Source organism: Pinus tabuliformis, chromosome 1_2 (assembly GCF_031772625.1).
Source record: "Pinus tabuliformis cultivar Carrire ecotype Pingquan chromosome 1_2, CPIR1, whole genome shotgun sequence".
Lineage (NCBI taxonomy): Eukaryota > Viridiplantae > Streptophyta > Pinopsida > Pinales > Pinaceae > Pinus > Pinus tabuliformis.
Window position 1 is genome coordinate 767,032,490 of NC_142298.1, and position 144,179 is coordinate 767,176,668.

Sequence of the window (144,179 nt, forward strand, 5' to 3'; positions counted from 1 at the left end):
CTAGATGTATTTAGTTCTTTGACTATTAACATGTTTTTCTAATTCCAAAAAATATGAGCTCTTAACCAACAAGACATAATTTTAAGCCATATTCCAGAACCAAAAGATAATTTTAACCTAAATAGTACTCGAAAGTTAACAACATATCTCAATCCATGAGGCATAGGTTGGTTATATTATGCGGGTTTTAGTTGCTATCATGTCATAGGTTCATAATTTATGAGGAGGGGTTGAGAGTGATAACTAATTGCGGGGAATAAAAGATGTCTAAAGGGTATCCACACTCAACTGGTGATGGCCACCATTGGAAGCTTGCCAAATTTGGCAAGAGTTCCAAATCAGGAAAGTCCAACAGAGATCATGATGAAGAAAGGGAGGTTGAGGAAGGGAACCATAGGCTAAAGAGAGAAACTAAGGAGCGAGGGGAATAATGGGAAAAAAAGTATTTTCATGAGTATTAAATTCACTATAAGGATTGTGAACCTTTGAGCTAGTTTGTAGAGGATTTTGTAGAGGGAATGTTGTTAAAGACTCCTTATGTACGACCACCGAGGGGGCTTGAATTGAATTAGCTATAAGAGAGGGAGGGTGCATAGAGGTTGATACCAAGTTGGTCCAAATGTTAATTCCCTTCCACAAATTTTACATGTAATCCACCTGTTCATCATACATCTAAGCTAGAGAATGATTTGACAGGAATAGACCATTGTCAAGTAGGTGGAAGATCAGTTTAGAGCTGCAACAAAGGTTGCTCAAGACCTGGGATCACAAACCTAACCCTATCCCTAGCAAAGCCTATTCTTTTAACCTTTCACACACACACACACACGAATATGGGAGATGTTGCAATGAAGCATTAAATAAAAATATATAATAATAAACATAATATCAACTAAGTTAAAAATAATAACAAAAAGTTTGAAGTAAAGAAATAATCCAAATAACATAGCAACTTACAAATGTGGCTTACAGTAATTTGTTACACAATAATGGCAAATGATACATAATGCATGACATTGGGTAATCTCACTCTCCAATTCTACTTTCTAGTAAATGTGGTACATGGTTTGAATAACCTCACATTGTAATTTTATAATCTTACTTATTAAAAGTAAATGGTAAATGAAAAACCCATGAGGTGTAGACCGGTTGGTTTGCTTGGGGTTTAGTCCCCACTAGGTCAAATGTTCAAACCTCATGGGGGAGGGCTAAGGAGTGGAAACCACTTTGGGAGAATTGAACTTCCCAAGTGGCGTTCAGGTTTTACCGAGCCTCATACAATCTTGGTGATAAGTGACGAGCCTCAGTATTGCAACAAGAATGTTGCAATTCCCAAGGCTACCAACTTTAATTATCAACTCGGGGTTCTTACAAACTTAAGAGGTATCAACACTATATGTGCAACATACAATGTGCCTTCTTTTGTTGATATGATGTAATGTAGTGAATGTCATGAAATCAAAGCAAAAATGGAATTGTTACTCTATTGGCAAGAAATGGAAACGCTACTTGATAAACTTGTAAATATTAACTAATCAATTCATGAAAGGACAAAGGTTAATCTACTTGCAGAAAGAAAGTTATTTTATATTGCATAATTCATCAAACTACCAATCAGAATTACATGTACCATCTACCTAGTTCACACTTGCTTGTAAATCAGTAACCTACTTACATCATACTTGTGATAAAGAAACTAAGTCTACTCTGTTTTTGTAGTGAATAAAAGGAAGGGTTGGAGTGGCTTAGGAGCTTCCTCTGAATAAGTAAACTAATCCAAGTAGCTCAATGATGACTATGACCTTCCAAAGTTGTTCCAAGGATGAAATCATGCTTGTGACTCTATAAATAACCTGTAGAAGAACTCACTTCAACCATTTAACCCAATCCTACAACAAAAAATCATCAATACTAAATGCAGAAATAGGAAAAACAAGAACAAGAGATGCATGTGAATAAGAAGTGAAAAGAAGAAAAGTAAATTATACAAAAGGGCTCTGAGGCTCCTGGGATGGCCAAGCCCAAGGATACTCAGAGTCCTATGAAGGAGAACAAGCTTTAGAAGCTAAAAATGACACCAAACTTCATTATTTGAATCAATCCAAGTACATCCCTGCTAGAAATGAAAGTGGAGCTGCAAAAATACAAGTTTTCTCCACAAGAAGACTAAAAAATACATGCCTCTAGAGGAAAATTTGAATTGGTACTTATAAAAAATGATGAGGAAACATTCTCCTTGAAAGGAGGAAGCTTTCCCCTCCAAAATCCCTCAAATAGTGGATCTGGTTCCTAACACTAGGAATCTGCATTAAATGACAGGGAACACATTCCTAGATTTTCTCAATCATTGGAGCTCCATAATTTGTGCAATAATTTCATAATATCCTGTTGATTTATTATCCAATATTGATCCTCTGTAGTAGGGAGCAAGTCCCTAGATTATCTCCTCCTCCAAATCTTCATAATCTGCCCAATATTCTCACAATATTCTTCAAAAATAAATAATATTAGGCACAAATATGCAATTATCCATAAACCTTCCTAATGAACATATTAAAGTTAAAAATATGTCATCTAATGCAAAAAGAGAGGTTTAATGTGCTGAAGGATGGTCAGATGGGCCTTAATTTATGTCTAATTTGGAGGCCCATCATACCCCCTGCTGAAAGTGTTGCTCACCCTCTGAGCAACTTAGTGACCTAATTATGCCTCATTCATGGCCCTGGTGGCCTTCCTGATCTATCCTGTAGCTATCCAACACTTTCTTGTAGCAACTTTCTGCTTTCCTGTAGCAACTTTCTTCCTTCCTGTAGCAGCTTTTTGCCTTCCTGTAGCAGGGCATATTCTTCTTTTAGTTGTTTGGTCATGGCTCCCCTAGTGCTTGGCTTCTTCTGAGAGGCTTGGGGCTCCTTTCTTTTGGATTGGAGGGAGGTTATCTCTTTAGTTTGCTTCTTATTCTCCTTTTATCCTTTTCTGATTTTTCAGGTACTTTTTTCTTATCTTTCAACATTTTCTTTTTCTTTGCCACCCTCTTCTTCTTCTGCAGATCCATCCCTGATTGTCTCTTCAAGTCCAAAAAAGCTTCTCTATCCATGTCAACAAAATTTGTCCATGTGTTCTCAAGGTTTGTGCAAGGGAACCCTGCTGCTAATTATCAATTTTAGAGCACTTAACATTCCAACTTATGGTAAGAGGAGGAGTGCTTCATGTTAACGAGTGAGGTGAAGAATGGTATGCCAATTTCCAAACAAGTTTATTCTCCAATCATAATGCTCATCCTCATAAGAAAACTCCTCACTTCAAATTTGTATGGTTCTGCTACAGGATGTTTAGTGGTGGAATTTTGCAAAAATTCACGGAATTTAATTTTCGTTTGTAAGAGGTGATAGATCAAGTGCTTACCCCTTCCTTCAAAGTTCTAAGGTTTTTTGGAAAATAATGCTCAATATAGGGCCCATTTTTGCCTCTTGGGACAATCTCTTACTAGGTAGACTGTCTCCTATAGCACCTACTCTGTCTCCTATAGTAGCCTTGTTTCTTCTATAGCAACCCTGTTTTCTCCTGTAGCATGCCAGTTTGTGCTTTGAGCTACTTAGTTGGGGATGCTCTAGTGGTTGGCCTTTTCATGGATGTCAAAAATTGCTCCCCCTCTCGCTGAAACCTCCCCCTATTTCTCCTAATGCTCCTTCTCGGGGCTACTTGGGTGTATTTTTATTTTTTTTCCTTATAGCAGTCTCAGTGGTAGAAACAATATTAACTTCCTTTTCATCAGTGAGGGAGAAGGATGCTCTAATTTATATTTATATCAAATAAATTCTTTTTTTCTCTACTCCTATCTTGCCTTTACAGAGTAATTTCCAATAAGACCTATTTCACAGTTGTCGACTATCAACTTTAGGCAGAATTTCTCATGCAATTGTATGGAAATCAAGGAGGGAGGAAGCCATTTACTCTTTTTCAAAATAGCTCTGTATGTGCATGAGGGTTTGAAGACAATTTCGGGTCACTGTGGCCCTCTTTCACCCTTTAATTCCTCATGTAGCTTCTTCTCAACCCTCCTATAGCAATTCATGCCTTCTTGTAGCTTCCTCCTGTAGCACCTGCAAACAGAGTTTGAAACACCTCGGTGGCACCCTAAGTAGTATAATAACACTAGCTCGTCCTTCCTCCAACTATTTTTTAGAAATGAGCGATGGTGCAAATGAAGTCAAGCCTAGTACATAATATTCCCTTTGTGGTAAGGGCTCAGAGCACTTTGAACCGTTGTCCCCACTCCTTGCAATCATTACCCTTCTTAATTTGGCTTTTCCACGTTGCATGAGTGAGGGAGTTAGTTGCACTTAACTAGTTGAGGGTGGTCGAGACTGCTGACCCATCCTTAGCTTATAAAACCTCATCTCTTATGCATTGACAACAAATTTCTAACCATAACACGCTCAAGAGAAGAGGTAAAGAATATTGCATACTTGTACCTACCTATGGATCAGATTGTTGGAGGTGATTGCATGTTGTTGTTGGGCCATATACATCATGATATCCTGGTGCATGTCTTCAGAACTTGATTATACCTTGACTGATAACTTTGTTGTGTGTGTATGTGCCTCTCTGATGTCTAGGCAACTAGTGGTGGTGGAATTCCTTCCCAAGGATGATGTGTCCCTTCTTGATTGCACACATGGCTTCATCATGCTTCTGTTGGTGGAAAAAAAAGATCTCAAAGATTTCTATTGTGACTACACAAGTTGCTACAGGAGGAGTTTTCTTCCTGTAGCAGCCTTTTAATCCTCCCTTGAAGTCTTTATATTGCATGATGGTGTTGAGGGTAATGATGAAAATCCATGAGGACATGGTTGGAGTCATGAGGGAGTAGAGTACACATTGGAAAAATATAAAACAATGGCTTTTGTGTTTTTTCTCTTCTTTTTTTTAGAGGTTGGAAAAAGTGGAAATATTAAGCAAGTTTTGGTGAAATGGAATGGATAGGTGATGAGTGAATTAATGGAGGACCTTTTTCAACCTTCGCTAAAGAATACATGATCTTTTGACCTCTTTGTCCAATCGAATCTGCGTCCTGTAGTAATTCTGGTCCCTCCTGTAGCATTTTAGGGAAACCTCCTATAGCAAACTTGTTTTATCCACATCTCCCAAATGGTATATTGGATTGACCTGAATTTTTTTGAGCTTGCTTCCATCATCCTTGTGCACCTCCCCATAAAAAATATTGGCCAATGGATGCACAAACCTTGAGAAAATATAAAAATGGTTTTCGGTGATGGAGACCGATTTCTCGAAAAGTGTGCACTGGAATTTGCTAAAATTACTTGAGAATGTTACCATAATCCATATGCATCCCCCCATGAAACAACTCGGCAAATGGATGCACGATTTTCAAGATATGATACAAACAATTTTATGCTCTATGTAGTTTGGCCTCCTGTAGCAAAACATAGCCCTCCTGTAGCATTTTAGGACAATGAGGAAAATGCCTAGGAAAAGCTTGAGAATGATGGGTGGATGGTGGAAATAAACGAGAGTGATGGATTGGCATGGCCTTGGTCCTGTTGGAGCATCTGGGCAAAGGAAGAGAAAGTCCAAGTTTGACTTCCTTTGACTAGGTTTTTGATCAAATTTTTTTCTTTTTGTGCTAAAGTATTCTTGTTGCTCACAAAGGTTGGAGAGCATCTGCATTCATCAGAGAGAGATACATGGAGCAAATATATTTTTTTTCTTTTCATTTTCTCTTTCAGAACTATTAGTTGCTTCAATGAGGTTTTCAACTAGTAAGGTTGTCTAGGCGCCCCAAAGGAGGTTTTCACCTAGGATATTTTATTTTTCTTTTTTTCCCCTTTTTCCCAACCTATTGACACCCCCATGGAGGTTTTCAATAAATGAGCCAATCCCAGGAGTCTCAAATGAGGTTTTCACCTGAGTTTTTTTTTTTTTTTTTTACTTGAAAAAAACAAAATCTCTTTCAAGTATAAGAATACTTCCAATGGAGCCATGTGCACATCAAGATGACAGATAAACTGATGTGTAGGCTTGAAATATATGCTTTGACATGTACCTGAATTTCAGAGACCAAATGCTTTGACTTTGACAATATCAAGCATAGTTGAAGAAGAGAGTGATGCTCCATCTTGTTGATTTTCTAGAACCAAACCTCAATATAGCTTTGATGCCCTTGGTTCGCTTGCTCATCTGGATCATTCTTCATGTCTTCTTCTACCATGACATTCAAATCTTCCTCTTTTTGTAGATTATTCTCTTGAACACATGGAGGATCTAATGGTAAACATGAGGGAACTTTCTCAATCTCTGATTTTGATGTCTTCTCTTCATCAAGTGTAGCCCATGATTCTTTGGTCTTCTCATTTGAATCTTCTTTTTCTGAATGTTGTCCTTCAATGACATCAAGAGAATCTCTTTTTTGCAATACTCTTCCTGAGCTAAGATGAATACCATTGAGATCAAGAGGAGATGTTAGGAAGTGTTGTACCTCAGCATTGTAAGTGGGTTGAGCTACTTCCTTATGTGGGTTTGGAAATGGTGGTATAGGTAGTTGAGTGGGAGTGGATCTTTGAGATGGATGTGGTTGGGGTTGTGGTTGTGGTGGAGGTGGATGGTAGGGATAACATGGAGTTGGGTATGGAGGATATTGTGGATTTCTCCCATAAGGTTCTTGCCAACCTTGTTGACAAGATTGGTTTTGGGGTTGAGATGGCCAAGGTTTCCAAGGAAATGGTGTGTTCCAATTACTTTGATATGGATGTGCATAACCTTGAAATTTTGAATTAGGTTCTTGCATCATACTAGGTTGACTAGGCTACCATGGTCCTCTTGGAGCTACATAACATAATTGCTTTGGTGATTGACTTGCTCCATTGTCATCTTGGTAAACTTCCTTCAACCTTGGTAATGATGGGCAATATTTAACAACATGTGATTTTGCATGGACAACACAAATATCAACATCTTATTTTTCCTCATTTTGCATTCTTAACATTTATACTTGTTCGCTTAAATTGCTAAGAATTTTTGTTTTAAAGTCATCAAACAAATTTCCAAGTTTAGCTTGACTTACTGATCTTGATGTTGATTTACTTACTCTTGCCCTTCCTCTTGATATGTGTTTGCATGTTTAACAAATTTCTTCAAATGATAATTGGTATACATCACCTATACTCATGAGATCGAGGAGATCAATCCAGTCATCCCTAATGATTCTAAGTAAGAGGGTTTTTAGTCTGTCAGATCATAAATGATGTAATTTTGCCCTCTTAACATTATACATGAACCTCTCTATTAGATCCTCAAGACTTTCATCTTTTTTTTATTCATTCTAAAGATTTATTCTTTAAGATCATGATTTTTATTTATTTTCTAGAAATATCTTTTGCATATCATTCAATGATCTTATTGAATTAGTCCCTAAACAGATGAACCATTTAAGAGATCTATTCTTCAATGTTGTTAGAAACAATCTCAACTTTTGAGTGTTTAGTAAGTAACCATAAGATCTACAAAGGATTTCAAATTCAAAAAGAAAGGTTTCCGAATCCTCTGACCTTAGACCATGAAAGTTTGGAAGAAGAGATGGAGGGATGTTCTTCATGTGCACACTAACATCAGTATCTTGAATGGGAAATCCAATATGATCTTCCTCATTGTCATCATCTCCATCCATTTCTCCTACCTTCTTTGTCACCTCTTCTTCTTCTACCTGCAAAAATGAATGGTGATGTGGCTCTTACTGCACCACGTGATCAAATGGGGGGGTTGGTGTTGGAGATTTTTTTTTATAATAAGAATGCTAATGCAATGCAATTTTTTGTTTTTGCAGAAAGTAAAAAAGAAATGAATCAACTAGGGAATAAAACAATGCATACTTTGACACCTCCCCAACAACGACGCCAAAAAGTGATGAGCCTCAATATTGCAACAAGAATGCTGCAACTCCCAAGGCTACCAACTTTAATTATCAACCCGAGGTTCGTACAAACTTAAGAGGTATCGACACTATATGTGCAGCATACAATGTGTCATTCTTTTGTTGATTTGATGTAATGGAGTGAATGTCATGAAATCAAAGCAAAAATGGAATTGTTACTCTATTTGCAAGAAATGGAAATGCTACTTGCTCAACTTGTAAATGCTAACTAATCAATTCATGAAAGGACAAAGGTTAATCTACTTGCAGAAAGAAAGTTATTTTATCTTGCATAATTCATCAAACTACCAATCAGAATTGCATGTACCATCTACCTAGTTCACACTTGCTTGTAAATTAGTAACCTACTTGCATCATACTTGTGATAAAGAAACTAAGTCTACTTTGTTTTTGCAGTGAATAAAAGGAAGGGTTGGAGTGGCTTAGGAGCTTCCCCTGATCATAAAATCATAGCTGGGGGTCATTATTCATCTAGACTAAGTCATAGTTGTAGTGGGGATAAAAACTGATGAAGGAAAGTGGTGTTACAGGTTTGCTACAGGAAGGGACAAATTTGCTACAAGAGAAGACATAATTGCTACAGGAGGAGATAACTCACCGAATGACCAAGTAAATCAAATGAAAATGGGATGGGACAATTTTTGTTATTGAGTAGGATGTCTTAGGTCTCCATTCCAAGTGGAATCACTCCAAAATACCCTTGTTCACATGTGCTAAAAAATAACAGAAAATTACTAGTCTAAAATCTGGAAATTCGAGAACTAGTGAGCTAGTTAACCTATCAAATGCCTAACCTAATCAAGTGAAAATGCAATGGGGTAAATTTTGTTATTAACTTGAATGTTTTTATGACCTAATCCAAGTGGAATCAACTCAAATGAAGCTCATTAACACGTTCTAAAAAATAGCAAAAAATTACTACTATTTGCTACAAGGGACTTCTAGAAATTTTAGATTTGTGAATAAGTAAACTAATCCAAGTAGCTCAATGATGACTATGACCTTTCAAAGTTGTTCCAATGATGAAATCATGCTTGTGACTTTGTAAATAACTTGTAGAGGAACTCAGTTCAACCATTTAACCCAATCATACAACAAAAAATCATCAATACTAAATGCAAAAACAGGAAAAACAAGAACAAGAGATGCATGTGAATAAGAAGTGAAAAGAAGAAAAATAAATTATATAAAAGGGCTCTGAGGCTCTTGGGATGGCCAAACCCAATGATACTTAGAGTCTTATGAAGGAGAAAAAGTTTTGGAAGTTAAAAATGACACCAAACTTCATTATTTGAATTAGTCCAAGTACATCCTCACTAGAAATGAAAGTGGAGCACCAAAAATACAAGTTTTTTCCACAAAAAGATTAAAAAATACATGCCTCTAGAGGCAAATTAGAATTTGTACTTATACAAAATGATGAGGAAACATTCTCCTTAAAATGAGGAAGCTTTCCCCTCCAAAATCCCTCAAATAGTGGATCTGAGTCCCAACACTAGAAATCTGCATTAAATGATAGGGAACACATTCCTAGATTTTCTCAATCATTGGAGCTCTAGAATTTGTGCAATAATTTCATAATATCCTGTTGATTGGACAATAAATCATCTAACAATGTGCTGAAGGATGGTTAGATGAGCCTTAATTTATGTCTAATTTGGAGGTCTATCAATAAGCATCCCATCGTAGGTGGATTGGTCTTCTTCCAACCAATATGCAAGTTGGCCCTAGCCTAGGCTCAACCTAGATACAAAAAAAAAGATAAATGAAAAAAAAGTAATGATAAATGTATGAATGTATGAATTTAGAGAGGTAAAGAAGTTAGTGTTCAAAATTTCATCCATTGATGTAAACGAGAAGACAATAATACGTTGACATATTTATTTCTAAACTATTAGATTAGGGTTTATGATTAGAAGATGAATTGATCCACTACCTTTCAACACAGGTAATATCTATTGGTGTAAAAATGCACTATGTTTCTTTCAATGTAATAACAATAAATAAAAGTTCATTACAACCAATTTTATATCTTAACCTAATAACAACTTTAACAATCTACATTTTTATTTAATAAAACATTTGAAAAAGTCTATATACTCCAGGTTTCCTCTATATAATCTCATGATGAACATACAAGAACATAATCGTGTGAAACAAAATATGGCCATAAAATAAGTTGTTGATGGTACATAATGGGGTGGCTTCCACTTCGCCTAAATGTCTATAGTTCTTTTCCTTAAATCCAAACAATATGAGTTATGGTCATAGAATAAGTTGTTGATGGTCCATACGGGGGTGACTTCCACTCTGGTTGGATGTCTTTAGTTCTTTGACTGTTAACATGTTTTTTTAAATCCAAAAAATATGAGCTCTTAACCAATAAGACATAATTTTAAGCCATATTCTAAAACCAAAAGATCATTTTAACCTAAATAGTACTTGGAAGTAAACAACATATCTCAATCCATGAGGCATAGGCTAATTAGATTATGCGGGTTTTAGTTGCTAACATATCATAGGTTCATATTTTATGAGGAGGGGTTGAGAGTGAGAGCTAATTGTGGGGGATAAAAGCTATCTAAAGGGCATCCATGCTCAACTCAGTCTCACACATTTTTGATAATACTATCTCAAAGCTGTGCAAATTGACAATTGATCTACATCCACTCTTAAATAGTGGGAAAATCTATTGGAACTCAATTATCAAACCAATAGTAAAAACAACCATCACTAATTTCTATTCGTTAATACAAGTTGACTCATCACTATCATTCAAGAAAATTATCTACATCCACTATATAAACTAGCTCTCACCTAAATTCATTTTTTAGAAAAAAATATAAAAAATAAAATAAAAGTAATATCACATGGATCATCATTATGCATTAAATTATCATATGTTACCCTTTTGGAATCGAACGTCCCGATACATTTAAAAGTCTGCAAGTACAATGCAAGTTCGATAATGTTTTGATTTCACACAAAAGGATCAACTCGTATCGTAGCGCATCAAGTTCCAGCGTCTTATCTGATCAAGGACAAGGCAGAGTGACGGTCAATACTGAAGGTAACTGCAATCTCATCCTTTGTCAATTTTTGTTTCAACAATGTGCATCAACAGAACATATACCATAGGATATGGGTTTAAAAGAGATCCCAGAAACGACATAGATCATACCCTACAGCAAAACAAGATTAAACCTGAAATATATGGAGGTCGATATAAATCCTCATTTTCAGTTTAGGATTCGGCAGCCCAGTTCTTCAAACATATAATTGGGATTACGAAGGGATGTTTCTGATCGAAGAGAAAATGAGCTTACAGTAAACAGGAAGAAAGCTTAGGACACTTTCCAGGAGGCTTTCAAGATGCATTCCCCCCAGGGTTTTCGGCGGTGCTAGGCCCATGTCCCATGTGCAACCATCTGAAAAACACAAGTTCGCTCATCATTGGCACATGTGAAAGGAAAATGGAACCATTATTTAGGAAGTTTACTTTTCTGGGAGCATAATTACGAGGTTTAGCAGGTGCAGGAGTATGAGAAGTTGCGTTCGCCAGTTCATGAGTATAGGACTATATCATGAAAATAGAAATCCGTAGATGATTAAAATAGAAGGAAAAGATGTAAATTTCCATCCTAAACAAATTCGGTTAGTTCTTCAGTTGAGGATGATTCTTAGGTTTCTCTTACGTTCCTCTCGGGTTATCCCCGAGTTCGTAACAGATACAATTCAGGGGCAAACTCTTCGATCTTGTGGTATATAGATGTCAAAACAATGTTGGTGATTTTATTTACCGACCTTGCCAATCTAGCTAGCTATTGCAATCAACATCCCAGTTTGGTACCTCACTGTTTTAACAGTCAGAAAGATGATATGGTTTATAGCTAGAAAATTCTGGCAGCCTTTTGTTAGATTTTGCACAATCCAACACCGGGAATCTCATTCCAAGCAATAAATTACTAAATAAACACACAAGTGAGTTCCTAACAAAAATATTTAGCCGAAACAATTAACTATCTGGATCACAAACAAACTCTGCCCAACAAATCAATTCATCATTAATAAAATTCAGAATTTACTTGGGCTCTTGTCCTGGGATATCGACCCAACTGAGAAAATACATATTAAAATATTCTGGATCTAATCCGAGAAATGTGCTGTCTTTTGCAGATCCAAATTTTCAGCCTCTCTGCACTCTCTCAAACCCAGCACGCACTTACTGAGACACTGCTCTCAATCTTGTGCTGCCGCTTTGTGTCTTCTCCCTCTTCCTAGCCTTGCTTTTATAACTTTATGTGGAGCCAAAACCCTAACCGTAACCTTAATCTCAAAGTGATTGACAGCCAAGATTAGATCTCGCCTCACATGATGAGATCAATGGCTGAGATAAAAACTTACTAAATTAAATTACTTTACTTTTCCTAAGTTTCCATTAGCTCAATAAGCCAACTTATTAATATGTGTTTTTTCTAAGTTAAACTTAGGCTAAGTTACATTAGCAACTTGCTCAACTTAGGGCAAGTGTTCTAAGGAGATGTGGGTGACTTCTGCACGCTTAGACATTGGGCTTGTGCAAAAAAAAGTACCTTCCTGAGTTACAAAAAATCAAAACTCCCTCTTACTAAGGGAGGTACTTCTGCAAGAACCTCCTCCATTTGGATCTGTTTTCAATACCACCACGTCATCTGTAGCTGTAGCTGCTCCCTCTGAACTGGAAGGCTTCCTTGATACCTGCTTCAGAATCTGATTTGAAGACTTGTTACTTCCAACCATGCTCCTAGGAGGATGCTCCTGAGCATTTGTCAATGTTATCTCATACCGACTGGTTTTGATAGATATGGAAGAGACCTTCTGCCCATCTTCCAGATTAGAACACTGAGTCGCTAGGATCAACTTAATCTTCAGAGCTTCCTGCTTAATCTCTATCACTAACATTGATCCTTGATCCAAGAGCCCCTTGGATTTGCTTACAGGTTGGCCCTGCAAGCTGTACAACTTACCCTTCCTAAACCAAGGCTGACTGCTGTGTCCTGGACAATTCTGTCTGAATGTATGAATACTTGTCCCTTCTAGAACTCAACATCATACCATGCGTCCTCCAAAGCTGAGACTGAGAGCAAGTTTGTCTTCAGATCTAAGACATATAACACCTTTGCCACCTCCAGAGATCCTCCTGATTTTGGCTGGAATAACACTGTTCCAACCCTTTTCATTACATGTATGGTACTCATACCAACTCTCACCTGCATGTCTAAATCCGTCTCTGAAACACTAAGGAACACTTCCCTCATTCCTATCATATGGCGAGATGCTCCATTATCTACGAACCATGCATCACTATCCACAAACCAGACAATTTTAACACTAGTGCCAGAAAGATGAGCAACCACTAATGGGAACTCCTCAAACTTTGTTGAAAATTCATTAATCTCAGCTGATGCTGCTGTTGATTTTTGGGTAGCTATGGGAGGTATTCCCCAACTACACAAGTCGACCTTTGAAAGAGAAACAAAATTTATTTTAAATTATAAATTTTGGAGCACATGTAGGCCCCAAATGACAGGTCTGGCCCACAAGTGAAATGGTGTGACTTTTGGTCAAGGTCACCCCACTTTATCTAATATAAATACAAGTGTGACTCCTCCACTTTCATTCATTCATTCAACACAACAAATAATCTATTCTTCTGTTCACATGTGCAAAGGAGAGAAAGAAGAAGATTGAAGTTTGACCAACGTTGACCAACATTGTTTGAGGCTTTTTGAGCCCTGTTTGCCCTGTGTCGATTAAGATTCTTTTGGGCAGAAATGATCGAATTATGGGCGGTGTTAATCGAGATTTTTCTTGGCAGAGTTGGCCTCTATGTGGAGTTGATCGAGTTTCTGGGTCGCTGTAGGAGGCCGAATTTCAACCTATTTGACTCAGTTTGTTGAACTTTTTGGGCAGTCGCAGGAGATCGAATTTTAGCTTGTTTGACTAGGCTGACTTATGTTGAATTGTTGGTTTGGGTTGACCAAGTTTGACTTGAGAATATTAGATTGTACTTTTGTTGAATCGACAATTTCTCCTAGAAAAGACTGCTGGGTTTTCTCTCGAGTTTGGGTTTCCCACGGCAAAAGTTTTGGTGTCTACAGCACATGGCTTTTCTACTGTGATCTTTACTGTCCTATTGCATTTACAATTGAATTTTCTGAAGTGTAATTGTTTAATGATAGTCTGGAATGTGCTAAAGTAATATCATATATCCTTGGAAGTAATTATCAGTTGCATAAAATTGTGCTTGTCTAAATTAGCACTAGAAAATCAACAACTGCAAGCTGTGCTTTCCCTTTGTCTTTCTTTTTGTTTGGATACTGGCTCGCATAATGTCTTGTCTTATGACATGCAAAGCACTTGATTTTGCTCATGTCCTTCTTCTTTCTCTCCTGAGAGGATCCTCCCTCTGTTCGTTTTGGCAGCTCCCTTGCCCATTCTTGCATGACTCGAAAGAACAACATTCTCCTCATCTCTTTCACCTTTTACCTGGTTGCCATGAAGGCCCCCCTCATGAGTCTCCTCCTGGGTGAAGTCATTCCACAACCTATCCTAGGTTGGGAGATTCTTCCATGCCATAACTCCTTTAACAAAGGTACCCCACTACTTTGTGAACCCATTCAGAGTTGTCCTTACCAGTTTTGGGTTTGACACTTCCTTCCCTACTGCAACAAGCTCATCTCGTACATGAGATATTCTTGTGAGGTAAGAAGAAATGGTTTCTTTCTTTCAACATCTTGGTGCCACTGAATTTCTCCGTCATCACCATCTTTTGGTTTTGGTCGTCGCTTTGTTATAACTTGGCTTTCACGTCCTTATTATGGGTGGCCAAAAGTGTTGCATTGGTAGGAGGGATCTGAGTTTGTGCTACAAACTCCTAGATCTCGTTCTCTTCTAACACCAATGCAATCCTTTCCATCTAGATGTTGTAGTTGGATGACCCATCCAAGCAATCTTCAAACCTTAGACCATTCAATATCCTATCAAACTGATTAAATCCTGCAAAAAACAATTTGATGAAGAGGATCCTTTCACCCTTGTTCACTGCACCTGATGGCAGCCTGGTGCAGTCCTTTCTTTATCGCCAACACAGTTTGTTCATTGCGCTTAAACTTGTCTTCTTGTGCCTGCTCAACACTGTCCTGACAACACACGTGCTATTTGGCTACAACTTGCGTTGATTGATCTTGTCAGCCTGTGACTGATCCTTGCCGACAATGTTCTATTGTTCTCCACTGTCGATCCATGTTCTAGCTGCTGATTTTATGTGGTGGCTCTGTTTGCTCTGTTTGCCCCCTTTGGCGACCTCACTTGTGACACATTGAGTGCACTACGGACTGAACACGACCAACTTTGCTGCCATTGCCACTACGTTAGGTATGTGTGGTGTTGTTGGCCAAGCAGCCCTGGCGGCTACCAACACTCTGCAAGCTCTAACGCCTGATTGATCTATCCTACGCTTACCCTGTCATGGTTGTCGAAGGTTGCACCTATACGCCTTTGTTGGTTGTCTTTGGCTTTCGTATGTTGCCTCTTTTCTCTCGGCTCGGGGCTTCTCATGGCTTTGTCAACTTGTTCCTCAACAACGACAATTATCGATTCTCTTTAACTTGCTTTGTTACTAGTCACTCGACTTGATGGCCCTGTTTCTTAGCTCGGTGGCATTGTGGCCCAATCCCACGGCTACGTTATTGACTAGACACCCTGCAGTTTGCCTTTGCAGCCATTTCTCTGTAGTGATTGGCATCTCTTCGACCCCACAACCTTAGCCCAACCTTGGTGTTTCATCCATAGTTGATCGACCCCATAGCCTTTCCTCTACCAAGTTTCCTCCGCCTGTGCCCTCATGCCCAACTATACCACAACCGTACAACTTGTCAGCTGTATTTGTGGTGGTTGTGATGTGTCGACTAACAAGTTGGTCCTCGTGGTTGCCGACTGTGCCGATTGTTGAGTGTTGTTAGGCCTGTCAGCCACGACCCCCATTATCCCCTTTTTATTATTATTTTATAATCATGCTAAAAAAGTTTCAGCCTAGAAAAAAGAAATAATTACTCTCGGTCGATCGATTTAATTTGGCCCTTAAAAAATTCCCATTCATATGTTTGAACCTGACTTCGACGATCTGATATGTACCCGACGCCTATGGTTCAAAGATCGATTCAGAGTTTTGGCTCTGATACCATGTTAGATTTTCAACAACCTAGAGCTTGATATCTGATTCCAGGCAATAAATTACTGACTAAACACACAACTAGGTTCCTAACAAAAATACTTAACGGAAGCAATTAATGATCTTAATTAAACAATGTTATTGAAACTGAATTGGTGATTGAATTGGAAAACCCTCTGAGCCGATAAAAAAACCAGACCAAAAACACATAAAATATTCAAATTTTAAAGAAAAACATATATATTCATGTGCATCCATATGAATCCAAACCATTTATATACAAATAAGCAAAAATTCTCATTTATATAGCATGTAAGGGTGCACATAACCAAAATAACATCGAGTGCAATCCATCTCTGAACCAAAAATACATAAAAAAAATAGGCTCTAGATGGCCTCTAGCATCCAAAAAAAATCATGCTACAACAAATACCTACATATCATCAAAATCATTGCCTATATTGGGATCTTCGTTATCAATATCACCCTTTAAGCATTAAAATAAGATAGAAAAACCTAGATTGTCAAGTTAAGATTTTGTTTGAGTGATTGCAATGCCCCCTATTGATTAATTGCCCACGGAAGGACGAAGTAGCCTATCCAACCCGTAGGCTATAGTCATTGATAAGGGGAAAACCCAATTATCGAATGTTTGGGGCAACATTGGTTAAATTTTGGGGTAGTTGGGGTTAAATGCCCAAATTGGGGTTTGCACTTGCAACCCCTCGTATTTGAGAAAACCCCATGAAGAAACCTATAAGTAAAGGAGAGTTGGAATCACTTTTCATCATTGATTTGGATTGGATATCTCTGTTTTCTTGAGCTGAGGCTTTGAGGGTTTTAAGACCCCTTCTTCTTGATTAGTTTCGGTGGAGGTAATCCCACCCTAGCTAATCCTTTGTCTGGTTTCAGTGGAGCTGATCCCGCCCTATCTAGACACTTTTTTCTTTTCTTGTTCTAGCACATCGAATCTTCTTGGAAACCACTCAAGTATGTTTGGCTAAGTAAGGTTGAAGTTCCGTGGGTATTTTTTAGATCAACCAACACTGTTTTAAGGCTAGCCGAGGTTCTTCCTTGAGGGACTCCTCCTGAATTGTCTCTTCAAATTGATGTCAAGGTATTCTATAACAACAGTGGTAGTACAAAACTCAATTTGAGTGCAAGTTAAGGTCGACAACCTCTTAGGGTACCCACAAAACAGACTCGTTTGGAGTTTGTTAAGGACGGTTGAAGCACAACAAGGAACCGCAGAGTAATCCAAACAGGCTGAAGGCTTGTCTTGAGGACAACGACTTAGGGAATAACCTCTCTGAGGTTGTGACCAGCCACAGGAAGATAATTTGGACCCTTCTGCAACATAGAAGAAGTTCAAGGTCCAAACTGCATGTGGTCAACCCTACCCTAAGACGTGTGTGGCAATGGATTAAATATATCAGCATATTACGAATCGTTGAAGATTAAGGGAATCAGACCTTTGTAGGGGTGAACGTAGTAGACACCTAGTCAGTTAGGGCTTCCTTAGCTTAATGATAGGCTATCCTACTCAAGACTATGCAATGATAAAGGAGTCTGTCAAAGAACTTGGGACAACGGTGCAGTTCTAGTAGACTTGGTAGTACATACAATTGTTTAGTGGCAAAATTAGTGGTCTATTTGTTAGTATTACATAATTGATTATGTGGGACATAGTAACTTGTTGATATATCTAATTTTCACTGGTGGATTATGGGTGCAGTGGGTAGTCAACCCTAAATTTAGTGTGATTTGTGACATTGCAAACAATATTGGTGGAATTCTTGATTGGATACGAATCATGAACTCTATTTATTGGGCAATCAACCCTAAATTAATGTGATTCCATCGAAAAATTATATTGCTGTTCAATCTTTATATTTGTATACTAAAGGGAAGCTGCTGTTTATCAATGTGTACTACTGTTAATGATTTATTGAAGAAACCCCTAGCCAAAATAGAAACCCTAAGGGCAAAAATTACCCTAGGACATTACAGTGGTATCAAAGCTGTGCATCTTGCCAGGTTGTGAGTACATGAGCCTTGTATGCTTCTAGAAGATGCCAACAACGTTACAGTAAGAAGAAAGAGGATCACCCATAATCCAGCTATGGGGGATAGGGGAGATCAAGAAGAACTAGATCCTTGAGATCTCTTGCAGGTGATGATTCAAGCATAGTAGCAAATAGCGAATTTGCTAGCCCAAGGATAACAACAGATGATGCAACTCATTACCTAAGCTTTGGGAAATCTAAACCACATCTGCAACAATACTGCTAATGTGGGTTACAGGACTAGTCCCGAGGGGAACAACAACTACAATCCTAGATTTTTTGCACAATCCAACACAAGAACCAATGGAAGTAATCATAGACCCTTGCTTCCTAAATTTTTGGACAATCAAGCGACAACCAACCAAGGAACAACAAAACAAAACGACTTTACAGAGTATTTTTTAGAATATGTAGCTTTGGGAGAAGATGTTTGAGCGCACATGACGTTCAACGAATACAACAACATTAAGTACAGGAGCAAGCCCAAGGCACAATGAAATCATGAATTAATGCGCAAGATGGGGAAGTTGTCCATTCCCTCCTTTGATGGATCAACCAAAAGTTCAGCTAGGGCTTATGTACAAAAGTTAGACACCTACTTTTGACTAAATCCCATGCAAGAAGCAAACACTATCCAATTTGCCACACTACATTTCGAAGGGGAGGCACATGAATGGTGTTACCATGGATTGATCACCTTGGGGCACTCCAACATAACATCTTATGTGGACTTCACCCAAAGATTGATAGAACATTTTGATCAGAAGGATCCTAAGATACATTTTAGAGAGTTGGCACAACTCAAATAGACTAGATGTAGAAAATCCACGAAAGCCTGATCTGCTAATATGAACAATCTAAAATATACTTTCTTTTCATATAGACACAAAATTTATCTACTAAAATTTGCAACGAAATAGGAATAAAAATAAACACACCATCACGATAATCAAGGCACAACATTTTCTCGGGAACCCAACTGGGAAAACCCTCTTGACTTTGCCCCGGCCACCACCCCTGAGAGCCAGGACTCCCAACGCTCTTAAAATGCCTTGGAAGGCCACCCATCGCGCCCCAGCCACTGCCTTGTCACCAGATGGGAACCCTGGCATGAGCTCGAGTAGCAGGAGAAGGAGAAGGCGGGGAGAACATGCTCTAGACCGATGCTGCCCAAGAAGCTCCGCACAACCCACACCAGGATGCTAACCCTGTGTATTCCACAACGATGACTCTACTGTCACCGCCACTCACCAAACCACCAGTCACACTAATTTCTAGGCCAGGCTTCAGAAATGGGGAATTCCACCCAGGGACACTGCCACTCCCAGCTCTGGGCTCCTCTCTCAACCCAGCCACTTAAACATGCTAAAAACCATAGAAAACCAAAATAACAATTTCCCTCGTTTACCAGCGTCCACACAATGCAGGCGCAGTAAAGGCTGAGATATCTTGGGAAAAAAACTCTACTGAATTCACCATACCAAAAGTCATAGAAGAATATTGAATACCACCCTTCGGCGCTGAAGGTACCCCGTTGGTGCTTACGCTTACGCGTAGGATACCACCCCGGATCCCAACACCAGACCAAGACACAAATGCAGATGCCAACCTTCCTCGACATCCCACCGGTTAACCTTACACCACCCTCGTTCTCCGAGACGAAACAAAGTCTTGCACGATTGAAATAAACTCTGCGAGCACACCTCCTGTTGCGCCGATTGAGATGAGGGGACCGGGAAGCCAGTCGTCTGTCGGCGAGCCATCTGTTGTCATTCATGGGACTCGGTTGCCACGTGCTGTGAGGTTCTCACCCCCATCGGGGAAGGTCAACAATATTAATTAAATTACTATAATAAAATAAATAAAAATAACTAAAAATTTAGGGTCAAGTGAAAAGAATAAAGTTTTTTTAACGTTATTATTAAATATCTATAATATCTCCCCGATGGGGGTGTTAGACAATGGGAACCATGCGTCACGTGACGAATGACACTTGGCATAAGGTTTAAGTGGAGGAGGTCAGGCATACAGCCCCTCCATCACACCATGTTAATTTCTCTGTGTTCAAATGTGTGAAACATCCTCCTTCATCTCTGTGTTACAGATTTGTACTGTCACAAGGATCAATGGCGCCGACGCTAAACTAGTTAAGTAGTTTGGTGCATGAAGTTGTCTGGTTAATTTTTGGCTCATCGAGGGTTGCGAATTTTACCAGTGCTCTCATCTCTAAAGGTCGTATGGGTATGGTGGTGGTCCTCCGTTTATCACTCCTCCTGCGGGCTCAATAAGGTAACAACTCTTTCCCTATTGTTCTGGGTGAAACTTTCCCTCTCACTCCTTAGTTGGAGGGTGTGTTGTTTGAGGATCTGGTCGGTTCTAGGCGTTGATGTTTTGGGCCTGCATGGTTTCTTGCCTTGGCATTCTGGGTGGTGGTTCTTTGTTTGTTTGTGCAAGGTGTTTGTTGCTTTTATAAGTGGTGCCCAGACTTCTAGTGGTGGCGACTTTGTTCGAGTGGCAGTTTGGGCATTGACGTTATCTTGGCCTTCTGGAGTAGGCATTGCCTGGCTTTTCCTTCCAGGGGCCACTGATAAAAGAATTCCCTTCGGCGAAACCCAATGGCTCTGGCGCCGGTCAGGCTTCTGGAACTCTAAATTTCTAATTATTCCTGTGCGCAACTGGGAGGTCTCCTTCTAGCCTTTCTAGGCGTGGGATTGTCTGCATGTACTAGCCTAGATTGGTGTTTGTTTAGTAGCGAATTTAGGATGAGGTGACCTGCGACGTTGGGTTACCTTTCCTTCTCTGTCTGTTGTGTGGAATGTTGGGTTCTTGGTGGAGGGTGGCTGATTGGTAGTGTGCGTTGTTTCTGGGTGTGCGGTGTTGGGCTTATTTTGGTGGTCCTTGGTGTGGATTGGGGATAACCTTGAGGGTCTGGGCTTCATCTCAGCCATCAACATGAAGCCAAGTCTGCGTTCCTCACGTTCCCCTGTTCAGGCTAAGGCGGAAGCGTCTCACCTCGGGGAAGGGTCAATTGTGTAGGATGGCGTTTGGGGTGGCCGTGTGAACGTAGGTGTGTTAGCAGTAGCCGAGGTGTTGGAATTGTATGTGGTGTTGGGCATGGGGGTCGTGGAGTACGTGGTGGGCGGAAGTCTTCGGTTGGTTCTATGGTTGGTAGGGCCAGCAGGGTTCTAGTTCAGAGCAGACGTGGAGCAAGCGACGGGCATAGGCCAACGAGACGTGGCCAAGTCCCGAGCTCACGGGGCAGAGCAACAATCCAGGTGGTGCGGGGTCAGTTGGACACTCATCTGCTAGGAGTGATGAGAGTTCCATGTCGCTCCAGGCAATGGTTCGATCTATCATAGACTTGTTGGAATCTCATGATAGGGTTCTAAGGGAGGAGAACGAGGAAGTTATGTCCAAGTAGGAGCAAATCCACTATTTTCATTGCCATGTTTGCGAAAGAGTTGTGGTTGTCTGGCGCGGGCAAAATATGTTCACTGAGAAAGTCGAAACGCTGAAAGCTTTGCTTGCCCACTTTGAGCAACATGTCAACTGCCTATACCGCCCTCCTACTCCTCGAGGAATGGGGCCAAATAATCTTGCTTCAATCACTTCAGATGACTGATTATGGTAACCAGTGTTTTTCTAGTTCTTTTTGTTTTTTGGTATGTAAGGCTTATAAGGATGTGGATCTCTTCATTGCGCATTTTGCTTTTTTATGTAGCATGGTAATAACATTAGTCAACAAACCTGGTCGGGGTCAGACCACATGCATTTTGACATCTTTGTAGATGCCAGTGTTGGGGGGGAGCCCACCCCCCCGATCCCGCTCCCAATCTGCGCTCCGGGCGGGAGCAACTTGGGAGCGTGCTCCCGAAATCACTCCCAAAAAGGGAGCGACTTGGGAGCGCGCTCCCAAAATCGCTCCCGAAAAGGGAGCGACTCGGAGCGCGCTCCCTAAATTTTTTTTCGCTCCCTGCCTTTTCGGGAGCGTTTTGCCTTTTTTGCAATTTTTTCTTGTAGTAATGTTCGAAATGCAATTTTTTTTGAAAGAAACAAATAATTTTTTAGTGGGGCAGCTTAATGATCAAGTCTATGTCCCTAGTATTGATATGCTATTCATGGTAATGTTAAATTCTTAAAGTCAAAGTTAAATTTTTAACATTACCATGAAATGACTCGGGATGTTTGAGAGTGGTTCCAACCTCATTGGATTTCATATGGAGAAAGTAGAATTTTAGATTTCATTCAAAATCCAGCAGACTTATCAGTTTTTCAGGATTTCAGGATTCGGGGATTGCAATGTTTCCATTGAATTTTGTCATGTCTTAGGGTATGGAACTCGTATTTAAGCAAGAGCACCAATCCCTCTATGTCCTTTGATGTTAGTGACATTGGTTTTCGAACTCCTCTATCATGACCCTCCTAAAAATGTACGCATCACTCAAACAAAATCTTGACTTGACATGCTATGCTTTTTCAATCTTATGTTAATGCTTTGAGGGTGATATTAATGACAAAGATCCCTATACAGATACAGAGGTAATGAGAAAGATACCTCTGGATATTAATGCTTAGAGGGTGATATTAATGACAAAGATCCTGATTTTCCAACAAGACTAAAAAATTAGACATTTCTCGTGGTGGCAAGAGGCCCAAGCATAAGAAATAGATAATAGATTTATTTCTCTTTTCTAGTTTCTAGTAGTTTTTATAACTATTGACTCTTTCATATTTATTATGATATTTTTTAAAACAATATATGACAATTTAAGTTTGAAGTTGGCAATTTTAACTCATTAGTAATGAATTATGAATATGATCCTTCATGAAAGTTGAAAGTTGTTTCATTTCATTTCGTTTTATAACATTTCATTTCATGTTAGATATTATTTGTTGTAATGGTTACACTTAGCTTACAAGTACAACTTTGGTGATCAATGATGATAAATGTTATATATTGAATTTTGAAAGCTTGAAACTTTAAGATTGATGAATCATGAGACTTGATATGTTGTATGTTACTATGTTACTCTTGTGGACATGGTTGATGAAGATTATAACTTCTAGTCTCTAGATGATTGTTGTTATATGGTTCAATCTATGTTTTTTATATCTAATTCATTATTCTACATGTTTTTGTTGACATATATGTATCAAAATATAAAAAATATATATATTATATAAAAAACGCTCCGGGATTCGCTCCCAAACCGGGAGCTTCTGAAAATGTCGCTCCCGCTCCCGTTTTCGCTCCCGCTCCCCGCTTTCGCTCCCGCTCCCAAGTAACACTGGTAGAACCCTTCTTTGGATGAGCTAGGGTTTTGAGGTCTTCTTAGATACTCCTTAGTTCCTTCCTTCAAGATGATGAGTGGGTTAGTCCTTCTTGATGATTTCCTTGTGCTCGACCCTTATGTATCCTTCTTCAATAATGATCTTCAAGCTGCCTTTTCTTCTTGTCGTGGTCACCTTAGCTCTGATACCATGTTGAGAAATCTAGGGTAGCTAGATTAAAAGATTTCTCTTACTTTGATAACTGCTTGTGATGTCTTTTTACTTAACTTGATTAGCTTCTTCTTTAACTTGATTATTATTATGTTTTCTATCATCAAACAACTACCAAACAATGAAGATCAAAGAGACAAGAGGACACAAAATGTAGGCTGCTAGCCAAGGCCAAAACCTCTCCTCTTGAGAGGAAAACCCACAAGAATTCTTCTCTTCTTATAGAATCTTAAAATGACGAATTCCAAGACCTATGACCCTTGACCAAGAGCCCTCCAAGACCAAGTCAATACTCCTCCTTGAAGAACTTTCCTTACACAACTTACAGCAACAAACTTTGACCTTCTAGCTATAGCTTCGACCCCAACAACTTCGACCCCAATAACTTTTCTAGCAACTTCGACTTGCCTAATAACTTCCAAGTTCCAACAAATTCGACTTGCCCAGCAACTTCCAGCAACTTCGACTTGCCCAACAACTTCAAAAACCCTAACACAAGAGAGAGAGAGAGAGAGGCCCAAAAACTTTGATCTTTCTTTTCTTCTTCTTATCCTTGATTTTCGTCCTTTTCCAACTTCTTTCTTGAGGAGATCGAACTTGCTTGTTGTGTGTCCAAATGAGGTCGAGTTCCTTCTTATATATAGGCTTTCCAGGTGTACGAATTGCTTCCTTGAGGCCTACTTGATCTTTCATGTAGGTTGACTTGCTTGAGGCTCCATGACAATGTCTTGGAGGGTCTTTGACTCTAGTTTGACTCAAATAATTTTTCTTTACAATATGTAACATGCCCAAAAGGGTCTTCCATACATGACAATGAATCTTATGACTTGTTGACTCAAAGACAAGCCTTAGAAGCATTCAATGGGTGCTTCTACTATGTACTTGCAATCCTTACAGGAGGCCAGGGAAGAACAATTACAACCAAGCAAAGAATTCAAAGACAAGAGACTAACACAGTAAAATAACACCGATAAGGATAATAAAATAAGAGAGATATCAAATACTTATCTTTTGAGAATAATGTCAGCTCCCTCTTAATCTTTTGACTTCTTGCATCCATTTGCAATTTTATCAGCTTATCCATGTCATCATCCTGATACCATTCCATTCTTGCAAATGCTAGGGTTTCTTCTTTCAGCGGAAATGATCAATCCTAGGGTTTTGTACACAAACCCTAGGGTTTTATTATTTGAACCCTTGCTATGGTTTACAAACCCTAGATATTCCAATATCGAAAACCCTAGAATCTGTCCAAGACTTCTAGTCTTCCAAACCCTAGATTTTCTTTCAAGTCCAACAAAAAGTTGCCATCAAGCCTCAATTCCTTAGTCGGATATTAGATTATGTTGAGATCAAATTGTCTTCATCAAACATTTTGCTCAACATGATCTGATAAAGTTGTGTACTTCAGTCTTTAGTCTTTGAAGAGTAGCTCGTCTTTTAGTCTTGTCTACCTAATTCAATACTCCCTTGACATAGCATAAGGTCTATGTAGCAACTGGTGTTGATGCTTTGCAATCTTTGTAACCTCAACATCCATTCTTTTGTAGATGCACATCAATACATTAGAACTAGATTCAGTTAGCATGTCTTTATGACCTTGACCTGCTGTAGATGAGACATAGTAGTATAAGGTCTACAAAATGTCTTGACCTTATCTAGAGTTCTGGATCCTACTGCTATTCCTTTCATTCAATCTTCATGTTATCATGGATTCTTCCCAGCTCCTCAAAGGTGAAACAAGGGACAACCCTATAATGATGCTTATTAGCTTCAATGCTCCTTTTATCAGTCTCATAGCATGTTTTCATGTCACTTTCAGACTTCATTGCAACTTGGATATCTAGTTTTCAAGTCCTCATCATTGTAATGAAATTATTTAGTTTAGGCAATATAACAGATCTATGAGGACCGTAAAGACACATACTAGATCAAACCTTTTTTCAGTATAGTTCTAAGAAGAGGGATCACTTTGCTTTCTTGACAACAAAGATCTCTTCAAATTTCTTTGGTCTGCGTTCTTCAAAGGGACACTAGGTTGGCTCCTTTGCAATGCATCTCTTCTAGATCACAGGTCGCATAACCTTCTTTTATGCATAGAACAAAGATTCTGAAATTAGATTGACTTAAGGATTCAACTTCTTTAGAGGTATAGAGAAGACTTACTTTCACCTCTGAGACTAAGACTTCAAGGTTTGTTTCGGTAACATGTAGTCTGTGAAAATTCAGGCTTTTTTGAAGTTACTCGACCTCTATCCTTGTAGCTCTCTGAGATAAATTTTGAACTTCGTATTGATTTATCTTTAAATAAAAATGCTCTCAAATTCTTTTGGACTGAATCTTTTGCAGTAACACACCAGCTTGGCTTTGCACAGTATCCAAAGAACACTTTAACCTTGAATCGTAGTAGCTAAAATTTATTGTTGCACCTTAAATTTCTGATGCTTTCCAAAACAATAGAAAAATTCGACATACAATACAAGCTCGGATCCTTAAGGGACTTGATCTTTAGAATCATGATAATACCCTTTGACAACATAACTTTTGCCTTTAATGATTTGAGACAACTTGGTTGATATACTCTCAGACCTCTGAAATTCTTTGAGGTGACTTCAGTTAAGAGTTCCTTTTGCAAAGTATTAGCTGAGGATTTTCTGAGAAGACATTTGGCCGTTGTCATATTTATGAGATTTTCGGTCTTAGCCACAGAGGCTTGGACTTTCATCACAAGATAATATCCTCAAAATAAGCTTTAATAATTAAAACCATGTCCTAGTAGTATAACAAGGATGAGTTACAAACCCAAAAACAAATGGTTGGTAGGCTCTTCCATAACTTTTAAATATGGTCTGAAGTTCTTTGAGGCTCCTCGATCATTGAGGAGGTAATGAGGGTCCTTGGATCATTAAAACGATGTCCTATTTCTCAACAAGGACAAACTTCCTGAGATTCTGCCCGAGGAACCATTACAGAGATAAGACTTCGACCTCCATGAGATGTTCGCACCATTTATAACTACACTCCTGAGATTTTCGAATCTCCTGTAACTCACTTTTGAGATTTTGAGATTTGAGATAATTATTGGTCCGATGTTGTTAAGCTTTCCAATAGAGGATTAGGATCTTGACATTAAGAAAGAATCACGATTCCCTTTCAACAATGAATAAGATGCAATTTTGACCTTAAACAAAGGTTCAGATAAGGACTTCTAAAGGTTGGGATGAGAGCTTTTTTTTCCTCAAAGAAGGCAGGGTTATTAGGGCTGTTCTTTCACCAAACTAAATATCTGTAGCATGTTGAAATTTACATAGGTCTTCTGAATCTATACTGATAATTACTTTTACTGAATTACTTCTTTTTACAATCTTATCTATCTTTTCATTATTAAACAATTACACAAAAGACATCAACCATTTAACATCTATAACAGAAAGATCATGAATAGACAACCACATAAAGGACACAATAGATTACCTTGGGAAAACCACATGGGGTAAAAACCTAACAACCTTTTCAATAAAGAAATCTTCAATTCAACAGAGATACATCCTAGTCAATAACTATGTCAAACCTCGTCCATGGTCCAACCTCCTAGTCAAGTCAAGCAACCCTCATAATAGCCTTTTGCTCTTCTCAGAATTTCGGTCCCTTGCTGCCCTTCTTCACCACAAGAATTCAACCTTCTTGCCTTAGCCCTCGTTGCCTCAGATGATGATCCTTAGCTACCTCAGAAGATAACACTTCGCTGCCTTAGAGTAGGACTTTCGTTGGCCTTAGAATAGAAATTTTGCTGGCCTCAGATTAGACTTTCCTTGCCACCTCAAAATAGGCTGGATCACAGAATATAAGATGTCCGAATTGCTTGCATGAAGAGGGATGAAATGATGCCTTTATATAGGTTTTCTTGAGGCCGAATGGGTGCGACTTTATAGGAGCCGACCTAAACTTTTTATGGGGCCAACTTGACTAGGTGGAGGCTCACTTCTTCCTTTTGGAGCGAAAAATTAACTTTTGAAAATTCAAATTTTCTCTTTTATAACTGACATGAAAAGAATGTCTTTTTAATATTTTCTTTTTGACTCAAGCATGATAAACATGCTTACAAATACATTAATGACTCAAATACACATTGTGAAGACTGACCATGGTTACAAATTTCAATAGTTACAAGGCTTTAACTTGTGGGCTTGGGCTTATAGTGATGTCAAAATGTTGCAATAGATATGTAGGTACCCCTCTAGTATAAGGGGTAACATGCCAAAACCCTTTTCTTCTTGAATTTGTCCCGTGGAGATGGTCCACTTGTCATTTTGGGTTTTTGATTACTACATTTTTTGTGGAGCGCTTCATCTACTTAACATCTTGCACATTCATTTGTGGAGTTGGTTTCCTTGGGATTCACACAAGTGGATTCGTTGCATGCATCTTGTGGACCTCTTGCTATTTTTTGTAGGAGGTTGTTGTGGAGCATTCTCCTAGGAGGAATGTTTTATTTTATCTCTCCTTCCTCCCCCCAGGATCGTGCAACCAGATTCCATTATATCTCCAGAGGACTCAGATGGTGATACAGTGCCCTAGTTGCCCCCCTCGCCGTCGGTTATCAAACTTGGGCATTGTTGACGTCATGGACCTCATGTTCAACTCTCTCTCCCTATGGGCTTTTCACCGGGTTGCTGATATGGTTTTATACATGTTCTTGCTTATGAGAATGTCCTAATATTCGTATTTTTTTTCATTACTTTTTTAACATACATATTTTTTTGTATTAGATTTAACTTTTCTAGGAGTGGCATTTGTACTCCCACATTGTACTCTCGTTGGATGTACCTCTAGTCCCACTGGCGTACTTTTGTGGTCATTCGTTGGACATTAATAAAATAATCTTATCTTATCTCATGCACCTTTGAGGGTGCACTTTTGTGAGATCTTCTAGGTGGACCCTTGAGCACGTCCCCCTAGTTTTAACATTATATTATTATATTTTGCATGCATCCATCTTGGAGGGTGAATATCATGTGGGCATCTTGCATGAAGAACTTTCTTTGAGACCTTTCATGTTATCTCTTTCTTATTTTTGGGAGGAGGATGAGTTCTCTAGGAGAGGATTTGGTCCACATGTTGTAACATGGTCAACCATGGATTGAGGAGGGATCTAACTACTCGATCTCGATAATATATCTTTGACTTGTCATGGAGTTAATTACTAACTGGCAAATAATGATTTTTTATTGTATGTGAGAAGAAACTCTTCTATAAATAGGAGCTCTCTCTCCATTGTAATGGTCGTTATGATTTTGGGGCGATGTTCTCTCCCCTTGGGCTACATTGTACATCATTTTGGCAAGCTTAGTGGAAGATGGGAGGTACCATTTCTATCATATGTGAGGCTTAAGTTTTGCATGCTTTTAATTTTGTTGGATAATTGTAGGCATCTCTTGTAAATAATGTTTTATGAAGGCTTTGTAATGGAATATTTGCAATTTGGATAGAAGTAACGTGATGAGGTTCTCCTTCTTATTTCCTTTTGCTGTTATATTTCTTCATATGTTAATCCTTCACCTATCAAACAAGTGGTTGTTGTAATTTATATATGATTATAGGGCAGCACCTTCATGAATTTTTCCAAGAATGGCATCAATAGGGCTCTCCAAGGGTTATTTATGTAGTTATTTCCAGCACTATTAAGGCTGATTATGGCATGCTATTTTTGCATCCCTTTTCCTTCTTAATTATTCACAAAACAACCCTTTTTAGAGTGATGTTCCTTGATTCCATTTAGCCCAGATATGGATTGGCACTTGGTCATGGGGTTCATACTACTTTATCGCATAATTCATTCTCCATTTTACTACTACCATACATTTCATATCATATGGGGATGCTAGATTTTGTTGTAACTAGACCCAATTGTTGTTGTATATAACATGCTTTCAACAATGGAATGGGAGTTGTGTGCGCTATGGTGGTAGATAGCGGAACACATAAGAGATATTGCATTTGCTCAAGTGCGAACCCTTGCTGGCTATTGTGTGCACATAACCAGCTGACTATCTTTACTTTCTTAATAGAAATTAACCAGCTAACTTATATCAGATCTGTGCTCTAGAACAAACAACAAACAACAAACAACTACCAAGTTAATCTAGCTAATGTGATAAACTTGAGAAATTGCACATGAATATAAATATGTCTCTCTGTAGAAAAGCCGATAAAATCATTTAAGTACTTTTGAACAAGAATAGACACAAGAGCTGTCACTTGGTCTTATAGAATGGCACTTCAATGGTATCTATAGTTTTCTATGTTGTAAACTTCGCTACTTGGGTCCACAGGTTGGTAACCAAGTATGCTTGCTTTTACCAAAACATCCACTATTTTACGGTATTGTCGTACGAGTCAACATGTGGAAGTGTGATATAGTTGAAGAAGCAAGCAATGTTAAAATTTGGGTACCAGAGGACAAGTGGTTCCCTAAGGCTTTGATCTTTGGCCTAGGGAAAAGTGTCCAAATTTATTTTTTACTTTTCTCCTAAAGTGACTTTATAAGTGGTAAAGTCAATTTAATTTAAAAGTGATTTTATAAGTGGTAAAGTTACATTCTAATTTAAAAGTGACTTTATAAGTGGTAAAGTTACATTCTAATTTAAATGTGACTTTATTAAATTCAATGAAGAATTAGAAAGTGAAAAAGTGACTATGGAAATAAAAGGCTAAGTGGGTCTTTATTTAAGTGGGTGAGTTAAAAAATAGAAAGTGAGAATTAAATGCACATTTATTCTCATCTCTAGATCTAAATGAATCTCAACCATTAGATTTTAGGGTAACCCAAAAGGTCATTTAGAGAATAAAAGGAGAACTTAGAAGAGAAGAGGAAAAGATCAATTCATTCTTTCATGAGCATTTGAGAGAAAGAGAAGAGAGAGCAAGGAGAAAATTTCTGAGCAGTGAGGAAGTGAAGGAGAGCACCAAAAAGACATTTAAGCAAATATGGGCAGCAACATTTATTGGCACGCATCCCAAGGCAAAACCGTACAATAGGGGAAAGGCACAGATATCGAAGAAGAGGGACAACACAAAAATCAAGGAAGAGGGACAGCAGCAAGGGCATGAATTTCAAGGCAGATTTGGGCACAAATTTCGAGGCAGCTGTACTGCTGAAATCCGTACGATTCGTATAGCAAGTTTTGGGCACGTTTTTCGAGGCTGGCCGTACAACATTTAGCGCTGTTTTATTGCTGGAAAATTTCTGTTTTGGCTATTTGCTGATTGGCACGATTTTTGAGGCAGAGTTCAAGCACAAAAATCGAGATAAGTTGTAATTTGTGGTTGCTGGAATTTTTACTGTGTATTTCAATTTCTCTGTAAAAGCATTTTCAGAAATAAAGAAGAGCTCTCAAACTGGTTTTCCCCAAGAGTTGTAGGGGGGTTTTCCAGGGTCACATTGACAAAAAATCACTGTGTTATTTTCTGTGTATGGCTGTCATAATTTTGCTGTGTTTTATTTCTGCAATTTCAGCAGTTGTGAAATCTCTAAATTTGTGTTTTCAGAAAATTATTGTCATTTCCAGATTTTAGAATTTTTATCATGCTTGGATTTAAAACTAAATGCATGGAGTGATAAGGAAAACTGATAACCGGAGTGGGGGTTGAAATTTCTTCAAACGAGTTTGGTGCAATACAATTAATTACAATACACAAAATCAGGGTGTGTGGGGCTTTCATCCAAATCCACTCTAACCTGGCTCAACACTAATTGACCCCACCCAGTGTTAGTACATTATGTTAATGTTTGTTAAAGTTCATACTGACCTAACTTTATTATTAATGTTATTGGCTATAAAATTTTTGTAGGCCAACATATCCATAAAATGCCAGATTTGGTTACGAGAATAGAGGACTCCTCCTAGATAGCGAAATTCAACAAACTTATCAATTGGAAAGTTTTCTTACTAGAGGGAGCAGATCATGACAAATCCAGGAGTCACGCTGCATTACTTCCATGCAGGCTTTGGCATCCATAGAGGTGAACATAAAGACACTCTTTAGTCAAATTATGAATGCCTTTGACATGGTAGCTGAAAGGTTCTCGTGGTTCTCTAACCCAGGATTTGATCATGGTTTTAGATGAGATCCTACCTACAAAGTAACCCACCATGGCATGCAGGAAATATTCAGAAGAAGCTGATTTATACTCATATAAATTTTTAATAGGACATTGAAACTTTTGGAATTACCTCATGGTGAACTTTGTGCACAATATTCCTCGTTTTTTTGGAGGTGCTTTTCTCCCTAGTGGCTCTGGTAGAATGAGCATCACCCTGAGATTGAGCCATACTTAGGATCCCGTTCCACTGTTGGGAAAGATCAAATGACATGACTGCTAACTAGCGGTAGAATAGGTTTAAAGCACACGACATGAAGGGCGATGAAACGAAAATAATGATGACAGGACTACATTCACATCTCAGAGCTACTGCAAGCTCATGGCCTTTCTACCAATCCATAAGCATTTAGGAAAGTACATCCAGGTAGGAACACTTAGGGTCATAGAGGTCAAATAAGATGGTAGAAGGAATCGGAAATCCTGCTCTATAAATCGGGTTGCAAAATACATGGCTGTAGAAATCAAAGCTTTGTAATCTGTACTCCATATTGTGTGAATACACATTTTGAGTTTTCTTTGTTTTTCTGCATCAGTTCTCTGTCAAACTCTGTTGTTGAAGTGAGTGACAGGCATGTCAATATTGGAATGCATATACATATCCCAAATGAAGAACTGATTCATCTCCCAACTAGTGGGATTAAAAATTTGATTTTTCTATTTCTATATTGCTTTGCCTTCTTATGTATAATTTAGAAATAACATTTATTTTGATTTGACATGTTGTTGTTTCCTTATTTTTTTTTGATAATATCTGTTTCAGACAATATATATGTTTTAAACTCCTTTGCTGACCTGCCATGATAACTTAGAACTTGACTATTGTTGTACCTAGATCTACACTAGAAGTTACCCATTGATATAGTGTTCCACAGGGATGTGTCCCACAGGGTTGGAGGTTCCTCTCCCTTGCTCCCCATGCCCACAGGATAAGGGGGTGCTTAGTGAAATGTTTCACTATGCTTCCCTTTTTGCGAAAGTCCACGAAATGCACCCTGAAACTTTTCATTGAATTGTGGGATGCATTTCACAAAAAGGGAGACTTGTGGGCAACCCCCTAACCTTTTTTTTTTAATACCAAAATTTATAAAAACTTAAAAAAGCATAAAAAGGTTTTAAAAAACAGTAAAACTTAGCAAACAACTAAACTTAAATTCACCTTTACCTATACATCTCTCTCTTTTGGCATTTACAAGTCATTTAGAATTTGACTTTCAGATGAGAGTGAGCCACGATTTGCCTTCGTTACTCATAAGAGTGTCTCTGATTCATAGAGTGACACTCCCATTTACGGTCCTAATGCTTTCATACAACAGATGGATGTAGAGGACCAATCAATGGCAGTGACTCCTTAATGCTAATTTGATGTTGATTTCTTTTAGCTAAGTTTAGTTTTCATTGTTCATTGTTAACATTCAGTTGAAACTTTTGACTTTAGATATTGATGACTGAGCCTTTGACTTTTCATTCTTTACTATTCTTGTTGAATTTTAATTTTCAGACTTCATGGTATCTACTATTAAATCTTTACTTAACACTATTTGGAATTTGAATCAATGTAGTTCATTTTATTATAATTTATAAATATGAATTTTTGATGTGCATGTATTATTGTTTCAATGTGAAATATGATATAACAATGGTGATTGATGAATCGTGCTTCTGTCGTTTACAAATTTGAATTTAGTATTTACATTGCACAATGATGAATTTACATGGGATGAATTGTTATTGTTGGTATTTTCTTTATTTTATCATTATTTTAGAGATGACCCTCCCATGCTAGGGAGCCTGACACCCACCTGCCCCCATGAATTTCCTTAAAATTTTGGGGTGTCTTCACATGTCCCCATTGTGCATTCCCCACTCCTGCCTTCCAGAAACATGGGGGAACATTGCTGATATATGACCAAGTAATTTTTTTACCTGTTTATGTGACTGCTTGCATTTGTAAATTGATATAACTTATTTTCAATTTAGCACAGTGCACATCGAATTTTTCATAATGACTTGTTCATGTTTGCGGCATACTTAATTCCTAAATGGGATCACTTTAGTCTAGTTTTCAATCAATGCAGTTTAAATATTTATTCGTCTTCAATTTTAAATACCCTCTAGGAGAAAAGTGACTGAATAACAACACCAAAGAGACAGTCAATATTTGGAAATGTCGGTTTTGTTCTGCAGTAGAGGGACTTTTATTAGAGAAAGGGGTAGCCTGGTAAGGGTTAGCATCACGTGCATCTACCCATCAGGTTATGGTCTATGTTGCATTGTTTGTGGATGTTACATGGCCATAGAAATGAAATTCATAGACACAGATTGGACAGTATCAACTCCTGAACACTATATCAATCCTGCTTGCTCCATGAACTTGGTAAAGGTTAATTGTGTTGCACATATCTCGCTCTATTAATTTCCTTTTACACCCCATGAATAAATAAAATAAAATGTTAGCCCCCCTTTGTTGAATGGTGTTGTAATTGATGCCGACATCGGTCTTTGAATGCTCTTAATATTTGTCTAGTTTGCATCAATTGGAAGCTCCAAAGGACAAGAAGCCCTGGAAATCTCTAGAAACCTTGCACCTGTTGAAGATTTTGAGGATACAGATCAATTAATTTGTGTTGGAGACCATCATCATTGGATAAACCTCGTCATTCCGATTCTAACGGTATATAGTACGTCATGAGATTCGTCACGGTTTGAGAGATATGCCCAATAAAAAATGATGCCCCCATTTTGTGGTCAAAATCCCCAAAAGGAGATGATGTGGCAACATGCTATTGGCCAAACTATGGCATAAGGATGCTTCTTTGAAATTAAAATTTAATTTTTGAAGACAAGAAATTTTATTTATTCAAGTTTACCTTGGTCCCAATCTTGGAGGGAAAAGTTAAATTCAAATTTAATGTGGTCCAAAATGAGAGGGAAAATTTGGCTTCAATGTTCAAATTTTAAATTAAAATTGTTCCCTCCTTGTTGGTGAAGTTGGCCCTCAAAGAGGCCTATCCTCCACTATATAGGTGTGATTAATCCTCTTCAAGATCACCAAGGAAACTCGTATTTCTCTATGAGATTATTCGATCCTGTGGAGCAAGGCTACATCTCAAGGAGGTCTGAAACCATTTGGCATCTGAACAAATCTTCATTGCTGGTGGGTTTATTCTCTGGAAATGATCTCTGTATAAGGGTTTCTTGGTTGGGATGCATGAGTGTTTCATTATTTCTTGACAGGACTATTGAAAAGGCCTATCTTTGGCATAACTGAAGTGATTTATCTTTGTATTTTTCAATTTTTTGGAACAACATATCGTCTCAAGGAGGTTCGAATTACTGAGGGTTACAAACCTTGTTACATTTGTGATCAAACCAAGGCTGGTCAGAACTGTTTGGTGATCAATTTTGGTGCCAAACCCGAGCTAAAGTCTGGTGAAGCAAAGCCGCATCTTGTTTATCTTCCTTTCAAAGAGTGTGATTGTGTCCAATTCTGAAGCAGTTTTTAAGGGTAACGATCAACCCCATCCAAGCCCTATATTGGTCTACTTTTGTTGAAGCCGAGAACTTCTAGGGCTTGTAATCTGTGCATTGGTAAAAAATCTTGAAGGCCCCTTTTGCATAAGAATTGGAGAAAGGACTGTTCATTGATCTACAATTTGTCATTGTTTTAGGCTAAGGGATTTGCTGAGTTTTTATGTCATATCCTATGAAGAGCAATTCATGACACTGTGACCAACAAAGAAGAAGGTGAATCAGTTTGGTTGTGAAGAACTATTCTGGATTAATCATCAAGATATTCTAAGCCAAAGTCGAGGTATGGAAGGTCATCCTTGAAGTTTATTGTGCTCAAGTAGTTTCGGCCCTGTGTTAGGGCATATTAGAGGTGCTTCTGTAGTACAGTATGTTTCTCACTGCTTCATGCTGAAGTTGGAGATAGTTGTGGTGGTTCTGTAAGCCAATCTGAAACCTATTCACACTTGGACTATGACATACCCATCAAATTGAAATCAGACCATGGCCTTCTCAACAGTTTTGTGGCACGATAGAATATGGCACTATAACATCTTCTTCCGACCTAATTTTATGACAAGTTTTGAGCTATGTTTGTGGCATTCGAAGGATAGAAGTTACATAATATCTGTGACAAGGGTTTGATAGTTTCTCTGTGATAGATTTGAGAAGATCTTGAGTCATTTCAAACAATTGAGATCTCAAATGCTGCATGAAGTATCTGGTAAGTTCACTAGTGTGGAAATATCTTAGCTATATATGGTCTGATCAGATGGTCATGACATATTTTTGAGGCATATTATGAATGATTTCTGAGGATCATTTGTAGTTTCTTGTTCGTTGGTTCATTTTCACGGTTTTCTATGGCTGATCCATGCCCTAACCAATGCACTGATATTGGATATTGATTCTTTCTATCAATTTGATGTGTTATGGCACATATGAGAGTCTGTTCTAGTTCTGTGACATTGATCCTTTATTAAGCATCATCATTAGGTGCAAAAACATTTCTATGGTGCAGCAAATCAAAATCTATAATCCTAGACACCTCACTCTTAAGGCAGAACTGTGAAGCAACTTTGTGACCTGATTATTGAGACTGATAATGTGTTTTGAGGTAGCAGACCCGTGACTACTTGCAAAGGATGACAGTGGCATTAAGCATCAACAGTATAACAACTTCTTGAAGAGTAACATTAGCAACAGTGGCATCAGATAGAGTTGGCAAGCATCAAACAGAGGTCAAGAAAAGAAGGCGTACTCGAGCAATCAGTAAGTGATTGAAGACTGCAATTAAAATGGTATGTTTATTTATCAATGGCAGCAGTTTTTTTAGTTGAAATTTCTGTATCCTCCAATAGTTTGTATTTGAAGAGTTTGGTTAGTTTGAAGTTGGGCATCATTATGCAGTTTGATTTTTGTTAAGGTTAAGTTGCTGTGAAGTTGGGTTTTTAATATCTTGTAAGCAGACCATTGTCTTTTGTACGGGAGCCTACATATATACATGTCAGAACGGTAACAGTACATTGACAAAAGGTTTTAGTATCATTAACAAGAGTTACAGACTGTAAGATATTTGCAGAGATTGGACCGTAAGCAGAGTGCAATAATCAAGAATAGTGATTAGGGTTTGCTTTTGATGTACAACTTGAGCAGAAGCTAATTGGGAAGAGATTGCATTATTGGTCACTTTTGTATTGATATTGAGCACATGTGGATCCAGCCTGAAAATTGTGAAATGTGGTCTGCCGACTGATTAGGGTGGTGCTAGGGCAAATTGGAGTTTGCACAAGGCGTAGGAGCATCCTTTCAGTTGGAGTTGGTAAACAGCGTGTTGGAGCATCCTTAAGGTGAGCTTGTAAAGCAGGGCATTGGCCCGTCCTTCCAGTTAGAGCTGGTAAACCAAGGGGTTAGAGTCTCCTTTAGTTGAAGCTTTTGACCTAGAAACAAATAAACAAAGCATGAAACCCATGCCTAATAATAATTTTTCTTTCATAAACAGTTTTTCTTTTTCTTTCTTTTGACAAATACGTTACATCATGACTCAAACACAATTATGAAGACCGACACTAGTTACATTCTTCAACACTCCCTCTTAACTAGGTAGGTAGTCATACATATATATAGGTACAAGGATGAACTCAAAATGATATGTTCTACGAAGAGTCATAGCATACACAATGCTAAAGTTTTAGGTACTTGACCAAGGTATCTAACCAGTTGGGACTAAGGTGTGTTCCAATCTTTAGCCACTATAAGTACCATCAGGCTTTAGCTCTAACACCAACCTGGGGATCTAGGTATCGTATCCAAGTTTGGAGTTCCACAAGACCAACGATACCCTCCCTACTTCGGGATCTAGACATCATCACAAGTCGGCCAGATGTCCTCCCAAGCATCTTGTCACCCCAAGATGCTTCATCTCTCCCTATCAACTAAATCAAATATATCCACTAGTCCAAGCATGCTTCTAAAATGTTCAATCTTCTTATGGAGAGATCTACTTGTACAATCACAACCCCAATTAGTAATAAAATTTTAATATATAAATGTTAGCATAAACTTTCGGGGTCCTCAATTATTCTGATGCTGCTTAGATCATCATCATATTATCAAACACATCTCGGCGAAAAATTTCTTCTTTTTAACTTTTTTAGCAGCACCAAACTTAGCCTCAACACTTCTCAACACAATCAAGTCTTTGTTTGCAACTTCATGAATTTAGAATATCCACCTATAGTGTTTTATCCATTCTTTGATCTCATTCTTTCTTCAAGGTCTTTACTATAGTTGTCACAATACGCCTTCCCTTTTAACTGGGGAGATATACACTTTCTTTAATCACACTTCCACCTAAACTAGGGGCCAAGTCCATTAACTATCTTATTCTTTCAGTCACACAGGCTCTTTCTTTTGCATCATTATTTCATCGAAGAATTTTCAAAACTTCATTTGTTCAAGAACATCATTCTTTCAAGGCAACAAGGTCATTTTATCAATTTTAATGCCAATAAGATACAACTCCTTTCTGTCATGCTCATAAAGTCATCATGAGGTAGGTAGACATCTTCAACATCTTGAAGATTATATACCTGTAATTCTTCAACAACAAGTTCAAGAACAAACATATACCAAGTACAAACATATAGGAGCATGAAATCAATGTTATCAATGTTAGCATATCATCACAGTGGGAGCATCTTTGAACAAGAAATCAAGTTCTAAACATCCAAAACCTAACCTAGTTAGGTTTACGATCAACAATGGTTACATCCTTTATATGTTAGACTTCAACAACTTTGCTAGGGTTTTGTCACAAACCCTAGATTCCATCATTGAGACTTAAAGCCTTAGATATCAACTAAATCAAGTTAGCAATCCAATCATAGCATTTTACATCTAGGGTTTCAATATTATGTCCTAGAATTTCATGTCAAACTCTACTAGGGTTTTGTCACAAACCCTAGATTTCATCAATCATGGATATCAACAATCAAGTTAGCATTCTAGCATTTCATATCTAGGGTTTCATTATTATTTTCTTACATAAATCTCTTACTAAAACATAAAACCTAGATATAAACATCAAAACCTAGATATAAACATCAAACTCCAAAATTAGATATACAACAAATTTGACCATACTAAGGTATCAATTATGCGGAAGTTCATACACCTAGGGTTTCATTCCTAGGACCTTACTTTTAATTATTACAAGGGTTTTGTTCATAAACCCTAATTCATCAAACCCTAAAAATCTAGGGTTTTATCATATAACCTAGACATTAGCAACAAACCCTAAAAGGTTAGGGTTCTATAACATCAACAAACCCTAATCATCAATAGAGAAGGATTTAATCATATGTTCTTATATTTTTATTAACAAACCCTAAGTAGACTAGGGTTTTACAATGAACCCTAAAGGTTAGGGTTTCACCAAAATGAACAGATGACAAATATAGTATGACAAGGGTAGATTCAATCTAGTGATGAATCACCCTAACAAGAATCTTTATGATTCAAAACCCTTGACATAAGAGCGTTACAAAAGCAAGATTTCAAATGAAGAATAATCATACCTTCTTATATGAAGAAGATCTGCAACAAATCAAACATACCTTGAGTTGATCTTTTAACAAACCTTGTAGAGTTTTCTTTGCAGTAAGCTTATTTAAGACTTTCTTTTGATGTCTCCCTCTGAATCTAGCCATAATCCTTAAATATCTCTGCAAGCTTTTCTACTAAGGAAAATACAAAGAAAGAATTATAAGTATGTAATACAAACAAAGCTAGATGTCTGGAGGAACTTAATCATGAAAGAGAAAATGAAGAACAAGATACTTATCTTTTGTAAAATGGCAGAGGCTCCCTCTTAATCTTTCATCCTTTCAATCCTTTTGAGGGATGCCTATACCTTATCAAAACAGCTCAAGGATTTGTAACAAGACATATTAGGTCTATAAACTCTAGAAATCAAAACATAAAAGAAGCCTAAAACAATAGTTTATGAGTAGAAGGATATGCAAAAGACTTAATAATATAAGTCTTTGACTTCAGATTCTTCAGTCTTGTTCTTCTTAGGTGTAGTTCCATCTGGAACTGTAGCATGTTCTCTCTCTCTCTTCTTATTTTTAGGATTTTCAGGACATTGATTTTTGTAGTGTCCCATCTTATGACAATGAAAGCATTCTATTTTGGATAGGTCAATCTTCTTCTTTGGTCCTTTAAACTTCTTGTTTCCTCCATTTTTCTTGTAGTGAGCAGAATATGCATTGGATGTGTTGTTCTCTTCATATTCCTTCTTATTACTTGCTAATGAGATGCGAGCTTCTTCTTGATTGCATGCATTCCACATTTCTTCAAAGGATGGTGTTTCTTTCCAACTGCTAATTCTTGATGCAAAGGCACTCCATGATTTTGGTAGACCTAGTAGTGCAACAATCACAAGTTCTTTATCTAGTATGACTTCATCAATAGCTTGGAGCTCATCTCTTATTTGGGAGATCCTTACAAAATAAGAAGATACAATGTCATCTTTTGTCATCTTTATTGTTCTTAGTTCATTCTTGAGACTAGTTACTTGTCCAATGTTCTTGATGGTAAATAGTTTGGAGAGGGCATCATACATCCCTTTTGCAGTATCTATATTGGATATGTAGGGAATTAAGTTATCCTTCACTCCATCTACAATTAGATTCATGGCCAAAATGTCTGTTTCCTTGTACTTTTCCTTTCCTGCATCATCTGAGGGTTCCTTGACTTTTCCTAGTACAAAATCCAATACTTTGTGCTTTGCAAGGATGAGATCTATCCTCTTCTTCCATGCTCTATAGTTGGTGGCTCCTTCTAGTTTGTTTTCTGTCTTCATTGAAGATGCCATAGATTTTACAGTATCTCCCTTACTTGATATAGATAATAGGCCTTCCTCTTCAAAACTCTTATATTGTCCTTCTCCTTATGGTCTTCCTTGAAACCTTTACTTGACCCTTCCTTCAATAGATCTTCAAGCTACCTTTTTCCTTCTCTTCCTTCACCTTAGCTCTGATACCATGTTAGAAAATCAGAAAGGCAGAAAGATTTTCTTATGTTGACAATTACTTATGATATTTTTGTATTCTTATTAACTTTATTTGTGTTCCTCTTTTGTCTTCTTCTCATCAAGCAATCGTCAAATCAAAAGCATGAAGATCAATAACACCAAATATAGGCACTCAGCCAGGGCAAAACCCAACCAAAATCTTCCACTAGTAGATTCAAATCAAATTGAGACAATCCAAGACCTTAGACTAGACCAAGAGACCTTCCTCTCTCCACCAAGTCAACCTTCCAAGAAGATTAGCCGAACAACAAAAGTCAACTTAAGTCAAACTGCTTCAAACTCAAATTTCGACCTTCGTGCAACTAGAACTTCGGCCCTATTGCAGATCTGAAACTTCGGCCCTTCTGCAACAACCCAAAAACTCACATGTGTGGTAGAAAAGAGAGATTTTAGGCTTCCTTTTGCTTGACAGGTGTCTCTTTCTTCTTCTCTAGGGTTTTCTCCTTCTCTTTAAGTATTCCGCACTTCTTTCTTCTTCTTGTAGTTGCATATCGAACTTGTTGTCTGTGTCCTCCAAATGAGTCGAGTAACTGCTTATTTATAGTGGTTTTTGGCTCCCTTTTAAGGCCGACTTGTAGAACTTGAGGATGACTTGGTGGAGGAGGGTTATTTGACTCATTTTACATAAAAATAGTTTTCTTTCTTGATATACAAAGCTTAAGAAGGGTCTATTAAATTATGACAAGGATTGGGACTCATGACATAAAGCCCTAGAAGCCTACAATGGAAGATTTTGACCTAGAAACAAATAAGCAAAGCATGAAATCCATGCTTAATAATAATTTTTCTTTCATAAATAATTTTTCTTTTTCTTTCTTTTGCCAAATGCATTATATCATGACTCAAATACAATTATGAAGACCAACACTAGTTACATTCTTCAACAAAAGAAGCTGCAACAAGAAAGGCAAAAAGAAAGGTTTTAAGAAAAGCTTCCATTCAAAAGAAGATAACTCCTCATTTGAAGAAGAAAGTAATAGTGATCATGAAAATGACACTAGAAGAGTGTTATTCATGACAAGGAATAACAGGAAGGAAACTCTTGAAGAGGAAGAAGATGATGAAGAAGAGGAAGATGAGGTTGATGTTGAAAAGGAGATTATCGACCTTTTTAAGGATCTTGTTGACCATGCATATGTCAACAATTCCAGGAAGCAATGTACACAACATTGGATAATTTTTTTAAAGGCATTATCATTATTGTAATCCCAAATTTTGCAAAATTATTGTAAAAATGATTCTAGTATGACTATGAAGCCATGTAAAAACACCTAGGTAATCCTTTGATCTTAACAAAGGCTTTCACTTTAGGGAGTTTTTTAACCTCCACAATTATTTGTGTTTCTAAACATGAATATTAGCAGAGTCTTTCTCCCAAGCATCTCCCAAATTTAGAGTGTAATCCTCTGGTAAGGTCTTTGGTGAGTCCTAGTGTTATCGAGTCTATGTATTTTTATCACACTAGATCACGTGTCTTGTGTCACAAAATTTGGTTGAGTCTAAAGAGCTCATGTCGATTGTAAATTTCCCCTCTTATGGTGGCTATTGTAATATTTTGATGTAAAAGTGTTGTCTAGGAATATTTTTGTGAATGGTTATTCATAGTTAGACACCATTGCCAAAATTATTTTTTTAGACCCACTTAGAGGTGGAAAATATGTTTAATCCCCTCTTAAGTCTTTTTATTTATTTTCTGGCAAAAATAAAAGAAAATTAATTAGCCAGAAATTAAAAAAAATTAAAATGAGAGAAAAATAATTTCTCTCCAAGTGGAAAAATAAAATTTTAGAGAAAAGTGACCTTCCCGAGGAAGAATAAATTTGAAGGACTCAATTCCAAGGAGAAAAATCCCTCAAAAATTCGTGGGTCCAGAAGAAATTAATTTTCTAAGGTCCTCCATCAAAGGAAAAATCAAACCTTTGGACCATGGTGGTTAAGTCAAGGATCAATTTTCAAGGAAAAAAGGTTGGAAAAAATATTTTTTGGACCGGGATCAAGGCCTTCATCAACAAATTCGATTTTTTCTTCCAGATCAAGGGACAAGATTTAATTTTGGCATGGATCAAGCAACAACTAGCCGTTATTCTTCGGGATCAAGTCAAACTAGCCGTTTTTCCACTTGGAGGGTTCTCACGCTCAAGCAAGTTGTGAGTCAAGCTACTGGATGTAATTTTATTTTGCAATAATAATATCGAAGTCTTTGGGGGTTTATTCGTGATGGTGTTCTTTTTCTTCTTCTTGTGGTAATGTTATTATGAAACACGTTCTTAATGCTCTACTAAATATAATTGTCAAGTTATTGTTTCATTAGCTAGTAGTTGGATTATCTATTTGCACAAGTATCTTGCATTAGGTATTGGGTTTAGAAAAACATTCTAGCTCACTTGATCTAGCAGGTATCTCTAGATCTTGAGGGTTTTAATGTGTATCTAGCCCCTTTTGATTTAATAACTTCATTTCAAGTGTGTAGAGATTATATGGTATTCAGATCTTGGGCGTGAGGGGAAGTCTTCAGTTGGACCAACCAACTCCCAAGACAAGAGGCTTAAAAGCCCATTGTGTTAAATTCTCCAAGGCTTATCTAACGATTTGTATGCAGTGATTTGGCCATGGCTCTAAATTCAAAAATTTCTTACTATACTCAATTATTTCGAATTTAATTGTGCAACAAAGTTAGATCTGCTTATTAGAGCTAAAATAAATTGTGAATATTGTGAATAATTTTGCAAATAATATTTCTACTAACCCTTGTACATTCCTTTTTCATTTCTTGTATATATTTTTGGGGTTTTCTAACCTGGGTTCCGCAGATCCGAAGTGGAGAGATAAGGGTTTCATTATTAATTTTTTTCTGCAGGTGTCTTGGCCCATCAATTCTGAAAGAAAATTGATTTTAGAGGGTCAAGGTTAAATTCCATCCACCAGGGCAGCCGCTAGCCATCTTCTGCCTTCCTCTCAAGGCCTCAAGGGCTAGAAGCAGTTATTAGGCTTCTTGAGGCCTTGATCTCCTCACATCTTCCCCATAAGCTTGAACAATCTCCCTACCTGAGGCAGCCGCAGGCTTATAGACAAAATCTTTGGGCCAGGGTTTGATTTCAATATCTATTTGGCTGGCCGTGAGGATTATTGATCATTTTTGGGAGGACGCAGGCCCTAAAAAGGCTAATCGCGTTCCAAATCAGGGTTATTAAGGGTTTTAGCCCATAGAAAATTTTGCAAAAAATTATTTCATCACTTTTTGGCATCAAATCTAACTTCAGTTTGTATTGCAGGCTTATTGAAGAATTTCTGAATGCCAAAAGTCTGATTACTAGCCTCTTTGGGTAGCCTCAATGGTCATTGAGCCTTTTTGGGCGGGGCCAATAAAATTCGTTGCATTTGATCTCATGCTAATCTAAACTTGTTGCAGGCCTAAGTAAATTTTTTGCAAGGGTTTGACTTGAAAAATTGTCTCATCAAAGTTGTTTATAGACTAACCTTGGCTGATTGCAGGCCTGGCATCCACATTGGCTAGCGTCTTTTGGCATCTTTGGGGGTTGGAAGATCGTTATTGAAAGTCTGATCCATCAATCCTCCTTCTAGTCCTGGCCACAAGCATCTCAAGATCTATTTCTTGTCATATATAATCTAGGGCTAACAAATTCTTTGATTGCAGGGGCAGCATTGCATTTTTCAAGGGTTATACACTTATACTACTAATTTGGGGCTTGGACTTTCTCATTTATGATTTGCAATTGATATACCAGTCATTGAAAGGAGGCCGCAGGGCTTAGAAGCCTTGCTCCCTCTAGCTGTGAGCCATTTGGCGACCTTAACATCAAACAGGTCTGAGACATAATATCTGGAGGTTTGTCACATAACAAGGGTAATAAGAGGCTTGAAACAACCAATATTGGTCACACATTAAAACACAGAAATTTAATTGTTGTTTTTCTATCCTTCATCTTGTTTTGTAGTGACTGATCTAGCTAAGCTGTGAAGTACTGCATGAATGTCAAAAATATCAGATCCGAAACGATTGTTTGCAGACCCCAATCACATAATAATCATAACAAAGTTAACAAGTGTTTAGTTTTTGTTCTTACATCATTGGAGACTGATTTGATATGACTGTCTCATAATTTGAGGACTGATCTTGAGCTACAGCAAACTGATCTCTTCCTAACTGTGGCTACAACAGTCTAATTTCTTGTTGGCAGTGGTATATTTGAGGTCTGGTGTATCCTTTCTATCTCTGAAGACTGATCATTGTGCATTTGAATAGCTTGGAGAGGTGGTTGTGCTACTGGTTTCTTATTTGTTCTGTCATCTCTTCAAAGTCTTGGGAATAGCCTTGTCTCTAGTTAGTTCATCTTGTTTGGATACTAACCTTTTCTTGTTCTCATTGATTAGACAGGACTGCATTTGTTAGATCTAGTTTCTTTGAGTTGTTCTATCTCTTTCATAAAATCACTGTTAGCAATCTCATTTAGTTACTTGTGTTGATATCATTTCAAATTCACCTGAATTGCTACATCATATAAGTGAGGTGCATCCTGATAAACACCACAACTAAAGGCATTGGATATTATTGTTTCGTTGAGAAATTTTAAACTTGCTTTGCTACTGGAATCTTGCATCCTTGTGTTCTAAAGTAATCTTTCATAAATCTTTGGATACAAGTTCACATCGAAGTATCTTAGCATAATTGTGTCTCATTGAAGCAAATCTGATTTTGTTAATATCTGCATCACACCTAGTTTAGTCTGTCTAACTTTTTCCTCTTCCCGCAACATTGTTATTATTTTGACTTGAGACATCTATTTGCAAGTTTCTTATTAAACATTGTTTAAGGCACTGGTCTATTACATTTACATCTTGTATCTACCTCATAATCTTAATTAAATCCATCTTATCATATATTGCTCATATATTCACACTTGCTTCAATTAATAATCAAGTTGCATTTATAGCAGTTGCCTTGCCCTTAGATCTCCTGGACTTGTTGCTTCAACAAGTTCCCTCCATTAATCATTCTTAGGGATCAGAGTGACAACGCATACTTAGAGCATTGCGCCTCAAAGTTAACACCTTGCGGGGTTGGAAACTTTTCCCATACTTAGGTGTACAACTTGGGCGGCAACAAATCTCAAGGTTGAAAGAGGAAATGTCAATACACCGGAAGTTGAGCTAAAAGAATTGGAGGTACATGTCAAAAGCCTCAATAAGAAGACTGAAGAATAAGAAATATCATCATCAATCTTAAGGTATAGTTGGAAGAAGCTAGAAAAATTGAAGATTTGCTCAAAAGAGAACTGGAAGAAAGCAACAAGGCAAGGGGAGGTCTAGAAGCAGAGATAGTCTCTCTACGAAAGGAAGTACAAAAAAGGAATGTCCAGTGGAACTTTGTGAAGAGTTCCAAAGTATTGGATGAGATAATTAGCAATCAAAGACCATGTGACGATAAATCTGTATTAGGTTACAAACCGTCTCATGTTGAGAATGGCTCAAGCTCCATGACAACAGAAAAGAAGCAGAGCAGAAAAGTTGTGCAAGTGTCATCAAGGGTTCCATTGTAAAAGAAGATCACACACTCTCAAAAGAGAATAAGAGGAAACAAAATCAGTAACCTGCAGTAGAAAGGACTCAAGATGAATTTCACAAAAGAGCTACACCATTGAGAAGATTTCCCCCATCCAGGTACTCTACCATATTTCTTGGTTATTGCTATTCATGTAGTAACTTTGGGCACATGGCTAGGGATTGCAGAGCTTATGACAGGAATGACTATCAAAGTCATTATCAATACCCGAGAAGCAAGTTTGCAAGAACATAAGGCAGATACCTAGTTGCATCATCATTTAGGTATCATGTGGAATGCTTCAAATGCCACAACTATGGACATATGGGTTGGGACTGCAATAGCATGATGAAGTCTTCACTGAGAGAAAACATCAATTTCAGGAACAAGGATGATTGGAAAAGAAAACCAGAGCGAGAAGAACAGTTAAGTGAAGGAATCCCTAAGACTACGCTTTCAGAAGTTGAAAAGACACAAGACCATGATGAATCTGCAAGTGAAGAAATCGAGATTTAGGGTAATGATCCTGAAGCAACACAATTTCATGTATTATTCTAAATGATTGAGCTTGACGACTCCCTGTCCTATGAATTTTGAAGAGGGAGTCTATGCAACAATGGTTTCACTTTTGAAGATCTATCCTTTTACAGTTGACGGATGAGAGATACGAAGAAGTCAGAGCAATATTCAACATTATGGGTAGATTTGTGAAGAAGCAGGATTGTAAAGGTCAACTGTGACAAGCCATGAGAAGCATGGGGGAGAAGCAGTCAGAGAAAGAAAGATATATTGTAGGAAGACAAAGGAAGGGATTTCGTTAGGGAGAGTAACCCTTTGTCATTGATTTCAAAGGGGGAGAGAAATAAGGAGAAGAAGATTAAGGCATGGACTTAGGGGGAGTAGTGATCATAGGGGTGTATGTGTTGCCATCAATCACAAAGGGGGAGATTGTTGAATGGTGTTGTCATTGATGCCAATATTGGTCTTTGAACGCTCTTAATATTCGTCTAGTTTGCATCAATTGGAAGCTCCAAAGGACAAGAAGCCCTGGAAAGCTTTAGAAGCCCTGCTCCTATTGAAGATTTTGAGGATACATATCAATGAATTTACGTTAGAGACCATCATCATTGGATAAACCTTGTCATGCCGATTCTAACTGTATATAACACCTCATGGGATTCCTCATGGTTTGAGAGATATGCCTAATAAAAAATGATGCCCCCATTTTGTGGTCAAAATCCCCAAAAGGAGGTGATGTGGCCACATGCTAGACTATGGCATAAGGACGCTTTTTTGAAATTAAAATTCAATTTTTGACAAAATAAATTCTATTTATTCAAATTTACCTTGGTCCTGTTGAAGAGTCTAGGGTAGTTTGCATTAGATAGATTCTTCTATACTTGATAACAATTTGTGAAATGCTTTTACTATTTATCTTATCTTGATCTTCTTCTTATTATGAGTGTGTGTGTTTACTTCATCAAACTGCTACCAAAACAAAGAGACAAGAACACAAGAAGTTGGCATTCTGCCAGGGCCAAAACCTCTCCCTCTTGGAGAGGAAAACCCACACATAATTCTTCTTATAGAGATTCTAATTGACGAACACCAAGACCATTATACTTGACCCTCTATGCCACTCCAAGACCAAGACACCAATCCTCTTCCTTTGTTACTACTGAGATCATCATCATAGCTGCTTCAGGACTGCTCCTTTATCGAAATCTTCAACGAGGTTTCCACATATATGACTGATGTCTGTCCTTAACTTCACTGAGATCATGACTGTCTCATGGTTGCACCCTTAACTGAGATTATAGTCTTATGACTGAGTCTTCATTGAGATCATATTACTGCACTCTTGAGACAGAGTATCTTCCCATCATGTTTATGCTGAGACTATTTATGCCACTGTGGTTTACTTCAACGAAATCTTCTCCTTCACCGAGACTGTGCCATCAAGGAGGAGGCTCTGTCATCATTTCCGAGATCCTGTGAGATATCTCAGACAAGTCTGAGATACTGTCTTCACTGAGCTATCCGAGATTTTCTGTCTTACTGTGCCATCTGAAGTCCTGAACTATACCTCTGAAAACTTCAGAGATATCCGAGATTTTTCCTGTGTTTTTGCGGATACCTCAGCTGGGTATATATAGGAGTTATGACTCCATTTGAGCCGACTTATCCAGGTGAACCGACATGTCATCTTTTAATTATTTAATTTATTTTTATGCAGGCCGACATGATGTTCTTTTCATCGCTTTGCTTGCAGACTTCTTCTTTGAAGGATGGTGCTTGTCTTGGAGGGCTGCTAGACACTAGGTTGACCCATTTTCATTACATAGATGCTCAAGTAGAGCTCTTCAATATAATTTTGACTCTTTGACTTTCCTAGACCTATGGAATGAGCAAGAAACTCATTCATATTATTTATAAAAATAATAATTCTTTTTCTTGACAAGTACAAAGATCAAAATTACATTGACAAATACCGAACCTAGTTACACTTTTCTTCAACAGGTCCAAATCTTGGAGGGAAAAGTCAAATTCAAATTTGATGTGATCCAAAATGAGAGGGAAAATTTGGCTCCAATATTCAAATTTTAAATTAAAATTGTTCCCTCCTTGATGAAGTTGGCCCTCTAAGAGGCCTATCCTGCACTATATAGGTGTGATTAATCCTCTTCAAGATCACCAAAGAAACAAGGAAACTCTTTTTTCTCTCTGAGATTATTCAACCCTGTAGAGCAAGGCTACATCTCAAGGAGGTCTGAAACCATTTGGCATATGAACAAATCTTCTTCTCTGGTGGGTTTATTCTCTGGAAATGATCTCTGTCGAGGGTTTCGTTATTGCTTGACAGGGCTATTGAAAAGGCCTATCTTTGGCATAACTGAAGTGTTTTATCTCTGTATTTCTCTGCCCTGTGGAACAACATATCATCTCAAGGAGGCTCAAATTACTGAGGGTTACAAATCTTGTTACATCTGTGATCAAACCAAGGCTGGTCAAGACTGTTTGGTGATCAATTTTGGTGCTAGACCCGAGCTAAAGTTTGTTGAAGCAAATCCACATCTTGTTTATCTTCCTTTCAAGGAGTGTGATTGTGTCCAATTCTGAAGCAGTTTTTAAGTGTAATGATTAGCCCCATCCGAGTCCTATATCAATCTACTTTTGTTGAAGCCGAGAACTTCTAGGGCTTGTAATCTATGGAATGGTGACAAATCTTGAAGGCCCCTTTTGCATAAGAATTGGAGCAAGGACTGTTCATTGATCTACAACTTTTCATTGATTTAGGCTACAGGATTTGCTGAGTTTTGATGTCATCTCCTATGAATTCATGACACTGTGACCAACGAAGGAGAAGGTGACTCAATTTGGTTGTGAACAAATTTTCTGGATTAATCATCAAGATATTCTAAGCAGAAGTTGAGGTATGGAAGGTCATCCTTGAAGTTTCTTGTGCACAAGTAGTTTCGGCCCTGTGGTAGGGCATACTCAGAGGTGCTTCTGTAGTACAATTTGTTTCTCATTGCTTCGTGTCGAAGTTGGAGATAGTTGTGGTGGTTCTGTAAGCCAAGCTGAAACCTATGCACACCTGAACTATGACATACCCATCAAATTGAAATTAGACAGTGGCCTTCCCAACAGTTCTGTGGCACGATAGAACATAGCATTGTAACATCTTCTGACCTAATTTTATGACAAGTTCTGAGTTATGTCCGTGGCATTTGAAGGATAGAAGTTACATAATATTTGTGGCAAGGGTTTGATAGTTTTCTCTGTGATAGATTTGAGAAGATCTTGAGTCAGTTCAAACAATTGAGATCTCAAATGCTGCTTGAAGTGTCTGGTAAGTTCACTACTATGGAAATATCTTAGCTCTATATGGTCTGATCATATAGTCATGACATATTTTTGAGGCACATTATGAATGATTTTTGATGACGATTTGTAGTTTCTTGTTCGGTGGTTCATTTTCAAGGTTTTCTAAGGCTGATCCATACCCTAACCAATGCATTGATCTTGGATATTGAAGCTTTCTATCAATTTGATGTGCTATGACACATATGAGAGTTTGTTCTAGTTTTGTGGAATCGATCCTTCATTAAGCATCATCATTAGGTGCAAAAACAATTCTATAGTGTAGCAGATCAAAATCTATAATCCTAGACACCTCACTCTTAAGGAAAACCTGTGACTACTTGCAAAGGATGACAATGGCATCAAGCATCAATGATATAACAACTTCTTGAAGAGTAACCTTAGCAACAATGGCATCAGATAGAGTTGGCAAGCATCAAATAGAAGTTAAGAAAAGAAGGCATACTCGAGCAACCAGTGAGGGACTGAAGACTCCATTTAAAATGATATGTTTATTTATTAGTGGCAACATTTTTTTAGTTGAAGTTTTTGTATCCTCTAACAGTTTGTATTTGAAGAGTTTGGTTAGTTTGAAGTTAGGCATCATTATGCAATTTGAGTTTTGCTAAGGTTAAGTTGCTGTGAAGTTGGGTTTCTAATATCTTGTAAGTAGGCCATTGTCTTTGGTATGGGAGCCTACATATATAGATGTCAAATCTTGTTGCAAGGGGCAAATATTCTAGAACGATAACAATATAGTGACAAAAGGTTGTAGTATCATTAACAAGAGTTACAAACTATAAGATATTTGTAGTGATTGGATCGTAAGGTAAGTGCAGTAATCAAGAACAATGATTAGGGTTTGCTTTTGATGTACAGTTTAAGCATACGCTGATTGGGAAGGGATTGCATTATTGGTCACTTTTGTATTGATATTGAGCACAGGTGGATCCAGTCTGAAAATTGTGAAATGTGGTCTGCTGACTGATTAGGGTGGCAGGTTGGTGCTAGGGTAGGTTGGAGCCTGCACAAGGCGTAGGAGTGCCCTTCCAGTTGGAGCTGGTAATTAGTGTGTTGGAGCTTGTAAACTAGGGGGTTGGAGCGTCCTTTCAGTTGGAGCTGGTAATCTAGGGGGTTGGAGTCTGCTTGAGTTGGAGTTGAAAATTTTGGAAGTTGGAGCTTCCTAATTGATGTAAATTATTGAAGACAAATATTAAGAAGCATTTGGTGGTTTTTCTTCTGAAGGGGTTTCCACCTAAAAATTTGTTGTCTATTGTCTTGATGTTTGTGCATTGTTAGATGGTGTTGTTTACTGATGTGATGACTGTTTGTGTTTATCTGATGATAATGATAGCTAATGCTTTGTGAAGTTAAAAATTAACTAATTGAAGGAAATACTGGTTCACCCCCATCTCAGTATTTCCAACACCCGCTAAGTAGCTCACTTGGCAAGCCTGTGAAAATGTAAGGTAAATGTGAGTACAAGGTCCCATGTTCAAATTCGTAGTTGTTTACCCTTGGTCATGTGCTTGGGGGCAACGCGGTTCACCTAGGGGTTATAGTGGTAATGGTCGGAATTGACCCCATGTCATGCAAGTACGAGACCAATCCAGTTGCCGATTTGTCTAGACTGTAGACAGTAAAAGAAAAAAAAAGAGAAAAAAGAAGAATTTTTTTTGTCCAACTAGTTTCGTCTTCATGGCTACAACACCAAATTTCAATAACAACAGGAACAAATTCATCTATAGAACTTAGTGCTTAAGGGGTTATTATGGGGCATGCTAGTAATAGGCTTTGATCTACCTACTAATTGATAATGCTTTTTTTTTTCAAAAATATTCCAAAGTTGAGCACTGTTTGCAATGCCATTTGTTTATTTCCCAAAGTAATGGTCTAGAGCCTTGGTGAAGCTCTGTGACGTAGTTAACAGGGGGTTTGAAGGGCACCCGTAACCCCACTTTATGGGGTCCAGGGCATCGCCCCGGAAAATTTTGGTTTTGGACCCTATGTTAGGTTGGGCGGACCCACCTATGGTTTTGTGCATGATTTTCGCACGTTTTTTTTGGACGCGATGCTTTTTCGGTCCATGGTATTGGATGCTTCGGCATGTATAAATATGTATTTTAACATTGAAAGGAACATAATGAAAAATCAAGCTGGTAGTCCTGGTTTTGGGATCCAGGGGAAAATCTCTGTGTATATGTGTTATGCTCTCGCATTATTTATTTTCTGTGTTTTAGAATTTGTATGCAGGTAATTTCTGTACGGGGTTAAAACCTACATTTGGTATCAGAGCAGATTTGGCTTCAAGGGGACGCCTTTGTTGCTGAGGGGTTTCGCTCGGGCCTGTGGTAGACCCTGTTCAGTGGGAGATCTGCGAAATCGATTCTGGTTGTGAAAGAAGATGGTGAGCAATGGAAAGATAGAGATCGAGAAATTTAATGGTTAGAGTTTTGAGTTGTGGAAACTCAAGATGGAGGATCTGCTGGTGGATAAAGATCAGTGGATCGCGGTAGATCCGGGTACTAAACCAACGGGAGTGTCCGATGAAGAATGGAAGAAGTTGGATCGGAAGGCAAAGAGCACAATACGATTGTGTGTCTCAGATTCAGTATTGTTGAATGTATCAGGGGAAGCTATGGCGAAGGCTTTGTGGGACAAGTTAGGGACTTTGTACCAATCTAAGTCTCTGGTGAATAAACTGTTCCTGCGGAAAAAGTTGTATAACCTGAGGATGAAAGATGGAGACTCGGTGACAGAGCATCTGAATGCATTTAATACTGTGGTAAGTCAGTTACCATTTGTTGATATTAAAATTTCAGATGAAGATAAGTGCATCAGTTTGTTGTGTTCTCTACCAGATTCGTGGGATAGTCTGGTTATTGCAATAGGTAGCAATGCAACTGCCTTGTAGTTTGATGAAATAGTCTCAGCCTTGTTGACGGAGGAGATGAGACGGAAAAATATGGAGAGCCAAAATGGTGATGCCTTGTCTGTACGAGGACGGTCCCAGAACAGAAACAAAAATAAGTCATCGAGTGGGAGATCTAAATCTAGAGGGAGATCTAAATCTCTAGGAAAACCTGTAAAGGTGGTGTGCTGGAAATGCGGAAAAAAATGCCACTTCAAAAGGGACTGTAAATTTAAAGCTCCTGATAAAGGAAAGGGATCTGATGAGGCTCCTTCTGCAGAGGCGAAAACCACCTCAGATGAAGGTGGGGATGTGTACTTGGCTTCTTCAAGTACACATGTAGATCATGAGGCATGGTTGATTGACTCAGGTGCATCCTTTCACTTCACTCCCCATAGAGAGTGGTTCTGTGAGTATGAGAAATATGATGGTGGTGATGTCTTCTTGGGGATGACAGGAAGGCTAGAATCATTGGTCGTGGAAAAGTAAAGTTGAAGCTGCAAGTTGGAAGGGTTAGAACACTTCCGAGTGTTCTACATATTCTTGCATTAGCCAGAAATCTGATTTCTGTTAGTAAGCTGGATGATGCAGGTGTAAAAAGAGTGTTCGAGAAGGATACCTGCAAGATGGTTCGAGGAGCACTGGTATTGATGTGGGGAGTTCGGATTGGAGCTCTGTACAAGCTGCAAGGTAGCACTGTTGTTGATGGGTGAAACAGTTCCGTGGTTCCTGAAAATGGAGCAGAAAATCTAGTGGTCTCTGGAGAAAAGACCATGCTGTGGCATCAAAGGCTTGGACATATTGGAGAGAAGGGCCTTCGAATACTTCATGGTAACGGTATGGTAGAAGGTATGAGTAATAGCTCTCTGGATTTTGATTTCTGTGAAAATTGTGTTTACGGGAAGCAGAATCGGGTGAGTTTCCCCTCTGGTGGTAAGAGGGCGAAACATATATTAGAGCTTGTGCACAGTGATGTGTTTGGACCTGTGAAGGTTCCATCACTGGGTAAGTCTGTGTATTATGTATCATTTATAGATGACTTCTCAAGGAATACATGGATATATTTCCTTAAGAAGAAATCTGAAGTCTTTGATAGGTTTAAAGAATTTAAGGCTCTAGTGGAAAACCAGACAGAGAAGAATATAAAGGTGCTGAAGACAGATAATGGTGGAGAGTTTTGCAGCAAGGAATTTGAAGAATTCTGTAAGAAGTGTGGTATAGCACGACAGAAGACTACTCCATATACACCTTAGCAAAATGGAGTTGCAGAAAGAATGAACAAGACGTTGATGGAAAGGGCAAGAAGCATGCTCAGTGGTGCCGGGTTAGGACAGGGATTCTGGGCAGAGGCGGTGGATACTGCATGTTACCTGGTCAATAGGTCACCTTCATCAGCGTTGGAGGATAAGACTCCACAAGAGGTATGGACTGGTAAGAAACCTTCTCTTTCAAATCTAAGGGTATTTGGATGTGATGCATATGTACATGTTCCAAAGGAGAAACGAACCAAGTTGGATAGTAAATCTGAAAAGTGCATCTTTATTGGGTATAAGGATGGTTTAAAGGGTTATAAGCTTTGGAACCCAGTAACGAGGAAGGTTGTGTACAGCCGAGATGTGGTGTTCAGAGAGGTGAAAGATGTTATTAAACATGAAGTCCAACCAAAGGAACCTGAGAAGATAGAGTTTGAGCTAAAGGAGGAAGAATCAGACTCTACAGCAAAGGAGGAATCAGAAGATGAAGAGCCACAAACTCCGGCTGTGAGAAGATCAGTTCGAGAAAGAAGGCAGCCAGAAAGGTATAATCCATCTGCTTTTTGTTCAAATTTTGCTTTGTCTGTTACTGATGATGATCCCAGAACTGTGAAGGAAGCAATGGATTCAGAGGATGGAAAACTCTGGAAAGAGGCCATGGTTGATGAAATGGCATCTTTGCACAAAAATGAGGCTTGGGATCTGGTGGAGTTGCCGGCTGGAAGGAAACCCATTGGCAGCAAATGGGTGTTCAAAAAGAAGATAAATGCAGAAGGAAAAGTGGAGAAATACAAAGCTCGGTTGGTAGCAAAAGGTTATTCCCAGGTGCCGGGAATTGATTTTGGTGATATTTTTTCTCTTGTTGCCAAGGTAACTTCTATTAGATTACTTTTATCTGTTGCTGCCGCTTTTGATTTTGAGGTAGAACAGATGGATGTGAAGACAACATTTCTTCACGGGGATCTGGAAGAGGAGATCTACATGAAACAACCTGAAGGCTTTGCGGTGAAGGGTAAGAAAGAACTAGTATGCAAGTTAAAGAAGTCTCTGTATGGGTTAAAACAGTCACCAAGGATGTGGTATCAGAAATTTGATACATTTATACGGGGACTTGGCTTCACCAGAAGCAAAGCAGATCATTGTGTGTATTTTAAATTAATTGGTGACTATGTTATTTATCTGGTCTTTTATGTGGATGATATGTTGCTGGTTGAAATGACAAAGAAGTTATCCAGGATTTGAAGACCCAATTGTCCTCCAAATTCGACATGAAAGATCTTGGTGCTGCAAACTATATTTTGGGCATGGAAATTAAAAGAGATCGTGTAAAGAGGAAGCTCTGGTTAAACCAGAGAAAGTATGTGGAGATAATATTGCAGAGGTTTAATATGTAGGATAGTAAATCGGTGAAGGTTCCTATTCCTGTAGGTGTGAGGTTATCTGCTGAACAGTGTCCCAAGACACAAGAAGAGGAAGAGGACATGTCCCGTGTTCCATATGCAAGTGCAGTTGGTAGCCTGATGTATGCAATGGTCTGTACTAGACCAGACATTGCACATGCAGTGGGAGTATTGAGCAGGTTTATGTCAAAACCAGGGAAGGAGCACTGGACAGTTTCAGGTATTTGTGTGGCACTACTGATTATGGTTTGTGCTACCAAGGAAGACCAGGATTGGACAGAGTGTTGGATATTCATGGCTTTGTTGATGCAGACTGGGCTGGAGATCTGGATCAGAGAAGATCTACAAGTGGGTATGTGTTTAACCTATTTGGAGGTGCAGTGAGTTGGATGAGTAAGAAACAATCTGTAGTGGCACTATCAACTACAGAGGCAGAATACATGGCAGCCATTCATGCAAGCAAGGAAGCAATTTGGTTGCAGAGATTGTGTTCAAGTATGGGGTTAGTACAAGAAGCTATAAGGATAGACTGTGACAGCCAAAGTGCAATTTTCTTGGCAAAGGACCCTGCATATCATTCAAAGACAAAGCACATTGATGTTCAGTATCACTTTCTGAGGGATATGATAGAAGACAAAAAGGTGTTGCTGGTAAAGGTGGACACTTTGAAGAATACTACAGATGCATTGACAAAATCTGTGAGCTCTGAGAAGTTCTCCTGGTGTAGAGAAACAATGGGCGTTTCAGGGATGGAAAAATGACTAAGCTCTCTTGTGGACCCCTGTGGAAAGAAAACAACAAGTGGGAGAATGTTGGGTTGTGTTATATTCTTTCCACGTAGTTAACAGGGGGTTTGAACTTTGAAGGGCACTCGTAACCCCACTTTATGGGGTCCGAGGCAGCGCCTTGGAAAATTTTGGTTTTGGACCCTATGTTAGGTTGGGCGGACCCACCTATGGTTTTGTGCATGATTTTCGCACATGTTTTTGTGGATGCGATGGTTTTTCGGTCCATGGTATTGGATGCAATGGTTTTCGGTCCATGGTATTGGATGCTTTGGCATGTATAAATATGTATTATAACATTGAAAGGAACATAATGAAAAATCAAGCTGGTAGTCCTGGTTTTGGGATCTAGGGGAAAATCTCTGTGTATTTGTGTTTAATGTATTCTGCTCTCGCATTATTTATTTTTTGTGTTTTAGAATTCGTATGCAGGTAATTTAAGTACGGGGTTAAAACCTACACTCTGGTCCTTTCTTTTTGTAGATAAGGGATCCATATCAAATCTACACAAAGAATGTGGAAGACTTATACTGGCCACAAATTTGAAGACTGTTAAGTGTATGGTATGAAAGGAAGTACTCTTTTTGATTACTTCACTAAATCCTAGGACTACAGTATTGGAAGCTGCAAGATTGAGTGCAATATTTAGATTTTGCCCTGATGTCCACATAAGCAGTTCCGCCAACAAATACTTTATTCTGCCCTGATATCCACTAAAGCAGTTCCACCAACAAACACTTTTGTAAAATATGTAATAAACATCTTTGGAAAAACAATACGCAATTGGCCAAAGGGCTGAACAGAGTTGCTCAAAAGAAGAGCATATATCAAAAATTAAAATCCTGTCCTAGAAATCAATTCACTAATGAAATGAGCCAACCAAAAGCTAGAGATTATTTTCCTAACCATATATTATCCCTAGGATAATTAAGAATCTTTCCCGGTGTATAATCAGATAGTAAGAGTTAAGATTTTACTATGAAGTGGACTGCCATATAGCAGAGAACTCAATTACTAATAGCTGAGCATGATAGTTCCATCCCTTTCTGTCCTATAATAAGGATGAAAGACTCTCAAATACTCACTGAATACAATGAATTTCAGATACAAGGCATCTGCTACCTTTGCTCTCGTAGAGATCTGTCAACCTTGATTCACCCATTCCAGGCCACACTTCATTGATTAATACACAGCTTTTTGAAAAATGAAGTATCCATGGCACTTGGAGTATTTCCTTTTCTTAATTTTTGTGGTATGCTATTCTCGATGTATGTTGGACTTAAATTGTGCTTATAATTATTTTGGTCATGTTTAGTCCTTTTCATTTTCGTTTGTTCTTAGAACTCCCAGAGAATTTTATGAGCTGTGTGAAATGCATTTTAATGTTTATATGAAACATGCTTTAACATATGAATTATATGGTTTGTTCAAATAATCATTATTCAACCCTTTTATTTGTGTTTTGGTTTGCAGGTAATCTGTGGAGGAATTTAGTATAATAATTATTTGTAAAGGAAAATGTCTTCTTTGGGCCCTTCCAAGGCAATCCTCGAGGTATTTAAGTTTGGGATTTATGTTGGTGTTCCAATTTTCCTCATGTATGCAGTAGCAAACAACACCGATAATATGCAGAAATTAATGGGCCATGTAAGTTTTTGTTCTGCCTTTTCTTATATCTGTTGAATTCTAAATTACTGCAAACATTCTACTGTTCCCACTGGTCCATTTCCAGGGGGAATGTATCCAAAATGAGAATGCCTGAAAAAGCAGGGGAAATGCTTGAAGGTGTTTACTGGAATGCTGCCAGGACATTTCCCAGAAAAACAATTTCTCAGGCCTTTTCCAGGCTGGAAAGCAGCCATTTTGCAGAGGCTCATGTGGGGCAGTGGGTCTCACAATGGCCCAAAAGACTTTATTAGAAAGAAGAAAATAACAGCAAGAAAAAAATAGAAAGCATTAAGGAAATAAAAAATGTTGAAATCACATATGGATGGAACCTTTTTGGAAAAACATCTAAACACTCCCATTCAATTTTTCATACAGTACTGCAGGTAGTGAACGATTAGTTAATCCATGTCTGAGATGAATAACGCAAATGGTTGAGATGTTTAGAATCTAGATGTTCTATGTGGGTTATGAATGCTTATGCAAGTTAAATTCGGCTTAGGAAATGACAAATCCCATCAAATACTTGAAAAACATTCATCAATATTTTGTTGGAGACTAAACATTTTTTGCCACATCAGCAAATGAAAATGAAATATAACCTTCTACCATGTAGAATTCAAATAAGTTGGTAGGTTTGTAATGAAGAACATATATCTTAAATTTATTACAAATTTGACGCTCAATCATCATGCACGTCAATCCACAGATTATGGATTATAATATTGCTATCACAACAGATTGAAGTGTATGTGAATATAGCCCATTTATAATATCAATTTGAACAATTGTGTTTTTTCATCAATTTTTTTTTTAAGTATACCTTGCAAATTAGTGTTATTCATTAAATATCATATGCCATGTTGCATCTGACACAACCAAAACTAAATATCATGTTTATTCATTCACTAAATTGCCTAATATATCATTTGCCACGTAAGTGTATTAAAAAGATTATGTACTGAACCTGTGTGCTGAAGAAATTGCAGAAATATGTGCCAAGAATGGAATAAATTATGCACCAACATTTTAAAACAAAACCATCTTTAGTGCCATGAACAAGTATTATCATGTGCAACCCAAAGTTATTTTTAGAGAGAGTTCTTATTTTAATAAAATCAAAGAATACTGTGATGTCCCAAAAAAATTTGTGTCCTTTGTCAGATATCTCATGAGGTATTTTAGCTTGGTTAGGCTATAATTCAAAAAGAAATAAATTAATCTTGTTGAAAATTTAGCGAGCAAGGTCTTCTAGCTTGTGCCTTGGGTTAGGCTATAATTCAAAAAGAAATAAATTAATCTTGTTGAAAATTTAGCGAGCAAGGTCTTCTAGCTTGTGCCTTAGCCAGTGAAGACCTCGATTTGTCTTCATGAGTTAGACTTGAGTTAGGATGAGTTATTTTCAGTTTATTGGAATAATCATCAAGTTTGCACGCAATTAAGTGGAGTCTTCATCAATTTGACTATAGAACGAGGTGGTAGTTACAAGTTACGGTAGAGCGAGTTAGTTTCTAGTGTTGATTGGAGAGAGAACGAGTTAAGAGCTCCAGTATTCATTGGAGAAAGGACGAGAATAACTCTCAGTTAACTCATCAATTAGAACTCAAGCTCTAAATTTGAACTAGGCCTCCTTGCATGCTCAAATTGGGCCTATAAAGAGGAGGATGAAGGCACAAAGAAATTCGTAAGTTTGGTGCACAATGTTGTGTGACAGGACAACTCATGAGTTTGTGAGAAGATCTTTGATTGTGGAGAGTGCAGGAATTGTGTCCTAAGAAATAGGAGGAACAAGTCCACAAGGGTTTAGGAGGTGATTGTGCACAGTGTTGAGGAATTGGGTTCCTAAAGAATAGGATGCAGGAAGTGTGCAAGGAAACATGGATTTTCCCTATAAAATAGGCACTAATCTGTGCTAGAGAATAGGGGCTCATGTGTGCTAGGAAATAGGGATCTAGTGTGCGAGGATTAAGGAGCCTCTAGTGTGCAAAGATCAAGCAGAGGTGAGCAGGTTTTGCAAAGCAAATCAGGGAGGCACCAAAGGAACAATTGTGTGCTAGGAGGGTGAGATCAGGCAAGATCAAGGCCAACCAAGATCAATTGTATCAACTAAGATTTGTGAGAGAAGAAAAATGCTTTCTCAAATAGACAGATTGCTTTGTAATAGATCCAAGTGCTCAAGAACAATCAATAAAAGAGGCACATCAAGGAAGTGGGTTTTTCCTATTAGGTTTTTTCAAAAAACAAGTGTGTCAATTTGTGCATATGTTTTTATCTTTGTGTTTTTATTCCGCTGCTTATGAATTGTTAAGAGACTTTGTATCTTGGTGAAAGTAAACTAGATTTTAGCTTTCATTTTTCATGTAAGTAGTTACAGTAGAGTTGCGGGGGAGCGCCCCCCCCCTCGAACTCGCTCCCAATCCGCGCTCTGGGTGGGAGCGGGTCAGGAGCACGCTCCCGATAAAAAAATTTCCGCTCCCTGCCAAAATCGGGATCGATTTCGCTCCCGTCGCTCCTGGAGCGAAAATTAAAGCTCGGGAGTGATTGCTCCCGAGCTTTTAATTTTCGCTTCGGGAGCGACGCGCGCGACACCGGGAGCGAATTGCGCGAAAAAAATCCGTGGACGCCAAAAAAAATTTAATTTAAAAAAAAATTGTTTTAAAAGGGCTTGGGGGGGCAAAAAATATTTCATTGTGACTTGAATGAGTTGAGGAGAGCAAAGGAGATTGAGCAAAGGAGCGAGGAGAAGCGAGGAGCGAGCGCCGAAGAACAAGGAGCAAGCCTGCAAGGAAGTTAGTAACTTAGTAATTTAGTAGTTTAAACTTTAGTTACTTAGTAGTTTAGTAATTTAGTTTAGTTTAGTTTATTTAGTAAATAAATCATGAATCTAAATAAATTAAATTAATTAATCTAAATAAATTAAATTAATTTTCTCATTCCTATTCCCATTCCCATTAAATTTTGCAGATTCAAAAGCCTACAAATATCAAACATCATGGACCTGGTTATATTTCTTGGCATTTTCCTCTTCTTGGTCCCTTTTTTGGTTATTATGGTGCTGGAGAGTAGGAAACGGAGGGGCCAAAATGAAGAGGGGGATGAAGAAGCTGGAGAAAGTGGATTTGATGAAAACCCCGGTGAGGAGGAGCTGGAGGAGGGTGAACATGACTCTCAAAAAACTAAACAAGACCAAACCCCATTGTGGAAATATGTTAACAGGCCTGAAGCAGGGAAAGGGGGTGGAACCACTAAATTTCATTGCCCCCATTGCAACAATAATTACACAGGTTCATACACCCGTGCCAGAAAACACCTCTGCGGGAAAAGGCCATGGGATGGAGATAAACAAATAGGAATCAAAACTTGTGCAGCTGTGTCAGTAACAGATAGAGCCAAATACATAAGGGAAGAGGAGGAAGCCCAATACAAATCTAAAAAATCAAGGGGTTTCTTTGAACCAAGCTCACAATCACAAGCACAAAGAACTCCTTCAGCATCCTCCCAAGGCAGTGGATATGGAGGCACAGGGTCAACAACTTTAAGGCGTAGAACCATATCAGATTTCCTTGATGAGGGGTGTAGGAATGATGTGGATTCAAAAGTTTACAGGTTTATCTATGCATGTGGGATACCATTCAATGTTCTTCGCTCACCTTATTGGCACGAAATGGTTTCTGCCATAAATGATGCCCTTAAAGGATACAAGAGCCCTGGGGATGACAAGGCAAGAACCGTTGGACTTGATCATGAAAAAGCAAAAATATCACATTCTTTGAATAGAATGACAAGTTCTTGGACCGACCATGGGGTGTCCATTGTATCTGATGGATGGACAAATATAAAAGGCAAGCCATTGATAAGTGTTCTTGCTGTGTCTGTTAGTGGTGCCATGTTTATAAATGCATATGATTACTTAGACAAGTTCAAGACCGCCATCAACATTGCAAAAGCATTACTTGAAACAATTGACCGTATTGGGCCATACAATGTCATCCAAGTCATCACTGATAATGCTCCTAATTGTAAGGCAGCGAGAGGAATTATTGAGGATAAATACCCCAACATATTTTGGTTTGGGTTTTTGGTTCACACATTGAACCTTCTGATGCATGATGTTGTCAAGAACAAAAATGCACAATAGAAATGGATTGGTGATTACAAATCATAGCAATACCCATGGCCTTTTCCGCTGTCACTCAAGATTGGAGTTGTTGAAGATTGCAAAGACTAGATTTGGTAGCTATTACCTCACCTTCAGGTGCCTTTTGAAGGTAAGAGAGTCATTGGTTAGCATGGTATTAAGTCCACACTGGCAGGTATTAAAGGAAAGGGCTACAAATGCAACTGACAGGCGAGGTTTTGAACTGGTGGAGGAGGCTGCTCTTGATGGTATGTTTTGGTCAAGTGTGACGCAAGTATTGGATTTCACCAAGCCCATTTATCACATGATTCGATTTGCAGATACAGATAAACCAGTGATTGGTGAGGTGTATGAGTAGATGGATACCATGTTGGGGCAAATAAAAGATACTGTTCATAACAGAGATCCCAACTTGTACAAACTGATTCACGATTGTGTGTGTGTACGGTGGAATAAACTTAATCTTCCACTACATTGCTTGGCGTATATCCTTACGCCAAAATACTACTCTACATCTTGGTTGGGCCAACCTGCACCAGGGGGTGGGATTAGGACCAAACCCCATTTAGATGCAGAGGTAACTAGAGGATATTTGGAAGCATTAGAAAAGTTGATACCTGACAGGGAGGAATGTGCAGCGGTGCGCCTTGAAATAGGCAGATACTTCAGTGGCACTGGTTTGTTTGGTACCTTCCATGCAATGGAAGACAGAGACAGATTTGATTCTCTCACATGGTGGGAAACATATGGCGGCGAGGGACTTTTGCCAAAATTGGCAAAAAAAGTTCTATCACAGATTGTAAATACTTCTTCTGCAGAGAGGTGTTGGAGCACCTACAGCTTCATACATAATGTGAAAAGAAACAGACTCAATGAAAACCGGGCAGAAAGCTTGGTTTATGTGCACTACAACTTGAGGTTGTTGAGTCATTACTGTGATCAGGCTTATGAGGATCCCACATATAAAATTTGGGACAACCACCCAGAGGATGACAATTTGGAGGATGGCACTATACATCTTGAAGAACTGGAAGAGGAACTTATAAGGGATGAAGATGAAGCAGCTGCAGCAGCCATGCCACCTCCACCATCCAGTAGCAGTGCTCGAGTTCTGAGTCTTGTTCCTTTGCTGTCGCCACCTCCATCTACACCCTCACATGGAGGGCATGTGCCTTCTAGTTCTGGTCGTCGGTCTGTGCGGGAGACTCCTAGAAGACCACCACGACCTGCTTATACAGGAGACTCTCGTGGCAAGGGCCACATGTAGATTTACAGTTTACTTGTCTTTTCTAGTTTCTATTAGTTTTCATAATTGTTGAGTCTTGAGTCCTTGACTCTTGACTCTTGACTCTTTCATATCATAATGATATTTTTTGTAAACAATATATGATTGTGACAATGAAAGTTTGAAGTTTGAAGTTGCCAAGTTGGCAATTATAACTCATTGGTAATGATTGTGAATTATGAATATGATGCTTCGTGAAAGACTAAAGTTGTTTCATTTCATTTCATTATTCATATTTCATTTTATAACATTTCATTTCATGTTAACAGTTAGAAGTTAGAACTTAGAAATATCTAAGATATTATTTCTTGTAATGGTCGAACTTAGCTTACAAGTACAACTTTGGTGATCAATGATGATAAATGTTATATATTGAATTTTCAATTTTGAAAGCTTGAAGTTGAAACTTTAAGATTGAATTTGATGAATCATGATTCACGAGACTCAATATGTTGCAGTGGTAATATGTATGTTACTAACTTGTGGACATGGTTGATGAAGATTATAACTTCTAGATGATTGATGTGATATGGTTCAATGATCAATCTATGTTTTTTTATATTTTTTATATCTAATTCATCATTCTACATGTTTTTGTTGACATATATGTATCAAAAATTAAAAAATATAAAATATATATATATTTTTAAAAAATCGCTCTGGGATTCGCTCCCAAACCGGGAGCTTCTGAAAATGTCGCTCTTGCTCCTGTTTTCGCTCCCGCTCCTCGCTTTCGCTCCCGCTCCTCGCTTTCGCTCCCGCTCCTCGCTTTCGCTCCTGCTCCCAAGTAACATTGGTCATTACTGTGATCGGGCTTATGAGGATCCCACATATAAAATTTGGGACAACCACCCAGAGGATGACAATTTGGAGGATGGCACTATACATCTTGAAGAACTGGAAGAGGAACTTATAAGGGATGAAGATGAAGCAGCTGCAGTAGCCATGCCACCTCCACCATCTAGTAGCAGTGCTCGAGTTTCGAGTCTTGTTCCTTTGCTGTCGCCACCTCCATCTACACCCTCACGTGGAGGGCATGTGCCTTCTAGTTCTGGTCGTCGGTTTGTGTGGGAGACTCCTAGAAGACCACCACGATCTGCTTATACAGGAGACTCTCGTGGCAAGGGCCACATGTAGATTTACAGTTTACTTGTCTTTTCTAGTTTTTATTAGTTTTCATAACTGTTGAGTCTTGAGTCCTTGACTCTTTCATATCATAATGATATTTTTATAAACAATATATGACTGTGACAATGAAAGTTTGAAGTTTGAAGTTGCCAAGTTGGCAATTATAACTCATTGGTAATGATTGTGAATTATGAATATGATGCTTCGTGAAAGACTAAAGTTGTTTCATTTCATTTCATTATTCATATTTCATTTGATAACATTTCACTTCATGTTAACAGTTAGAAGTTAGAACTTAGAAATATCTAAGATATTATTTCTTGTAATGGTTAAACTTAGCTTACAAGTACAATTTTGGTGATCAATGATGATAAATGCTATATATTGAATTTTTAATTTTGAAAGCTTGAAGTTGAAACTTTAAGATTGAATTTGATGAATCATGATTCACGAGACTCAATATGTTGCAGTTGTAATATGTATGTTACTAACTTGTGGACATGGTTGATGAAGATTATAACTTCTAGATGATTGATGTGATACGGTTCAATGATCAATCTATGCTTTTTTATGTTTTATATATAATTCATCATTCTACATGTTTTTGTTGACATATATGTATCAAAAATTAAAAAATATAAAATATATATATATTTTTAAAAAGTCGCTCTGGGATTCGCTCCCAAACCGGGAGCTTCTGAAAATGTCGCTCTCGCTCCCCGCTTTCGCTCCCGCTCCCATGTAACATTGACTTAGAGCAAGATAGCTCTCCTAAGGTCAACGAGGTCTAGACAAGGGTTTTCCCTCTTCCAGCTACAGAGATTGCACTTCGTTCTTCTACAAGTCGGACCTGCAATTTTGGCCTGTTTTTGCAATCCAGAAACCCTAGAATTTCACATGTGTGAGAGAGATAGAGCCCAAAAACCAAGAAATTGTGTCCTTTTTCCTTGACTTTCACTCTCCTTCTTGTAGCTCCCCAGCTATAGATTGAACTCTTTCTTGTAGATCGAATTTGTGAGTTAGTGCGTCTCAAAATGAAGTCAAACTGCTACTTTTTATAGGCTTCTCAAGGGGTTGAATTCCCTCCTTTAGGACGACTTGATGATCCTAGAGCTGACTTGTACTCTTGGAGATTCCATGACTTTCTAGACCAAAAATAATTATTTTTACAATTACAAATTTCCTGAAAGGGTCTTATAAACATGATGTTAACTCCATTGACTCATGACAAGAAATCCTAAGAACTAACATGTTGAAATATGTAACTAGGTTCAATCTCCAAAATGACGTGTAATCATGATTTTATGTATTTGATGTAATGAGAAAAATAAATTTATTATTGTTGTTCTTGAGGCATGGGTTTCATGCTCAAGGAAGTTTATTTTTATAGGTCAAGCTCCCATTGAGAGCTTCTAGGGTTTATGAGTCATTGTCATGTATGAAAGACCCATTTGGGTATGTTACATATTGTAAAAAGAATTTATTTTAGTCAAAGTCAAGTCAAAGAACCCTCCAAGACCAAGTCATGATGTTATTTACAAGTCGGCCTACACTCATGATCAAAGCAATTCGACCCAAAGAAAGGTCCTATATAAAGGAGACCTTGACCTCACTTGGAGGACACACTCTCACACACTCAAGTTTGATCACAAGGAAGAGAAGAAGTGCAAAAAAGAAGAAGACAAAGGAAGAAGAAGAAGTCGAAGTTTTGAGATTGGCTTTGGGCTACTTCTCTCCACATGTATGAAGGAATTAGGGTTTATGTTGTTGCAGTAACGCTGAATTGTAGAAGTGAAGTTAGGTCATCAAAATGAACTATTTTGAAAGCCGAATTCTCTAGGAGAGAGAGTCTACCCATGCGAAGAAGAGAGGAGCAAGATTTCACCATTGTTTCTCACACGTGCAAGGGTCAGGGTTTCTGTAGAAGAAGCTGCTAGGAAGGTCGAAGTTGTAGAAGAAGCTGCTGGGTAGGTCAAAGTTGCAAAAGAAGCTGCTGGGCAGGTCGAAGTTGCAGAAGAAGTTGTTGGGAAGGTCAAAGTTGCAGAAGAAGCTGCTGGGCAAGTCAAAGTTGCAGAAGAAGCTGTTGGGAAGGTCGAAGTTGCCAGAAGCAAAGTTTGAGTTGTTCTTGGAGGTTCTTGGTCAAGGGTCAAAGGTCTTGAAATTTGTCAATTGAAGGTCTATAAGAAGGGAAAGAATTCTAGTGGGTTTTTCTCTCAAGTTGGAGAGGTTTTGGCCCTAGCTGATGGCCTACATTTGGTGTCCCATTGTCTTATTATTCTTTATGGTTTGGTAGCTGTTTGATGAAAATAATACTAATAATAATCAAGTGAAAGAAGAAGCTAATCAAGAAAAGTAAAAATACATCACAAACAGTTATCATAGAAGATAAATCACCTACACTTGCTGCCCCTAGATTTCTCAACATGGTATCAGAGCTAAGGTAAGAAGTTAAGGAAAGGGTAGCTTCAAGAAGGACACTCAAGGATCGAAGCACTAGAAGATTGTTAAGAGCATCAATCATCAAGAAGGACCAGTCATATCAAAGGCACTACAAGGACAAGTATTGCATCATCATCTTGAAGGAAGTAAAAAAAAAGACCTCAAAACCCTAGTTCGTTCAAAGAAGGATTCTACACTTGAAGCACTCTTGGGAACCTTGCACAATCATCACCTTGAGAAGGAGGAGACCTCAAAGACCCTACTCAAAGCAAGAAGGACTACAAATTGGAGTATCTTGAAGCCCCTACATCAAAGAGAAATCAAGGAAAAGGCATTTTCTTCATCATCAAGGAAACAAGGTGATCTCCCTCTCTTTGAAGGATCACTTTTGAAGGAATACATCTTCATCTAGAAGACATCTTCTATCATTATCATCATCATCAAAATCAAGAAGGCAACAAATTGAAGATATTGTCATCAAGAAGTATCTTCACAAGTAAGTATCTTTATGTCCACATCTGAATCTATCAAAATGTCTTTTTGCAAGGAAAACAACAAGTTGGTTGGGGCATCAAACTTTCTTGAATGGAAGAAGATGACAGATTTCATCCTCATAGAAAATGAGGTTGTGCACCATGTTAAGGGCTCAATCACTAAACTTCCAAAGGAAGAAGCTCAAGCACTTGCAAGGTACATGAAAGGGGAAGTAAGTGTTGATTTGAGGTAGCATCGAATGTGCTCTAACCATGAAGATTGGTGGAGAGGCTAAAGGACATGAGATCTTCAAGACCCAGAAATGGTTTGGGTAGATTTTAACCGGTTTGGGAGATATTAAAATAATTAATATTTTTAATGGAGTTCCTAAGTCTAAATTTCAGAAAAATAAAATATTAATGGATATTAATATAAAACTAGGTTAGAAGGTTCCATAAGTCATGGATCAAGCCAAATATAATCTTAGTCGTTGATTAAAGATTTAACTTGGCCGTTGATGGACCAACGAGAAAAGTATAAGAAGAGGCTTGAGGGTCAGTTGGAGAACACACTAGAGTGATCAGTCATTCATTTTGCTAGAGCGGGGTTGCTAAGCAAAAGTGAATCAGTGATCAACAACGAGGGGCAGTGAGTACGAGGCAAAGAGGCAGGGACAATAGTGGGAGACCAACACAGAAGCAGAGAGAGCTAGAGCAACAGTCAGTCCAGGCTACGCAGAGCCCAACAGAGGCAACGCAGAGCTTAGAGAGACAACTTCATCCACGCAGAGGGCAGAAGGAGTGACGCAGAGGCTCCCAGAGGCTGCGCAGTGCCTCAGAGGGCTAACGTAGAGAGTCCTGGGGCTGACGCAGGTCACAGGAGGCTGACGCAGAGGCTTGAAGGGCCAACACTAAGCTTCAGTTGTGCCGGAGAGGGTTTTGTGGGACATGTTTTCTGAATACCTGTTTTTGGATATAGAGGTATTGCTGCTGTATATTTTTCTCTGTCAGGTGAGCCGGTTTAGGCACCCAGTTGTACTTAGATAAACTGCATAATAATATAACCCTTTGAATAGCTGCACCGGTTTTCCCGCATTGGGTTTTTCCGGGGACATTGGTCCAAAAATAACGGTGTCACTTGTGTGCTTGTTTTCTTTCAGTTGATGATCTGTAGATGTTGATACTGTACTTGTGTTTATTTTCAGTATTTACATGGTAAATAACTTGTTAAGTAATTAAACAAGTAGGAGAAATAAACCAGATAGTACAGGAAGAATTTCTAACGGGTTAGACTTAGAAATTTCAACATGGTATCAGAGCGTGGTTGCAGATCACAGGAAAACTGAAGGCATTAGTCGAGCAGAGCATTTGCAGCAGATTCAGCTGTCCCGAGTGACAGAGCTGATCCTTGCAGAAGGCGACAGAGGAAGGAGTGACGTAGAGGGACTGTGTCATCATTCTGGGCCAGAGAAAGGCAACATAGAGGCTAAGGGAGGTAGAATCAGGCTCACGCAGAGCCACGCAGAGGCCAGGAGGGCTGACGCAGTTGGCTGGGGGAGCTGATTTGCCGGTGCTGGGATTGCGCAGAGCCAAGTGGCTCAATCCTTCAGTTGCTGGGGTATAGGAGGCTGTGGGTAATTTGCGGAGCGAAGCTGGTGGGGTACTGTGGTCAGAACAATACCTAATAGGGCAAGACCAAGGTGGAGGGAGTTGCTGCCGAGGCAGATTTCTAGCCAAGGAATCTGGATCAGTGGTGCAGTTGCACAGACGATCAGAGTGGGGCAACTTGATGTTGGCAGAGGGATTTCTAGAAGGGAAATCGAGACTCAGAGGGAGTCGAACCGAGAACTTTCAAACGGGGAGTTGAGAGACTCAGCAGGGGTCAAACAGAGGACGTCCAAGAGGGAAGTAGAGAGACTCAGAGGAGTCGAAAGAAGAACAACGAGATCGCTGTGAATGGGCTGAGAGATCAGGATAGGTTGGAAGGAGCGTCCAACTTTGTGGTCTGGAAGGCCAGGATCTTGTCCATTCTAGACAGACATCGCCTCAAGGGCTTCATCACGAGAGTGATAACTGTCCCAATTGACCCGGTAGCTAATGAAAGGTACGAGGAGGCAATGGCTAAGGCTAAGTGCATCATCCTTGATGGTGTTAAGGGTCATGTGGTACCACATATTGCCGAGAAGGAAACGACAAAGGAAATGTGGGATGCCTTAAAGACATTGTATCAACATACTTCCGTGCAGAGGAAGATGCTCCTGGAGAATCAGCTAAGGGCATACCAGATGCAGAAGGGAGAGCAGATAGATGCCTTCCTCAGTCGCTTGAAGGAGATCCGTGACCAACTAACTCCCATAGGGGCCACGCCAGATGAGGAATTGATGGTAAGGATTGCACTGAATGCAGTTTTCGAGGATTGGGAGGTATTTGTCCAGAGCATACTGGGCAGGGCGAGTCTTCCAGATTGGGAAGAACTGTGGGCGGTTGTTCGTCAAGAAGGGATCAGACGGCTGACCAAGGCGGGGAGTAGCGGAAAAGGGGTTAGGATCAAGAAGGAGGAATAAGAGGATGCGACTCTAGCATTTGCGGGAAAGTAGGAGAAGAGGAAGAAGGACCTCTCCAAGGTCAAGTGCTTCCATTGTGGGGAACTAGGTCATTTTGCGAACCATTGTCCTAGGAAGAAGAGCAAGGGAGAGGCTTTGGACTTGAAGGCAACGCTTGCAAAGGCAGAGAAAGAAGTCGAGGAGGAGGACGATTGTGCCATGAGTGCTCATGTGCCACTTGAGAAGAAGTGGGGAGACATTGAGCTGTAGTCAGGAGGACTATAGGCGATGAGGGGCAGGATCCTTGAGGTACCAAACCTCTTGGATTATACCTTGCTATGGGAGCTCCGAAGAGGAGTAGCAGGATTGGCGGATGTCAGTAGAAACAAATGCGGATGGAGCGACAGAGAGTGCTACAGTGCAGGAGTCCCTGGACAATGTGAGGCTAACATGCTGCAACAGTGCAAGAGGCAACTGAGTGTTGCACCAGTGCAGGAGGACACAGAGAGGTGTGCAACAGTGCGAGATGTAGGGAGTTGTTGTAGCAGCGCGGAGGTCAGTAGAGGGAGCACTTGTCAGCGGCATAAGGAGCTTCAACATCGGGAGTGTTTCTAGCCTGACAGGGATGTTAGAGTTGGGTGGATCAGTTACTTACTTCTCAGTAATTGAGTTGTAGTGCAGTAGCTCGATGTAGCATGATGAGAGGGGGATGTAGTGCAGATGCAGTGTTGGGAGGTTGGACCAACAACAACACGGATGTAGAGGGAGTTGCTGTATGGATGCAGCCGTTGCAGTGGCAGGGCCATGGGCAGCAGTACAAGATGCAATAGTGCAGAGGATGTTGGGCGGAGAGGCCTAGCATGAGCACAAGGACTGATGCTAGATAATTAGGGTGATGCTCAGTGTAGAGTATTACTAGAGCACAGTCTTCGCTAAGAGGGAGTGTTGATTTGAGGTAGCATTGGATATGATCTAGCCATGAAAATTGGTGGAGAGGCTAAAGCACATGAGATCTCCAAGACCCAGAAATGGTTTGGGTAGATTCTAACTAGTTTGGGAGATATTAAAATAATTAATATTTTTAATGGAGTTCCTAAGTCTAAACTTAGGAAAAATAAAATATTAATGGGTATTAATATAAAACTGGGTTAGAAGGTTCCAAAAGTCATGGATCAAGCCAAATCTAATCTTAGCTGTTGATTAGAGATTTAATCTTGACTGTTGATTAGAGATTTAATCTTGACTGTTGATGGACCAACGAGAAAAGTATAAGAGAGGCTTGAGGGTCAGTTGGAGAACACACTAGAGTGATCAATCATTCATTTTGCTAGAGCAGGGTTGCTAAGCAAAAATGAATCAGTGATTAGCAGTGAGGGGCAGTGAGTACGAGGCAGAGAGGCAGGGACAATAGTGGGAGACCAGCACAGAAGCAGAGAGAGCCAAAGCAACAGTCAGTCTAGGCTACGTAGAGCCCAACAAAGGCAGCGTAGAGCTTAGAGAGACAACGTCATCCATGCAGAGGGCAGGAGTGACGTAGAGGCTCCCAGAGGCTACGTAGTGCCTCAGAGGGCTGACGCAGAGAGTCCTGGGGTTGACGCAGAGGCCAGAAGGGCCAACGCTGAGCTTTAGTTGTGCCGGAGAGGGTTTCGTGGGACAGGTTTTTTGAATACCTGTTTATAGATATAGAGGTATTGTTGCCGTATATTTTTCTCTTTCGGGTGAGCCGATTTAGGCACCCAGTTGTACTTAGATAAACTGCATAATAATATAACCCTCTAAATCGTTGCACCGATTTTCCCGCATTGGGTTTTTCCGGGGACATTGGTCCAAAAATAACGGTGTCACTTGTGTGCTTGTTTTCTTTCAGTTGATGATCTATAGATGTTGATATTGTACTTGTGTTTATTTTTAGTATTTACATGGTAAATAACTTGTTAAGTAATTAAACAAGTAGGAGAAATAAACCAGATAGTACAGGAAGAATTTCTAACGGGTTAGACTTAGAAATTTCAACAGTAAGGGCACAAAGGATTCTCATAGAATCCATCAAAGATCCCCTCATTCCCTATGTATCGAAGTTAGAAACATCAAAGGAAATATATGACAAACTTGTAGAATTGTTCTCCGTAGCATTACAAGAGAAGTGAGCTCATTAAGACAAGAACTCTACAAGTTGAAGATATCAAAAGAAGAAGGAATAGCCTCATACTTTATGAGGGTGTTAGAAACAGAGACCAACTACAAAAGCTGGAAGAAATAATGTCTGATAAGGAAATGACAACTATAGTGCTCAATGCACTACCTGAGGAATTGGGCAACTTTAAATCAAGCATATATGGAAAGAAGGAAGCTACCCCATTCAATGAACTTTGATTACTATGCAAAATCGAAGAAACTAGGCTGAAGGCAAAAAGTGATGTAGGATCAAACGAGCAAACATAAGCATTTGCTGCCATGGCTAAGAGAAAAGGGAAGTTTGGAAAGTTTGGTCCTCAGAAAAGGAAGAAGAATATGGCCAAGGTCCAATGCTATGGCTGTCAAGAATATGGGCAGTACAAGAGGGATTGTACCAAACTCACAAAGGACAACAACAAAAGAGGAAGGGAAGAAGCCCATATCACTGAAGAAGTAGAAGAAGCTGAAAAGAAAAAATCAAAGGAGAAAGTAAAAGATCTCTACTATGATTGAGATAATCTTCTCCATCTAGTTCTTTTCAAGTTTTGTAAAGTATACCTTTCATAGTAAAAAGCATTAGAAGCATGGTAGGATGCATCATTTTAGGAGATGACATCATAAGCATACGATGGAAGCAAGAGCTCATGACATCAAAAGAAGCTTGAAAGATAGTTGAAGTAGAAGACTGTGGTAGTCATCATTAGAAGGAAGTAGCTCTTGGTAACCTCATTAGAAGCATAAGTAGTACTTATGGGTAGAAGGAAGTCATCTAGTATAAATATCATCATACATCATTGGAAAGGAGCATTTGCAGGATAAGGATAATCAAGATCCTCCATTGGAATTTGTATTAGAAGGTTCATCTCTTGGAAGAAGCAAGTGTTTCGCAGAGAATTCACTATTTGGAAGAATGATGGTATGAAGACAAAGGAATGTAGCATGTCGAGATGATTGAAATACTCTCAATCAAGGAAAGAAAGTTGCTGAAGGAAGTCTAGATGACCAAAAGAAGAAAAGAGGTATGTATGCATATGTTTGATAAGTTAGAACATGTCATTGCAGATAACTGGGATAGATACTCTACCTCATGAGTATGATCAAAAGAAATGGTTCTCTTCTGTTGGAAAGATGCATTGAAGGCATGGTTCACATATCGACTAGATGAAATCAACATAATATGTCCTCATATGAGATATGAGGTGGTTAACAAAAAAAATGAAGGAACTATGATTGGAAGTTCCTGAGAAGCAATATGTGAATAAAGAAAAGAAGGGATCATGAAAGATGCAACTATGGTCACCTAGTAAAGGCAATCAACATCCGATGATTAGAAGAATTGACCATGATATCTCCATAGGAATGATATAAAGACCTTGGAAAAGTTTGGAAAGATAGAAGACCCTTGACAATTGAATATCTTGGAGATGTGTCAATACATTTACAAGATGTTGATGTTGCAACAAGAAGATGTCATGATGAAGGGCCATCACAAAAGGTAATTTTTGATGTAATGTTCATTTTTGATTTTGAACAATATCTGGATGGGCTAATATAGGGCTACCAAAAGGGAGTTGTGGATGTCACCTACAACTAGTACTCATGTGGAGGATGAAAGATCCTAAAGGAAACATGATAGGGAAGAGGTAGCAGTGTAAAAAAATGGCAGATATGGTCTAGTAGATCACTTTCCAATGACAAGAAGGATGACATGACTGGCATGGTTTGAGAAGGAAAGTGATAGATGGCCGATTCCCTACAAAGAAATCCCAAAAATGAAGGCTCCATAATGTTAAAATGAAATTCATGACATCGTATGGAGGAGCTCTACAAGTAGCTGAAGGTCCCAAGATCTCCACCAAAGAAGAGATATCTGCGGTTGGAAATAGGTCCATAGGTAAGAGGGAGCCTGGAAGCAAGTTTTTAGCTATCATGGAACTTGGAAGAAAGTCCCTAGTTAAGAGGGAGCTTGGACAAGTCCCTGATTGAGAGGGAGCTTGGGTACATTCCTTTTATAGGAATGGGTACATTATTTCATAGGAATGGGTATATCCTCCCTAGTTGAGAGGGAGAGATAGGCACATCATTCTTGTCTTCACTCGGGAAGAAATAATGGAGGATTGGGTAAGCATCTAGCATCCGATATGCTTTGAGGATGTGGTAGGTCATCCAATGTAAGAGTAGTCGTAGAGGATCAATATTCTTTGAGGACTGGGAATCCAAGATAAGAATAGTCTTGGAAGGACATGCCCTATGAACACTCAGGTGGGGTATGTTCCTTGAGGGACAATGATGAAGGTGTCTATAAATCATTGATCTTGCCAGCATTGTGCTCTGATCTTGTGGAGAGATAGAGCTATTAGTCAAGGCCTTGCTATGTGACAATGCTGGTTGATATGATGCTCAACAGATGGGTTACCAATCCTACTCTTCTTATGAGAATTGTTCAGATTGAAAATGTCAAAGTACCTTGCATGGATTATGAATACCTCCCTAGTTAAGAGGGAGTTTTGAAATGTGTAACTAGGTTAGGTCTTCATAATGACACGTGTAATCATGATTTTATGTATTTGATGTAATGAGAAATATAAACTTATTATTGTTGTTCTTGAGGCATGGGTTTCATGCTCAAGGAAATTTATTTTTATAGGTCAAGCTCCGATTGAGAGCTTCTAGGGCTTATGAGTCATTGTCATGTATGAAAGACCCATTTGGGTATGTTACATATTGTAAAAAGAATTTATTTGAGTCAAAGTCAAGTCAAAGAACCCTCCAAGACCAAGTCATGATGCTATTTACAAGTTGGCCTACACTCATGATCAAGTCGACCTAAAAAAGAGCAATTTGACCCAAAGAAAGAGGCCTATATAAAGGAGACCTTGACCTCACTTGGAGGACACACTCGCACACACTCACACACACTCAAGTTCGATCGTAAGGAAGAGAAGAAGGGCGAAAAAGAAGAAGACGAAGGAAGAAGAAGAAGTTGAAGTTTTGAGATTGGTTTTGGGCTACTTCTCTCCACACGTGCAAAGGAATTAAGGTTTATGCTGTTGCAGTAAAGATGAATTGTAGAAGTGAAGTTAGGTAATCAAAAGGAACTATTTTGAAAGCTGAATTCTCTAGGAGAGAGAATCTACCCAAGTGAAGAAGAGAGGAGTAGGAATTCACTATTATTTCTTACACATGCAAGGGTTAGGGTTTCTATAGAAGAACCTGATAGGAAGGTCGAAGTTGCAAAAGAAATTGTTGGGCAGGTCGAAGTTGTAGAAGAAGCTGTTGGGTAGGTTCGAAGTTGTATAAGAAGCTGCTGGGAAGGTCGAAGTTGCAAAAGAAGCTGTTGGGTAGGTTGAAGTTGTAGAATATGCTGCTAGGAAGGTCGCAATTGCAGAAGGTGTTGCTAGGAAGGTCAAAGTTGCTAGAAGAAAAGTTTGAATTGGTCTTGGAGGTTCTTGGTCAAGTGTCAAAGGTCTTGGAATTTGTCAATTGAAGGTATATAAGAAGAGAAGGAATTCTGGTGGGTTTTCCTCTCAAGTTGGAGATGTTTTGGCCCTGGCTGATAACCTACATTTGGTGCCCCATTGTCTTATTTATTTATTTTTATGGTTTGGTAGTTGTTTGATGAAAATAGTACTAATAATAGTCAAGTGAAAGAAGAAGCTAATCAAGAAAAGTAAAAATACATCACAAACAATTATCATAGAAGAGAAATCACCTACACTTGCTGCCCCTAGATTTCTCAACATAACAAACCCTAGAAGCACGAAGAACATGCTTTTACCTAAAAGACCATCAATAATGAGCATGAAACCCATGATTTAATAATAATAATTTTATTTCTTCTTTTCTTGTTTGTTACATAGGATACATATTGAAATGAGTACAACAATTATGAAGACTGAAACTAGTTACATTTCTCAACACTCCCTCTTAACTAGAGAGGTATTCATAATTGTACAATCAATACAACATCATATCTCAAACTGAATAGTTCTCACAAGAAAAGTCAGATTGATAAGCCATACTATAAGCATCATCATCATGACCAACACTATCTTTGAGGCCTAATTAGACAAGCTCTTCTTTAATCAAGAGCATTATGTTGGGAGGCTTTACATGGGATACTACACTACCTCTACGAGGTACGTACCCCATCCGGATGTCCACAAGGTATGCCCTTTTAGGACTATTCTTATCTTGGATCTCCATACCTGAGTCCTCAAAGAATATTGATCCTCTTCGACCACTCTTCTTGTGAATGCGTATCCCATTCTCAAAGAGTGTTGATACCTTTCCTTTCTTGGATGCTTTATCCTCAAGGAAACCACAAATGCTTATCCAATCCTCCGCCATTCTCTCTCCATTACCTGAAGAAGAGAATGCACATGTGATGTCCAACATCACACCCTCTCAACCACATAGGAAACCCCTATTCTCCTTTAATCTTGAGAATAGAACCTTGCTGCTATTTAAAGAGACTCCTTTGCTCCCTCTTAAATCTAGAGGAGATTTCTGACTTCCTTTCTATTTGGGAAGTCCCCACCACAAGCCTCATAGCATGTCTTCTTCAGAGTATCAACTACCCGTTCTCCATAGTTGCTTGGCTCCCTCTTTCCTTTGCATATCTTGCATTGAGCTTGCTTCTTTCCGAGGTCTCATGGAGTCACCTTCTCTCTTTGATCTAGTGACAGGTTCCAAGCCAATCTTTTTGCTCACCACTTTCTTCTTTGATTTGAAGGTATTATAATGAACCTTCCCAAACTTCAAGCTGATCATAGCTTTTTCTTGAAAGTGATCTTCCTTTGACCTCTAGGTTATCTTCTCGCACTGCTACCTTTTAATCCCAAGATGTCCATATCTTGACTTCACAGTTGCCAGGTACCAGATATCGAGCTTCCTTCAATACCCTTAATCCATACAGTTGAACTTTGCCTCAAATGCCATCATATATTCCTGCATCATTCTTCTAGGTAGCAATAACATGTTAACCAGATAACCAAAAATAATCAAAATTAGACTTACCTCATCATGATGCCCTTCTCACCAACATCCTCATCGACCATCTCCACTTGAAACTTTCTTCATGCATTAGAGTACTCAAGGATCGAACTTGATTACCAAGTTACAACTTTTCTTTCGGAGATTATACTGGATGTTAATCATTATTTTACATATTCTAGAGAAAGTCTTAAATCTTTTATACATCCTTAAGTCAAATCCTAAGCACCATATATCCATATACCTAAGCATATTTTATGACCGACTTTCTTTCACGAGATTCTTTACACATGAATCTTATCCAAAGTTTTTATATCCAACATGTATTCCTATTTCTTTCAATTTCAATAATTTTGTTTATTCCTGTTCTTCAAGTTTCATTTTACTTATTGGGTGGGGGGGCATCGGAATGAGTGAGTCGATGGCGGCCTTATAGTCGAGATCATCTAGCTATTAATATATTTCACAAAGAGCCTACATCCCGACCCATTGCATTATTTCATCCCTTTATCAGTATTGATTCCACATTACATGGAATACTAAGCTTTTCCATAGTGCTTCTACCAAGAACCTTTCATAATTATGGTTCTTCTAGGATCATGATGATCTACCTGAGCAAGATGACTTCTTCTAACACAATGTTAGATAATGCCTGGATGATCAATATGCAAAATGGTCTATCTATCCATCTATCTGGATGATCTCTACAAAGCAACTTATGCTTCTTTCTATGATGCTATGCAAAAACATACTTTCCTAAAGAAAGATTAAACTTCTTAGAGACCCTAACAGTCAGTTAACTTTCTTTAGTAGTAGAGATCCTTCACTTCTTCCTTCTTTGCCTTCTCAGGTTCTCCCACTGCTTCGACTACATGAACTTCACTCCTTTCCTTTCTCTTATTGTTTTGCTTGTTTTGACAATCCCTTTTAAAGTGTACAAATTCATTGCATCCAAAACATTGGACTTTGGACATGTCTTTCTTCTTGGACTTGCCATACTTTCCCTTCTTCAGCTTCTTGGCTCAAGTTATAAAGGCTTGAGATCTCTCATCAAATCCAATATCACCCTTGACCTTGATCCTTGATTCTTTCAATATGCACTGCACCCACAACTCTTCAAATGAAGTTGAATCCTTCTTGGAGTAGATGCTTGTTGCAAAGCTGCTCCATTCTGGTGGCAATGCATTCAATACACAGATGGTTACTTCCGAATCATTAATAGGTTCCCCAAGTCCTTGTAGATGGTCTCTTAGTTGATAGACTCTCATGAGGAAGGATGCCACATCCTCATCCTTTGATTTCTTCATTTTGTACAACTTGTTTCTTAACGACATCTTTTGACTTGTTGTATTTACCGAATACAAATTCACTAGTTTGTCATACATGGCCTTGGAAGTCTTTAGATTTGCAATAAATGGAACAAGTGTTAAATTTGGACAACTAGGTCCAAACTCCATGTTCTGATGCTCAAATTAAGAGGCTAATATTTTTGTTGGATTCCTCTTTCTGAGAGGTGTAAAATCCATATAAAAATAGTCTTAATCCGATGAGCAGAACTTATATTGTGAATTTATTATTCTTAATAAATTATATGTGCAAGGTCAGCCAGTTTTGTAATGTAGGCTCACATGCCCAACAGATGTGTCACACACCCTCATTGATGGATATATATACAGGAAAAGTTGGAGAGAATTTTAACACAACTCAACTCACATCTTCCTCTCTCATCGTAGAGAGTACGCTACCTGGAGGACGAATTTCAGCCACACGTGGGAAGGACGAAGAGGACAGACCGTACGGATTTTCTGCTGCTAGGGTTTCTGCTGCTAGGGTTTCGCAGAAAGTTTGACCAGCGTTGACTTTGGTCAACGCTTGGTCCAATCAAGCTGAAAATTGGTGGAAAGTTCGATTTTTGAAGGCCATACTATCTGGCACAAAAATCAAGGTCAAAGGGTTGACCGTTTTGCTGCTGCGTTGACTTTTAGCTTGCTGCCCCTGCGTTGACTTTTCAGGACAGCGTTGACTTTTTGTAGAATTGACTTGGGTTGACTCATCTACTAGTTGGAGGGATCTTGTGACACATCTGGGCTGGCTGACCAAAGGAGACTTTGCTGGTTGAAGCATCCTGTTGACCGCCGAAACGAACACACACATTTTTCTTGTTTCTGATTTGTCTTCTGTAAGATCTGCTTATATGTTCTATCTGCATTTTGCTTAACTACTTGTATGATTGCTGTGAGAAAAGTGAAATTGCTCTTAGCATAGAACATCTACAAAACTTTACATGGTATCAGAGCTGAGGTGAAGACAAACTCTATCTATAGCAATCATCATCGAAATAATCATGCCCTAATCGAAGTCAATGGATGCCTTTGTGTCGCTGTACATAGAAGATTATATACGCTATCAATGATATACGTTGTAACGGAAAGATATACAGCGCAGCTGTAGAGGATATGTTTAGGCAGTAAAGGAAGCCGCAGTCATAAGGACATGAGGCTGCAGTCATGAAGAGTCAAGTCGTAGTGATGAAGAGGTATCTGCAGGCTTAAGGCTCTGGCCAAAGTGCGAAGAGGAGTATTTCTGTGTCTTTTGTTTATGATCTGATTGGCCAAGTAAGGAAGGAGGCTAGCTGAGCTTGTAAAGAGGAGTTCTGAGCATAAATGCAAGGGTTATTCTCTATGCACAGGCCGTTGAGTGATTTTGAGTTTTACAATGGGACAAAAGTCTGTTTTGAGAGGGCCGAGAGGCCCAGCAAGGAGCAGGAAGAAGGCCGCAGTACCCTTGACCATCAACGTAGGAATTAAAGAGGTTTGAAGGCTGTATAGTGGGCTGTCGTAGAAGCCACAGAAAGCCCTAACCAGGGCCGAAATTTTAGGGTCCTGTGCATTGGTCAAAATGTAGTTGTGGACAGAAATATGACGTCTATCACAGGTATGTGCTTGTCTTTTATAATGATGAATTTGCCAGATACTATGGTCCAGATTAGTCAGTTTGCAATTCTGGTATAATGGGCTGTAAGAAGATGCTTAGTAAAGCTCCAAGTGTAGTCCCTTGAGAAGGACAACAAGGGCTGTTAGAAGGTAGATGATTTGGAGTCTTAAAAATGGATATATGGAAGAGCTTAAGGGTAGTCAAGTGGGCTTATTATCAGACCCCATCTTTTGTACGTATGACAGTGAAATATGACAATATGACAAAGTTTTTGACAGTGATCTTCTACACTCATTGTAGTGTCACTTACTCTTATAACAGTTATGCATAGCAGTGATATTGTTCTCTTGACAAATGGAGATGATATATGGAAGAGATATTTGTTCCTATGACAATAATGTTTGGGCAGCGACTTTAGTGATATTTGGACAATGTTTCTTGATGTATGGAAGTGATTCTTGTATGACAGTGATTTATATGGCTGTGATGTGACAATGATATATAGGACAGCATGATGATGATGCATAGGCAGCATTATAAGATCATGAACATGAAGGGCTGCCTGATTTTGGAAATAATCATAAAGGTGTATGTAAGGGCTGAAGGAAAACATACAAGGGGACCTTTCCCCTCAAGTGTCACAAAGACATCTGAGATATTGCAACTGGTCCATTCTGATCTTTCTGGTATGTTGCCTGTAACATCCGTGGGGGGATGTTCTTACTATATGACATTTACTGATGACTTCTCTCGCAAAACCTGGATATACTTCTTGAAAAAGAAGGATGAGGCTTTCATGTGGTTTCGTACCTTCAAAGCCTTGGTGGAAAATATGACCGGAAAGAAGATCAAGATTTTGAGGACTGACAATGGCACTGAATATGAGTCAAATGAGTTCAAAGACTTCTGCAGAGAAGCTGGCATTAAGAGGGAGACTACCACTGCACTCTCTCCACGTGTTTGGGTTTTGTGGACAGAGAGATCTAGAGGAGAATCCGCAGTTCTAAAGAGCCCTCATACGCTGTCCCAAGAGGCCCTTACACGCTAAGAATAGGAGCCCTAAATCTGCAGTATATTGGGCCCTAAATCTCTGTTTTATTGGGTGCAGGTAAGGGCATTTCCAGTGAAGGAAGAGGGGACGTTTAGGTCACTCCTATGACTGTTTTGGAGTGAAAATTAACCAGCAGAAAGGCCTCAATAAAGGAGACAAAATTCTGGGTTGATTTGAATATTATGTGCGGGCTGGAAACTCTGTTTCAGTAGGCCGTGGGTACAGGAAGCCACCTGTGGTAGGCCGCAGGCCCTTACCCCACTGAAAAGGCATTGCGTGGGACTGTTTTGGGGCTAGATTGAGCCCTAATCAACAGCGTGGATGCAGAGGACTTATACAAGGGTAGCACGTAGTTTTTGAAGGCTGTTTGGTGACTTGGTTAAGGGCTGTTGCAGCATATGGATGCCCTAACCAGTCACAATTAGGAGCAGCAGCGAAAACAGATTGGAACAACAATTTATGCCTTGTGTTGGGTCAAGGAATTTGATCAGTTTTGGATCAGATGGTTGGGCAACCTGTGGGAGCAAATTTGGAGGCTTGATTGGGTGATCGTAAGCCTCAATTAGTGCAGATCTGACTGTGTTGTAGTGTTGCAACGTGATGATGCAAAGGCAGCATGGGTAGCATGCAGCGTGATGATGCATAGACAACAAAGAAGATATGAATCTCCACTAGGAGTATATTACAATGAAAAGACCAGATCTGTCATTCTTGTTGATTTGGGGTAGCAATGTGATGCTGTATAATGAGAGCAACATTACAGTCATTGAGGTGCAGATCCATGATGATTGAGAATTGACTATGACGATATATTTGCACCTGTGGCTCGATATACCACCATCCGATCCATCATAACCCTTGCTGCTACGCAAGGATGGAGTCTTCATCAGATGGATGTCAAGACCGCTTTTCTGCATGGTGCAATAAAGGAAGAGGTGTATGTAGAACAACCTCTGGGATTTGAAGTTCAAGATCGAGACACTTATGTCTGCAGGTTGAAGAAAGCCCTCTATGGGTTAAAGCAAGCACCCAGAGCTTGGTATGAGAGGATGGATAGTTACTTGATGAAGCTGGGCTTCACTCGAAGCAATGCTGATCCAAACCTTTACTTTAAGGTTGTGGAAGGAAAGCCTCTCATTCTAGTGCTGTATGTGGACGACCTCTTCCTGACAGGTGGTGACCCTCTCATTCATCAATGTAAGAGGGAGCTCGCTGCTGAGTTCGAGATGAAAGACCTAGGACTGATGCACTATTTCCTAGGCCTAGAGGTCTGGCAGAGACCCGGAGAGATTTTCCTTTCTCAAGGAAAGTATATTGTGAAGCTTCTGGAAAGATTTGGGATGGTGGACTGTAAGTCCGTGTCGACACCAATGGAACTCAACTTTAAGAAGTTGAGTGGCAGCGCTGCAGGGCCTATCTTGGCAAATCCTACTGAGTATCGTCAACTCTTAGGAGCTTTGATGTTCTTAGTGAACACCCGTCCGGACATATGTTTTGCAGTGAATACTTTGAGCCAACAGATGGTTGAGCCTCATCATTTTCACTGGGTTGGTGCCAAGAATCTTTTGAGATATCTTCAGGGCACGATAAACCATGGGCTGAGATACACTGCCGGGAGTGTGATACTCCGGGATATACTGATGCCGATTGGGCTGGCAGTGTGGTGGATCGTAAGAGCACATCTGGATGCTGTTTCAATCTTGGTTCTGCTTCGATCTCATGAATGAGCAGGAAGCAGAAGTCGGTGGCTTTGAGCACCGCGGAGGCCGGATACATTGCTGCTAGTATGGCCTGTTGTGAAGCAGTTTGGTTGAGGAAGCTCTTTAGTGAGCTGTTCCAACATGTGCTAGATACCACTGTAATACTCTGTGATAATCAGAGTGGGATTCGTATGACTGAGAATCCTGTGTTCCACGACCGATCCAAGCATATTGATATCAGGTACCACTTTATCCGGGATATGGTACAGCGAGGCGCCGTAAGGCTCGATCATATAGGAACTGATGAGCAGGTCGCGGATATTCTCACTAAGCCCCTGGGGAAGGTCAAGTTCCTAACCTTCCGTGAGAATCTTGGTGTCGTGGAAAGACCCTATGATGTGGGTCCTGTTGGACGATGAGCTCTGGGAGCTCTGGGGGGCTTTGGGGATAGCTTCTCGAAGCTATAAGCACCCATAATGCTTCTGCCCCACCCTTGTGATTATTGAGCTGGTTCGCCACTCATTTAATCTGTGCCCCGTATGCATCCTACCCATTGAGTTCAGGGCTCATGGGAAGTACCTCTCATTTGGCCAATGAGGTGTGGAAAAGCTAGAGACTATTAGCAAAGACTGATGGACGCATCAGAGATTGCCGTACTCTCTATCTAGGATGGCATGGTCCAACCTCTTGATCTGGGATCAAGATTTGTGAGGTCTGGGACCTCTGGACTGATTATGTCAGTCGGGGAATGATGTCTTTGTGACTGACCCACTTCTGTTCTGAAATAAAGAAGCCAGCAAAGCAAGTTTCGGCGGGATGACTCACGATGTTGATTGCACTAATAAATGGAGTTCTCCCTAGTTGAGAGGGAGTGTTAAATTTGGACAACTAGGTCCAAACTCCATGTTCTGATGCTCAGATTAAGAGGCTAATATTTTTGTTGGATTCCTCTTTCTGAGAGGTGTAAAATCCATATAAAAATAGTCTTAATCCGATGAGCAGAACTTATATTGTGAATTTATTATTCTTAATAAATTATATGTGCATGGTCAGCCAGTTTTGTAATGTAGGCTCACATGCCCAACAGATGTGTCACACACCCTCATTGATGGATATATATACAGGAAAAGTTGGAGAGAATTTTAACACAACTCAACTCACATCTTCCTCTCTCATCTTAGAGAGTACGCTACCTGGAGGACGAATTTCAGCGACACGTGGGAAGGACGAAGAGGACAGACCGTACGGATTTTCTGCTGCTAGGGTTTCTGCTGCTAGGGTTTCGCAGAAAGTTTGACCAGCGTTGACTTTGGTCAACGCTTGGTCCAATCAAGCTGAAAATTGGTGGAAAGTTCGATTTTTGAAGGCCGTACTATCTGGCACAAAAATCGAGGTTAAAGGGTTGATCGTTTTGCTGCTGCGTTGACTTTTAGCTTGTTGCCCCTGCGTTGACTTTTCAGGACAGCGTTGACTTTTTGTAGAATTGACTTGGGTTGACTCATCTACTAGTTGGAGGGATCTTGTGACACATCTGGGCTGGCTGACCAAAGGAGACTTTGCTGGTTGAAGCATCCTGTTGACCGCCGAAACGAACACACACATTTTTCTTGTTTCTGATTTGTCTTCTGTAAGATCTGCTTATATGTTCTATCTGCATTTTGCTTAACTACTTGTATGATTGCTGTGAGAAAAGTAAAATTGCTCTTAGCATAGAACATCTACAAAACTTTACAACAAGAGAATCCTTAATTGATTTAACTATGATCCTTTGAGCTCTTACTTCCCCTTTCTTGTACTTTGCTAGTTCTTGTGTCTCATCTTTCTCAGTTCAATAACTTCTCCAATAACATATCCCATTACTTCTTGTTTTGTGAGTATCAAGTCAATCCTTTTCTTCCATGTTAGATAGTTTGATGCCCCAATGAGCTTGTTGCTCTCTTTGTAGAAAGAACCCATTTGACTTGAAGATTCAGGCATGATTTAATAATATGTTACGTACTTGATGATCAAGATTTTCTTTGATGATGTCTCTGAGCTTCTTGATTCTTTTCAAGACCTTTGGAGAGTTCTTGATGATGTCCTTGAAAGATGTTCCCTAGGATTCTTCCACCAACAACTTCCAAGATTGATGTCTTGCCAATAGGCTTCTTTTTAGCCAGATCAAGGCCCTTCTTGCGAGATTTATGTTGTCTTGATCTTCTTCAATGTAGAAACCCTAGATTATAAGGGTCTTCTATCTATGAGCCTATAATCAAATCCCTTCAAGAGACAATTTTTCTTGTAGTCTTCTTCTTTCAGGCTTTGAAAGTTTCCTATCCTTGATCATAAATTCTTTTTGGTGTCCTTCCAGTTGCCTTTCTTATTCACCTTAGCTCTGATACCATGTTAGAAAATGTAAAACAACAACTATTGATCTTGTTTTCATTAGCCTTGATACTTGCTTGTGAATCTTAATTATCTTCATTAAGTTCTTTAGTTAGATCTTATCATCAAACAATATCAAGAAGAGTAAATGCAACAACAAAGGACACATATATAGGCTCTCAGCTAGGGCAAAACCTCTCGAAGGGGAAATCCCATAAACTCTTCTTAGAATTTGCTTCAAATGAGATACAAAGACCCAATCCCTAGACCAAGTCCTTCTCCCAGTACCAAGTAGGCCCTTTTTCAAGTCCTTTTGATCTGCACCAAACTTCTACACGCAACAACTTCGACTTGCCAGTGACAACACTAATACTTGACTTGCAACTTCAACCCAGCGGCTTCGTCCTCACAGCGACTTGGAAATGCTAATACAACCTCTTCTTGAGACCTACTTAGAGCAAGATATCTCTCCCAAGGTCAATGAGGTCTAAACAAGGGTTTTCCTTCTTCCAACTACAAATTCTGCACTTTTTCCTTCTGCAACTCGGACCTACAATTTCAACTTGTTTTTGCAATCTAGAAACCCTAGAATTTCGCATGTGTGAGAGAGATAGAGCCCAAAAACCAAGAAATTTTGTCCTATCTCCTTGACTTCCGCTCTCCTTCTTGAAGCTCCCCAACTATAGATCGAACTCTTTCCTGTAGATTAAACTTGTGAGTGAGTGTGTCTCAAATGAAGTCGAACTGCTCCTTTATATAGCCTTCTCAAGGGGTCAAATTCCCTCTTTTAAGCCGACTTGATGATCCCAGGGCTGACTTGTACTCTTGGAGATTCGAGGACTTTCTAGTCTAAGAAATAATTCTTTTTACTGTTGATCTAGATTGTCATTGATGTCAATATGGAAATATTTTGGGATACAAAATGATGATGTGAAGCCAAGGAGAAGCAGTGAAGCAACATGAGCAAGAAGCCAAGGAGAAGCAGTGAAGCAACATGAGCAAGAAGCCAAGGAAGAGAGCCATCAAGTAAGTCAAAGAGTAAGAGGAAGAAGTTCATCAGAAGGAGCAAAGAGGAACACGCAGCGGAAAGGGAAAGAACTAAGAAACAAAGAGGAACATGTAGTGGAGGAGCATAAACAGTGTTAATGGAGGAGTTAACAGTGATATTGAAGAAATAAGTGGACGGAGTATTAAAGCATGGAAACCCATTAAAATCTCCAACACATGTAATAAAACACATCGACGGCTTTATATCGACGACTTTACTAGCGGTCTATTATGTGCCACTATCCAAAACCTCCGATGTGCGATATGAGGTATGGACCCGATAGGACTATCAAAATAGGTTTAATGTAATACTGCGTCTGCCACTATCGAAAGTTACGTATCACAAGTCATAAATGTCACCACCCAAAACCTGCGATTGCGATACCATTGCGGACCTGCTGCACCATTGTAATACAACTCAATAAGAATATCGCATCCATCACATAATCGCAAACTATAAAGTTTATTATGGATCACCGCCCCAAATCCGCCGATTGCGATGTGTATTGCAGACCCGCCGGACCATTACAATACTCCTTAAAGAAATATCGCATCCGTCGCATCGAAAGTTTCATACCACAAGTCTTAAAGGGTTGTCACCGCGTAAAACCCTGATTACGATATAAGGGGTAAACCCGATCGCTCCATTATAACATGCCCTAAAGAAACATCGCATCCATCATATCAGAACTTTCATATCACAAGACTTCAAGGGATGTAATGTTAAAACGCCGATTGTGATATAATATGCATACCTGACAGCTCCATTAGAATACACCTTTATGTAGTATCGCGCTCGGGTATCGAAAGTTATGCAAATCTTAAAGGAATGTCACCCCGGACCGCCGATTTCGATAAACCCCCAAATCGCCGATTGCGATAGAAGCTGTGGATTTGACGAATCTATTGACAACTGTTTAATGTTATATCGTGTCTGCCTCATCGACAATATGAGTATCGGCTATGTTACATTGGTAATGTTAAAGGTTGCGATTACGGGACCTCCGAAAGTTGCGATTGCGATTGATGACGTGGATGTGGGACCTCATGTGGGTATGATCTCTCCTATGAAAATTTCCGTAAATAAAACAAGTTTATGAGTAATTGGATGAATATCCATAAGTCGACCTCTCCTTCCAAATGAACATGTCTTTTGGGTATTGGGGAAACCCATATAAATACAAGTTATAATACCTCACCTTAAGCATCGATCTGGCATCGGGCACAAAGAAGAATTAAAAAGTTCACAACTCGTGAACTTGAAAAGACAGAGGAAGCCAAAGGTCGAGAAGATGAAGGTGCAACAGAAGCCGAAAGCTGAGCAAAGAAGGAAGCAGAAGACAGAGCGGGAGGACAATATTTTGACCTGATTCATCTTGGAAGGTTCGGACCCGAAGTGAAGCCATAGCGCAGATAGCGACCTGTTGCAAAGACTACAAGGACAGGTTTTGGTAAAGAAGTCCTTGGAAGCAGTGTAATACAATCAAACATTTCTTGACAGAGTAAATCTATAGGGTTGGAGCCCTTGGGGTTGGTGCCTCAAAATTGGAAGGATTGGTGTCCTTGGAGTTGGTGCTCCTAAATTCAAGGTTGGTGCGTTGGTGAGATAGGGTCGGAGCCCTAGAGGTTGGAGCCTCATCAAAGTCCAAGTTGGTGCTTGGCAAAATTCATCAGATATTATATTCAATCTTTTTTCTATATTTAATAAAATCATTTCTCTGATTAAAATTGTAAAGAATCTAAACTGGTAATAATAACAATTGAAAAGAAATACTGATTCACCACCCTCTCAGTGTTTCCAACATTTACATTTACAAATTGTCCAGAAGGGTCTTATAAACATGATGTTGACTCCATTGACTCATGACAATAAATCCTAAGACCTAACAAACCCTAGAAGCATGAAGAACATGCTTTTACCTAGAAGACCATCAATAATGACCATGAAACCCATGCTTTAATAATAATAATTTTCTTTCTTCTTTTCTTGTTTGTTACAGAGGATAGATATTGAAATGAGTACAACAATTATGAAGACCGAAACTACATTTCTCAACACTTTATGTTTTGGCAATTGCTTGATGAAGAAGATATAATAAAATAATAAAAGCCAACAAACACTCACAAGTAATTATCAAGTAAGAGGAATCAACTCTAATCTATAAGCTTATTGATTTCTCAACACTTCAGAGCGCAAACCCTCAACACAGATTTGTTAAGTCTAATAGCTATCAAGATTTGAGGTTGAGATCATATGTGACATTAGTCCTTGATAATTTCTTCAAGGATTTTTATAATTAGATTGAGCAGATCAAGATTTGACCAAGCATGTGGTTATTTCCTCAAATTGAGATCAAAATGAAAGTAAACTCTTTGACTTCAAGATTTCAGTGAGTCATACCTGTCATGCATCTTTGCTTTGTGATTGAACCTTCCACAAGTTATTGGTATCGATCCTTCCTTTGTCACCAATCCATTCCTTTCTTATGATTACTTGCAAGCATCTTCGACTTAGTGAGAATCACTTCAACTAGACAACAAGGTCATATACATACTGACCAACATGATAACAAGATTATAGTTCAACAAGTACCAAGTCAACCCTCCACAAGGTGTCCACAAATTGTCTTTTAATTGTCCACAATGAAATCAGTCAAAGTCTTGACTTAGGTCTGTACTAAGGGCAAATTTAGGCCTTCTTTACTGTCCCTGTTAATCACTCAAGTTGCACTTGAAAGTTTGTCAAAGACTCCATGATCAAAGCGCAATTGCAACTTTCCTCATCATCCGATCATGTTAGAATGCCAAAATTCCAAAGTTCATTTGTTTTGTATTCCAGATTTTGCAGCCTCGCAGGGATATTGTAAAAATGATATTAGTATGATGAAAAAGAGTCATGTAAAAAGGCCTGGGTAGCTTAGAACTATACTAGCAAGTGATTTCACTCTAGGGAGTTTTTTTTACCCAACTCATTATTTGTATTTTTCAACACTTATAATCAATTGAGTTTTCTCCCAAATATACCCCAAAGCTAGAGTGCGGCTTGATGGTAGAGTCTTAGGTGAGTCCTAGTGTCTAGAATTAATGTATATTACCATACTAGATCATCTCTAAAATTTCACAAAATTTGGATGAGTCTATGTGTCACTTTTTAATTATTAAAAATTTTCCCACTGGTCGAGATTTTTAATAATTATTTGATGTAAGATGTAATAAGTGTTGTCTATAGAAGTTGTAGGGGGTATGAGTAATCAAAATTAGACCTCTACACCTCAACTTTCTATTTAGACACACTTTGAGGGTGGAAAAATATGTATTTACCCCTCAAAACCCATTTTTTCATTTTTTGGCAAAAAATGGCAAATAATTAGCCAAAAATTAGCTAGAAAATAAAATGAGAGAAAAATAAAAATTCTCTCCAAGTGGAAAATGATAAAAAATTGAAGTGGACTTTCCCAAGAAAAGAGTCAAGTCAAAAAGTGATGGAATCTCCACAAATCAAGCAAGAAAAATACCAAGGAAAATTTGATGGTCCAAAAGAATAGCTATTGTTCTAGCAAATCGATTTTTTTTAAAGGATATGGTCCAAGATGGTTAAATTGAATGAGATTTTTTTGAGAAAAAAGGATGGAAAATATTTTTAAGTGGTCTAAGTGACTCTGGGATCAATTTTTTTTTCACTCCAACCATTCCTCTTGTCAAAACGACTTCTCCTCCTCAAGATCTACGTAGGAAATCAAGGGCTACAATTTTTTTGAGCTTGGATCTAGCCATTAGCACTTGGGATCAAGACGTTTTCCACTTGGAGGGAATCTCGTCTCATATTTTCTATAAATTGAGAGTCTCACTCCTCACTTAAAAAAATGAATTGTAATTGAGCTACTTGGCTATCGAAGCTCTGCTACACTTTTGTATTGGAATTTTCTGAATAATAGAGAAAGTCTTTGGGGTTAACATTTTGTGGTATTATTCTCCTACATCTATGGTAATATTTTTTCAGAGTTATTTGTTCTTAATGCTCTACTAGTGCTAATTGATTTTGTCAAGTTCACTTGACAGGTTGTGGATTTATTATTTGTAAGCTATTACATTAATATTTGAGATAAGAGAAACACTCTAGATCTAGAAGCATTAGTGGGTTTTGGGCTGGACCCCTAGTCTTTTTTTTCATTGTGCTATCTATCTCCTTCTGGATCTAACAAATTTATTTCAAGTGTGTAGATATCTATAGTTTTTCTGAAACAAGTCTTGAGCATTGGGTAAGCTTTTGGTTGGACGAACCAACTCTCAAGCATATAGGAGTAGAGGAACCCACATTGATCTCTCTCAAAGGCTTATCATACAATTTATTTGAAAAGGGAGTTTCCTTGCCATAGCTTGTGAATATTATCATTAAATCTTCAGATCCATTTATTTATGTGCTTTATTGGTCAAATCTAGCTATTTTAGAGCTTGTTTCGTGCTACCCAAGAGCGAAGGTGTCCTCACACTCTTTGGGCTAGTTGATTTGTAAATTTTTGTATATATTCTAACCCATTTTGTACATATGTTTCTCTTGTATATATTTGGATTTCCCCTATTTTTGCGCAGATCTGAAGGAAGATCAAGGATTTGGCTTGGAAAATTTTCATAAAATTTTTCTTGCAGGAGGAAGCTTGAGGATCAAAGAGACATAAATTTTTTGAAGCTAGAAGCTACACTTGTTTGTTGATCAAAGCCATCATCCTCTCCTCTCTCCATTGCTTGCACAAATCCTAGACGGCTAGGGCTTTGAGGATAATTTCAAGTTCGATTTTGAAGAAACCATCATTTGAAAGCTTGTAAATTTAGATCAATTTTTTTTGGGAAGCCGCCTTCATTTTGGAGCCTTTTCTCTTGGCCGCAAGCCTAGGAGGTGCTCTCCTTTCCTCTTGTGCAAAAATTCTTTCCCTGCTTGGATGTCTAGCTTCTGGAACGAAATTTTTGGAAGGGAAAGAAAAATTATTTTTGGAGCATAATCAAATTCCTTGGAGGATTTCCTTTGTAATTTATATCACAAATTTTGTAAATAATTTTCTCCTAATTTTCTTGGCTCTTTGAGGAAGGGTATTAGCTCATTGAAGCTTATATCTTGTAAACCCTACTCTTGTAATTATAATAAAATAATTTTTTCTTGAGGGAGCTTGGGGTTTCTTCCCCTTGGTATCCCTATCTCCTCATTTGGTAGGAGGACCTCTTGGATAGCTAGTCTCTAACTAGTTATCTTTTGCTAGCTTAGTCATTAGATCTAATCTCTAACTTTTGTTCATTTTGCATTGTTAGTTTAGTTTAGATTAGTTTTCTTGCTCATTTTATTATCTAGTTGCATTAGCATTTCTAGATCTAATTTCATTTTGCAAGTAGTTTGTTCACTCATCATTAGCTTGAAATAGTTTGCTTTGGGTTTCATTGAAGAGTCTAGTTAACTACTTGTCTCTTGATCATATTGGCATCTCCATTGAAGTTGCTCTATCTCATCGTCATTGATATAATTCGCTTTGTTTCATTGAGTAATTTTCGCTTGCTTCATTGATCCTTGGCAGAAGCTAATCCCATATTAATATCATAATTTGTGCTCAAAGTGCTAATTCCTAATTTAATCATATAAGTGGAATGGTATTTTGCTATTGATAAATCTTAATATTTTTCACCTTTGAAGCATTTCATTCTAATTGTATCTCACTTGAAGCAATTAACTAATTTAGATGTAGTTTACATATTGCATTCTCTAAAATTTACCTCTAAGCATAAGCTTGGTTGATAGAAATTTAGGACAAACTTCCCTAATTGTCATTCAATTTCCTAAATTTGAGTTTGGATCAAACGTTAAAATGTGTGACTTCACATTTCTCTCATGGTCGAGTCCATTGTAGGAACGAAGGCACACAGGTTGTATTGAAGTCCTAAGGGGGTATCATTAATGAGGCCTTAGCTTTCTCACTTAACGTTCTTGCAACTACCCGCTAGTCCTTACCAAGTTGAAGGAGTTGAGGGGAAATCACACCTTAGATTGGGTATATAATAAAATTTACCAAGACCACTTTGCCTCACACACTTCACATACACTTGTTTGCATCTTTCACACAATTGTTTATTGTACAAGTTATGTTGTGAGCATTTCACCAAATTTGCAAGCATTTCATTTATATTCTTGTACTTGTTCACTCACATGCTCTTGCCAATTGTCCTTTAATGTTATTTCATCATAATTGAGCCCATATCTCTTTAAAAGTACAAACTCTATTTCCTTGCAAGTTCTAAATCCATTTATTGCTCATATCTTAAAGTTATATATAATCTCTTGTGTGATTCACTAACCTCTTGCCTTGAAACTTCTCTAATTGTGTAACTTGTTCATCTTCTCGATATATCATATTTGCAAGTATTGTGGATTTATTTGGGAACATATATGTCTTGCAAATATATTTAGCATTCGTTTAATTACACTTGTCTTGTAGGATATCTTGTTGAATATAACTGATTTATATCCATTGTTGATTGTTATGTGCTTTTAATTATTGACACTTGCTAATCAATCTCATTTCAAGATGTAATTCAAGTTGTTAAATTGGTGAAGCCTTAACTAATCTAATTAACATCATAATCTCTTAGAGCTTGTTATCCCTAGCAAGTTTTCCTTTTTGAATCATCTTTAGGGACCATCCCCCTTGGTTTAGCTAGGAGAGAACCTAAATGGAGAGAGTTGGGAATAGGTGACATCTTTTCTCTGAGTGTTTTGCCTTTAAGGCCACACCTAGTGGGATTAAGGACTTTTCCCACATTAATCTAGGCGTGCATCTTAGGCGACAACAGTCCCAAAAAGATCGGTCTTCACCACAAAGTAGACTTGGATTTCACCTCTGAATGGGCTCAAATATTATCACAGACAAGGCTTCAGACTTCACTTTAGATCCTTATACTCTTCCACAAAGATTCAGACCTCAAACTTCACCATAGAATTTGGTCCCATGCTCAAAATACTCGAACTGTACTCAACATATTATAGTCATTTGAGAGAGGGAAGGAGGAGTGTCTTCTTATCTTCATTTAAGCCTCCTTGTCTTCTTGTCCACCTTCACTTGAGCGAACATAACTGAACTTCTAGTGTGCTTCAAACTTTGATCTTTGACCCTTCTACAAAGATTTAGGTCTTCTTGTATCTCAGATGAGGGCCTCTTTTTCTTCATTTTATCTTATACCTTCAATATTGCTTTTCAACCATAGCTCTGATACCATGTTGATTTTCTAGTTGCAAGGAGACCAGAATTTTTTTTCTTCCAAATGATACATTTTTAATTTTTTAGAGTATTCAAATCATCAAGCAATTATAATTAGAAAATTTCAACCATTATCTTCAATAGAGCAGTAGAGATCACAATGAAAACAATGAGAAAACTCGATAATCTTTGCTTAAGAGAGTGTCCAATTCAACCAATTGGTACATGTAGAGACAAAACTGTAGCTTGTTTTGCTTTGAATATAAAATACACAATGTGTTGTAACTTGTAAGTAATATTTTTATTAATAAGATGAATGCACAAGGATGAATGAATGTTTTTTTGTTTTCTAAAATCTAGGATAATCGGTAACTGGTGAGAGTTATCCTGAACAGACCCAGGATCAAATCTAACTGGCTGCCACTATAAACCTAGGCTACGTGCAACAGCCTGCAAGCCGCACAATAGCAGGAAACTTATGCCTCAACAAGAGCCGAGACGTCCGCTATGGGGTCGCCTACTCTTCTAGCCAAGACACAACAGGTCATATATATACTCAATGAGATTTGAACCCTCATCTCGTGGGTTTCACCCAGCGAAACTTACTGTTAAACCCCATATCACTGTATAAGGATGAATGGATGTTACAATGAGGGCTCACTTATATACCTAGGTAGGTGCCCCTTCAATGAATGGTCATGTCCCTTAGAACACGCCTCTTCATTAATTAATCAATTAATTAACTATAATTATGTTTACTATATATTCATTTATATTTATTTTATTTTATATAATTTATATTCATAACATTGCCCCTCTTCAAAAAGCTTTGTCCTCAAAGCTTAATCGCATGACAATTTCTTCGCTCGCTGACAATTTCCCCTTTTTTTGCCACATCATTTCAACATCTGTAAGCAATATTACTGAACTTTTACCCCTTTCCTTTTGAATTTTGAATTTTTTATTTTTATTTTTAAATTTTTGTTATTATTAATATTTTTTATGCTATTATATAAATATCAATTATTATTATATATATATATATATATATATATATATATATATTAAAGTAACTTTATAAAAATATATTATTGTAACTTTTTTTTTTTAAAAGTTACTTTATAAAAATATATTATTGTAACTTTTTTTTTAAAAGTTACTTTATAATGTTTTATAAAGTCACCTAAATATAATTTCTTAAAGTTATTTTTTATATATTTATATATGTTTTATATATATGTCTAATGGTTGCCATAGGGATTTGTATTGTCGCGCCCGTTGTGAAAGATGTGTTCTGCCTACCATATGGTTATGATAGATGCCTTCGGTGTAGTTCAATTGCAGTTTCAGGATGAAAGATGAGTTCCCATGTAACACTTGGGGTTGACCATTCAAATATGTTGCTGACACATATACCCTGTGCCTTTGTTCTGGCATAAAGCCCAACGCATGGACAGAGACGGGTGGCTCATGAACAATACAACTGCACCAACCCACGATATGTTTGGTGTCAAAACCATCGGTGCCAAGTGACAACGATGGATCCTTCAATATATTGATGAGAGGGCCATACATGGAATGAATGTGAGTGCTCAAAAACCGATGTTGCGCACAATGGTCGTAAATGACATTCATAATTTGTAGAGAAATGTGGAGGTGGGTGTCGGGTAATTTGTCGGGGAATTCGACTTTGAGTTGCACTAGTCTGTGTATGGCCATGGCGATGTTGATTTTTCTGTCGAGGAATGACATGCGGGCTTCTTCTTCGTGCGAGACAAGGTTGGAGAGTATGTGGAGTGTCATGTCGAGGTAGGCGGGGGTGGGGTCTGGGGTTCGATCCCTGCAGGCTTCGATTTCTGGGTTTGTCGCAGAGAGCCACGAGGGGCACTCTTCGATTCTTTTTTGGAGCTTGCGCATTAAGAGGTTTCCGTATAAGACCGACATTGTCGAGCACGTCGAGGGGTGGGCCGATAAGTGGACGAGGTTGGGGAGCGTGTGTTTTAGGGATTCATCACCGTTGAAGTTCTTGATGATGTACGACATTGCCCATTTTAACATTTTCTTGATTTTGGGGTTGGATTCGAAGTCCTAGTCGCAGATCACGAGGTAGAGGAGGTGGTAAGAATCGAACCTGAGACCTTGGGGCAGGGATTGTTGTTCCCCGTCCTTTGTGAACAACACAACTGTCTTCACAACCAAATACACCTGATCTGCCTGAAGCATATGCTTAATTCATTCACTATCTATAAATCGATTTGCAAGGTCCATAAACTAGGCTTCATTTACCAATGTTGCAGCTGCCACTAGATCTCCTGCGTGTTTAAAGATTTTACCCTTCACCATGTAAATATCAATGACAGTTGGGGTATGTGCTATAGCCTCATCAATCTTGGCAATTACAGAGTTGGGAGAAAATCCATGAAGTCTAGCAAAATGCTTCATTTCTTTTCTCAATTCTTTTTGCAGAATGACACTTTTAATGTCAAATCATTGTCTAGTAAGTAGGTTTCGAGCATGGTATTTAGTTCATTGTCTAGTAAGTAGGTTTCGAGCATGGTATTTAGTTTCCCAATTGCTACTTTCCTTGCCAAATATACCTCTAGTCTTTGACCCAACACAAAGTATACGAAAAATTGTTTCTTTAGGTCCAATTTTCAAACGAGATGATGGGTTCTTAGACATCTGTATTACATTAATTTCACCAAATGTACCAACAATTTTCTTCAAATCTTCTTTATCAGCTTCTTTATCAAGACCACCTATAAGAATTTTAGATTGCTTTTGTTTCTTCCTATCCCTTAATGGGGCAAGCATGCCATTAAATTCATGTTTATCATCTTTGTTAGCTATTATAATTGCAGATTCATCATTATTTTGTTCTTCATTTTCAATTGTCATATATCCACTTTGATTATCATGGTGGTACAACCTCATCCCCTTTACATGTGTCTTTAAAGTAGGATAGAAGGTTTCTCCCTAAGTATTTTGGTTAAGGATAGATAAGGATGATATAGTTTGTGGAAATGGATTAGGAAAAAAATATGAAATAACTTTTAAAGTCATGAAGTAAAGTATTAACTTTGTTTTTTGTTCAACTAGGAATCTTCATATAATTTATTGCAAACATTTGGAAGGAATTTTTCTTATTTGACATTTTACTATTTTAGTACCATTTGCTTCCCCTCTCTTATTTTTTTCATTAATTTTTTAGTTCTTTTTTCATTTGATAAGCATTTAGCTCTAAGACTTTAGAGGTGGGGCTTTAATTGAAGTATTACACATTTTTTCTTTTGTTTTTTCTTTTCTCTTTGCCTGTCAATATATTATTTGGGGTTGACTTGATTGAGGTTTGCATGATTTTCTTTTTATTCATTCAAACTTTTATGATGACATTTGACAAGATTTTTATAAGTTGGGGAATATAAGTGTATATGGATTAATTGGAAATATAAAGGGAATTACGGAAAGTGTTAAGGTTGGAGGTGGTATGATTACACTCCCTACCTTGATACCTAATAGTACCTAGTGGCCTAGGCCAATACACACTTGTCTAAAAGTAATTATGCTTTCCCATAGTTAGACAAAACAATAAGGTAATATTGCAACACACTTTACAAACAAGTCAGAATCATCAAACACCATTCCAAGCTAGGAAACGACAAATGGAATCATAATAATTGGAAGAAATGATTATGGAATAATGTTTGTTAGCACATAAGAAATGAATATATGGGGGACAAGAACCTTGTACATGCAACAACATTGCACTTGGTAGAGTGTGTTTAAGGTAGATACCCGAAAGGGGAAACGTCTTAGAGACACATATTTCCTCTAAGATGTTGCCCTTTCAGGATAACTAACTTAGAGACACTCTATCAAGTGCGATGTTGTCGCATGTAAGAGGTCTCTATTTCAGCTCTTCAGATCGAGGCCTACTTGTCTCCTACAACCCATCACACACCTATGTTTCAAATTCATTATGTACTGGTATATCAATTCTTTCTTTGGAGATAAAGAGAAAAAAGAAAAAAAGGAGAAAAGGAGGATCCAAAGGTTTTATATGTGATCCAAACACAAATGCTATTATTTAAATATTAATTATGGGGATCCAAACACCAAAGGAACTCATGACCTAGTTTATTGTTTATGTATGGTTCGTTTCTATGCTCCAAATGATTTTTCGTGTGTGCAAAGGTTTCAACCAACAATATACGTATTGTCTGTTTGTGTCAAATCCAATAGGGGCTTGAGCTCAAGGAAATGAAACCCAGGGCTTCATTTGAGCATTACCATGGGCTTGACCTGCATGGAAGGTTTGAATAGCCACCATTTTCCTTCTCAATCTAGAACCATGTGTTAACATATTAGGATTTGTGTAGTAAAATTAATCCTAGTGAACTCAATATGAGCCTCTTCCCATTTGGCATAGGTCTCGGGCGCTAACGAGTGCCCGAGCATCAGTACATTATTGTGTGCTTCCAAAATTCAATGTATGCTTGCAAACTGTAGTAGTTCTCATTCATCACCTTTACATGGCATGAATTCCAAATATAAATTAGTGTTTAGGAAGGTTTCTCATATATAAGTAATTTCAAAACTAAACTTGAAATACCCCAAATTCCAAGCAGTTCTTGTCCTAAACTTCTTGGGATATGCCACATGGGTTCTTCAAACACATTTATGTGAAAATTCGCTTGAAATGCAACAAATGGAATTAATTCTTCTAACTGATAAATTATGCAGTTTATTTACTACGATAAATAACGAATTAATCACACTACAATTACTTCACAACAATAACGGCATGGAAAATAAAATGTTGGAACTAAGAAATATGTTACCACACACACATAAAAATGACAAATATTTTTGGACAATTGCCCCTGGAAAAACCCAATGTGGGAAAATCGGTGCAACAACTGAGGGTTTTATTATTATGCAATAGTGAAATTCTTAGCACAATAAAAATGATGCCAAATTGGCATTTATGTTTGAGAGAAATACTGGTAAAATCAACTTAAGGAATTTACCCTCCTCTCCAAGCAATCCCACAACAAACTGAGCCTCAGAAACTGGCTCTCCAAAACCTTGCACAAACCCTTCTGCGTTGCCTTTGCGCATGCCTACTCGCACTAGCTAGAAACTGCCTTTGAAGATGACATCTAGCTTGTTGCTGCCTTTGGAAGTGATTCTCTTGGCCTCCTAGAAATTTTCCCAGCCACTGGAAGCTGAATCAACCTCTCTCTTGACTGAATCGAACTGCCTTTCTTGAGGCTCTGCGCATCCTCTTAGAGAAATAAATCGGCCTCCTCTCTTGACTCTCCGGAAATAGAATCCTCCTCCAAAATCACTGCTTCTGCCCCTCTACGTCCCCTCTGTCTTGAACTCTCTTCCTCTACTCGACCTCTGAAGCTGGATAGCTCGACTTGCCAAGGAACTCGCACTATTGGCTCTCACTCTCTACCTCTTCTTATAATATCCAGTTGAAACTTCAATGATGATGATTAAAACTTAATCAATGGTTGAGATCATCTCCAAGTAAATCCGTGTGAGTTTTTAGAGAATTCTCACCTTTCTTAATTAATTACTTATAATTAACCTGTTTTCCTAAGTTAGACTTGGAAAATTTAAATGGCGGTCAATTAATTTAATTGAGCTGTCTCTAGGTGGAATTTCCAGGAACGATTTATGGGTTTTGGAGATCTACTGTGTTTTAGCCTCTCCACAAAGTTTGAGACTGGAACACCATCCGATGCTACAAAAACTAACACTCACTCTTAGCGAGGAAGCTGTTCTCTAGCGCTGCATTGCTACAACACCCCGTATTTGCATCATCCTCCATACACGCTGCTGATGTCTGACAACTGTAGATGTCTGCCACTGTCCACTAACCACTGCGCTAACTCTGATTCATCTGCTATCAACTATAGTTGAACCATGCTTGCATCTGTGCTGCTGCTGACACTGCACTGTACAATGTATACTATTGCCAACTCTGCATTTGGACTGCAATCCAACTAACACTTCCTCTCGTTGTTGTAGTTACTACTGCAACTACTGCAATTGAGAAGCATCCAAAATACTGAATCAACTATGTCTCTGTACTGCAATTGTCTCCCGAGTCTCTGACTGCTACTAGCGTCTGCACTGTCTACTAGGAAATCTATGTTGCTCTTGATTCTGCACTTTGCCTCTTGCACTGCTATCAACACTTCTCTGTGCTCCTCAGGAGTCGGTATTTGACTGTAACTAGTTTGCACCAACTGACATTGATCTTCCTGCTATTGAATACTGTGGGCCCTTGTAGCAAGGGTAATGATCCATGTGAGGAGTAAAATGCAACTGCTGCTCCTCTATTGACCCTGCGAAGCTCTGCGCAACTCTGGAGTCTAGAACTCAATGTCTCCCCACCTCTTTCCTGGAGGTATGGATGCATACAAAGCGAATTGGTCCTCAAATTTGAAAGACAACTGATTTATCTCTGCGGATGCTACCGCCTGATCCTACTTCTCCTTCTTGTCCTTCTTCCTCTGAGGACACTGAGTACTATAGTGGCCAAACTCGCCACACCTGAAGCACTTGATCTTGGATAGATCCTTCTTCTTCTTCTTCTCTCCCTGCGAGCCTTGTCCCTGATTGGGACCTTTTGCTTTCCCTTTTGATGCAAGGGCCACATTTTCTTCCTCTTTCACACCCTATGATCCTCTATTGTTGTTGTTGCTGCTTATGGAGCTCTTTACTAGAGTTTGCCTCATCTCCTCTTGCATTAGATCTTCCCACACTCGATTCCACCTAGGTAACTAAACTTGTCCTAGAATACCCTGGACAAAAGTCTCCCACTCCTTGGTGACATTGTTGAGGGCTAAACGCACAAGATTTGTAGCTTGAGGTGCTTCTCCTACAACTGCAAGCTCATCCCAGATATGCTGAATTCTGGTGAGGAAGGGGTCAATGCCTTCACCCTTCTGCATACGAATATTCCTCAACTTTTCCTTCAGGAACATCTTCCGCTGCTCGGAAGGATTCTGATATAGTGAGGCAATAACATCCCACATTTCTTTGGTCGTATTCTTGGCCGCAACGTGTGAGACTATATGATCTCAAACTCCATCAAGAATCAACTGCTTTGCCCTGGCCATCTCCTCATTGTAATTAGCTGGCTGGTCCGCATTTGTAGGTACTACGACACCTCTTTCTACATGTCTTCAAAGCCTACTCGTCCAACAGGAAGGACATCTTGGCATTCCAGACACAATAGTTCGATGCACCGTCTAATCTGTCCTGATCTCAAAGTTTTGCTGAAGCCATCACTCAAAAACTCGACATGGAACAGAAATCTCCCTCTTTCACCTACTAGGCTGCTAGCTCTTCTATTCACACTCCTTTCTAGAGTGAGAAAATCTGCGCGCTGCAACTGAAAATTTGGATTTATGAAACTATAAGCCCTCTGAGAGAAACTCCATATGTGTGTGCAATTTCTCTTCCACCCGATGCTAATTCTGCTATTGCAAATTGTTGCAAAACCCTTTTGCGGCCAGACAAAAAATTTGCTTTACGAAAACACTGAGTTGTTGCTCCCTCTGCCTGTTGGAATCGCTTCCCCTGACAAATCGAACTTTCCTGCCTTCTGCGATTGGAAAATTGAACCTTGTTCAACAATTCACACTCCCTGGGTAGGTACTACATAGCCTCTGAAAAATTTGTCCCGCTGCTCCCTCTGAACAACGAAATTTTTCCTCTTTGACTCTAAGCCTCTTGTCTATCAACTGCGCTCTAATAACATGTGAAAATTCGCTTAAAATGCAGGAACTAGAATTAATTCTTCTAATTGATAAATTATGCAGTTTATTTACTATGGAAAATAACAAATTAATCACACTGCAATTTCTTCACAATAAAAACGTTGCGGAAAATAAAATGCTGGAACTGAGAAATATGCTAGCACACACATAAAAATGACAATGATTTTTGGACAGTTGTCCCCGAAAAAACCCAATGTGGGAAAATCAGTGTAACATCTGAGGGTTTTATTATTATCCAACTGTGAAATTCCGAGTACAATAAAAATGATGCCAAACTGACATTTCTATCTGAGATAAATACTACCAAAATCAACTGAGGGAATCTACCCTCCTCTCCAAGCAATCCCGTAACAAATTGAACCTCAGAAACTAGCTCTCCAAACCCTTGCGCAGACCCTTCTATGCTACCTCTGCACAAACCTACTCACACTAGCGGAAATTGCCTACTCACACTAGCGGAAATTGCCTCTGAAGATGACGTTTAGCCTATTGCTGCCTCTGGAAGTGACTCTCCTTGCCTCCTGGAAATTTTCCTGGCCACTGGAAGCTGAATCAACCTATCTCATGACTGAATCAAACTGGCTTTCTTAAGGCTTTGCGTAACCTCCTGGAGAAATAACTCGGCCTCCCTGATTTCCCAGAATTGGAATCCTCCTCTGAAATCATTGTCTCTGCCCCTCTGTGTCCCTTCTAGCTTGAACTCTCTTCCTTTGCTCGACCTCTGAAGCTGGATAGCTCGACCTACCGAGGAACTCGCACTACTGGCTCTCACTCTGTGTCTTTATCCATCTAACCATTGGCCTCTTCTTATAATCTCCAGTTGAGACTTCAACAACCATGATTAAAACTTAATCGATAGTTGAGATCATGTCCAAGTTGATCCGTGTGAGTGTCTAGAGAATTCTTACCTTTCTCAAGTAATTACTATTAATTAACTAGTTTTGCTAAGTTAGACGTAGGAAAAATTGGTCAATTAATATAATTGAGCTATCTCGAGGTGGAATTTCCAGAAACGAACTCTGAGTTTTGGAGATCTCCTGTGTTTTAGCCTCTCCACAAAGTTTGAGACTAGAACACCATTCGATGCTACAAAAACTAACAATTTAATCTAAATTTAGTTTGCAGGGTCTTGAAATCGGTGTTATACATTTTTGAGTGACCGAGGAATCCATGATTTGGTTATCAAACAATTCTTATTACCATACACTAGGCAGTGTTTACATCTACAATATTGATTGGTTGCAATAAAAAATTATTTCATAATTACATCAATTAACCCTTGACTAATCCACACACAACATTAAAACAAATATGTGGACTCTATGGTAACCAATGTTATCAGAACTGGACCGGTCATTGAATTGGTATACTCCAGATTGGAAATTGGTCAGAACTAGACTGGAACATGGAAAAAATCTGAACTGAAAAAACTGGTCAACCAAAAACAAAAAAAATATTTAAATTTGAAAGAAAACCACATATATTCATGTGCATCCATATGAATCCAATCATTTATACACAAATAAGCAAAAGTTCTCATTTATAGAGCATGTAAGGGTGCACATAACCAAAATAACACTGAGTGCAATCTATCTTTGAGCTGAAAATACATCAAAAAACAAGACCTAGATGTCCTCTAGAATCCAAAAAAAATCATGCTACAACAATTACCTACATATCATCAAAATATTTGCCTATATTGGGATGTTTGTCATCAATATCACCCTTTGAGCATTCAAACTAGATAGCAAATGCTTAGCATGTCAATTCAAGTTTTTATTTGAGTTATGGGTACATTTTTAGTAAGATCGTAATAGAGGAGTCGAACAATCAATGCCACTAACATCAAGGTACATAGAGGGATTGGTTCTCTTGATTAAATGCTAGTTCAATATCCTCATATCATACCGTACAGATAGGTATAACCCACTAGAGAAATCGACAAGGTTTTACAAGGACAGGCGATTCCTATTGAGACATAAAACTTACATGAAAACTATGGATGTGTCTAGAATGTGGACATAGAGGTTGAAGGAAAAACCTTGGTTATAAAGTGTATCTTGGAAGACGAATCCGATATTTTTGAAGCAGTGACGTGGATACAATTGGATACAGCTCAGAGGAGGCAGAAGACCAGGAATGACAAGAGAAGAGACCGAAGAGACCTGTCCTAGATAGAGGAGCAAGACCAAGAGATTATAGAGATGTACAATGATGGATGTTAATACGTCAAAGAATATAATGAAAAGGCTAAGGTGAGACAAAACAAACTAACAAAATGGAACGTGAGCATCGAACAGATCATGCAAACAACAAGGTAGAACCACCATAAATGAGACAAGAAGAGGAGGTACAGTAAAGAAAATAATGGAGGATAGAACTATGGCAAGGCAAAGCAAGGCAACAGGATGACCAAAGAATATGCAATCAATTGCAAGGAACCTTGACAATGGAGAAGACGATGATGATGACCCTCACAAAGGGAAAAAACTAAGAGGTCATGCAGACTATAAGGAGACAAGAAAAAGAAGTAAGTTGAAAACATCAGATAGAAGGGACATGGTAAAGAGGGACTAATCGACCTAATTGTAGTTATAATAGGTTACTGATCAAGAAAGAAGGTTAAATTAACCAAGAAAGGGAATGCAACTGAACATAACCGTACAAGTAAAAACTCAGGATTTACGTGGTAAAAACCCTGACAGGGTGTCAAGGAAACATCCATGGGGCAAGGGATTGGAATCTCTATTAATCAATAAATGATTCTCCTTACAATAGTTCGGGCATTCATCAATTTTATATATGAGCCTCCTCGTTACATAACTACTGATTCGGTATGAAACTAACTTGTCAATAACTAATACAATTTACCCAAATTTACCTTAATTAGTTGTCAATTACCAACAAACTCCACCTTGACAACAATTTTCCTAATCCCTTGCCCATGCCCATTCATCATCTCTTCTGCAAGCCAAAAGAAACTAAACACCATCGCAATTTCTATTGTAACTGGCTTTGTGAATATGTCTGCACAATTCTCCCGTGTATGGACCTTTTGAAGAGCTACTTTTCCACCATCGATCACATGTCTCAGAAAATGATACCTTACATCAATGGGCTTGGTTCTGCTGTGCTAAGCAGGATTTGTAGCCAAGTGAATAGCACTCTGACTGTCACAAAGTACATTCACTTTCCCCTTCGTCCTTCCAATCTCATCAAGTAGACCCTTTAACTAGATTGCTTCTTTACTAGCATCTGAAGTAGCTATATATTTTTCTTTGGTAGTGGACAACGCAACTGTTTCTTGAAGCTTTGACATCCAACTAATTGCTCCCCCTGCAAGAGTAAAGACATAACCTGTAGTAGATCTTCTTTTGTCCAAATCCCCTGCATAATCAACATCTACATATCCGCAGACTGCTCCTTCACTACCATTAAAGATGATGCAATGGTCACTTGTGCCTCTTAGATATCGAAGCACCCATTTCACTGCTTGCCAATGTTCTTCACCTAGATTTGCCATGAACTTGCTGACAACTCCAACTGCATGTGAAATGTCAGGTCTTGTAGATACCATCACATACATTAAGTTCCCTACAACATTTGCATATGGTACATGAGACATATATTGCTTTTCTTCATCAATTCTAGGACTCAAAACCGAAGAAACCTTAAAATGGGAAGCTAAAGGAACATTAAGAGGTTTCACATTGTTCATACAGAGCTTTTCAAGTACTTTCTCCACATACTTTTGCTGTGATAACCAAAGCTTACCATTTTTCCTGTCTTTGTGTATCTCCATGCCCAAGATATGTTTTGCTGCTCCAAGATCCTTCATATCAAACGTCCTAGAGAGTTGAGCCTTTAACCTGTTGATCTCTTCCATGCTTTTGCTTGCAATAAGCATATCGTCAACATACAAAGCTAAGATAATGAATATGCCATTGAAACTCTTGAAGTATACACAATGATCATACTCACTTCTAATAAAGTTCTGGCTCACCATGAAGGAGTCAAACTTCTTGTACCATTGTCTGGGAGACTGCCTCAGACCATACAATGATTTCCTGAGCTTGCAAACTAATCTTCTGCTGCGACCTTGTACAAAACCTTCTAGTTGTTCCATATATAACTCTTCATTCAAATCACCATGTAGAAAAGCTGTTTTAACATCTAACTGTTCTAACTCAAGGTTAAGTAATGCAGTTAGTGCCAACACAGTACAAATAGAAACAAGTTTTACAACTGGTGAAAAAATCTCATGAAAGTCGATACCTTCAACCTGAGAATACCCTTTTGCTACCAGTCTCGCCTTATACCTTTCGATACTTCCATCAACTTTCTGTTTCAGTTTGAAGACCCATTTGCATCCAACAACACTTCTCCCTTCAAGAAGTTCTACAAGATCCCAGGTATTGTTCTTGGCTAAGGAATCCATTTCTTCTTCCATAGCCGTTTTCCATTTTTCGCTATCCGTATCATCTACTGCTTCCTGATAACAAGAAGGTTCCCCATCTTCAGTAATCAAAGCAAAAGATGAAGCAAAATCTTCATACCTTTTGGGAGTTTTTCTTTCCCTTGTAGACCTTCTTAGAGTGACTGGTCGCTGAACTGGTTCAGAAACTTCAATAGCTTCCTTTGTTTCTTCAACACCTTTTTCTCCAAAAGTCTCTTCTTCCTTTTGACTGCCACCGAAAGGTCTAGCCTCTAACTGAATTTGTCGATTTGGCGATACCTGTTCCTATTCAATTCTTTCATCATTTGATTTTAAAAAAGAAGATTCATCAGATGTTACATCTCTACTAATGACTATCTTTCGCGATGTAGGATCCCACAACCTGTATCCTTTCACTACATAGTCATACCCAACAAAGACATAACATTCCGATTTTGGATCTAATTTTGAACGCTGATTTTTAGGAATAAGAGCATAAGCATCACCGCCAAATATTCTTAAATGTGAATAATCACAAGACCGACCTGTCCAAACCTCTTCAGGAATTTTACAATTAATTGCTACTGAAGGTGATCTGTTAACTAAATAACAAGCAGTGGATACTGCTTCTGCCCACAACTCCTTTTGCAAGTTAGCATTGTTGATCATGCTTCTGGCTCTTTCCATAAGAGTCTGATTCATACGTTCAGCAACACCATTTTGCTGAGGAGTATAAACAACAGTTTTGTGTCTAACAATTCCTTCATCCTTACAGTATTGTTCAAATTCTATTGAAGTAAATTCACCACCATTGTCAGTTCTTAAACATTTAATTGATTTGCCTGTTCTTTTCTCTACCATTGCTTTAAATTGTTTAAAGATATTGAATACATCAACTTTCTTTTTCAGCATAAAGACCCAAAATTTACGGGAGAAATCATCAATAAACGTTAAAAAATATAGAGCACCTCCATATAATACAATAGGAGATGGTCCCCACAGATCAGAATGAATATAGTCTAAAATATTTTTACTATTATGATTTCTAGTTTTAAATCTCTGTTTACACTGTTTTCCATACACACAATGTTTACAGAAATCCAACTTCAAAGATTTCAGATCAGGAAGTGATTTACGTTTCATTAGTACCTGAAGACCTTTCTCGCTCATGTGACCCAATCGCTGATGCCATAGGCGAGTACCTTTTTTTTTTGGTTTTCTTTTTTTTTTGTTTTTGATACAATCACTGCTTCACTGACCTGAGTACTTCCTTTGAGTCTGTAAAGATTTCCGACCTTTTCTGCTTTCATAACAATTAGGGTGCCTTTAGAGATTTTCAACACTCCGTTCTGACATGTAAACTTATAACCATCCGAATCCAACACTCCCAAAGAAATCACATTTTTCTTCAATTCAAGTATATGTCTAACACTAGTTAATGTTCTAACTGTGTTATCATACATTTTAATCCTGATATTTCCCATCCCAACAGTTTGACATGATACATTATTATCCATAAACTCAGAACTACCATTTACATCTTTATATGAAGTGAACCAATTTTTGTGTGGACACATGTGATGAGAAGCACCAGAGTCTAATAGCCAGCTTTCAAAACCCTGAGAGACATTACATACAGGTGAAGTTTCATTTATCATACATAATTCTTCAGCAGATAAAACTTCGTCTATCATACCTGAATCAACCTGATTTGCTTCCTTCTTTGGGTTATCAGACTCTTTTCGTTTCCAACAGTTTTTCTTCAGGTGTCCAATTTTATTGCAGTGCCAACATTTTTCCTTACACTTTTTTCCCTTTGATTTAGATCTGGAAGACCCCCTTGTTTTTTCTCCTCTTTCCTTTGACCGTCCTCTAGCTATCATGGCTTTTGATGCAACTATTTCAGTAATGGATTTCTTTCGTACTTCTTCAGACAAGAGAGCTCCCACAATTGATTCAAATTTCAAAGAATCAACGGTGCTCAAACTGATTGAAGTTACAAAGTGGTCCCATGACTCGGGCAGAGAACACAACAAGGTTATAGCTTTGTCTTCTTCTTGAATTTTAACTTCCATATCTGATAATTGGCGTATAAGTGTATTAAAAACATTCAAATGTTCTGCAACTTTTGAACCCTCCTTCATTCAAACACTGTACAGTTGTCCTTTGAAATAAATTCTATTGGTTAATGACTTTGTCATATATAGTTTTTCCAATTTTTCCCATAAACCTGAAGCTGTACTCTTTTCAACAATGTTGAAGAGAACTTCATCCGCTAGGCATAACCTGATGGTACTGAGAGCTCGGACATCCAAGTCCTTCCAGTTCGAATCTTTCATGCTTGCAGGTTTTTTATTTGCCCCGTCCAAAGTTTTGTGCAACCCTTGTTGCACCAGCAAATCCCTAACTTTTAGTTTCCATAGAGCAAAGTTGCTCTTGCCGATGAATTTCTCCACCTCTAACTTTGCATTCGACATCTTGGCCATTTCTTTCCTCCTAGGGTTTCTTTTTTTCAACTAGGGTTTATTTTTGGTTTCCCTTTCTTAAAAAAAAAACCAAATTCCTTTCTACAATTCCGAGCCTTTGTTTTTTTTTTAGTCCGTTTATTTAAAAAAAACAAATTTCTGAACCTCCCCAAGAAAAAAAAAAATCCTTATTTCAGTTTTTTTTCTTGATTCTGTTAGAGAAACCCTTCAACAGATTTTACTAAAAAATAAAACTGGTTCTCCTTTCCTTAATGAAACCCTGCTCTTCTCTCATCAATTTTAACAATTTTCTAAAAAAAAATTTCCCACTGGCTTTTGAGTCCAAATATTTTGGGGGGGAAAAATTGTTTTCAAAAAATTATTTTTAAAATTACCTGGATCTTCCAAAGCGAATTGATGAAAACAAACCCTCTTCCCAGACTTGCAACAATGGCCAAACGTGATTTCACCTTTGCATTCGCCTCCAAAAAATATCATGTAGAGGGTCTTTACTCTCACGCACCCACAAAAAATTTGCTACGCAGAGCAAAGAATGGCCTGACCATACGCAGGGGTTCCATGCTCCTCTGGAGTCTTCACGCACTGGCCTTTGGCAGCTCCTCGCACACACAGAGAGCAGAGACACAGGTTCGGTGGTTTGGCACAGTCCACGCAGAGACTCAGGTTCACAGGCAGACAGTGGCAGTGGCTTGGCAGCGTAGAGGGTTGGCGGCGTTCACAGCAGCACTGCTCCGCTCCGGTTCTAGACAGGGCCTCCTCGCCAGTCCATGCAGAGACACAGGCTCTGGCTTCACGCACCCACCGTTTACAACACTCCACGACGGGTCTTGAACCCTCCTTGACGTTGCCTTGTTGCCACACGCACGCAGCCTCAGATGGGCACGGACAACACCCCTGGTTCATATGCACTCCAGACTCAACTGAAAACCCCGCTCTGATACCAATTGTAGTTATAATAGGTTACTGATCAAGAAAGAAGGTTAAATTAACCAAGAAAGGGAATGCAATTGAACATAACCATACAAGTAAAAACTCAGGATTTACATGGTAAAAACCCTGACAGGGTGTCAAGGAAACATCCACGGGGCAAGGGATTGGAATCCCTATTAATCAATAAATGATTCTCCTTACAATAGTTCGGGCATTCATTTGTTTTATATATGAGTCTCCTCAATTACATAACCACTGATTCGGTATGAAACTAACTTGTCAATAACTAATACAATTTACCCAAATTTACATTAATTAGTTGTCAATTACCAACACTAACCTTAGAGAAGAGGACGATGAGGCCAAAGGTTTGTTGAGTGGAAAATACACAGTGAATCCTCTTTTAAAAAGGACCAAAAAAAATAACCCACGCATACAAAGTTTAGAAGATGAAAAGATAAAGAAAGAGAAACAAGCCCAAATGAAAGTGAATGGAGATAGAAGAGAAAGTATGATTGGGACAGAGCAACTAAAAAGAAAGCGGAGAGGCAACAAAGAGAGGATTTGGGAAAAGGGAAATGGGAAGAAGTGAAAATAGGAAAAAGCAAACCTGGAGTTGAAAGGATGAGGCAGGAAAGAGGAGACACAAAAAGAAAAACACAAGAAAAAAAGGTAGGACACCACAGTAGGGAAGACAAAGGAAATAAAGAGAAAGGAAGGGATAGGTCGGAAGAGCATGATGGAGACAAACTCGATGATGAGGACAAGGGCAAAGGGATAATTCATAACAGTGGGGAGGATGACTAAGAGTCCAGGACATGGAGTAGGTGGTTTGGGCCTACAGGACACTGCATTAGAAATGATGCAGCAAATCTTAGGTACCATACACGTGGGATGGAACATCTTTGGCAAGAGGGCCAAGCAGCAAGCCAACAATGGCGGAGAAGGCAATGCAGTGCAATGTGTTTGTAGAGGATGTCGTAGAAGACAAAGGATGTGGAACAAAACAGGAGTTTCACTATCATAAGACAAAGTAAAAAAGAAAATTATTGCCCAGGCAACGCCTCCCAAAATACATGACAAACTGAAGGCACTGATGACCACATATGGCTATTATTTCAATCGAGTTAAGATAGAACCCTCAAAAACGGGCCTCCTGGAACTTTCAAAGGTGACACAAAGTGTCATGAAAACTTATGAGGAGATGCAACAAGAGGACAAAATAGAGAGAGAGACTCCCGGAAGGACCAAATTGAAAAATTGTGGGTCATTGCTAGGAGTGTCATCCAGTTATCCCTTGTTTGATAGGGTATGTTTGTGTTTAGGGAAATAGATGATCTGAATGGATCATTGAAGACCTGATACGACAGAGGTTAACTCTCGTTATTTTGTGCTGAAGAACAATTGTGAATTTCCATGCTTAAAGCCTGTTATTCATGCCTGGAGAGAAGATCATTTATGCATTGGAAAGAAATGTCCAAGTCAAAGGAGGAGGAGTTTATTTGATTTTATGTTATTTTATACAGGAGAATCAGTAAACCTGCTGCCTTGTCACTGAGCTAATCAGGTTAGTAAGACTGCCACTGTACTCCTAAGTCTAGCTAGCACCTTGTTACTGAGGTAATCAGGTTAGTAAGACTGCCACTATACTCCGCCTTGTTACTGAGGTAATCAGGTTAGTAAGACTGCCACTATACTCCCAAGTCTAGCGCAACCGCCCTCAGGTCGATAAGTTTGAATCTGAATGAAGCCCCTATATTAGTTGGCAAACACCTTCCAGTGGTTATCCTCCGTGCTATACAGCAGGCCAAGGATTAAGGCTAAAGCTAACACACCCTAGCAAACACCTTCCAGTGCTTGAATCTTGTTTTGTTTTTGACAGTGGAAATGGATTCAACACCATTAAAAATTCTTTGGGCCACCCAAAACCTTGAAGCTTGACAGCTGTATCCCATATTTCCAAAAATTTCTGCCGGATGTTATCAAAAATTGTGTTGGAATTTCCATTGTTTTCTGGGCAAATTTGAAAACTCATTAAACTACGCAATTTTGAATATCTCTATTATGCAGGATGAAAAGGGAAGACAATTAATGCTGCACCAAAACGTTAACTTGACAAATTTACTCTCGCACTAATTTTTCTTTCTGGCAGTGGACCTTCCTAGTTTCGGTGAAATGAATATACGTTTATTTTCTTGTGATGTCTTGTTATCAAATCCATGCATGTATTTATAAAGCCACATGGTATGTTTATACAGCAAGTTATTTGAATGGTTCTCAAGTTCTTGTAATACATTGTTCTCACAGCAATTTACTTGAACTGTTCTCAAGCTCTTGTAGTTGTTCTTTATCATGCCTGAATAAACGACTAATTTGGATTTTTGAATAGAAATTTAGAACAAAATTTAGTTAAAATCACTGTTTCTGAAGCTTTTGTTCTGATAGCATTTGCTGTTTGGTGCTTTCTTGGAGCAGCGTTCCTATGTGGTGTATCCACCAGTGGGTCCTAACCCTCCCTCTCCGGAAGAAATACGAGAATTGGCGCGAAAGAACAAGTTCCGTTGAAGATCTTATTCTGGAATATCATGTTGCGTTTCTAAAAAACTAAATTTTCGATTGTTTAAATGACAATGTGATGATGCCATTGTCGAGGCTTTTGCTTTTATGTGGCATAGACCAAAGTTAATTGTAAAATATGTCTATATATTTTATTTTAGGTCGACTTGTATTACGCAACTAAAATTTATTATTTTAAGAAATTTTTGTTGGAAAAAATTAGACTAGATTATTTAATTTCGCGTGGGATTGCAAGTAAGTTTTAGATGAATTAAAAACTATTCAATTAGAGAGATATAACAGTGTGATTCAATATTTCAAATAATTCTATCGTTATCTCATATTTTTTTCAATATTTTATCAAATTAGAATAAGGATTTCACAGGACTTTGTCCATGGATAGTTTTTGGATCAAAATAGAATAATTTGGACTTTATATAACTAATAACTTTTGGATTAGTTGTGAAGTAAGTAATTGATAATGTTTTAATGAATGAATGAATGGATGGTATTGTAACGTTTATATGACAAAAAATAGTCTATGGGATTATTAACTTTTTTAAATTTTGCTTTTTGCAATTCAATATTTTTCTTACTCAAATTGATGATAAGCTGACCCAATCTTCTAATAGTATTTTCACTGAAAAGACAATGCCAATGAATTGATGCTAACATACTACCATAACTGTTGTGATGTCTCTTAAAGCATCACATGAAGACATCGCATTCCAAAATGAAATGCTTTTCCGATTCCACTGCCCCAAAAGTGCAAAAAGTACACAATCGTTCTTCCCAAGCTTCTTTAGGTCTCTTCCACCATCTCTTTCATGATTTGATTTTTTTTGAATAATTTTTGACATCGCTTAAATTAATAATGAAATTCAAATTTAAAAATGTATAATTTTTTGAGTTTCAACAATTATTTTAATAAAAAATTTAACTTGAAATTTGTAAATTTATTTTACAATTTTTTTATTATATGTTATTGAATATAGTATTTTTTAATTTCAACTGTTATTTCAACAAAACATCTAACTTAAATTTTGAGTAGTTTAAAAAATTTGTATATCTTTGATTCGGATTTAAACAGGAACACAACAAGATAACCATAAACACAGAGATACAACGGAAATAATACTTCATTTTATTAATGTAAAATACTGAAATATGCTTACAAACAGAATTGGAAATAAACCAGCTAGGGCGATGGTAGCTTATCTCTGAGAAGAGATGTGGCGGCTACATGCCTCTGAACTGTGTTACAATGAAGCTCGAAGGCCTATTTATTGTTGAGAAACAATGGAAAACCATTAACATTCCAAAACCTAAACCTAGAAGATGAAACGCCAAACTGTGGGCTCCGTTTGGTTAAATTAGTACATCAACTTCCCCGGGTCGTAACTTTGGCATACGATCTCCGTTTGACGCGCACAGTATCTCGTTAGAATGATCTATCCGAGAATTACAACTTTGGGAAGAGCAACATGTTGCTTTCAGTTTTCCCAAAAAACGTCGTTTAAGACTTCAAAACGGCTCCGGAAGTTGAGGACCCAAAAAATTGCTAAAAATAGTAAACTGGCCTACAATTAAGGAAACTGAAAAGCTGAAAGAAACAATGGTGGGGGTCCAAGTGGATTTGGCAGGTGGCCACCAATTTCTGCCTGGATCATTCCTCCCCCCTTAGGAAGCGATGGTCCCCATTGCGTTGAGTTCCTCCATGAGATGATGAAACTTTTGTTGAACTTGGTCCCTGGTGAGCCACTTGCCCTAGTGAAGGAGTTGGCTTGCTTTGACAACTCGATACAATTGGATATTTTGCTGGCGAGTGTGCTTGATCTGTGTGTCCATGATTCGATCAACTGCAGCTTGTTCCATGCAATCTGGGTTTAACTCTATGGGTGTGAGTTGTTCTGCAATGTCAGATGTGTTTAGTAATGGTGGAAAGTATGGCCGAAGGTGGTCCACATTGAACATTGGGTGCAGGCCAAGGAATGAGAGAATGCTGAGCTCAAATGCATTGTCTTCCACAACCTTGGTAATGGTGTAAGGACCATATCGGAGTAGTCTGAGTTTCTGATCGGCTCCGGTAAGGCGTTCCTTTTGCAAATGCAACCAGACTTTGTCGCCCACCTGAAACTTGTGTGGCACCCGATGTTGATCATGTCGCTGCTTTTACTTGGCATTTGATTTCTCCAGAATGTCATGGACCTGCTGGCGAATATGTTGGATGTGCTCAATGAAGATGTTTGCCTTATTTGTTTTAGATTGGACATGAGTTGAATCTGCGTGAGTAGCTGCAAATGGCATGGCCACATCAATGGGACATAGTGGCTAGAATCCCAAGCCCACCTGAAAAGGGCTGTGGTTAGTCGAGCTGTGGAGAGCCCGGTTGTAGTTGTGTTGATCATAGGGGAGGCTCTCGTCCCATGTGTGTGGATGCTATGAGTTGTACATGCGCAGAATGTGTACGATCATCCTGTTGACAACCTCTGTTTGGCCATTAGTTTGAGGATGGAAGGCTGTGGATTTAATGAGTTTGGTGTCGAGCATCGACCAGAGATTGGACCAAAATGTACTGAGGAACCTGCTGTCCCGATCTGAGATGATAGACTGTGGGATCCCAAAGTGTACCCACACTCGTTCAAAGAAGAGTTTAGCAGTGGCTTCTATTGTGATATTCTTCTTGCAGGCAACCATAATGGCCATCTTCGAGAACTTGTCGATGACCACAAAAACACAGTCGTTTCCATGCTTAGTGGAAGGAAGGCCTGACATGTAATCCATGGAGATGGATTCTCAAGGTCGACTAGGGGTAGGCAGCGGGGTATAGAAGCCTTGCTTCTTGATGGTTGGTTTGGCAATGGCGCAGGTAGTGCATGATCTGATGTACTTCCCGACATCCTGTCGAAGATTTGGCCAATAGAAATACTTCTGCAGTACTGCCACTGTTTTCTCGACCCCGAAATGTCTAGTAGCCTGACTGTAGTGTGCTTCCCAAATCATCTTGGCACATTTGCTTGAAGGAACACAAAGATGACCCAGGTGGCATAACAGGGCATCTTGGAGGTGAAAATATGGAACATGCTGACCCTCCAAGAGTGTCTGGTATGTGTGGCCGAATTCTGGGTCGCTTTTGTAGAGAAGTGGCCAATCAGAAGTCTCGTGCCCACAAGAGTTGAGCACAGTGGTTAACGCCATGATCAGTGGTCGATTGAGGCAATTTGCAACATTATTGGTGCTACCCTTCTTATACTTGATATTCAAATGGAACTGTTGCAGGTATGTGGACCACTTCTGATGCGATCATTCTGCAATTTCTCTTGGGTCTGTATGAACTGCAGGGGTCGATGGTCTGTGTGGATGACCATTTCTTTCCCCAAAATGTAATGCTTCCATTGTCGGTAGGCCTGCACAACGGAATACATCTCTTTGTCATAAGTGGGATACTTCTGGACCGTGTCTGAAAGTGTCTCACTGTGATATGCCACTGGATGCCCGTGTTGAGTGAGGACTGCCCCAATAGCATAGTCAGATCTGTCTCGACCTCAAATGGTTGTTGCAAGTCTGGTAATACGAGCACTGGTGCCGTGCAGAGGTGATCTTTCAACTCTGTGAATGCTTTCAGTTGAGATTCAGACCAAAAGAATTTCGCTTTCGCTTCTCCCTTGGTGACTTGACTCAAGGGCCAAGTGATATGAGAAAATCCCAACGCGAACCTGCGGTAGAAGTTGGCAAGATCTAGAAAGCTGCGGTGCTCTGTCAGAGTGGTTGGAGATGGCCAATCTCGAATGACTTGGATCTTGGATGGATCCACATGTACCCCCTGTTCATCAATAATGTATCCCAGATACTGAACCTGGGTCATGCCAAAAGTGCATTTCTCCAAATTGGCACATAACTTGTGTTGCCACAGTGTTTGGAGAACCTGTCGGATGTGGTGGAGGTGCTCTTCCCAACTCTGGTTGAAGATCAGGATGCCATCCAAGTATACCACTACAAATGAGTTGGTGAATGGCCGCAAGATGTCATCCATTAGCCTCATGAAGGTTGCAGGAGCATTCGTCAATTCGAAAGGTATAACCAACCATTCGAAAAGGCCCTACTTGGCTTTGAAGGCAGTCTTCCACACATCGGAGGGTTCGATTGGTACCTGGTGATATCCTGACTTCAAATCGATCTTGCTGAAATATTTTGCCCCCTTTAGTTGGTCCAAGAGGTCATCAATCTGTGGATCGGGTACCTATTACAGACAGTGATCTTGTTCAGCGCCCGATAGTCAATACAGAGTCTCCAAGTCCCATCCATTTTCTGTACCAACACAATCGGGCTCCCACAAGGCGATGAACTTGGACGGATGTGACCTTTCTGTAGCAGCTCCTGAATCTGCCTCTTGATTTCATCATTCTCCAAAATAGAGCGCTGATAGATTGGTCCATTGGGCAGCGACGCACCTGGGCTCAGATCGATGGAGTGCTTGACTTGACAGTGTAGAGGAACCCCTGCGGGGGAGGTGAAGATATCCTCGTACTCCTCCACGACCTTGTCCATCTGTAGTTGTCGTGCGGAGGGGCCTTGTCTGGAGGTCGTGGCCACCATCTTTTTCTTTCCTTGATGGTGTATCATCAGGAAAACAAATTTCCCAGTTTTAAAAATGAGTTCACTGCATTGTTTTGCAGTAATCAAAGAGATGGCGGTAGGCGGTGCTACCTCTAGTATCTTGTACAATTTATTTCCCAAAGTAGCAATAACAGCACGGGGCCTTGATTCATACACAACATGTCGCTTCCACAAGTAAGGTTGTCCTAATAATACATCACAAACTTCAAGGGGAACAATGTCACACAATACCTCATTCGTGAAGGGCTTGATGTTTTATGGAAGGTGACACTGTTGGCTCACGCGAAGATCTCGTCTTTGGTGAAGCCACCCGATGGTGTACGGTTGTGGATGTACTATGGTTGGTAAGCCTAGTCGCTTCATGACCTCTGCTGAAATGAGGTTCTTTTCCCTCCTATTGTCGATAATGAATTGTAGTGGGGAGACCTTTACCCACATCTGGGAGTGGAAGAGATGCTCCTCCTCCTCTGGATCTTCGGGTTCCTCCTTCTGGATCTTTGTGGTGACAACGGTGGCGTTGGGCTCCGCATTGATAATCAGCTTCCCTTTGTCATTCCCCTTGTCGAGTTCTGACTCAGAGTCAGAACATGCATCTGATTCTGAAACCTTTAGCTCGGCCACTAGTGACTGTTTGCCCCGACACTCACTTGTGTTGTGAGTGGAGCTCTTATGGAACTCACACCACTTTCCTGTGTCCTTTTTTGGCTTTACGGTGCTGTTCTTTGCTTGCAGCTTTGGCGGGCTGTCTTGGGCCGCCTCGCCTTGGCTTTGTCCTTTTTTCTGCAGTTTGGGGGCACCTTTCCCTTGCTTCAGATTTGCAGATCCAAAGTCTAGCTTCTTCTGTTTAAACTTTTGCTCGACCTTGACGACATATCGGTACGCTGTGCCGAGCGAGGTGATGTTCAGGAATTCTATTTCTTCCTGGATGTACTTGTGCAGGCAGCCGCGATATTTGAGTATCAAATGCTGCTCCGAATCCTTGATACCCAACTTTGTGCGAAGGGTATGGAAAATATGGGTAAACTCCGGCACGTCTTGGTCCCTTCCCTGCCGCAGTGTGGTCCACTTTATATATTGATCCTCATAGCTTCTGACAGGGTAGTACTGCCCCTTGATGGCATCTTGGAATGAATCCCAAGTGGGTGCGGCTGAAAACAGTGAGCTTGTACTTTCATCCTTTTGCTTGTAGTAGGTTTCCCACCAGTCCTTGACGTGGGGGGATGCTTTGAGAAGAGCGAAAATAATCTTTTCTCGACTGGAAAAATCATGAGCACAAAAATAACCCTCTAGCAGATTTAACCATTTATCGACGACATCTGCGTCTATCTGACCCTCAAATATGGGGATTTCAAAATTAACTTGTACCTTAAACGGAGTGGCATTTCCAGAGTAGCTGCTGGAAGCTAATGCGTCGCCCTTGGGTAGACGCTGAAGGATCTGGGCAAAGTTATCCATCATTGCGTTCCTTTGTCGCTCGAGAGCTTCTTCGAGCAAGATTTTGATAGGATCTCCTGACCCCTCGTCTTTCTTTTCATTTGCCATGGGAAGCCGTCGGGATTTGCGACACTGGTCATGCAAAGTTTCAAACAGTTCAAGCCCTAACTCCTTATATTTTGACCTCGTTGGGGACATGCAAAGAAAAACAGAGAAAAAGCAGACCGCTCTGATACCATTGATCCAGATTTAAACAGGAATGCAACAAATTACAGAGATAACCATAAACACAGAGATACAACGGAAATAATACTTCATTTCATTAATGTAAAACACTGAAATATGCTTACAAACAGAATTGGAAATAAACCAGCTAGGGCGATGGTAGCTTATCTCTGAGAAGAGATGTGGCGGCTACATGCCTCTAAACTATGTTACAATGAGGCTCGAAGGCCTATTTATTGTTGAGAAACAATGGAAAACCATTAACATTCCAAAACCTAACCCTAGAAGATGAAACGCCAAACTGTGGATCTTGTTTGGGTAAATTGGTACATCAACTTCCCGGGGTCGTAACTTTGGCATACGATCTCTGTTTGACGTGCACAGTATCTCGTTAGAAATATCTATCCGAGAACTACAACTTTGGGAAGAGCAACATGGGTTTCCTAGTTTTCCCTTCCAGTTTTCCTAAAAAACGTTGTTTAGGGCCTCAAAATGGCTCCGGAAGTTCAGGGCTCGAAAAATTGCTAAAAATAGTAAACTGGGTTAGAATTAAGGAAACTGAAAAGCTGAAAGAAACAATGGTGGGGGTCCAAGTGGATTTGGCAGGTGGCCACCAATATCCACCTGGATCAATCTTTGACAAAAGATTTTTATATAATATTGAATTCTCAGTGAAAGAATAGATTAAGGTGTTGTACAAATATATTTAATATAGTAGTTAATTTTGTTTCATATATATATTCATTTCCATTTTATAAATAATAGGTAGTATACAAATATTAATTTTCTTTTCATCTATATATTAAATTCCAATTAATAAATTCATTACTATTTATACAAATATAAATGTATATAACAATATATGTTTATTTATGTTAAAGAAACACTTTTTAATATGGGCATGTATTTATTACATTTTGAATGGATGAAACCCATATAACAAATATCCCTTCCCACATTTAAATATTTAACCATGTATCATGTGAATAGAGACTAAAATTACAATTTGTTTCTTCATAATAAACAACCTAATGAGAAATTTTAGGAACAGATAGACCATTCACTAAATTTCAGCCTAAGTGAAATTACTTTTGAAATGTTGAATTTAAGAAAATGGAAAATTGTTATGAAGATTAAATTTAACCCACTCTTGAAATTTACATTGAACTTAGAGACACTCTAAGCATTAATATCTAGGGTTTAGGGTTTTATTAGAATCTCCCTAGGCTATTTGATTATGAAGATTTGATATGTGTATTCACTTTGTGCCAAAATATAGTATGACTTAACAATTTGTGTGAAGCTCATGTATTTCATGCATGTCGAATTCCAAGTATATACTCACTAATGCCTAGAGTCTCATTTTTTCCTTGGAATATAATTGGTCTTACCTTCAAGTCTTTAAGTGAGAGATTATTGGTACTTTGACAACACTTATGAAAAATCAACTCAAGAAGAGTCCAATCAACAATTGACTCATGAAGAGTAAATGTCTCATAAGTGGGATTTGAACCCAAGTGGAGGGGATAACTATTTCTCCTTCTGGCCATCCATATTAGACCAAGTTGACAACTAGATTCACATGCTTCATGAAAGCATACTTCCATGATATCATTCTTGTGGGATGCTATAATGTACATCTTTACAAACATGCTTAATTGAATTTCCACTACTTCAAAACAAGGAAATTTTGAGTCAATGTTTAGGCTTTACAAGGGGAAGAGATGGGATTGTTTGGAGTAAGAGGGTTTCAAATTTATGTCATTGCAACAACTTATAACTTATGTTTGAATGCTTCTCTAAGAAAGCTTAAATTCTGAACAATGTCTTCATGCATTGCTTCTTAAATCTCTCTTTTAGCTAGATTAAAGTTTTATTGCAAGAGTAGTTTCACATTACATAGATAAATACTCATAGGGTTTTCACACTATCTTAGCTTAAACCATTGAATGCAATGTTTAAAATCAATTATAAACAAATTATTTTCATTTTAAAATAAAATTGCTTCTTTGATTGATTTGCATGAAGCAAGAGGGAAAGCAAACCTATAATGCTCATATGTTTCCTAGTCATTTGCAAATCAAAGGGAATAAATTCCTCATTTATGTATTTTTACATGTATTCTTCAACAATGTGGTAGTTGAAGAAACAAAACAAAGAAGATTTTTTCTTTCTCTCTCTTGGAAGGTTAGTTAGGCCCTATGGTAGGTGGAAAAAATGCACCATAGGTCAAAACATGATAGGTGAAGGAGTTGTAGTGGTGAAAAATGACAACAAATCTTGTATTTTATCTTTGTTAGGTATTTTAGTGAGTGACAAAATGCAACATTGGGATAGTGGAAGTAGTGAAGCAAGATGGTCAATGACGCAATTTTCCATTATGGGTTTGGCTGGACCCCATAACAAGTTAAAGAATTCATAAAAGAGTCAAAATGCACTAGTAGGGGAGTTGCAATGATGAACTTCAACAAGTGATATGTTTTCTATTGTGGGATTCTTTGGACCCCACAACAAACCAAAAATGTATCAAATACTAAAGAAAAAACATCGAGGAAACTACAACAACATTTAAAGGGGGAAATGCTACATTTTTCCCATTGGGCTCTATGGACCCCATAACAATTCAAAAACATAGAAAATGCTAAACACAACACTTTGGTAGTTACAAAAACAAATAAAACTAGTAGGTGGTGCATTTTATTTTAGAAAAGAATTGACAAGAGATATGTATGGAAAAAAATGCATTTAAGAGAAAAACACATCAATAGAGGAGCTACAATGATATATCAAATGAGCATGCATGTTACCTTTTGAGACAATTGGTGCAACATTTTCTTCTTGGATGAGCTTGGATGCCAAATTTTTTCCTATAGACATTAGCTTGTTGATGCTTAGGCTTAGACATGACTTGGCATGCTTAACACTATTCTTTCTTGCTATCACAATGTTTTGCATTTTATGCATTAATTTTTATTTATTGATTGTGTTTTATTGAGTGTCTTATGTATGAGAGTTATTCAAAGTTGATAAAAACCATTGGGTGATAAGAGGGTAGAATCTAAGCATGAAATATTATTCCTCATGCCCATTTACATGCAAATTGATTGATCACAAGGCATACTCAGCTACCATGTTTTAATTGAAATTGGCATGAATTCTAATTAAAATACATGTTTTTAAAGGGACATTAGGAAGATTCCAAAATCATTGGATAATGCTTGGAAATCAAAATTGAGTTTGAAACCACATTCTTCATCATCCTTTACCCTTATGTCCATTGATTATATTCCTTATGTTCCATAGTTTCCGTGTGTAGATTTTTACTATAGATTCAACAACTCATGTGATATACTAAAACACAAGACAAGAATCTACTCTACTCTTTACAGGGGAAACCAATAATGATCAAAGAAAACAATAATAAGAAAGATGAATAATATCAATCGCACATAACACAATATTTCTATGGGGAAAGCAACTACTCCAAACCCTGACTATCTATATTGCATTAACCAGAAGATCTGAGAAGAAAATACAATGCTTGTTCACACTAGAACAATCCCTACACAAGTATGATCTAACTCTCTGCTCACAAGCTAGCTCAAGCCAACACTTAGCCTATTATGCTGCCTTCCAAGCCCATACTTCCTTGTGCAATTCCTAGAGGAATTAGCCTCTATTTAATGTGGAAATTCCTCATCCATAACTGCGCAATCCAAACTTAGCTTTTCAACTGATTTATGCACCATATGTGCAACTCAGAAAATTATACAACTGATAGTACACTGTCTTTGCACTCTAATCTCAACTTCGTCTTCCTCTAAACTAACATGCATGAGTAATTTATGAGTGAATCTTCAGTTAATAGAGTGGCACTGGTGATGCATTGGTGCACTACTCCACTACTAGTTCCTCCAACATTTAGAACTAGTTTAACTGACTATAACTCAGTTAGACTGAGTTATCTAATTACAAATCAAAAGAACTCAACCCGGGCCCCTAAAATTTAGGGATCACTCTACATGACTCTAGATAGACTTCCAACTCGAATTTCCTAAGCTAACTAAGTCAACTTAACTTAGTTAACTATTACAACTTGCTGTGAGAATATAATTACAATTTAATTCTAAATTTAATTAAAGGACAAATTAAATTAGAATTTCTAGATGCTATTTTTAACATTTTTTGTTTCTATTTTCAACACTCTCTCTCAGCAAGAAAAGAATTCAAATCTATCCCAATCTTGATCTTGAACCTTTGGAATGTTCTACATGCGACACTTCCCTCTAGTGTTGTTGCTACAACAACTTCTGAAACTAAAAAAGAATCCAACCTAAATCAGTATGATGTATTTGTCACCAAAATTTGTGACTGCTACTAGCTTTGCCTCTGTCAACTGAAAACTCTGCGCTTCTATTGACTCTGCCTATCTGCATTGTTGTTAACTCTCCTTTGCTCTCTCCAGTGTCTGGCTGCTGCTAGCCTCTACCTCTGTCACTCTGATATCTGACTGCATCAATTGCCACTGATCCAACCTGCTATTGTGTACTGTGGGTTCTCGTAGCAAGGTATGATCCATAAGACAAAACCTCTCAATGGATCCTGCCCAATTTATGCCCTCTTGGGACTATCACTTCACATCGCCCCACCTCTCACTTGGAGGTATGGTTGCATGTGCTCCCTCTACCCCACTTGGAACAAAATTTTCCCCTACTGGAAGTGTCTGCTTGAGTGGAAGCCTCCACTCAGTCTCCTCTCTGCTTCTCTAATTGTGGTTTCTCCAGAACTTTCTGAGACTACTTCTTCTCTTCTTGAGTGGATCTCCCCACTTGGTCTCCTCTCTGCTTCTCCAATTGTGGCTGATCCACAATTGTGTGAGACTTCTTCTGAGGCTTCTTCTGGGGCTACACGTTGAGAGGTAATTCACTCTCCCTCTCAACCACCAAGTCTCTAACTTTTTCCTTACTCCTCAAGGCTTTGCATACATCTTGTACCTCAAGAGCATATGGGTTCTTGACTCATATACTGATCTGTTTCACTTGTCCCATGGTGATGTGTCTAAGGAAAACCTTTCCCTTACTAAAAATCACATCATAGCTACGTCTTCCAATACCGCGACAGAAACAAGATTCTTTTTTATTCCTGGAACATACATCACATCTGTGATTCTAAGAGGGGAGCTAGAATCCCTCTGAAAGGTAACTGTACCGATCCTGGTAGCGTTATACCTCACGTCATCTCCAAACTCTATGTTCTGCTTGAGGTCTTTCTCCTCAAAATCACTAAAGAGATCTCTATTCCCAGTCATATGGAACGAAGCATCGTTGTCAAGATACCATATGCCTCCCATTACAGTGTGAAATCAAGTTTGAATTGTGAAGCTAGAGCTTCACCTGCTGCAGCTATTGCAGGCTCCTTCTTGCTTGCTTTCTTATGTGGGAAATGCGTGGCATAGTGCCCGTGCTCGTGATAGTGAAAACACTTGAATTTCGACAAGTCCATCTTCTTTCCGCCTGCCTCGCCTTGGGACTTCTTTCCCTTGGATTTCTTTCCTTTGTTGACTAATGCAAAGTCATCTTCCACTTCTTTGGAAGAGGTCCCATCTCTGGTGTTCCGTCGAAACTCTTCTTGTACCAAATCCGACCACATCCGTTCCCAATTTGGTTGCTTCTCCCTCCCATTGACAGAGTCTTGATAATTGTGCCAACCCTTGAGAAGTCCTAGAAGAGCTAGGCTCATCATATTGTCCTCGAAAATAGTAATCTCGACACTTCCAAGCTCATCACGATAATGAGTGAACTTGGTCAAATAATTCAAAATTGAGTCACCCTTCTCCATCTTGATCTTTCTGAGTTTGTCCTTCAGTGTCAACTTCTTATAGTCACTGCTATTTTGAAACAGGTCCGTTAATGCCTTCCACATATTTTTGATATGGAGTTTCCTTGCCATGGAGATTCGAGACAACGTGGTCTCGAACTCCCTTTAGGATAATCTGCCTCGCCTTTGCCACGCACTTTCTCCATTTAGCCAGATCTTTAGCATCCGATGCTAGAGGTTTAGGAATGTCTTGATCAATGAATTCCTTGAGGCCATTGTCTTCCAGTGCTGCCTCCATCTCTCCTTCCAGGCTATGTAATTCGAGCTGCCATCCAAGACATACTCAAGTCTCAAACCATAGAAAGCCATTTGATGACTCTGAAGTATGAACTACAAATTCGAATTTCACCTGCACAACAAAATCGAAATCTCCTCTTCTATACTATCTTCAGCTCTGATACCATGTATATTTTTATTGTAGATTCAACAACCCATGTAATATACTAAAACACAAGCCAAGAAGCTACTCTACTCTTTACAACGGAAACCAATAATGATCGATGAAAACAATAATCAGAAAGATGAAGAATATCAATCACTCATAACACAATATTTCTTTGGGGAAAGCAACTGCTCAAAACGCCGACTATCTATATTGCATTAACCAGAAGACCTAGGAGGAAAATACAATGCTTGTTCACACTAGAACAATCCTTGCACAAGTATGATCTAACTCTCTGCTCACAAGCTAGCTCAAGCCAACACTTAGCCCATTCTACTGCCTTCCAAGCACCTACTTCCTTGCACAATTTCTATAGGCATTAGCCTCTATTTAATGTGGAAATTCCTCATCCATAACTACGCAATCCAAACTTAGGTCCTCAACTGATTGCATGCACCATCTGTACAACTCGGAAAATTATACAACTGGTAGTAAACTATCCCTGCACTCTAATCTCAATTGGGTCTTCCTCTGAACTGACATGCATGAGTTATTTACGAGTGAATATTCAGTTAACTAGTGTGGTACTAGTGATGCACTACTCCACTACTAGACCTCTACTAGTTCTTCCAACAATTAGAACTAGTTTAACTGACTATAACTCAGTTAGACTGAGTTATCTAATTACAACTCAAAAAAACTCAACCTGGGCCCCTAAAATTTAGGGATCACTCTACACGACTCTAGATAAATTTTCAACTCGAATTTCCTAAGCTAAATAAGTCAACTTAACTTAGTTAACTATTACAAGTTGCTATGAGAAAAGAATTATAATTTAATTCCCAATTTAATTCAAGGATAAATTAAATTAGAATTTCTAGATGTTATTTTTAATATTTCTTGTTGCTATTTTCAACACCTTCATTATTAGCTCCTAATGAGAATGATTAAAAATTAGCATTAATAATTGGCAGGAAATCATAATTGATGAATCACACATTGTTTCTCTTGCCACAAGTGAATGAATTTTTCTATCATGACATTGTGAATTTGTGGGAGGGAAACAAAGTGCATGTCTCTTTTATTTATTTAACTAATTATCAAGGCTACCAAGGTAATGGTCTTCCTTTATCTCATGAACGTTGTAGTTTGAGCATGGATTTATGATTATGAAGGCTATTATATATAGAAGGTTGAATTAAGAATGATTATTCACAAGCAGGGCTGACAAATAATTATTGTAGGATTGACGTGCCAATGTAGTTTCACATGAATGAGAGGGATTGGAGGGAAATCCAAACTAGAGCAAGAAAAGAGGGATGCAAAATATGTTTCTTGATACAAGAGAAGTTTCATTTTCCAAGCAATATCCACAATTGAAGAATAATTAATAAAAAAATATGGTAATCAACCTTTACAAATAAGCATTGAATGTAGATAAAACACGATTTCTAGCGAAATGTAGACCGAAGGCATTCTAAAAAATCAAAGTACTAGAAGTATGTAAACATGAAGGGGTAAGTGAAAATCTAATTGATGGGATTGTGTTGTAGCGGCTACAACCACCCTCCAAAATTTTGCCCTGCACCAATTTTGGAGCCTCCCTTGAAGAGTTTCACTTGATGACTGCACACACCCGGGTTCACTCCATGAGCTCGTGTGAGTCTTTACATTCGCCTTGCTTGTTTATTGCACTCAAGTCTCTGCATGTTGATGTCTAAGTCATGCTTGCGACCGTGTTCTGGTTATGCTCAAAGTCTTTGCTTCATATGTGTTTGTTGTGTTTGCCATGAAAGCATCTGTCGCACTCACACATGAAGTCACATTCACTGTCGCACAAGCGTCGTCTCGATCATGAACGATCAATCATGAGTGTCGCACTTGTCGCTTGCACCATCGGTTAGTCATGTTGAACATGTGTGTCTGGATGGTTCGGTCGTTTCGTCGTCAAGTCATGCGAGTGTGTGTTCGTATGATCACCTATGCATATTTCTACTGTTCACACACTTAGTCATTTTTGTTAAAGTTCTGACGACCAGACTCCTCATTGACATCCAGACCATCACCCTACTTTCGACTTGATCAACTATCAACCAGAACAACGCAGAAGCACCAAGCTAGTTCCTTCAAGCAGCACTGCCCGCAAGTAACTCAAGAAGCACTCATGCTGGCCACCCGGATAGTCGACTTGCTGTTCATCTCTGAAATTACGCAGTGCTCATGAGCAGGCCTCCCGCTGCCCATCAGTCAGCTCAGCTCAAAAATTTGCGCAGAGATGATCAGCAGGCCGACCTTCCAGCCTAAGTGCAATTTTCCCAGTCAGCAGCTCCTAGCAGCAGACTGCCTGTTCCCTCCAGGAATTGCTTAGTTTCTGCTTCCAGTGGCCTCAACAGCCAACTGGCAATTCCATGGGAATTGCGTAGTTCTAGCTACCAGTGGCCCCAGAAGCCAACTGGCAGTTCCCTTTGGGAATTGCGCAGTTCTAGTTTTTAGTCTCTCGGGCAGTTCCCTAGAAAAACTGCGCAATCCCTGCCTGTTGACCCTTCATGCAGCCCGACCCATTCCTCTGGAAAATTGCACAAATTTGGCTGTCCAACCCTTGTTGACTGTTCATTTTGGAAAATGCACAGAGCATGCCTACCTTGCACTCCTGCAACTCAGAATGTCCCTCCCAAAATTAGTGCAATTTTGCCTCCCAGCTGAGACAGACCTTCTAGACAGTCAATGTTGACTCAAATTGTCTGTCTGCATCCCTTAGTGACTCTTGCGTAATTTTCATCAGCAGTTGCCCGAAGCCATCATCCCGCATCACAACCCTGCTGCCTCTCCCAGTCACCTGCATTTGAATGATCATGTGTCATGGTAGACTAGGAGGTTTTGGATTTTATGTCGTCTTGTCATTAGTGACTGCAGGTACAAGTACACCAACAAACATGTCAAGATGACGAATGAGATGAACGAAGGGAGCACATGCAGATGGACAGGTTCACCAACGGACGAACGAACGAAGCATGCGAAGCGGACGAACACGACGAACATGCACCTTCACAAACAAGTGAGCCTGTCAAGCCTTCCAACATGAAAGCAAAGAACAACATGCTAAGGCTTCATCAAGCGAACCAAGGGCCATTGAAGACTCTGCGCACTTCGCCATGTTGAGGTGAAGCTATGATACACCATGAAAACATCCATCACTCAGCAACACTCTAGCTTGACATGCACTCCAACAGCAACACGAATGTACCAACATTGTCATGTCAAGCCATGTCGAGTCAAGTCACGAGTCATGTTGCCCACATCTCCACTATGGGCTTGTTTTCAATCAATGTGATGTAACGTGGAAGTTCAAGAGACCCACTTATTGAACATAGAGTCATGTAAGTCGGAAAGTCATGGAAGTCGAACGATCATGAGGGTAGTCAAACAACCACAAGGTTCAGTTTCACCCTTGGTTATAAATACCCCCCTTATTTGTACATGAAAGGGATTTTCACCTCAACTCCTCCCACATAGCCAAGAGAGTCTGTAATCTTTTCTTTGAGGAGTAAGTAGTGGCTCCAACGCCCTGCTGATAGGGTTAGTGATGTATGGTGTAATGATGTGTCTTGGAACTTTCACTTAATTCAGAAGCCTGTCAACAGGGCGACACGTTTTCACACATGTATTGTATTTTTTGTAAGACTGATCTTTAGCACTTGTAATGCATGTTGCTTTAACCATGTGTTCTACATCTGAACTGATTCATTTGTCGTAATGCATAATAATGGAAATGTGTTGTATATGTTGTTAATGCTGTCCCGTCTGTGTCGACTGCTCTACCGGACCTCAAACGTACCTTTCGCATGAACCTTTCTATAACAACGATTGCACTCGTCTCAGACTGATTTGTGAGTGCTGTACATGTTATCTTACCTTGTATGTTGTGACTGCCGCATCTGAGTGGACTGCTCCGTCGGAAGTTGTGTATGTCCTTTGTGTTGTGTGTTCCTAGCTAAGTTGGGACTGATCCCTTTCAACCTGCAACTCACCTTCACCTTTTTCCCCTCACAGTGAAAGAACCATTGACACAAGTACACGTACACTCACCAGGAACACAAACCTCACTCTCAAAGACAAAGCGAACCACTCTCATGTGCTGACAAGCAAGAGTTGAGGAAAATCCTTAAGACAATGGCAATCGGGCCATCATACCGGATGGGATTCCCACACCAAACGGTGTGAGGTCTAGTTGGGACTTCATACTGGGGTGATCCCTTGAATGTTAGCGGGTCCAACACCGTCAACATTTCTGGTACTAGAAGGAGGGAAACCAGTTGTACATGGCTGAAATTCCCCTCACACTCATTCAAAAAACATCTGGTCAAGGCACTAAATCACACTCTCTCTCACCTACACGCGACTCAGCGGTTGGTTACTCCTCACCTCCTAGTGTTGAGCACGAGACTTCAGATCAACACCTTCACTCCATTCGTCCCATCACTCGCCAGTTCTTGAAAGTAGTCAGACTGATCCTAGATAGACAACATCTTCCATGCGCAACGAGGAAGCCAAAGGCCACTCCCCACGTGTTGTTGTATCATCAGTGGAAGAAGCAACCCTTACCACACTTGAAGGTCTAGGAGAAGCTATCAAAGACGAAAAGAAATTTCCCATCCTTTAGTAAAGTGAACAAGGCACTCTTGTGATCTCGGGATCAGAATTTGGTGTAGGAGGTGGAGGGGAAGGAGGTGGAGGCAGAGACGGACAACCAGACTCAGAGTCAGACACATCAGACTCCGAAGGAGAGGAAGAGTACGAAGAAGACGAAGAGGTGGCTGACCCAAATCTTGAATGGATGAATCATGGACCATTGGCTTTCCCGACTGTTCTGCACAAGATGCCGAAGCGAGTGGAGAGAATGAGCATCAAGTTTAACCCTGACAGTGCGATGAAGGCAGAAGACCACTTAGACAACTTCTACCTACATCGACAGACCCTTGAGGTACGTTATGACGATGTAGCATGTATATTGTTTCCATGTACCTTGGACGGTCGGGCAACTTCTTGGTATCACATCCTTCTACCTAACTCCATACAGAACTCGGGTTCTTTCAAACGTCTGTTCCTTGAGAACTTTGTTGATGACAAGACCCCAACCATGATACTCAAAGAGTTGGGAAGCCTCAAGATGAAGGGAAAATAAAAAGTGAAATATTTTAATTAGAGGTTTACGTGTATACTGAACAGGTTCCCAGCAGACACTAAGCCTCATGACTCCATTACCAGTGCACTGCCAACCAGCATTGTACAATTCGTCAAGCGAGCTACGAGACCAACACTATTGGAAAACTATGAAGAGGCTATCATTGTTGAGAAAGACCTGCGTGCAGTTGGAGTCATCAAGGATGATCAATCAATAAAGGACTCCAAGGATGTGAGCAGGCAGTCCCAAGAAACGGCAAGCAAGGGTAGAGACAAGGAAGCAACCGACATTGAGACCCTCACTCGTCTTGTCAAGAGCTTGTCCACTGAAATGTCTGAACTCAAACAATGTAGATCAGACACATTTGCAAGCAGTCACCCGCCTAGGTAGAGACAGGCAAGCAGCGCATCAAGCAGTAGCCAGTTCGTTCCAAAAACTGCACAAAATCCTGTGTTCCAGCTCGAACAATGTGTAGATCCGAAATTTTGTTCTTTCCACGAAGAACATCATCCTGAGAACTCTTGTCTGGGCTGGAAGAAAGTCACAAATACTTTTTACAGTCGTACACTCGAGGCGGGAAGAAATATGCAGGAGAAATAGGAATACATGTACAATGATGAAGAGGTTTCACCTGATGAGCCATCAAGCTCTGAGCATGCGGTGAACACGTATAAGTGCTCCCAAACAATGGCAAAGACGAACACCGAGAAGCAGCCCTAGAAGCAAACTGACCATTACAGTATTAGAATTAAAGGGGCTTCCCCCACACTTAGGGAGATGCAAGAAAAGGTCAAACTGCTGATAAGGAAGACCGATCCACCGACTCCCTCAAAGAAACAAACACAAAGCAAGTCCGGGAAGATAATGATGGATAAGAGTACATCCATGAGCAGCAAGTTGTGAAACACTCTGCTGAACAACACGAACATCCGTTCCACCCCAGACACCTCGGTGAGTCAACCAACTTTGGACTACAACATTGTTGATGACATGAAGAAAACTCGAGCGAACATCAGTTTGTTCGAGTTGGCTAAGATCCAGAGTCAGTGAGATATCTAGCTGCGCGCTTTGGGATAGGCAACAGCAGACAGTGCAACCTCTACCAGCTAAGAAGCAAACACACCTCCTGGATTACTTTCCACACTGCTTAATACGCTCCAGATGGAAGAAGAAAACTTAGGTTTCCCTCCATTCCTACTTTCATTTCAAGTTTTTAACTACATTGTTCACAACTGCTTGGTTGACTTTGGTGCGGTAGCCAACGTCATGCCGCTCTCCATTGCTAAGAAGATCAATGCACAATGGAGGGAGACATCTGTGCGAATCATCCAACTTGATCGAAGATCGATACCAGCCATTGGTGAACTATGAGACGTGAACATCTGACTATCCCATGACAGTCGAGTCCACCAATGCATCAACATAGTTGTTGTGGACATACCAGAAGCATATGGTCTATTACTCAGCAGAGAATGGTCTAGCAAGCTAGATGGATATTTCGCTATAGATTGGTCTCACATGTGGCTTCCGTACAAGGGAAAGTGCAAGCAAATCCAGGTAGAATCCGAGAGGTACATGAAGCATAATGTCACTCCCATCAATGGTGAGAATGAACCGTTGGCTCTCATAGAACTCATGTTCGACAACTGCCTCCTTGAGACAAAATTGGAGTGTTATCTTGCACGGCTAGCTCCAACCCCACCAGACACACAGTTGGGACCCCTTCCTTGCCCAATTGATGGTAATGAAACTTGTACAACACATTGTACCAATAGTAGCGGTAGTAGCAATGACAATAGTAGCAACAATACTACCACATCAAGTGGTCCGCGTATAGATGGGTTGTGGACTTTGTACTTCGACGGATCAAAAACACAAGACGACTCAGGAGCCGGGTGTGTTCTGATCGACCCTTGCAACAGGAAGCATCTGGTGTCAAGCCGCTTGGAGTTTGAATGCACGAAAAATGTAGCAGAATATGAAGCACTCGTGTTGGGCTTGCAGAAGGCCATCAACCTCAAAGTAGTCATGCTTAAAGCGGTAGGTGATTCAGAGATAGTGGTACGACAGGTACGTGACACCATTCACTGTTTATCACTACATCTAAAAAACTAACAAGAAGAGGTATGGCGACTAATCTCAAATTTCCAAGCATTTAATATCATTGTTGTGCCACATACGCGTAATGCAACTGCGAATGCACTAGCAAATGCAGCGTCAAGAATGTCACCGATTAGGGATAGATTCACTATTTAAATTTTGTACAAATCGTCTATCCTGGACAACATAAATAACTTATGCATGTTTAATGATGATCAATAGATACTCCATTTTATGGCCAACACTGACGTTTTCAAAGATGCAACAATAGACGACGACGAGCACGAGCGCTCTCTGCAAGCAGGAGCTGATGGCATGAAAGGCCACATTATCACAAAAGGTGTGGTATCACTGGAAAAGCTATATGACTTGCAAGAGCGGTTCCAAGGGCCAAGGAACAACAAGACCCATAGTTCCACCATGAGGCACGAACTAATAAACCTAGGAACAAAAAATGATCCAAAGTTTGTTAATCTTGGTACATGTTGTACACAGCAAGAACGAAAATCCTTCATCCGCTTGTTCAAACAGTACCGAGATGTGTTCGCGTGGACGTATGATGACCTGAAAAATTATGACATGCAGATCATCCAACATATCATCCTAATCAAGGAAGGGGTCAAGCCATATCAACAAAAGCTGATAAAAGTACATCCGTCACTTGAACCCCTCATACAAAAAAAGCTTACTAAATTGTTGGATGCACGGATCATATATAAAGTTCGTCATTCCACTTGGGTCTCCAACCTTGTGCCTGTACGAAAGAAGTCCATGGAAATCCGCTTATGTGTCGATTTCCGGAACGTTAACCGCGCCTCAGACAAAGACAACTACCCTGTGCCATTCATGGACCATATTTTGCAAATAGTATCTGGGGCACATATGTTCTCTCTCCTTGACGGTTTTTCAGGATACAATTAGGTCCTGTTAGCAGAACCTGACAGACTCAAAACTACTTTCCGTACCAAGTGGGTTACGTTCGTGTATAGACGAATGCCATTTGGGCTTGTAAACACAGGCGCAACGTTTCAGCGCACCATGGACATCGCCTTTCGTTGACTCATTGGTAAGAGCGTGGTGGTATACGTTGATGATGTGACTATGTTCTCAAGGAGACGAGAAGACCACATACGCCATCTTAAGAAACTTTTCGAGTGATGCCGAAGATACGGGATTTCCCTGAATCCCAAGAAGATTTTATTCGCCATGTTAGAAGGGAACCTCCTCAGACACATTGTTACCAAGAGCGGGATCAAGGTGGATCCGGATCAGGGCCAAGATATCACGTGGATTCCTCACCTAGTCAACAAGAAAGTCATGCAGTCCTTCTTGGGCAAGATAAACTTCCTCCGGAAATTCATCTCGGATTATGCGAAAATAGTCAAGCCCATGTAGAACATGATTAAGAAAGATGTAGTGTACACATGGGGCAAGAAATAAAAGAATGCATTCACCTAGATTAAGCAATCCATTGCCAAAGCGCCCGCACTTTACAACCCAGATTTCAAGAAAGATTTCCTACTATACACCTTCGCTTCCGACAATTCACTAGCTGCGGTACTCACTTAGAAAGATGAAGCGATTGATGAATTTCCCATATCTTTCTTGAGTGCAACCATGCAGGGACCAAAGCTTAACTATACCGCCATTAACAAATAGGCTTATGCAGTTTACAAGGCGGTGAAACACTTCAGGCCCTATTTGCTGAAGAACCACTGCATAGTCTTTGTCCCCCACCCAGCAGTCGTACATTTCTAGTACAACAAGAGCTGGGAGAACGACGTGCGAACTGGATGAAATGTTTGCAAGAATATGATCTTGAAATCAAGCCAGTACACACAATCAAAGAACATGGACTCTGTAGACTTTCAGCTGAAGCAGTACACACTCTGGATAACGAAGAAGAGCTCACCGATTGGAACCAGGAGATTGAAATGTACGAAATAAGGTGAGCAAACCCCACGGAAAACGAAGCCTCTTGGTACGCAAATGTATGCCAGTACCTTGAGCATGGCACCGTACCCTCTCACTTTTCTATCAGATAGAAGAGGGAATTGTGCCTGAAAGCCTTACAATATCATTCGATGCATAAAGTGCTTTACAAAAAGCACAGTAATGGAGTTTTTCTCAAGTGCCTGGAGGCACACGAACCAGAGAAGGTACTTCAAGATTTACAAGACGGACCCACTGGGGGTCACTTTGCAGGAAATACCACGACAAACAAGGCTATGCGAGCCGGTTTTTACTGGCCCACATTATGCAAGGATGTGCATGCCTATGCCTGCAAATTCTTGATCTGTCAGCGATGCGCCAACAGAACACGAAGATCAGCAGCCCCACTACACCGTGTTGCAGTGACTGAACCATTCCAACAGTGGGGCCTGGACATTATTAGGGAAATTTTCCCTCATTCGTCAAAGAAACACCGCTATATCCTAACAAAAACTGAATAATTTACGCAGTGGATAGAGGTAGTTCCGCTCAAACAAGTGAACGACCAAGAGGTCATTAACTTCCTCCAACAGAATATCATCTCACGCTTCAGCGTTTCGGTATCACTTGTTTTTGATAATGCAACTTATTTTTCATATTTGAAACTCTATGAATTTGCATTACAGAATGATATTGTGTTAAAGCATTCATCGAATTACTATCCGCAAGGAAACGATCTAGCAGAGTCTACAAATAAGAACCTCATCCGTATAATCAAGAAGACCATTTTCTCTGAGCAGCGTAACTGCATACTGCCCTGACAAATGCACTATGGGCTGACCGTGTAACACCTAAGCCCTCTTTGAACACCTCATCGTACTTCCTGGTTTACGGTAAAGAAGCTATCCTCCTGCCAAATATCTACTTGCCTGCTCTTCAGCTTTCCCAGGAATCCCAAGGCAAGCCTTGCCAGCTAGTTCGGCATAGGATGGATGCTCTCCATAAGCTCCAGGAAGAAAGGATGAAAGAAAAAGAAAAATTCACACTCCACCAGAACCGTATCAAGAGGTGGTTCGATAAGAATTTTGCAGGGAAAGCTAGCTTCGATGTGGATGACTTAGTTCTGAAATGGGATAAGCCCCATGAAGACAAAGGCAAACATACAAAGTTCCAGTCCCTGTGGATTGGCCCGTACACAGTTCACGAGAAGCTTGGCCCATACACGTATCGTTTGTGATCACTCGACGGGAGGATTGACAACCTTCCTGTCAATGACCAAGATCTCAAGCATTATTTTCAATAGGCCAGGAGTGCCCGTGCCATGTACATAGTCTACCTTTTACTTTTTGTTTTCATTTGGGTTGTTTTGCTTATTATCTTTGCTTTCACTTTGTTTTATTCTTCTTACTATTTTTGTTCACGTTCATTTCGTTGTTTGATATATTACTATTTTTGTTTCCAGAAATAAGTGCTACCAAATACTACGTTCTAGCTTTTGAATAGAGTATGTGGCTGAAATTTGAAGAGACTTGTGACACTGCAGCATTTGGCCAGTCTTGTGTCCATTTTCTTTGTGCTGGGTTACGATCTTCGGTCGATGAAGTCTCGAAGGAAAGTACGAACCGTCTGTAAGGGGAGCTTTGGTCCAACCGTGAACTTGTGTCCACACTGGGAAACTCCATGCCTGTACTCAGCCTTCTGCTCTGTGTGTTGAAGCTAATCCAATTAGTAGCAACAAAGAAGGGGAAAAATCTAAATGAGCAAACCTATGTCAGAGGTACATGCTTCTCTGAAGGAACAACCTCTTCTACTCTCAATAATTTGGGATCCATATTCTGCCCCAAAAATAAATAAGTGCCTATGCACAGTTCTCTTTAAAAATACAAAGGAAAAAGAAGAGAAAGGCTTCCTGCGCAGAGAGGTGAAGCATGCAACTCCATCGGGGTACTGACCAGGCTCACTGGCAGTGGAGAAATGTGTGTGTTCCTGTGTGACTCCACCGGGGTATAGTCTAGGCCTGCTGGTAGCGAAGCAACACCAGAGATGAAAACTTATACCTTGAAAATATTCAACTCGTGAGCTAAACTACCCTTCCTGGATTCGAAACACTGAGATCTAAGCTGAACTTTTGATTATGTTTGACTGAGTTGGCAAAGGGTGAACCATGTATGTCCATGGGGTAAGTGGTGAAACTAAAGTAACTTGCACAACGATTCAATACTCACCGAAAGACTAAGGCCCTATTCTAGCATGAACCGAAACAGATAAGTTGGAGTTCTACCAGCGTGTCACCAAGTGTTGTAGCGGCTACAACCACCCTCCAAAATTTTGGCCTGCACCAATTTTGAAGCCTCCCTTGAAGAGTTTCACTTGATGGCTGCACACACCTGGGTTCACTCCGTGAACTCATGTGAGTCTTTACATTCACCTTGCTTGTTTATTACACTCAAGTCTCTCATGTTGATGTCTAAGTCATGCTTGCGATTGTGTTTTGGTTATGCTCAAAGTCTTTGCTTCATATTTGTTTGTTGTTTTTGCCATGAAAGCATATGTCGCACTCACACACGGAGTCACATTCATTTTCATGCAAGTGTTGTCTCGATCATGAACAATCAATCACGAGTGTCGTACTTTTCGCTTGCACCGTCGATCAGTCATGTTGAACATGTGTGTCTGGATGGTTTGGTCGTTTCGTCGTCAAGTCATGCGAGTGTATTTTCGTATGATCACCTATGCATCTTTCTACTGTTCACACACTTAGTCATTTTTGCTAAAGTTCTGATGACCAGAATCCTCACTGATAGCTGAACCATCACCCTGCTTTTGACTTGATCGACTGTCAACTATAACAACACAGAAGCACCAAGCTAGTTCCTTCAAGTAGCGCTGCCCGCAAGCAACTCAAGAATCACTCATGCTGGCCACCCGGACAATTGACTTGCTGTTCGTCTTAGAAATTGCATAGTGCTCATGAGCAGGCTTCCTGCTTCCCATTAGTCAACTCAGCTCAGAAATTGGGCAGAGATGATCAGCAGGCCGACCTTCTGGCCTTAGTGCAGTTTTCCCAACCAACAACGCCCAGCAACATACTGCTTTTTCCCTCCAGGAATTGCGCATTTTCTACTGCCAGTGACCCCAGCAGCCAACTGGAAGTTCCCCATGGGAATGGCATAGTTCTGGATGCTAGTGACCCCAACATCCAACTGGCAGATCCCTTTGGGAATTGCACAGTTCTGGCTGTCAGGCTCCCGGGCAGTTCCTTAGAAAAACTGTGCAATCCCTACCTGCTGACCCTTCATGCATCTCATTCCGTTCCTTTGGAAAATTGCACAAATCTGGTTGTCTAGCCCCCACTGACTGTTCATTCTGGAAAATGCATAGAGCATGCCTACCTTTCCTTCCTACAGCCTGGACTGTCCCCCACAAAATTTGCGCAATTTTTGCCTCCTAGCCGAGCCAGACCTTGCAGACAGTCACTGTCGACTCAAATTGTCTGTCTGCATCCCTCAGTGACTCTTGCACAGTTTTCATCAGCAGTTTCCCAAAGCCATCATCTCGCATCATAGCCCTGCTGCCTCTCCCAGTCACCTACATTCGAATGATCATGTGTCATGGTAGACTAGGAGGCTTTGGATTTGATGTCGTCTCATCTTGAGTGATTGCAGGTATAGGTACACCAAAAAACATGTGAAGATGACGAATGAGATGAACGAAGGGAGCACATGCAGATGGACAGTTTCGCCAATGGACAAATGAACGAAGCATGTGAAGCGGACGAACACGACGGACATGCACCTTCGCGAACAAGTGAGCCTGTCTGGCCTTCCAGCATGAAAGCAAGGAACAACATGCTAAGGCTTCATCAAGCAAACCAAGGACCATCGAAGACTCCACACACCTCACCATTTGGAGGTGAAGCTATGATACACCATGAAGACATCCAACACTCAGGAGCACTTTAGCTCGACATGCACTCCAACAACATCACAGATATACCAGCATTGTCATGTCAAGCCATGTCGAGTCAAGTCATGAGTCATGTTGCCCACATCTCCACTACGGGCTTGTTGTCAATCAATGTGATGTAACATGGAAGTCCAAAAGACCAACTTGTTGAACATAGAGTCATGTAAGTTGGAAAGTCATGGAAGTCGAATGGTCATGAGGGTAGTCGAACAACCACAAGGGTTAGTTTCACCCTTGGCTATAAATACCCCCCTCATTTTGTTGAAATGTTGCAACAAGAATATTCCAATTTAATTTGTCCTTGAATTAAATTTTGAATTAAAATCCAATTTAGTATTAACAGCTACTTGGAAATAATTAATTAATTTGTTTCAAATTAATTAGTTGGATAAATTCAAGTTAGAAGTCTTTCTGAAGTCATGCAAGAGTTATCCCTTAAATTAAGGAGATAAGATTGAGTTATATTTGAGTTGTAATTAGTTAACTCAGTTTACTGAGCCAGTTAAATTAGTTCCAAACTGTTTGAGGAACTAATGGTGAGTTAACAGTCAGTTGATGCATGCATGCACTCAACTAGTGCTACTCCAGTTAATTGAAGATTCCCTCATCAGAAACTCATGCATGTCTATTCTACGAAAGACCCAGTTGATATTAAAGTCAAGGACAATGTACTATCAGTTGCATGTGTTTTTTTATAAATAAAACTCATGCATGCAGTCAAGGCATCATTCCTTGAGGATTGCGCAGTTCGAACAGTGTGTGAGAGAGTGTTACACTTGGTAACAGGAGAATAATCCCAGAGGAATAGCACAAGGAAATAGGAGCTTGGAGGGCAGAGAGGAAGGCTGAAGAGAAGCAAAGATTTCCTGTGAGCATCTGTGAGGATTGTACTGAGAACTGGATAGCTATGAGAGCTAGGGATTTGTATAATTCCTATGTATTTTCACCTGTATGATAATATAATAGTGTGGGGTTTTTAGCTGAGGCTTTCCCCAAATTATTTTCATGTGTATTGTGCATTGATTCTTCTTCTTCTGGTTATATTGTTCAGCTCTATCTTTAAGCTTCCACAAATTGATAGTAGAAGTAGGTTATAATATTCTTCTTTGATTTATATTGCATTATCGGGTTAACCTACCAGTAGATTTTCTACATGGTATTGTAGTTGTGAACAATATACCGAGAAGAGAATTCAAAGTTTGAAGTTCGAGGTTGCAGTTGAAAATCGAATTCATATCATACTTCAAGGTTGGCCAATGGTGTTCTATGGCTTGAGACTCGAGTATGCCTTGGAAGGTATCTTGAATTACATAGCATGGAAAGATAGAATGGAGGCTATATTAGAAGACAATGGCTTGAAGGAATACTTTGATCAAGAAATCCCAAAGCCAACTTCAACTAATGCACAAGAGTTGGTTGAGTGGAAGAAGCGTGTGGCGAAGGCGAGACAAATCATCCTTGAGGGAGTTCGAGACCATATTGTCTCGAGTCTCCATGGGAAGGATACTCCATTTTCAATGTGGAAGACATTGAAGGACCTCTACCAGAATAGTAGTGACCAGAGGAAATTGGAGCTCAAGGATAAGCTTCGAAGAATCAAGATGGAGAAGGGCGATACTATTTCCACATATCTGAACAAGCTCACCACCTGTAGAGATGAGCTTGGCAGTTTGGGAATAACTACTGCCGATGATGATATGGTGAGCCTTGCTCTCCTTGGCCTTCCAAAGTGTTGGAATAGCTACCAGGACTCTGTGAATGGAAGGGAGAAACTGCTAGATTGGGAACGACTGTGGTCGGATCTTATGCATGAGGAGATTAGGAGGAGCACACGAGATGGTTCTTCATCCAAGAATGATGATGAAGAAAATTTGGCCTTAGCAAGTGAGGCAAGGAAAGGGAAGGGGAAGGCTTCCCATTTCAAATCGAATTCTTCTCATGGAGGGAAGAAGGGTGACATGTCTAAAGTAAGATGCTTTAATTGTCACGAGATGGGACATTATGCGACTAAATTCCCATTGAAGAAGTCCAAGAAGGGATCCTCAAAAGGATTAGAAGGTGAGGCATTAGCCTATCAGTTCAAAATGGACTTTACCCTCATCACATGCATGGTGTCATCGATGATGGGTTGTGTTTGGTATCTTGAAAGTGGAGCCTCATTCCACATGAGCGGTGATAAAAATTTATTCAGTACCTTGGAGGAGAAAGACCTCAAGATGCGCATAGAGATGGGTGACGACGGAAGGTATAGTGTTTCAGGAGTTGGTATGGTTGCTTTTCAGAGGGAGCATGGACCTCCTATCACCTTGACGGATGTGATGTATGTGCCTGGATTGAAGAAGAACTTGGTATCAGTCGCGATGTTGGAGGACAAAGGCTACGATGTTGTCTTAAGTAAAGGAAAGGCATTCCTAAGACACATAGCCACGGGTCAGACCAAGAGGATAGGGATTCAGGTGAAGAATCTCTATAGACTAGAGGTAGATGATTATGCAACATTGGGTATGAAAGCAGAATTGGTGCAAAGCCAAGACATTGGCAAGTTGTGGCATAGGAGGTTGGGCCATTTTCATCATGGGGCTTTGAAGATAATGCAACAGATATCTACAGGACTTCCCAAAGGTAAACTTGAGCAAGTTGACACATGCAAAGGTTGTACCTTGGGAAAGTACACCAAGTCTTCCTTTCATGATCGAGACAGTCGAGCAGAGACTATCTTAGCAAGAGTTCATACTGATGTGTGTGGACCATTCTCGATGGCATCCACAGCGAAGCAAACGTATTATTTGATTTTCATTGATGACTATTCTCGTAAATGCTAGATTTATTTCATGCAGAAGAAGGACCAAACCTTCAAAAAGTTTTGTGAGTTCAAAGCTTTGGTCGAGAAAGAGTTAGGGAAGAAGATCAAGGCCTTGAGAAGCGACAACGGTGGAGATTATGTCTCTCAAGAGTTTAAGGACTTCTGTGAAACGGAAGGAATTAAACGAGAGTTGACGGCACCTCATAACCCATAGCAGAATGGGGTGGCCGAGAGGAAGAACAAAACTATTGTAGGGGCAGCACGGGCAATGCTACATGACCAAGGCCTACCACTTCACTTGTGGGTTGAGGCATGCAACACAATGGTCTATTTGCAGAATAGAAGCCCGCATCACATACTTGGGATGAAGACACCAGAGGAAGCTTTCTCCGGTAAGAGACCAGATGTGGGTCACTTCAAGATCTTTAGCTCATCGGTATATTTCCATGTGACAAAGGATGCACAGAAGAAGCTTGAGCTGACAACAGAGTTGGGGATATTTGTGGGGTACACTGATACACCTCACAATTATCAGGTGTACTTGCTTACCAGTCAGAGGATAGTGGTTCGTAGAGATCTCAAGTTTGATGAGCAGAAGGCCATGTGAGTTTCCATTGAGAGGGAGCTCCAACTACAGGGTATGGAGGAACTGTTGGTTCCTAAGGAGGAGGAGCCTCAGAATGATTTGGAGCATCCACATGCAGAGGTTCCAGGAGTGGAGACATCCACTCAAGCAGAGTCTTCCAGAGATTGACGGAAGTGCACAAAAGAAGCTGACAGATTGTTGAAGGATGTGAGAGAGAATGTGGGAGCACAATATTCTTAGTGTAGATAGAGGAGGTCACCTGAGAGGTACACTGGATACATGGCCCTTGTTGGGGAATGTGTTAAGACCGAGCCATATTCCTTTGAGGAAGCAGTGCAACATCCGATTTGGTTTGATTCTATGGTGGGGGAGTAAGACTCCATAGTTCGTAACAATGTTTGGGACGTGGTTCCGAAACCGGAGAACAAGTCAGTTGTGATTTCCCGTTGGATTTACAAAGTAAAGCAAGCTACTGATGGTAGTGTGGAGAAGCATAAGGCAAGATTTGTTGCCTGTGGCTTTTCACAGATCGAGGAGGATCATGTTGCTGTAGTGTATATTTCGACAGGGGAGCAAGATGCTGAGATTTTGACAAAGGCATTGTCAAAGTGTAAATTCGAGTTCCGTAGAGACAGGATCGGGGTGGCAGATAATCCCTTTCTTGTTGAGAGGGAGTGTTGAAATGTGGCAACAAGAATATTCCAATTTAATTTGTCCTTGAATTAAATTGTGAATTAAAACTGAATTTAGTCTTAACAACTACTTGGAATTAATTAATTAATTTGTTTCAAACTAATTAGTTGGATAAATTCAAGTTAGAAGTCTTTCTGAAGTCATGCAAGAGTTATCCCTTAAATTAAGGAGATAAGATTGAGTTATATTTGAGTTGTAATTAGTTAACTCAGTTCACTGAGTTAATTCTAGTTAAATTAGTTCCAAACTATTTGAGGAACTAATGGGAGTTAACAGTCAGTTGATGCATGCATGCACTCAACTAGTGCTACTCCAGTTAATTGAAGATTCCCTCATCAGAAACTCACGCATGTCTATTATGAGAACCAGTTGAGATTAAATTCAAGGACAATGTACTATTAGTTGCATGTGTTTTCTTATAAAGAAAACTCATGCATGCAATCAAGGCATCATTCCTTGAGGATTGCGCAGTTCTGACAGTGTGAGAGAGTGTTACACTTGGTAATAGGAGAATCATCCCAGAGGAACAACACAAGGAAATAAGAGCTTGGAGGGCAGAGAGGAAGGCTGGAGAGAAGCCAAGATTTCTTGTGAGCATCTGTGAGGATTGTACTGAGAGCTAGATAGATGTGAGAGCTAAGGCTTTGTATAATTCCTATGTATTTCCACCTGTATGATAATACAATAGTGTGGGGTTTTTAGCTGAGGCTTTCCCCAAAGTATTTTCATGTGTATTGTGCATTGATTCTTCTTCTTCTGGTTATATTTTTCAGCTCGATCTTTAAGATTCCGAAAATTGATAGTAGAAGTAGGTTATAGTATTCTGCTTTGATTTATATTGCATTATCGAGTTAACCTACTAGCAAAATTTATACACATTTGTACATGAAAGGAATTTTCACCTCAGCTCCTCCCACATAGCCAAGAGAGTCTGTAATATTTTCTTTGAGGAGAAAGTAGTGGCTCCAATGCCCCACTGAAGGGGTTCATGATGTATGGTGTAACGATGTGTTTTGGAACTTTCGCTTAATTCAGAAGCCTGTCAACAGGCCATCATGTTTTCACACATGTATTGTATTTGTGGTAAGAATGATCTTTAACACTTGTAATTCATGTTGCTTTAACCATGTGTTCTACATCTGAACTGATTCATTTTTTGTAATGCATAATCTATTAATGGAAATGTGTTGTATGTGCTGTTAATGCTGTCCCGTCCGTGTCAACTTCTCTGTTGGACATCAGACAGACCTTTCACACGAACCTTGCTGTAACAACCATTGCACTCGTCTCAAACTGATCCATGAGTATTGTATGTGTTATCTTACCTTGTATGTTGTGAATGCTGCATCCGAGTGGACTGCTCCGCTGGAAGCTGTGTATGTCCTTTGTGTTGTGTGTTCCTAGTTGAGTTGGGACTGATCCCTTTCAACATGGAACTCACCTTCACCTTTTTCCCCTCACAGTGAAAGAACCATTAGCACAAGTACACTTACACTCACCAGGCATGCAAACCTCACTTCTCGAAGACAAAGCGAACCACTCTCCTGTGCTGACAAGCAAGAGTTGAGGCAAAGCCTTAAGACAATGGCAACCGGGCCATCATATCAGATGGGACTCCCACACCAAACAGTTTGAAGTCTAGTTGAGACTTCATACCGGGGTGATCCCATAAATGTTGGCAGGTCTAGCACCGTCAACAGATTGATTGTCTTAAAGTAATGTATATTTTTGTAACTCTCACATGGGTGAGTGGAATCTTGTAATTTTAAGTTATAGTTTAACATACTACTTGAATAATGAAAGTAAGAGTAAGATGAAATTTGTAGTGAGTGGAGAGTTTGGAAGGCATGAGAGCAATATAGATTAGTTGAATAGTTAGGAATATGGAAGAGCAAGAGCCATGAACTAAACTAATAAACAAAACCATGTTTTTTAAGAGAATGGTTCTCTTAATATATTATTAAAAGGACTACCATTAGTTAGTGTTTATACTCTTGTAGAGTTGTGTTTGACTGTGGACTATTCTTTTCTTTCATAGTTCTTTGAGTGCTTGTGGGTATCAATGTTTGAACTTGTGGATTATTCTCTTGTTATAATATTTGTTCTCACTTATCCTATGCCTACTAACATCTAGTATGAACCTAGATATTTTTAGCAACTCATGACTTTACTCAATTGTCTCGAATATCTAATTATACATATAATTTACTATGGTGGATTGTTCTCCCTA

The 144,179-nt window shown here is 39.3% G+C and overlaps 1 protein-coding gene across 1 annotated transcript; it reads left to right on the top strand.

The window, feature by feature from the left end:
* The first annotated feature begins 10,860 nt into the window (after positions 1-10,860).
* Positions 10,861-112,389, top strand: LOC149208096 (uncharacterized). Its single transcript, XM_089394000.1, has 3 exons — positions 10,861-11,018; positions 58,245-58,418; positions 112,072-112,389. Exons 2-3 carry the CDS (start codon positions 58,290-58,292, stop codon positions 112,159-112,161), a joined length of 219 nt encoding a protein of 72 aa, XP_089250126.1. The 5' UTR covers positions 10,861-11,018; positions 58,245-58,289; the 3' UTR covers positions 112,162-112,389.
* The last annotated feature ends 31,790 nt before the right edge of the window (positions 112,390-144,179 follow it).

Bases quoted from the DNA above. Each gene is read 5' to 3' on its own strand.
- LOC149208096 (XM_089394000.1), top strand. From the start codon at position 58,290: ATGTCTTCTTTGGGCCCTTCCAAGGCAATCCTCGAGGTATTTAAGTTT. The intron at 58,419-112,071 runs GTAAGTTTTTGT...TTCTTGGAGCAG, and splicing joins TGCAGAAATTAATGGGCCAT to CGTTCCTATGTGGTGTATCC.